This window comes from Camarhynchus parvulus, chromosome 8 (assembly GCF_901933205.1).
Source record: "Camarhynchus parvulus chromosome 8, STF_HiC, whole genome shotgun sequence".
Classification (NCBI taxonomy): domain Eukaryota; kingdom Metazoa; phylum Chordata; class Aves; order Passeriformes; family Thraupidae; genus Camarhynchus; species Camarhynchus parvulus.
The window spans coordinates 23,411,365-23,554,055 of record NC_044578.1 but is presented as its reverse complement, the minus strand read 5'-3'; the positions used below and the strand labels follow the sequence as shown (position 1 = coordinate 23,554,055).

The 142,691-nt window shown below is 46.1% G+C and overlaps 3 protein-coding genes across 3 annotated transcripts; 1 reads left to right on the top strand and 2 right to left on the bottom strand.

Annotated features, from left to right (window-relative positions):
- Nucleotides 1-24,657: 24,657 nt before the first annotated feature.
- TSEN15 (tRNA splicing endonuclease subunit 15) lies at nt 24,658-36,151 on the bottom strand. The gene is made up of 4 exons (XM_030953479.1): nt 35,918-36,151; nt 35,238-35,319; nt 33,809-33,944; nt 24,658-25,083 (listed from the first exon to the last, which is right to left on the bottom strand). The coding sequence occupies exons 1-4, from the start codon at nt 36,071-36,073 to the stop codon at nt 24,879-24,881; spliced, it is 579 nt and encodes a 192-aa protein (XP_030809339.1). The 5' UTR covers nt 36,074-36,151; the 3' UTR covers nt 24,658-24,878.
- A 3,495-nt stretch (nt 36,152-39,646) lies between these two features.
- Nucleotides 39,647-87,452, top strand: COLGALT2 (collagen beta(1-O)galactosyltransferase 2). The gene is made up of 12 exons (XM_030953572.1): nt 39,647-39,839; nt 70,076-70,186; nt 71,788-71,905; nt 73,444-73,578; nt 76,112-76,316; nt 80,503-80,622; nt 81,089-81,165; nt 82,526-82,632; nt 83,321-83,453; nt 84,270-84,397; nt 85,265-85,471; nt 85,851-87,452. Exons 2-12 carry the CDS (start codon nt 70,173-70,175, stop codon nt 86,125-86,127), a joined length of 1,521 nt encoding a protein of 506 aa, XP_030809432.1. The 5' UTR covers nt 39,647-39,839; nt 70,076-70,172; the 3' UTR covers nt 86,128-87,452.
- A 1,689-nt stretch (nt 87,453-89,141) lies between these two features.
- On the bottom strand, nt 89,142-142,329 carry RGL1 (ral guanine nucleotide dissociation stimulator like 1). Its single transcript, XM_030953274.1, has 18 exons — nt 142,048-142,329; nt 141,172-141,282; nt 121,964-122,172; nt 116,631-116,708; nt 107,209-107,393; nt 103,580-103,704; nt 102,755-102,970; nt 100,254-100,357; nt 99,111-99,195; nt 97,210-97,299; nt 95,970-96,056; nt 95,713-95,745; nt 94,907-95,028; nt 94,452-94,541; nt 93,084-93,267; nt 92,066-92,431; nt 90,921-91,035; nt 89,142-90,444 (listed from the first exon to the last, which is right to left on the bottom strand). The coding sequence occupies exons 1-18, from the start codon at nt 142,072-142,074 to the stop codon at nt 90,347-90,349; spliced, it is 2,325 nt and encodes a 774-aa protein (XP_030809134.1). The 5' UTR covers nt 142,075-142,329; the 3' UTR covers nt 89,142-90,346.
- Between the last annotated feature and the right edge of the window lie 362 nt (nt 142,330-142,691).

Here is a 142,691-nt window from a genome sequence, read left to right as displayed (position 1 = left end):
TTATTGATACCTCTCTTGTGCTCTGTTACTTTCTGTGCAAAAATGATCTCCTCTGGTGCAAAATTCTCTCTTGCAAGGGCCATTAACAGCAAATCATCCTGTGGGTATTTAGTTAAAGAACATTTGAAATTTTCCACTGAAAAAAGGAAATTGATTGGAAAACCCTCTGAAAAACTGGAAGACTCTGCTGGCATCAGTCAGCTCTGGGGCTGATAAATCAAAGCTTTGCCAGCCTTGTGTCTCACCAGGAGTGCCAGTAAGGGACAAGGTGGTTCTTTCTCAGAGCCTTGGTGTATGTATGTGGCAGGAATGGAGCTCTGGACTGTTAAGCATCAGAAATCCCCTCTGGAGAGCAGGATCCATCTGTTTTCCCAATCTCTGCCTGGGTTCTGCACTTGGTTACGTGACTTCCCCTTGAGAACATTTCCTCTGAATATTGTTCATAAATATTTCCAAGAAACCAACAAACTATTGTTTGGCTTCTGTCTTTATTTTGTTCTTTTTTAAATTTTTTTTCTGGACTGCTTTTCAGCAGGGAACATTACTGCTGTGGGTCTTTTCAGCAGGTTGGGGAGGGAGGGGTTATTGTTCCTGGGTTTGGGCAGTTTGTTTGGATGGCTGTTGACTTTGTTGTTGTCTTTTCCCTCCATTTCTGACAGTCTGGGGAAGTAGGTGGTTCCCTGTTTTGTTTTCTTGACCCTTTGTGAATTATTTATACAGGCAGGCTTTTCTGGGAGTGAGGTTTTCTTTGGGTTTTGCTGTCTGCTTGTAGGGTTTGTTATATCTTGGGGCACTTTTTGTTGTTGTTCAGCTTTTGTTACCCTGAAGTTCAGCTTGCTCCTTGTAACTTCCAAGTGGCTCCTGTGGCTGGGAGCTTCTCTAACTGATTCTTGACAGCCTGACTTACAACCTAAAAGTCCTTTTCCCTTTAATCCCACTGCTCAGGGAGAGTGCAGGGCCAGGAGCTGGGCTTTGGTGATGCTTGTGGGTCCCTTCCCACTCTGGATATTCTGGGACTGAACCTGTCGATGAGGAAAGCAGTGGATGCCACTTGCCCTGTCTTTAGTCAGGCTTTGATGCAGTGTCCCTCAATTTTCTGGTCCAGTTTGGGGTGGGAAAACTGCCAGGAGCCCAGGGTCAGTGGTTTGTGCTCTGTCTGGAGGATCTCACAAGGGGATTTACTCAGGGATTCCCCCTGTCCTGCTCCTGCTTTGGGAACAAGGGTGACTGGAAGCATCTGCCTTTGAAGAAAGTGGTTTGGGAAGGATGAGCAGTGATCCCACTGTCAGGTCATCCAGGACTTCCAGTGGAGCTATTCCTGGATTTTCAGGCTTAGAAAAACTGTTTGCATTGCTCTACAGTACCCAAATAGCCCCTCTGAGGTTTATTTCCTCAAGTGCTGATCCTATAAGGCATTAACAAAACTCCAACACATACACAGAAACAAAACCCCAAAAAACACAGGCACAAAAGCCCCAAACACACAAAAACCACTCCAAATAATCCCAAACACATTCATTCATTTACTTTACCACTCTACAGGTTTCAGTGGGTATTTTATCCACCTGCCTTAGCCACTTCCCAAAAAATCCCACCCCCAGAATGTGCTTTATCCCCAAGGCTTCCCTTCAAATAGATTTCTTCCTTGTGTCTCTGCCTGCCCTCCTGAATTTATTTTGGCATCTCTAGTGTAACAGTTCAGCTTTAAAAGATTCAACAAAATTTACAACTCTTTTCACAAATGGCAAAAACTTGGATTTTCTGTATTTTTAGTTGAACAAATCAAAATTTGGAAGCTAAAATATTAGGTTGGGGTGTTTTTCCTCATTCCTTTTCATTACTCCTGCATGCACTAAGAGTTATGAGATGGAGGGAGCTTCCTCCTGCCCTGCTTTCTTCCCCTCACCTGATCCACGCTGAAGGTTGGTAGGTGAACATCTGGGGGGTGAACATCTGGAGCAGCCACAGAGGAGGAGGGGCAGCACCACCCCTCTTGCCATGCCTCCCTACTGGAACTTCCACCTACAGGAAAGCTGGTCCCAGCCTTCTCACCAACCCCCTGACCTGGGAGCACCAGGATGTTTTGTAAACCCAAGGTGCCCTGGAGCTGTTTCATCAGCTCTGTGAAAGGCCACAGCTCCCCACTGAACTCTCCTGCTTTTCCTGGGCTCCTTCTCTTACCCACACTGGAATCTCCCAGCTGGGAAGGAACTCTCTGATTCTTCATCCCTTTGGCAATTATCAATTCCCTTTTGCTGCAGCCCTAAAAAAGTAAAAATGAGCAGGCAGTTCCTTCAACACCTTCATGAAAAGACGTAGAAATATTGTAAGCTGATTTCACTCCTGTCTCGTTAAAGGGAAAGAAATAGCCAGTGGTATAAATATGCAATTAAAAATAGCAGCAATTAGAGTGTCTCAAGAATGAAACAGGAGCTTGCTGTGAGGTAGAGCTGCTTTCCCTTTTGCCTGTGCTTCTAATTCCAAACTCTTTGACGTTGGGATCTAATCTTAACAGCTGATGCTCAACTCCTGGTTTTGCCCACGCATGTTAAATGTCACTATGTAAACTCAGCTCTGCCTCAGACCTCTGCTGCCTGTCTGTGGGGCCAGGATAGCCACACCTGGAAACCCCTGCATGCTTTTGCATGGATCAGCTCCATTTTTTCATGGACAAAAGAAAAAGATGCCTTCTGGGGTGAGCCTGGGGCTCCTGCTCTCTCATGTGCTGCTTGGAAAAGCAATATTTGATGCAAGCTGAGACCTCAGCATCAGTAAAGATCAAACAGTCCCTGAGATGGCCCTATTTCATAGAGTCCTGCAATGGCTTGGCTTGGAAGAGACCTTAAAGATGATTAAATTCCAACCCCCTGCCATGGGCAGGGACACTTTCCACTAGACCAGATTGCTCAGAGCTGTTCCAGCAGAGCTAATTGGTCTAGGACAGACTGGGAGCCTCTGGAGCCCCAGCTGCAATGCTGCAGCATCCTGGAGGCTGTTTGGAACTCTGAGACACTTCAGTGAATGCAAATTCACTTTTCAAATTAATTCCCCTACCCAGATACCCACCTGCACCCAGGCTGCTCAAGGCTGGCTGACCCAGTGTTTGCCCACCACTCTGTCCATGTTGTGCTTTCCTAGCTGATATTTCAGAGCTTGCCAACACAGAGGTGACCACAAAGGATATATTTCCATTAATCCCTCTCATGCCATGCCTCTGGAGCCAGCTGCTCCTCCTGCACCAGTCCATGTCCCCAGGTGGAGACATTGGGATGGACAGAATTGATGGCAAATGGAGATTTCGAGCCTCTACATTGCTCAGCATCCAATCCCTTGTGCCCACAGCTGCCTTCAGTCAGAAAAACAGAATACTTAAAAACAAGCACATTTTCCCCTCCTCTCCATTCTTTTTGACATATCCTGGTTGTATTTCTAGTCTATTTTTGACATATTGTTAGTAAAACCTGGAAGGTTAGAGGCTGGACAGGGAGGCAGCAGCAGCAAGGCTCAGTTTCAAGGAGTGATTTCCATTTGGGGATCAAAGCTCTGTGCAAAGCATGGGGGTGCCCTGAATTCTTCAGGCACTGTCTCCCCCCTGCAGCAAGGAGTTACACAGGCACAAAGCAGCATCTTGTGCTCCTGACACATCCTGTCCCCTCCACAGCAGCCTTGAGCACAACAGAGAGCTGCTGTGACCAGACCTGTGTCTAGACACTATTGGCTTCTTGTCATTAGCTGTTGTACACGCAGACCCTTGCTAAGAATAACAGCATTCACTGGGTTCCTCAGGTTCTGGGCTGGACATGGGCATCACTCTGCACACAAGTGGGTGGATGGAGAGGATCCTCAGAGCCTGGATCCCTCTCCCTGCAGGGATGCACTCACCTGGGAGCAGTGCATTTGGAGCAGAGTTTTACAGGGATTAGGCACTGGAGGGCTCACAGAGAGCTATTTCAGCATTCCCATCCCCTGTGCTGCTGAGGGCAAATGGATGCTGACTCAACCCTCTGAGCAGCCCTTGTGTCCCTGCCTGTTATCATCATCCCTTAGTTCTTGCTGTAACATCTGTGTTTGTCCCTGATGAGATGGCAATTGCCTTGGGGCAGGGAGCACGACTCAAACAGAGCAGTTTAATTACCCCAAACACTCTTTCCATTGCTCTCAGTGACATTTTGGCTCCCATAGCTCCTGTTTGGATGAAGCCAAGGCTCAGGGAGATGGCTCTACCAACAGGGACCCTGTGTCTGGGCTGGAGGCAGGGCTTGCAGCAGTGCCAAGCTCTGAGGCTCTCCTCACTGCAGGGAGGAGAACTTCACTGCAGGGATGTCCTCGCTGCAGGCATGTCCTGCAGGAAGGAGGAGTGGGTGGTGGATGGGGAGCACACAGCAGGGTGAGCCAAACAGGTCACCACGGTGCTCCTGGCTGCCAGCAGAGCTGAGGTGGGCTCAGCACAACCTGGCCATCAGGTCTGGGTGGGTATTGGCAATGCCATGCTGCAGTTCCTTCTGGGCACATGGGGAACAAACACAGCCTTGGTGCTCCTGCTCTCCCTGGCTGTCCTTATTTCTGCTTGCAGGGTGGCTGCTCTTGGCAAACCAGCACAGGCTGCAGGCCCCAGGTCACACAGGGTGGCCACAAGCACAGGAGTGACCCTGCAAAGAGAAGAGAAGCCTGTCCTGGCTCTGCAGGCCCTGGAATGAGCTTGTTCCCAGCTGCATCCTGGGAGGGGGTGACCAGAGACAGCACAAAGCCCCAAGCAAACCCCAAGGCCCCACACTGACTGATCCTGCTGGCATCCCAGTCCAACCAGGACTTCTGGCACCTCAGTGCTTCCTTCAGTGCTACCTGAGCCCTGGCCCTTCTCTGGCCCTCCTGGTGGCTTTGCTCACAGCCTTGGTGCTATCACAAGATGCAGATTCTTGTCTAAGTGCTTGGATGAAGTGTTTGCTTCTTTTGTTGCTTTGTTCTCTAGAGAGTTGTGCTTAGCTGGCCATGCAGTGGGATGTTTTTCCTGCTGTAGGTCAAAAGGAAATTGGGAAGAACTGGATTTTTATTTAAAGCAGAGACCTGCCTCCTGCATGGCATCAGACCAGCAAGTATGGAAAAGCAGCATCTGTCTGAGATGTGAAAGAAACCCAGAAGCAGGGACCCAACCCTTGATGCCAACACCCATCTGCTTTTTACAAGATGCCTCTTTCATCTCCACTCCTGGGGAGTGCAGAACTGCCCCAGACACAGCTTTTACTAATCCTGTCCCAGTCCCCAGCTCCACTTGCTCCAAGAGCACTTAGAGTGTTTTCCCTGGCTCAGTGCAATCCTCATGCTCTGTTTGCTTCTCCTCCAGGCCTTTAGCTGAAAGCACAGCAACATCTCCTGGAGCAGGGTGGCTACTGCAAGCTCAGTGTCAAAGTGCCACCATGACTGAGTTCCCTCAATTCGAGACCCTCTGGATTTGTTCCCACGGTGCCAGGGATGCCTCAGGAGCAGGGTGTGTCCTGCACATTTCCTCACCTTTGGGAGGAGAAGGAAGGACCTGCTCTTGGAAACTGCCTGTTCTGTCACAGACATGTTTTATGGAAAATCCTTTCCTTAGGATTTTTCCTCCTGAGAAGCTGAGAGGCCTCAGGTACAAAATGTAAACAATGATTATCTGCTGCTGTGGAATGCAACAGGTGCATCTGTGATTGGTCTCATGTGGTTGTTTCTAATTAATGGCCAATCACAGTCAGCTGGCTCGGACTCTCTGAGTCATGAGCTTTTGTTGTCATTCCATATTCCAATTCTTCTTCCTTTCCTTGCAAGCCTTCTGATGGAATCCTTCCTTCTGTTCTTTTAGTATAGTTTTAATATAATACATATCATGAAATAATAAATGAGCCTTCTGAAACATGGAGTCAGATCCTCATGTCTTCCCTCATCCTGGGACCCCTGTGAACACCACCACCACACTGTTCATTGTTCAGATGTCCCTCAGGAGAGCTGATCAGACCTGGCCAGGCAAACACCTGGTTGTGTGAAGCATTTAGAGGGAAACCAGGAAAAAGGAACTGGATTGGTGCCACCATGCTAAAAGAGACAGGAGGGATTCACCCCATCAACAAGAGGTGCCAAATGCTGGATTTTACTACCAAATGGTTTCCTGTAAAGAAAGGCAACTGGGGATGTGCACTGTGGGTATCCCTGGCCCAAGGATATGGAAATTGGAAGAAGCAGACACCAAAGAGGGTCCTCTGCATAGAAATCAGGCAAAGTGCTGTCCTTGCTGACCTCCTCTGTGGAAATGAGGCAAATGCAGAGGGGCAGTGGTTGGCACCTCAGAGAAAACACAGCAGCAGTGGGGCCAGGTAGGATCTGTGCCTCAAGTGCATCTTCCCTGTTTGCAGTGACCCCACACGCTGCTGCCACCTCAGGGTACACAGCCTCTGGGGACAGAGCCCGGCTGGATGCCACCCCAAGCCCACCTGCAGCAACCCTTCTCCTTCTTGCATAAAAAGGTGGGAAATCCTGGAAGCAAACAGTTGTTCCCATGGCTTAGAGGGAGCTGGAAGCAGAGCGAGGGGGGACGTGAATGCAGATTCCTTGTCTGGTGCCATGAAAAGGCTCTGCTTGTACTACAACAAGCCCTGCAGCCTCAGCAGACAAATTATTTGTTTAATTAGAACTGCCGTCCTTGATGCATCTCGACTTGCTAATTAGGATTTTAAGTGCTTGTGAAGTAGTTTGGATGTATTCCTTCAGCTTCCAGACACGTCTCCATCGCCATTGCTATTCCTTCCTCCTGCCCTGTGCCATCACCTAAGTAACATCATTCCTGCTTCCAGACGGGCTGAATTCTCTAAAGCAGGAGGGAAACACAAACTTCTTTGCTTATTCATGCACAGGGAGCTCTTATTTGCATGAGAAGAGATGAGGCTGTGGAGCAGCACGCCCTAAAATCTGGGGAGAAGGGAATCTTTGCACTAGGCAGGGAATAATGAGGCACAAACATGGATAAACTGATTTTTTTGTTGCTGTTCTGCAGCATTTCTGGGTTTTTACACCCCGTTTTCATCACTCAAACCACTCCACTCAGCTGCTCCCCAGCAATGGGGGGCTGGGAGCACCCCTGGCAATCCCAGTGGTATTGCAGTGGGCAATTGCTTTGGCAGGGAATGCAGAGGGGATGTCCTACATGACTGGATTCCAAAACCAGAACAGGCACAGGTTTCTGAATGGGCACCACGGCTGCTGTGCCAGTCAGACTAAATTGGGTTCAGCTAAATTGGGTTCAGCAGGCATGGACAAAGGTGCAGCCATAGGGGCACTTGCTGGATCTGGACAGTAGCTGAGGAGTTTGTTAAATTGCCCCCACAAGCAGATGAACTTTGAATTACCCTTAGAGGGAACCTCAAATGATGATCTTTTTTTTTTCTTTGTTTCTTTTTTTTTTTTTTTTTTTTTGCACAGAGTATCTGGCAGCTGTACAAAGCACCAAAAAAAATCCCTTATTTCACAGATTTCCTCATAGTTTTTGGAATTTTTCTTTCTGTAAGTATGAAGATAGGAACTATTAAAAACCATTTTCAGCAGTTCTCAAAGCACACAGTCATGGCAGCTGCTATTTATGAATGATCTTTGGGAGGTTCTGTCAATGGAAGAACAATCAGATTTTTGTATGTGCACAATTCTGGATATTTAGCACACAGAGGCACTTCCCAAATGTTTTGTGAGAACAAAAAGCCCTTTCCCTGGCTGTTTACAGATGGCTTGCAAAGAATAAGTGAGAGGTTCAAGCGTGGCTGAACTGAGCAGCTGCTGAGAGTTCAGATAAATGATTTCCAGCCCTGCCCTTCCACAGCTCTGCTTTGGAGGCTGCAGGGAGGAGACATGCAGGGTAATGCTGTCCATCACATCAGGGGTTAGAAGGAGATCTTGCCTCATTTCCACTCTCCCCACCTGCTCTTTGGAAGTTTATTCTTTAAGCAGTATCATGCTGGAAGCTTTTTAGTGTTCAGGTTCCAGCCATGATCTCATGGGCTTTGGTGAGCTTTTTGGAGCTGAGAGAAGCTTGTGTGAGCAAGGAGGTGAAGACAAGCCCTTGCTCCTGGATGCCATGTGCCCTGGGATGTGTCCATCCCTGTGATGAAAAATGCACACATCATCGCTTTTGCTTTCCCCAGCATTGATTCTGAGCTTGCATGGCTTCAGCAAGGCAAACTCTGGGTGTCCAAATTTCCCAGGCTATCTTGTGTACCCTCTGTAGTGCTGAAGTGCTGAGATGAAGAACACAGCATTTCTTTCAAAGCCAAGTTGGCCTCCAATTCATGTGTTACCAACATCTGCGTCCAAAAAAAGCTGAGTCAAATAATAAAATAAAGTCACCTGTGAGGTATCCTCTGCATCCCCCATCACCAGAGCTAATAAAATAATCCCCCATTAGGCCATTCAAGGCCATAAAAATAGGTTTTAAGCCCCAGAAACGTTTTGCTTCAATATGAACAGTGGGTTTTGCTAAGTTTCTTTTACTTCTCCTTGTTTGCTCATGAATTGGGACTCTTTCACATCCTATACAGAAGCCTTTTAGGACATTTCTTTCTTTCTTTGTAGGTGGGGTTACTGAGCCTGCAGGAATACTTGGCTCAGCCTTTACAGGAGGCAAACTGAGGCCTCAAAGGCTATTTAAACCAAAACATAATCAAAGTAAAAATGCACTTCTCTTAGCAAGATGTTTCTGCGCAGCTGGTCTAGAGCAGGAGGAAGCCCTCAGTGGTGCAACAGAGCTTTTACAGGGCTTGTTAGACTGGACCTACCACTCTGTTGTGCTTGAAACTTGTGGAGAGGATGTCTTCCCACCTCTGAAACACAGGCTTCAGCCAGGGCATCCTGAGGGGAGGGTGAACCAGCAGGGTTTGTCTAACACATCGTTGTGCATCAGTCTAGAACATGGAATAAATATCTTCACTGTCAGATGTAAGACATCCCTTAGTTTTTCATGGTGGCTTGCTCTGGAGTGTCAGAGTTCCTACTGGAATATCCACTAGGAAAAAGAAAGGATCAGTGGTGCTTGTGCTCCACAGCCCTGACACAACAAGGGAATGGAATAACAAAAACCTTTCATTCACATCCTTTCTGCAAGGGCCAGTAAGATGGCTCGCTCTGCATCAGCTCCCACCTTCACCCATGGATTTCTCAGGCTACAGAAGTTGATTAAATCTGGTCCAAGCTGATGTCTCTTGGGTGGGAATGGGTGTCACATCAACCTCTGTCCTGCACAGAACAGGGATATCTTAGGGACACGTTCAAGGCAGATGTTGCTCTGGGTTTTGTGGTCAGCTTTGGGGATGTGCCTCTTTTTTTGGTCCCCAGACACAATATGTACCCAAGAATGGGGGTATCATGAAAGCCCTCAGAAACCTGAGTCAAGGTGAGCAACACTCCAGACTATGATTCATGGAATCCTAGAACATTTTAGGCTGAAAGACCTCTGAGATCAACTGTTCCCCAGCACTGCCAAGGCCACCACTGACCCATGTCCCCAAGTCCCACATCTACACAGCTTTTAGACCCATCCAGGGATGGAGACTCCACCACCACCCTGCACAGCCTGTGCCAGGGCTGGACAGCCCTTTCCATGAAGAAATTTTCCTGGTATCCAATCTGAACTTCACCTGCCACAGCCTGAGGCTGTTCCCTCTGCTCCTGTCCCTGTTCCTGGGAGTACAGCCTGTCCCCCCTGGCTGTCCCCTCCTGTCAGGAGCTGTGCAGAGCCACAAGGTCCCCCCTGAGCCTCCTTTTCTCCAGGCTGAGCCCCTTTCCCAGCTCCCTCAGCTGCTCCTCATTGGATTTGTGCTCCAGTGGTGATGAAAAAGCCCTGGGGACTGGTTAGGAACTTCAACTCCCCCGTGGGTAGAACCAGCTGGGCAGGTGGGTGCACAAAATCTTTATTGTTGGTTGAATTTGGTTTGTGGACTTTTCTGTAATTCAGAACCAGTAAAAGGAGGAGTTGTGACCTGGAAACTTGCTGCCAGGTTGGTGTGGACAGGTTCCTGTTCCATTTTGTTGGAGCAAACACCATTTTGTGTTTCCACCTTTGGGGAGCTGTGCCCCCACACACAGCAGCTCATGTGCCCCCACACACACAGCCAGGGCTGGGGGCAGACATCTGCAAGAGGATGCATATTCCATGAGGGATTGCTGAGCTGACAGAGAATGCCCAGGACAGACTTCACTCAAACCTGCTCACATGCTGGACACTCCAGTCACCCGCTCTTTAGACTGATGGCCCAAGTGCATGATAGAGAATTAACAGAGACCTAGGGGGACTGAGAAGTCAAGTGTTTGACAGCAGTGCTCTGCTCTCCCTGTTGTTCTGACAGCTTCCCTGTCAGGCCTTATCACACAGCCACTCCTGAGTCTGAGGGATGACAAAAGGAATTAGCTTAGCTGAGCTCGATGGCATTGGAAACAAACATCTCTCATCTGCTGAGCATTCCCTCTTGGAGCTGTTCCCATCCCGATGGCTGCGAGGGGCTGTGGGAACCACACACCTCCTGCTGCTCCCTTCTGCTGAAGGATGGGCACCCAGCCATGGCATCCCAGAGCTGAGACAGGCACCGGCCACTGGGAGGTCTCATCCTGGGACTGTCACCAGGGCTGGGCTCTGCTCAGCACCTTGGAGCTCACAATGGTGCAGCTGGAGATAAGCAGCTCCAGTGCAGTAATGCACCGCAGTGCATTGATCAGCAAGGCACAGGCTGTTGGAGTCAGAGGGAAAGTGCTCTGTGGACCTGAAACACTCTTGGATTGCATCCATGCTCCCTCTGAAGTCAGCAGGAGCTGGCTTGCTGTGATGCCTAAAGAGGCTGCCCTGGAACAGAGCTAAAGGAATAAAGGAGGAATTTGTTAAAAGGCCTTCAAAGGACACATCTTGGGCAGTACAAGAGCCTGGCCATGGTTCTGCCCAAGATGGATGACCAGTCACAAGTTTTCCCACTTTTGTAAGTTTTGGCCCATTTACATATTGGGGTGAACTGTCCAGTTACAGCTTCAGGTGAGGCAGTCCCATCCTCTCAGATTGCTCTCCTCAGTTTGCTGTTGTTTGCACTTCTTGAGCCTGAAGCTGCAACACTGTCCTTGGTTCTCAAGCTGGAAAAGGATTGTTTTGTCTAACTAAACTGTGAGGAGACCTTGCTAACACTTTATATGCTGTTCAGAGTCACACACTAAGGCAGTACAGAATCTAAAAAACATGAAAGTTAAAACTTAAAGCATCAGTTATACTTCAGTTACCTTCTCCTTCTATTTATCTTGGATGAACTCTAAAAAAATGGTTTTAGATATCCATGCTGAGAGCATTGACACTGGCATGTGAAAACCCCATCTTGGAAAACAGTCCTGCTCAAGGCAGTGGATTTATTTTAAAATCAGATCCACTGCATGTGTCAGAGGTGTCTACCAGACCTGTGGGGTAAAACCTTACAAGGCACCACAGAAACAGATTAATGGAGGACATTATTGAGGAGCAGATTTCTTCTGCTCTAACAGGGATTTGGGATTAGGACTTTAGTTGAGTACCTGAGAGGTGCATGTCAGTGGAAAGAGTCACCCTGCAATATTTGTGTTTACTGCCTGCAAAATATCAGCACAACAGAGCAGGAAATGACCCAGGGAAGGACCAGCACCACCCCACAACTGCCAAGGATTCACCCCACCCCAAGCTGGGGTACTGACTACATCAGCCATGCTGGACCTTCAGTCAGCTTGTTGCAAAGCAATCTCTGCTCATGAACATAACTTTAAATGCAAAATGAAGACCTGAATCCACCTACGGAGTCCAAAGATGAGCCCCCAGTTATAAGACAAGCCAGTCTAAAATGAAATCAATTGTCAGTTGAGATGCCACCTTTGTGCCACCAAAGGACACAGGAGATGCATTTCAACCCACTTGAACAATCAGGCTTGTTCCAGCACCAGCAGTAATAGTCACTTTCCCAGACAGAATTGACATTATAAATGAGTTGTTGGTTAATTTGCTGCTATGTTAAGATCATTGATTCTACAGCTACGTCCTTAAGCAACAGTGCCTGAATATAAACTACCCAGCAGCAAAATTATAACTGCATTTGGATGCAGAACACAACCTTCTTATCACCAGACTTTCAATCCAGAGTTTCAGGGTTACTCATGCAAAAATAGCTTGTCTGCCTGAGTGAGTATGTGAGGGCTGCTCCTCAGCCTCTAACCAGCAGCAGCTGGGAAGCAGCTCAGCAATATCTGCCTTTCCAGAGATCCAAACCCACCTCCTTGTGGAGCTCAGAGCCATGTGAAGGAGCCCAGGTGTTGGCCCATCTCCCATCAGCAGGCCCCTCACCCTGCTCCAGACAGAGCACATCCAGATCTGCTGCTTTGCAGAGGGTCATCCACCAGATTTACAGCTGGCCTAGCTTTTTGAGGACATTAAAACAGCACGAGTTTTAGCACTCACAGGGGCAGGACCACACAGGTGAGCCATGAAGATGCTGATCCTCACCTCAGTGGTGGAATTCCAGCTCTTGTGGAAAAGCTCTGCACTGGAAGTCTAGTGGGATGTGTCCTTGTCCATGGCAGGGCAGGTAGAACTGGGTGACCTTTAAGGTCCCTTCCAGCCTAAACCCTCCTGGCATCCTGTGATTCTCTCTTTTCAAAGCTCCCCTCCAAAATTTGGCACTATATTTGATTATAACTTCGGCCTTTCCCATCCCAGCCTTACAGGAATGTGCTGTGCTCCTGGTGTTGTAGGGAAAGCTTCCAGGCAAAAAACCCAAAAAAAACCTAAGGAAAGGGGGTAAAAAGCACAGGAATCAACAGCCATGAAAAAAAACAGGGATCACAAGTAGTAAAACTAATGGTGAGGAACAAGCCAGGAGCCGGAGTCGTGCAGCTGCTGGAGCAGAAAGCAGAGCCCTAACAGAGCAATGGGATATTTTCCCTTAAAGTTTGCATTGCTCTCCACAGGAGTACAAAAAGACCTTTGCTCACCTTGCTCTGACAAGTTATAAATAGAGGTTAAAAGAAGATTATTAAACTTGACCGCTCGTGTCCACCAGAGGAATAAAAAAACCCTTAAACCCAAATTATTTGATGGAAGTAGGACAGTCCAACCTTTATTCTTTGCCAGGAGTTTGGTTGAATAAATGCTTTTCTCTGAGTGAATAAATGAACTTCTCAGTAAAATCTGTCAGAAAAAACTCCCAGTGGACAAGGCATTGAGAGGCCGATACGGACACATCCCCATACACTCAGAAATACTTTTTTTCCTTATCAAATCCACTTTTGAGATAAATAGCCCCCTCTCTCACCTACCCCTGTGTGTTTTTACACATGCCACACACACAGATATGTATATATGAATACATAACTATTTATTCCCAAAACTTAAAGCAGCTTTCAAATCATGTGATGAGATGTAAATACTCATCTCCCAGGCTCATACCCATGCTTGAAATATCAGGTGTGCTCCCACCTGGTTTGGAGCTGGCTCTGGACCCATCAGATGGCAAGCAAGGGCTATAGATCCTGATCCTATACAACCCCAAGTCACTCCAGCTAAACCATGTTTCCTTGGCAGCTGAGAAGTGGGATAATAGGATTTCCACTCCAAAGATACATGCCCAGAGCACCAGGCCTTTAATTATGCAAAGGACTGGAGCCAGCTTCCTCCTGCCTTTTCAGATAAGTGGTTTCACCGAGAGATTACAGCGAGCAGAATTGGGCACCTGGCTCTGCTGGCACCAAGGGGCTTTTGTTCTTTGCCCGTGCAGTCTCCTGCCACGGAAATTTGTGCTTATCCCAGGATCCACCCCAGTGGATCCAGTCGCCACGTCAGCAGATTAGTGCCTACAAAAGAGCAGCAGCAGCCCTGGGCAGACATTTAGCACCTCCCAAAACCTTGGAGCTGAGCGGTGCTGATGCTCATTTGTGCTCTTTGTCCCTCATGGGAAAAGCTGGCTCAAGCCCCATTCTGCTCCAGTCCCTCTGGCCTGGGAGCCAGAAAGGCAGTGAGCAAGCCCTGCTCCTGCTGAGCTGGGTGCTGCTGGGGGCTGTTTTGCTGCAGAACAAACTGGTTCTGTGTGTGCCCGTGGTACCTGGGCCATGGCAAATCACAGGAACCAGCAGAAATTCAGCAAATCCCTCTAATGCCAGCTTGGCAGCCTTGAAACATCTTTCACTGTCTGATAACTAGACACAAAACCAGCCTTGTTTTCCTCTTCTGCAGTCCCGTGGTGGCTGAGTGTAGCAGGACAGCTGGGCACCAAGGCAAGGGCACCTTACCCACGGAGAGGCAGGACAGGGCTGCCTCCTGACTGGGGCCACTGCTGCTCTCAGACAGTTTATTAAGCAGAAATTAGCTGGAATCAGATTCATTGTATACCTGTGGATACAATGAATTGCTGCACTAGCATGAAATGTGCAGAATATGTCTTGGGAGCTCTGGGAGAAGCAAACCCTGGTAGAAGAAGGTTGGGTGGAGGCTTTGGAAATTGCCTTGGTGTTGGGTTAATGCTTTTCATTGAAGCAAACACTAAAGCTGATGCAGACTTCAAGGGGAAGGAGTCCCCCAAGGGTAAATCTTGGAGATAATTGAGATACTTTCTCTATATTTTAATGTTTACACAGAGGAAAAACTTCACAGCTGCATATTTACGGTGACTGTACAGCGTGACAGTGACATCTGAAGAAACATATAGGCTTTCTTCTCTAAAGAAAAAGCTGGATTGAGACAAAACTGACCTAAATAAACATTGGAAGATCATAGGAAAGTATTCCTTGGAGGCAGAGAAAAGGAATATATACGTGCAGATAAGTGTTGGGTATCGTTCTTTGGAGAATTTCAGTGCATCAAAGGAGGCTGGTATCAGCCCTGGAACAACATCAGAAGAAATGTTGTCTGACGAGAAGCAGAAGGGCTAAAAGAAATTTATCTGGGCAGAGGAAGGTACAATGGACTCTCCTGTTTTAAATACCGAGGTGGTTTCTGGCTTTTCCATGTATTTCTCACTGGGGTTGAGAAGAACACCTTCTCCCAGCTGAGAGGCTTGTGAGTAATGGAGAGGTGGACAAGTGGAGTTTGTGGTGGGTCCAGGAAACAACAATAACTTATTGGGCAAGTTTATATAATAAATATTATAATTTCTGGGCTCAGATGTCTATTATAAGCACAGAACAAGGTAACTACACTTGTATCTGCTCTATCCCCATACTGGAACTGTTCAGCTCCCCATTGTGTCATAATCCCAGAGTATAATCTAGGAAGGAAAAAAGCAGCAAAGCAAATGAGAGATGGACTTCAGGAATACTTCAAGTGTGTGTACACCATGGAGCACTGACCTCAGAGTGCATTTGAAAAGGGTATCATAACACATCAGTCTGAAAGCAGAATGTACAGTTTATTGCAAAAAAGAAGGAAAAATCCAGGGCAGAACTTGCTCACTCCTCCCCACCTCCATTTTTCACTGCAGGTAAATCAGATTACAAGAACATGCAGCTTCTGAAATGACTGTAAACTCAACTAGCAAACTGCTGGGCCTCCTGAGCACCTCCCCATGTGAAAACAGCATAAAAACTAAACACAGCTTCAGGGAAGAGCTGGGTTAAGTGGCTCATCTTCAGTGTGCTGTGTGGATGAACTCACACTGCCAGGTACAAAGAATAAATGAGCTTTTGAGAACAGACCTGTGTGCTCTGATCCAGCTGGGTGGCTTCTGCCCTCTGCTTTGTCTGGGTTATAATGGCAGTCAGATGGTGGGTGGCTTGCCCTTGTGTGCTGTCCCCATCAGCCCAAGAGGGCTTGGAGTAGTCACTGAGGTGTATTTTCAGTGTTAGGCTCCTCCAGTTCTCAAGCCCGAGCTGAACATCCCCTCTGCAACCCAGACTCTGGGTGAGTTACTCATTGCAGGGCTGAATCACCCTACCCTGCTGAGACCCAGCACTGGCAAACTCAAGTCACCAACCCAAAGTCTCCTCCTCTTTCTTCAATTCCATGGCTTATGCTGACATATCTAATATTTAGGAATACAGCTGACTGCACAGAAAGCTGTGCCAGCCTAGAACAGCTTTAGCCTGAGGTGCTCTTTCAGGAAGCTGCTGCTTTTTGAGCACAGAGAAAGGGAAACCCAAGTTTTCCTTCAGCACTAATGAGAGGCTCTCCTGGGTACTCTGTAAATCTGGCCAGACCCATTTGACCACAAGTTCAAAGATTTATGAGGTTATTCTCAGGCCAAGGAGATGCTGCACTAGAGAGAAATCCCACAAGGACCCCACTGAACCCCAGAAAGACTGTTTGTGTTTTGAACATCAGTTTCCTCCCTTTCCTCTCTTGGCTTTGCAGGAGCCTCACAGGGTCTGGGTCCATCCTGATACCTCTCACAGCAAAGCCTTTGAAAAGCTTTGCATGAAAGACATGGAAAGAAATGGGAGATTTAGGTTCCCTTCCCAGCCTGAAGGACCAGCCAAGCGTGTTGTGATGCATTTCAGGGCTGTATTGGGCTGGCACATCACCTGGACATGAAAGGGCTCTTCACACTAAAGAAAACCCAGTAAATGTCTGCTGTTGGAGTCACTTCCTGGGGAGGAAGTTGAAAAACTACCAGCACAGAGAGCTGGGAAGGTACCCAGTGCTTCCCTGGGGAAATTATCCCAACTCCCCATCTCATGGATCTCATACCCATGGTCCCAGGACCACCATAAGCAGCCATGGCCTTTCCAGGGGACACTGCTGCCAGCACACGGTTTTTAAGGTGTCTGAGGAGTAACCCTGTACAGCCTAAAACTCTTTGTCCACCAAGAAGGGAACTCAAAGAGCTTTTTGTACAAATGCTCCCACACTGGATTTATTTGCTGTTATTTTCCTGTCACCTTGCTGTTCTTCTTCTATACCATATATCATGCCATTTATAGACTACATTTATGCATCTACCTCTGTGCAGCCCCATGTGGGCAGAAAGCAATGCAGTGTGACCCAAGCTCAAGCCCTAAAGTGCCCTGGCTGGAGCAGGGATGGCAGCAGGGAGGATGCCAAGGAGAAAGAAAATTGTTCCACAAGTGATAATAATGGTGAGATGCAGGCACAGATGGGGGGAAACCTCTGCAGGCACTGCAAGGGAAGGAGGAATGGCTGTGGGCTGTGCATCAGATCCCACTGGCAGAGCTGTAGGCACTGCCTGGACCAGCTCCAGCACTGGCACAGGTGCAGTCACACAGAAGAAACACATCTCCTGTCCCCTGGGGCTCAGCCTCTTTCCTGGGAAGTGAGGATTTACAAAAATAGGAAGCTGGAAATGCTACTACACAGCAGCTAAATATAGCCTGACCAATGGAGGAGCTGCAGCCCTCACTCCAAAACCAAAGGTAGGGAAAGAGAACTCCTCATTCCCTGCCAGGATGAGTTGGGATGGAGAGAGATGCTGGCCATGGTAGAAGCTCCCTGGGGAGCCTGGGCAGTGCCCCACCACCCTCTGGGGAAGAACCTTTTCCTGATAGCCAGCCTGACTCTCCCCTGGCACAGCTCCTGTCCCTGGGCACAGGGAGCAGAGATCAGAGCTCCAGAACACACAGTTGAGCTGCTCTTCCATAGGGCTCCTAATTTTGCCATCCTTGGAGGTGTTCAACCCATTCCCCCCCATGAAAAATGCCTTGGTTATAGCTGCATGTTTGCCAAATGCTGATTTTGGGGGCTGATTCCCCAAAGGCAAAGAAGCAGTGGAAGGTGGACAGGGTGTTACCACCACAGAGATGCCAGCAGTGGGGCTGGGGCTCAGCACATGAGATTAGTTGTCTCTGTTTTGCTTTTTAACAGCCAATAACCAACTTGGAAAAGTTGGTCTGGATCCAGCATGGAGGTAACCAACTCACTGACATCACAAGGGAAATTGCAAACTTACTTTGGGAAGGGGAAAAACAACAAGAGACTCAGAAACTGAACTTCGGCACCAACACGAATAATAAACCACAACAATTAATTACAGACCTGCTTGGGAAGGGGGCCAGCAGTGAGGACAAATGAACTAAAAGTGACATTGTTTGGTGAATGGAAAGGCTGAGGCAGCCTGATGAGGGCCCAAGCGTGGGAAGTTATCTAAAAATAAACAAAGCCCCAAAGATCTGAGCATTTCAGCACCATCTGGAGACTCTGCACAAAGAGGAGCAGCTTGCTGCTGTGGGATACATTGAAGAGCAGGGTTTGTGTGTCTAGATGTGCATCACAGCAGTGCACATCACAACAGGGGGGAGCCCAGGGCTCAGAACACAAATCCAATCTGCCATGTATGAGCTTACAGTGGAAGGTGCCTCTGCCCATGGCAGGGGTTGGGCTGGGTGACCTTTAAAGGTCCCTTCCCACCCAAACCATTCTGTGATCCTGTGATTCTAAAACTGCACACCAATCCCAGAGCAGCCACTCTTCTGGGAAGGGCACAGTAAACCCAACAGAAACGCAGTAAGATTTGAATATATTGGTAAAAAAACAAACCAAGGGGGAAAAAAATTGATGTTTTTGCCAGTTTGCTGGGCTGAGGGGCCAAGTGCTGAGAGAGGCAAAGCTCAGTCAGAGCCCAACTCTCCATCCCAGGAACACCAAGTGTCAGGAGCTGTGCTGAGCCCTGGCCAGGAGTCTGGGACTTGAAGGTGCCATAACATTGCTTAAAGCACAGGGTTTATCTCTGAGATGAAATTAAAACAAGTCAGGAGGTGCAGTGTCACAGCACATGCCACAGCTGAGACAGCCACACCACACAGAATATCATAATACAATTTCAGAGAGCTTCAGCCCATACACAGTAACACCTTACCTTGTGAGAAGGCTTCAAGCATCTGCTCACACAGAGTAACATCTCACCACTTCAGCAGGCTGCAGGCAACTGCCCCACTTGTTCTGCAGCCCAGCCTTTTATCCCCTCCTGTTGATGCACTGCACCTGTGTGCCCTCTGCTCCCTTTGGTGGTTGCTCAGTGCCCCTGGGCACTCCATGGCTCGTTACCCTCAATATCATTCACCTGTCCTGCACAGCTGTACCCATTGGGGATGAGGCTCCACAGCCCCACTCCCAATTACCAAACTGTGCACCTACAGTGCAGGGCTTTATTGTTGTGATGAGTTTATTTCCAGGTGGGCTTGAGGACCCTCTGGACCACTCTGCATCCCTGACAAGGTCTCTTCTCCTCCTTAGATGCTAGTTTAGCCCCCAAAAGTGAAGTTTTCTTCAAGGTGTGAAGACTTTATGGTTTAGTTATTGCTTCCACAGCAGGTTGAACTAGTGAAGGGCAGTAGAATTACTGGGCATGAGTAATTAAATTAAATTTAAAAATTAAGCTCTCCTTATCTGAAACTGAACACTGGAAATTAGTCAATATTTACAGTCTTAATCTCTGTTCCTCAGATCTCTGTCTGCAAAAGGAAGCAGCATCACCCCTAATTTCCTCATCTAATTACACAGGATTACAGAGCTGGCAGCTCACTAATATTTCTGCTTTGTTTGAGATTCCAGTGAAGCACCCCAAAGGCAGGACTTCTGTGTTCAGTGTCACGTCCAGACACCCTTTGATTAATAACTTATAAAGTAACATGCTAATGAGAAGGAGAAGAAAGACTTTTGAGTGACTCCACATTTACCAAATGGAAAAATGAGTACTGAAACCTACAACAAAGGAGTTTTCAGCACTTATCCACAAGAAGATCAAGTCCAGGATGACAAGACCAGGTTCAGGATGCAGAAGCAGTCTGAATTTTGGGATCTCCTAGTGCCAGGCTTTGCAGCCCTGAAACTCCCCATAACAGACCCAGATTCCCTCCTGTTGTTCTGTGGTACCAAACCCAAGGAGGACCTTGCTTGAGGAGACATCCCTGCTCTTTACAGCCTGGCAGGGGAGGTTTAGACTGCATATTAGGAAAAATTCCTTCATCCAAATGGCTGTCCAGCCTGGCACAGCTGCCCAGGGCAGGGGTGGAGTCCCCATCCCTGGAGGGATCTAAAAGCTGTGTAGATGTGGCACTGGGGGATGTGGGTTGGTGGTGGCCCTGCCAGTGCTGGGGGTGGTTGATTTCAGTGACCTTAGAGGGATTTTGCAATGCAAATTTTGCATGGCTCTGTTATGGGAAGTCTGTGTTTCTGGCAGGACTCCAAGGATGAAAACCATCACTTCAAAGCTGCCTGGCTGCTCAGGCCATACCAAACCCTGCCTGGGTGCTGCAGGTGGAAAGGGGCAGCAACAGAGGAGGACTCCACCCACTGCTCCACTCTGCTTTTCTGCTGGATTTGTTCAGTTTCAGGTCTTCTCAGATTTTTTCTTAGAATCACAGCATCCCAGAATGGTTTGGGTTGGAAGGGACCTTAAAGCTTATCTCATTCCAGCCCTGCCATGGGCAGGGACACCTTCCACTAGCCCAGGTGGCTCCAAGCCCCATCCAACCTGGCCTTGGACACTGCCAGGGATCCAGGGGCAGCCACAGCTTCTCTGGGCACCCTGTGCCAGGGCCTGCCCACCCTCACAGGGAACAATTCCTTCCCAATATCCCACCTAACCCTGCCGTCTGTCAGCTTAAAGCTATTCCACCTGTCCTGTCATGACATTCCCTTGCCCAAAGTCCCTCTCCAGGAAGGTTTAAGTGATACCATTTCCTTCAGGTAGGAAGAATTGCCATGGCAGGTGTTTCTGCTGACAGGCTTTCCCCCTCTCCTTTTGTTTAGGAGAAGCAGGCGAGGTGTGTAAGGAGAGCTCTGCAAAGCTCCAGCACTCCCAGGGGAGGAAGACTCCGGCTTGGCAGTCTCCAAGCGCCCTCTGGTGCAGACACAACCAGCAGCTCCAGCCGGCTCTGCCGGGGGATTTACCCAGAACATCCATGCCGGATGTTAATGGGGCTGTCTGGGGTTATGGAAAGGGGGGTGACAGGCAGCGCTCTCCAGGAGAGAGAGCCTTTGGATCTCTGCTCCCTGCGCCCAGGGACAGCACCCAGGGAATGGCTGGAGCTGTGCCAGGGGGGTTGGGATGGGTATCAGGGAAAGGTTCTTCCCCAGAGGGTGCTGGGCACTGCCCAGGCTCCCCAGGGAATGGGCACAGCCCCAAGGCTGCCAGAGCTCCAGAGGGTTTGGACAACGTTCCCAGGGATGCACAGGGTAGGATTGTTGGGGTGTCTGTTCAGAGACAGGGGCTGAACTGGATGATCCTGAGGGTCCCTTCCAGCTCAGGATATTCTGTGAATCTCTGTTGGCTGGACATTGGCACAGGGCTCACAAGACTTTGCTTCAGATTTTACCCAAATTTTTAGTGGTAAATGGAATCGGTCTGGTGGAATTGAGAGGATCAGCTGGTGCCTGGATTGCAGCAGAGAGAGGCATAGATGGCTCTTCATAGACCATCCAGGCATCCCAGCAGAGGACAGGAAGCTTGGAAAGAAAGAGGCATTTCCAGATAGCACAGAAAGATAAATTTGATGGTAACCAAGGGTATGAAATGTGGGTCAAGAGGGCAGTGAACAATAGTAAGAAATTTGCTGAGATAACTAGAGCAGTGAGAAAGAGGGGAAATAAAAAAAGCAAGAAAAAGATCAGCAGAGCCATTCTAGTTTGTCACTGAGAGCTCAATGGCCAGGCGAGATACATGAGGAGAAGCATGTAGCCAGGTGGGGGTGCAAAGAATGACTAATGAGGCATCAGACAATGGATTCTGTCTGTCAGGTGCTGCAAACACAACACCCAGCATGGAGCTAAGCAGGAGTCAGAGCATCATTAATTCAGTGAGGTCTGCTGCAGGCAGGGATCCGGGGTCTCAGGGGCAGCATCTAAGGAATGAGGGAATGAAACAGAAAAGCCATCAGCTCCCTGGATACTCTGAAATATGAGCTGCAGCTGCAGCTATTTTTAGAAGCATGAAATATCCTGAGTGGGAAGGGAGTCACAAGGATTAGTCATGCAGTCCAACTCCTGGCTCAGGACACCCCAACAATCCCAGCCTGTGCATCCCTGGGAGCGTTGTCCAAATCCTCCTGGAGCTCTGGCAGCCTTGGGGCTGTGCCCATTCCCTGGGGAGCCTGGGCAGTGCCCAGCACCCTCTGGGGAAGAACCTTTCCCTGAGCTCCAACCTTCCCTTGGATCCTGGTCCTGGAGGACTAGAGAAGGTTAACAAGTAGTCCATTTACACAGGACATGGCTTGCAGGCTAGTTGATAACATTTAGATTCTACTGAAAACTACTTGGGACAAGCTACCGAACATCTAATTCCTATAACTCTGCAACACTAGTAGGTCAGTTAGAAAATTCATATGGATTCTTTATTAGGAAAAAAAATGTTTTAAACAAAAAAGCTTTTGCTGACAGAAAAGAGGAAGATTAAGATGGCTTAGCTTTAGCAGTAGCAGTGTTATTATCTAACTGCTGGGTCCCAGCAGATCCTGTGGATAAATGCGCCAAGATCGAGGATGGGTTACAAGAGCCCATGTCTTCCTTCCAGTGATTTATGAGAAATTCAAGTGTTTTGTAGAGATGCTGAGGGGCACTTCATAGAGTGGGATTGTGCTTAGGATGTGGAAGCAACACTCCTTTACCTGGCCTCTCCTCGCTGCCATGCCAGCATGCCCAGGAAGCAGAGACAATGCTGAGCCTGAGATTCCTGTGCTGCCCCAGAGCACACACAGCCACAGAGCCCTGGGAGACTCCCAGGGGAGCAGCTGCTGCCCAAGCAGCCCCCCATGCTCAGAGTGGGCTCACAAAGGGCTGTGGGAGCTCTCCTGGCCACTGCTGGCAAGCCCAGCTCCTCCTCATGGACCTGACAAGGCTCTCGTGCCTCTCCACCAGCATTTCTTCGCATAAAATGTTCAGTGTGTGCTGCAAACAGTGAGGCTGCACTGGGAGAGGTGGGAGATGGTGCCAGCAGTGCCTCAAGGAGACACAGTGTGCATAAGCAAGGGTTCCCTTATGTAAGAGTCTGCTGTCAAAGCCAGGCCAAAACAGCCCTTTGCTTTTCTGTCATCCTTGACTCGGTGGGGATGCGTCAACGCAAACATCCCTCCACAGAGAGGAGAGGCTTGCAACAATAATCTACTGCAAAATGATACTCTCCAGATTTTAAACACCTGCTGTTGGTCAGGGGCATTCAGTGAAACGTATCAAGCTGTGCTTGGCAAATAAAACCTAAAAAAAACTCTAAAAGATAGCAGTATGGAGCCTGCAAAATCTTCTGGGCTGAAATAAGTGCTGGATTGGCAGCAGTGCCATGGCTCACACTTCCATGGATGTATCACAAACACTTAAAGCACAGTTATGCTTGAACACTTTGGGCACAGGACCAGGATGCAATGGATTCAGGAATGTTAATGAGCTACTGCTCTGAACTGATAGACTTCTATGGGAAGTCTCTTCCCATCTTTATTCAGTGCCTGGAAGACCAGAGGCTTCAGTCTGTGTGTTGTTGACTTGACAGAGAGAAATACTTCAGTGGAATGTAAAGGAGCAGCACAGCTGGCTCCAAGCTTATTTAACATCCCTGTGTTTACACTGTAATACCTATGGGACAAACAGTGCTGTGATATTATTAGTTCTTCTCTGGTTTTTTTTCCCTCAGAAATAAAGAATCACCACAATCTAAGGAGGCTGGAAAAAGGCCTATGTAATCATTTCTCAGTGGGACACAAGAAGAAACAGAAATCAAAGCCTTCAGACACAGTTTCCCCAATTTGACCTGTAAAGCCTGGGTCAGCAGTTTTCAGTGTATAGAAAAGGAGGCTCAAGTTATGAGGCTCCTCTTTCTGTGCACTGAAATAATAAAATGAAGGGTAAAGCCAAGCATCAGTCATGCAGCAAACTGCAAACTGGCAGTATTTCCCAGAAACTGAAGCAAATGCAAAGGAATTTGCTTTTAGGGTTAAGCATGTGTCACTTAAATAGCAAATCTGCCACATGCCACATCTGTTACAGCCTCCTTCACACAAACCAGCTTGGTTTTTTGGATTCTTTCCTATTCTTCTACTCATGCAAGAAGACAACCTCTTGTGCTTCACCTTCTGATGTGTGATCCTTGGCCACATAGCTGTCACACAGACAATCCTGTGCTCAAGAAGCTGCTCTGAGATGTTATTTGATTGCCAGGGAACTCTTAAGTTTAACCTGGAGAAGATCTTCATTCAAAAGACATGGAAAATTCCTGCAGAAGTAACTAAAAGCCAGCTATATTCCTCTTAACTCTGAGCTGAAGCACCTCCTGGGCAATCACTTTCAATATGCAGAAGCTGTGTCCAAAGACAAAAAAAATAAATCCTAGGACTGCCAATGGCTTTAGAAATCTAGTTGGTGCCTGAAGCAGGTAACTGGTGTGCTCTTACAGCATAGATGGTGACATACTTTGGTGTTTTAGCTGCCTCTGGTGCTGCTATAATCAGTTTTCCTCTGCAGGGAAAAAATTAAAATAAGGTATTTCTGTGGAAGAGCCTTTTCTCCAAAAGCAGAGGGAAGAAAGCAAAGTTCAGAAATGTAACCTGGGGGGCAGCATGAGTGCTTCTGACAGGGCTAAGACAAAGACACTCTGTAAACTACAAAACTTGAAGCCCTTCAGACTTACCTGTAACCAATATTTACAGTATGGGTAAGGATTTAAGGTGTTTATTCTGTTATGTGCCTGACCAGATAAAGAGGATACACAGCCTTTGTAACACTTCCCAACAGTATTTTATTAGTCAGGACTGATCTGTGTCAAAGCATGACTTACTTCATACCTCAAATGGCATTTCATCACAGTGCAGCTGCACAAGCCTCTGCTCCCCCTGAACACATCCTAGATATGCCAAGGCAGACTTTAGCTCACCACTTATTCACATACATCAGTTCCTGAATTTGTTTGAGTTTGAGGAGTTCAAGAAACGTTCTGTTTTCTCTGCCCCAGTCATTTGAAAAGTTTCTTTCTTTTCTTCCTCCACTGTTTATTATCCACATCTTCAGTATCACCAGGAGGATCTGGCATTACAAAGCCATCAGTCATTTTATAGTAGACTATTGTGGAGTCTGTCTCAACTATGGCCAAGGTAACTGACAGCAGGGTGTCAGGATCCTCTGGAGGCAGAGAGGCTTTCTTCAGTATTTCCCTTAACCTAGGAGAGGAAAAAATAAAACAGAAAGGAATCCACAACCATCTATGATGGCACAAAGGTAGAATAGCACCATTTTTATTCAGCCTGTTTACACTCTGCAAACTTGTCTTCACTAAAGTGAGAAAAATATCTGTTCTAATAAAAATCCAAAGTTGTGTAATCAAGCAACAAAAGAAAATAACAGAATCAGTAACACACATCTCTGCTGGAAATGGCTCATCACACGCTTTTAAGCTTTGTTTAGGTGTATTCACATGTACATCTCTCACCCATCCCTCATCCACCACAATCCCAGCACAGCAATCTCTACTGGCCGTTTTCAGCAGACTTTTATATAAGAAATCTAATTAAGTAACCCTGGCGTTCAATTGGAGAACTGAGTAATTAAGATGTGTTCCCTTTGCAGAGGTAAGCCTTCCAGTCCCTGTGCCACAGGTCTCTGCCAGACTGTGCAAGGCCCAGGAGCTCAAGCCAGGTTTCTCTACCTCTCTGTCTAGACTAGAAGCCACAAGACTAATGCTCTTCTTCAGAACAGTCAGCCCAAATAATGTCTTCCTTAAAAGCTCAAGACAAAGTTATGCAATTTTTCCTGTTTAGCTTATTTGAAGAGTAACATGCCAGTTACTTTACGGTTCAGAGCTCAGGACAACACTGATCCCTGGAGTCCCTGCATTCCTGGTCTGACTGGGGAGCAAGCTCTGAAGGAGTGTGGTGACCAGAGACAGACCCTGCCCCCACATGTCAGGTGCAAGAGGGCTCCTCTGAAATTGCTGGGACAGGTTACATTCCAGGGGGAGTTCAGCTGTGCACCAGGATAAACCAGTCCTGGCTTCGTGCACCCTGGAGAGCTCACCCAGCAGAGCACAGGCAGCTCTGAGGCCAGGGCTCTGTCTAAAGGCAGCAGCTTTCAGACTTCAATCACCATCTTCCCTCAGAACCCCTTTGATCCTCTAATAAAAGCCAAATGGAACATGGCAGAGAATGAGCAGCAGCCTGGAAAGGCTCCCTGTTAAGCCCATGACCTTCTTAAGGACCCATCTGTGTTCTGAGCTGTGCATAATCCAGCCTGGTAAATTCAGGAGGGCCTCTCCTCCTGCCTGCACCACTGGCCCAGACACACAGCAAGGCAACACAACACATTTACTCCATGCCACAGAGATACCAGGGCTGGGAAAAGCACTATCCTAGCCCTCCCACAACAGCACATTTCCTAACAACACAATAAAAAAAGTGAGAGAGACTGTGCTGGCCACTGGCAGAGGAGAGACGCTGCAAGAGACTCCTTCAGGTAATGGGGCATTACTCCTGTGCTCACTGCCACCTCAGCAGGCTCTGTCTGCAGGTTTATTTGGCAGGTAACTTATTTATTCTGTGCTCTGAACCTCTGGCTCCTGTCACTTCCAGTCCCTATGCAGGGGTACCCCCAGCACCAAAATGTCCTGCCAAAGCCCTGGCAGGGGACAAGAGCCTGGGAAAAGATTACAGACCTCCTTCTTGAGACATGCAGAGAGCAAGGATCTAACAGTCACATGCAGAATCATGAAATTATTTGGGTTGGAGGGAACCTTAAAGCTCATCCAGTTCCATCCATAGGCAAGGACATTTCCATTATCCCAGTTTGCACCAAGCCCTATCCAGCCTGGCCTTGGACACTTCCAGGGATGGGGCAGCCACAGCTCCTCTGGACAGCTGTGCCAGGGCCTCACCAGCCTCAGCAGCCAAGTGTCTGGAGAAAGCTCTAAGCTGGAGAAAGCTCTAAGCTGGCAGACTGCTGGCAGAGACCCCACAAGGAAAGAACTATCCATGAAGCAGTGGACATTGATTTCTCTTTCTCCTGTGAATGCAATACAGAATTAACGATAAAATGCCAAATTAAAGGGCACAGCTTTATGCCCAAATTAAAGGGCATAGCCCAAGAGAGATATTTTGGAAGCCAAAGAAAACAACTTGTGTTGAGTGTGGACAATGCTGTATCTGAGCAGACTCAGGCAGAGGCCTGGATTCACCTGTCAGCCAGGGCAGAAGCTCCTTCCTATTTTCTTGAATACCTGTCACTGGTTTTCTTGATAGTCTCTTAGGAGGAGGGATGGAACAGTGAGGCCTTAGATCTACATTTCTGATACTCATGATTTCTTCTTATACTGCCAAGCACGAACACCTGAGACTTTATTTCTCCCTATTTAGCAACTAGGACTTCAAAGATGCCCCATGATCCCAAAAGCAGCCAGGTCCTGACAACAGATTAATGCCATTTCTTCTTCCTTTTCAGGAGACAAGAGTTCCAGGATTTACATAAGGAGCACAAAGACACACATCCATTGCATCAGGATGATCTGCTAGCTGTGCTGTCCACAGATGAGGAATGACAAGTGCAAATGCACCCTTTTCCCCCTCCCCCCTCCCTGCACACAGGCAGCCCCAAGACAAGGGCTCTCATTCATGCATACCACAGCAGCCACAGGGCACTGCAGCACATCTGCAGAGCACTGAGAGGCTATCTTTTAGAGGGATAAGCTCTGGAATTCAGGAAGTCTGTGTCAGACATCATCCCTTGCCCTCCTCCCCTGAAGGCATCCCCAGCAGCCCCTGTGTCCAGCCTGCTCACAATGTTCCTCTGCACCAGCAGACACTGCAAAGGAGCCATGGGACCTCTGATTTCACTGTGCTTGCTGCCTGCCACGAGCAGGAAGATGAAATACTGCAGGACAGGTACAGCTTTTGTAATCCTTTTAATGCATCAAATACTGTCTATGGAAAAATAAAGAAAGCATGAAGCCTTTGGCCTTTTGAAATTCAAAGAATGCACGTTGGACATCCTAAATGAGGCAAGAACCCTTTATTTCAAGGCTGCCCACCTCACAAACTGCTGCAGTCAATGATGGAAATAAAGTCCCAGGCAGGAAGCCCATGTGGTAACACCCCCAGCAGAGCCAGCTGATTTGAATTCCCCAGCTAATGGCTACCAATAAGCTCCTCAGTGACCAGTACAATCTGCTACACCATACAGCTGAGGACAACCATAAAAGATGAACTTGCTTCAATAAAAGTGGATTTAACATTTCTGAAGGTGTCAAGCATCAGTGAGCAGAGGAATTCAGTGTATCCAACAGTCTGGCAGATGCCAACAGCCTTGACCACCTACATTCCCAGCACCCTTTCCCCAGGTCACAGCTGTGCCAGGACACACTCTGGAGTTACTGATAACTGATGGAACACTGACACCAAGGGGCCTATGACCACTCTGGACTTGGCTCCCCAGCTGTGCTCCAACAGTGTGAGCCCCACAGAAGCTGTGGGGTCAAGCCTTTGGTATGGCCTGGCTCCCTCTGGGTCCTCATTTTCCACAGGAATTCCAACTCACCCACTCCACTGTCTGCACAGCCAGTTTTCAGCAGAATGGAGAGACTTGACATGAGAAAAGGTGCAGCTCAGAAACAGCTCCTGCTGTTCTGCAGGGTCTCAGTAAAAGCTCAGCTGCATGCTCACTCAAATCCAGATCTGCTCCCACCAGGCCAGATCAAGCAGGACAAAGCCCTCATTTTCCACCCAGGAAGCAAACTCACATTGAACTCATGCTCCAGGAGATGCAAAGGACTTCACCTCACTCTGTTCTCCAAAGAGCTGGCATTTCTAAAACACTTTGCATTAGAAAATGGGCTCAGAAAAGGCCTCCTAGATACAGACTAGAGTCAGTAGGGATTGCCTTTTTCTACCAAAGAATTAGTTATAGGTTTAACTTAACATTGTGCAAGGAGCACTGCAGCTAAGGAAACAGCACTAGCAATGTCATCCTGCATCTGTCATTACTGCTGCATTCAAACTTAATGATGGCAGTGAGCTGACCCTATCTTCTATTACTGTGACAATTAACAGCTTTAAAATAAAACAAATTCCAAAAGAAAACAAGAAAATCCATACAAATTATCCAGAGAGCAGAGAGGAATGTTGCATCCTTCCTCTACCTTAATTTTGCACCATGTAGGCCCTCAACACCCATCACAAATCTGTGCTGTGTTTCCCAATACCTGCTCCTAACAAACTAACACTGCCCTTTTCTCTGGGAGGAAGAACCAGGTGTAGGCTGCTGACCCTGAGCTTTCAACTGACTCTGCAAAAACCAACCCAGGGCAGAATCATAAAGAACTCAAGCAGCAAGTTCTGTGATGAACAAAAGAGCATTTCAGAGACACATCCCATGCAATGCCTTTGAGAAGCAGCATCCCTCTGCAAGCTCAGGGCACTTTTATGGAGGTTGCATAGAGCTCCATTGAGCTGAAATGGAACTACTGCCTTCCATCCCATAAAAGCCAAAGGCTTTCAATCTGCCCTTTATACTTGGATGAATAATTCCTTGCAGGCTGGGCCAGCCTGACCAGCTCCCTCCCCTGCTGGCCAGGCAGGGCTGCAGAGTGCACACAAGCTGGTCTCTGTGCCACTGCAGAGATCATTACCCCAGGCACTGGAGCGTGCCATTGTCCCAGCCTGGGCCAGCACCATGGCACAGGAACCTCCCAGAGAGCACAATTCCTTGGATTTAGCCAGCACTGCAAACTTCAGCACAGCTCAGCACCAGGAATGCTGCTCCAGACCCTGCTGCAGGGCAGGCAGCATGAACCCAGTGCCTTGAAATATGTGGGAAGGAGCACAGGGGGCTGGGAGGGGGTGTAAATGCACAGCACTGTTCCTGGGGATTTGTTCCCAAAACACACAAACAGGGACTGCTAGAAGAATGCATGTAGTGTTTTATTTACATTTATTTTTTTCTTTCCATTACTCAGTTTTTTGTAATGGAAAGAAAAAAATAAATGTAAATAGAACACTACATGCCACACTGGTCAGGAGAAGCAATTGAAGCCCTGATGAATATTAAAGATCTTTTTCCATGGAAGTTCAAGAAGAAAACAAGAGAAACCACACAAAAAGGGAGGTATCAAAGCTCAGCAAAGTTCTACAGGACACACTTACTACTGGGTGTTCAACCACAGTACTGCATAACCCACTCTGCTGTGGGTTATGCAGTCTTATTTAAATATTTATCTTATTTAAAATATTAAATCTAAAAAATTAAATAAAAATACTAATAAAGAGCTTACATTTAGGAGCCACTAATTATATTTTCAATGTGTGATTTACTGCATGAGTAAATTATGCTTTTAGCAAGGGAGTTACTGACAAAACTATGAAGAGGATGCAAGATGCACGTCACACTTCCAGTGCTTTAAAATAACAGGATTTTTCAGTTTATAGCAAGATTTATTTCACAGTCTACAGACTTTGAAGACAGTAAATTCCAGTCCTCAGATTTCCTTCTCAGGATGCTTATCAGCTTTAAAACAAAACATTCATGTATCGCTTTCTTCTAAAGTAAGTTGGCATTTTAACAGAACAAGCTTTTCCCAAACTTCACAGGTCTCCATGACCTCAGGCAACTTCATCCTTCATTAGAGCACTTGTACCCAAAATACAAACAGAGCAGTGACGTGTCATCTAATCTGACAGTTTATCTGCAACATTCTGCTTAGACAGAGTTATTTGTCTAGGACAGACAGTGCCCAATTCCATTAGATCTGGGACCTAACTCCCTGGTCCCTGAAGGCTCAAGGCTTTCCAGGCTATCTGAAAATCCAGCTGCCAACACTGTGAGCTCTCCTAACTTGCTGAGCTGGGTTTATGCAAGTTGTTTCTGCACTCCCAGGATTCACTGCTTCCTCCACAGTGGGGAGCCACACTTGGGCAATGGACAACGAGGTACTTGGCATGCTCTCAGGTGTTGTAGTGAGCAGCAGACACACCCCAGCCTATGCACCTGCAAACTCCTCCCACAAGCTGGAGTCCTGCTGAATTCAGAGGCTCTCCAAGCCTCAGCCAGCTGAGTGTGGGTCACAGCAGGCCAAGACAGACAGAAATTGCATCATATTCCCCAGGGCTTTGCTCACAGAAGATTCAGCAGTCTTCATCTGAAGAACACACAGAGCACAAAGCCACTTCTCAAGACTCTGCTCTACAGCCCATAATTCTGTAATTTAGTGGGTTCCACAGCCCATAATTCTGTAATTTAGTGGGTTAGGGTGCTGCTATCCTGCCACAGCTGGATGAGCAGCTTCCACCCAGCCCTGCAGAAGTGGACAGTGAGCTTAGGAAGCAGAACAGCTTTTGTCTTCAGCACTTATCTGTCATGCTCAAACGGGACATGATGAAATTTTGTAATAGGCTAAAAAACATTGAATAGGCTTTAATTTTTGTAGGGCACTCATATTTGTCATTTGCCCAGGTGTCCTGCTGGTAATTTCCACAGCAACTTTCCTGTGGCCTTTTAAGGACACACTTCTCAGTGGCAGCCAAGTTGGGAACTTCATGAGACACCTGGGAAGGCAGAGCTTGACTGACAAGGATTTCAAACAGAGAACCACCACTGTATTTCTCTGGAGGACCAAGCCCACAAGAGTGACTGACTAATATTGGCAAAATGTGAGATCTTTTTTGGCACATATGTAGTTTTAAAATCCATTCTTTTAACAGAATGAAGATGGAAGTCTGCTTTCAAGGTGTCACTTCCAAACCCTACTGGTTAAACAAGGAAGTCCTGCCCATAAATGCTGCTGTCACTGGCTTCCTTTGCAGTTAGCACAATTGCAGGCCCAGAATAGAGACAGAACATTTTCACCTTCTCAAAGGAGAAAGGGGCTTATTCTCAAGGGCTGATTTTCAACACTAAGCAAGCTGCATTCACTTGTACTCATACCTCCTCCCCTGCTTTTAGCAGGTAACACAAAACCACAAAGTGCTGCTTTGAACAAAATGCAGATGCACATTCAACACCACAAACACAAGTGCTGTACGCAAACACAACCTCCCAGCCTCCGTGGCTATTGAACACATACAGGACACACCTGGCACTGCAGCCTGGGATTCAGCTCATTTCAGTGACAACACACCCCGTGTCACTGCTCTGCAGCAAAGCCTGGTTACAAACTGTACTTTTAATCAATGTGATGCATTCACTCTTTGCCTCTTCACCACACATCCTTCCAGTACTGGATTCCAGACACCCTGGTGCCAGAGGCAGAGCAAACAGTATCACCACAGAACAAACAAGTGCAGAGGCTCCCCATGAAAGGCTCCAATGACACAGAATAAGATAGGACATGCATGCAGTGGAATATCTGCCATTAAAAATCAATCAGAACATACTCCTAGCCTTCACCCAATGCCAGGAATCCAAGTTTTCAGCCCAGGTGGAAACACACTATACTAACCAAGCACAACAGCTCAGCATGTAGGTGGAATTCCTCAAAGATCCCACATGCTCACTGGCAGCCTTCTATTTCCCCTAAATCTTTGAGCTGAGAGCTGCAGCACGTCCCTTTCATTCACACACACACACACACACACACATCTCCTGCTTGCAGACAGGCTGAGTAACACCCATCATTTCACCCTGCAAGGCTTCTCAGCAGCTTTCCTCTCCTGTAGGGATCACATCTCCAAGCCCTCAGGAGTGATTGACCAATATTAGCAAATACATTATTTTTTTCAGCACAAAACCAGTACTAAACCCCATCAACATCTAGTAAATAATTTTCCTCCCCCTCACCCAACAAACAGTAAAATGATGATAAAAGTCTGTTAGCAAGACATAGATCTGTCACTTCTAAAACACAAAATGAAAAGCAAAAACATCACTCCTAGAGTGCACACACACATCTAATAAGTGCAATTAATTACCCACCTACCACTGTGTCAGGCTGCTGCCCACAGAGCAAGAGGAAGCAGCAAAAAACAGTTAAGATTTGTAAAGCCAGCCCTGAGCCAGCTCCTAGCAGGAGTGGGAACAGAAGAAATTGAAAAATGTACAACCTTGTGATGCCTTTGAAATAGTTCAGGTCTTCAGAGTCATCATGGCAGCTACCAGTCAGAGAAGGCAGCCTTTATCAGAGAGCAAATCATACCCTGTGTCTGAGGCTGCCCTAAGGGCCAGTTAAAAGAGACTGTAAAACTACTGAAGTGGAAGTTTTCTAGGCTGTAAATATCTGTAATGTAACAAATTCATGGCTGTGCTGTCTTCTGCTTGAAGAATTGCTCCTGCATGTGTGAGGAAATCAAGCCAAAAATCACAGGCACATGAGACTTTAGATGTAAAGTGAGAGGAGTTTCCTGTTCAAAGTAGACAAATTATAGTTTGAAAACAAAAGCAAAGCAAACCATACAAGGCTTATCAACAAATCTGACAATAAAAAAGCTGATTCTTAGGCAGCTCCAAGAGGATTTCTTTCCTCTTAGGTCCTTTCAAGCCCAGCAACTCAGAAACCATCGTACATTTCCAAGAGTACAAAATCAGCACAGGAATGTTCAAAACATAAGCTGTGAAGGCCTTGTGTTCTAACCTTGTCTCTCAAACACATACTTTGGTGTCCACTGTTATCTCCTAGCACATATGCAACTCCAGACAACAGGAAGTGTTTATCAGGGGGCATCAGTTTCTGCTTGACCTCCAAGAAGCACTTCCAGACAGGGAGAGGCAAAGCTGAGGTTTCCTTAACGTCCCAAGCTGCCTGTGTGTCTGCAGAACCCAAAATAACTCTGCTTACAGGCTAAGAGGCTGCTTTCCTCTGATATTCCTCCATTTTCTCCTCCTGCTCTCTTGACCAAGCCGTCCCCAGGCCGTCAGATGTCCCTGTGCCCCATTTTCTGTCAGGGGTAAGCCCAGCAGTGAGCACAGCCTCACCTCTCGTGGCTGATGAGGATGTGAGCAGGCACTGGCACCATCACCTGCAGCCCCTCCTGCTCCTTGGCTCGGGCATGCAAACACACCAGCTGCAGCTCTGCCACGCCCACTGGCTGCACCTCATGCCAGCTCCTCCCTAGAAAGGTTTGTTGGGGATGAGAGAACACAAAACACGAGTTTTAATCAGTCAAATAACAAATGCAGTGTCGAAGTTAACATCTGAGGTTCTTTTCCCTCCCCCTATTCTTCACAGGAAAATTCCATTCCTCAGCCAAACTCCCCTCCTGAGAAGCAATCCTGCTAAAGAAATCCAAGGAGCAGGAGCAGCCTGCTGGCTCCAGAGCTGCACTGAGGGGTGGTGAAGTGATCTGTCTGACAAAGCTGCTCTGCAAAAGGCACAAAGCAGCTAAAACCACACAGCTTTAGCCACCTGACTCAGCACCCTGATGCTAGAAGCATGGTTAGTGATCATACACAGTTCAAAATTCCTGCTGAAGGGGTAAGGATGAAGTTTTTGCTGCAGAACTACAGAAATCTTCTTCTGAAGACTATTAAGGCATTTTCTTCAGAGGTATAACAGCAACAGACACAGCAATTCCTGGACTGTAAAGTCCCTCCCTTCCCTGACCTTGAGAAGCACCAGGCTCCAAGCAAAACTGAAATATTTTTCTTAGGCTGGCTGGCTGCCTACTCACAGTCCCTTTTTAATAAAGCCAACTTGGAAGAAGCCAGGCAGAAGTTTATATATCACATGACTCTGCTCCACTCTGAGCAGACACCAGCAGACTACACTGGATTTCACAGGACCATTTGGGCCAGAAAAGCCCTCCAAGATCAGGGAGTACCACCAGTGACCTGACACTGCCAGGTCCTCCACAAGCCATGGCCCTAAGCACAACACCTACAATTTACTGTATAAATTACTATGTTGTTTCATTGTATTACTACAAGGGTTATAAATTACTGCTACCACACTTGCAAATGATCTTTTTGCTAGAGGAACCACTGCCCTTTGCAGAAAACATTCCAGCACACATCATTCAGCCATGTGCTGAATGGTGACTTTTGTGAAACACTGTGATTGAGTAATTTCACTTTAATCTGCAAGTGAGGACTATTACAAGCTCAACCACTGAACTTGTCACTTCACCTTCCCACATTCCTTTTCCTCCCCCTACTCCTCTTTTGCTTTTATTTCCCTGCTGACTGCCTTTCCCCTGAACACCTGCACCGGGAAGTGCTGGATGAAACGGTCTCTCATCTTTCACAGGCTCCAGGGAGGCAGAGCACAGAAACTTCCAGCACAAAAACTCTCAAAATGGGCACCAAGGACTATGGAAGGAAAGGTCCTGTCCCAGTGCAAACAAAGAATTTAACAGCTCCTAAGGGCAAAGGCATTGGCTGGGATGCAGCCACTCCCCCCATTTACCTTCCAGGAGGTCCAGGTACACCAAAAAGGCAGCGTAGACTTGAGTGCTGTCAGACACATCAAGTGACATCATTTCTGTGAACTGAGACCCAGAGAGGAACATTAATGAAGAAAGCACAGGTTAAACTAAGAATGCACCAACCAGCAGAGCCACTGGAGGTTCAGACCAGTTTAAAGGCAATCAAAAAGCATGACTTGTTTCCTGACAGTATCTCAAAGGCTCCTTTTTCCACATTCCCCATATTTTAGCACTTAAAAAAAGCAAGCAAAATAAACAAACACAAGAGGAGTCTCAACTATTTCTGGAACAGCCCTAGCTTTGTGGAATTTTACCTATGTTGGAGTAAATAATTGTACCTATTTTTGCTGCAACACAACGTAACATGATGGCCAAATTAAACACCTCCATGTTTTCGGGGTGCTAAAAATTAAGATGGAGTCGAAGTTTAAGGTATTTACGTTTCCCAGCTGGGATCCCATGATTTAAAACCTCCTCCCCTGCTGGCAGTGGCATTCCCCAACTCCGCCACGGGCCGGAGCCGCCCTCGATAAACCCAATATCATCGGTTAGATGGGAATTTCCCTGCAGAACCCTCGTGCACATCGAGGGGAAAATTCTGCAGGGTCCGGCCGGGAGAGCAGGGGCGCCGTGAGCCCGCGGGACCCCCGCCCCGGCCTACCGTGGGGTGAGCCGTGATCCAGTTGCCGCCGGCCGCCCCCGACCAGCTGCCCTGTGCCTTCTCCTCCCTCCCGGCCGCGGAGGAGCCCCGGCCCGGATCGGTGCCCCCCGGAGCCGGGCAAAGGCCCCTCCAGCCCGGCCCGGCCGCCGGCTCCATGCTCCCCTGCCTGTGTGCAACGCGGCTTCACTCCGGGCGGTGCACGCAGCACAGCGCTCCTGGAAACCGCCGCACCGCCACGACCGTTCCGCCGCCGCTCCGTTCCTACCTATATATAAATATAAAACATCTATATAAACATACATATAAATATATAAACATATAGAAATATATACATATAAACATGTACTCCTTTCACGATCCCTTCTCCTAAAGGCTCCAAAGCTCTATCATTCTGCAGTGTCCAGAGTTTTGCTGGACTGCATAAGGGACGTGCCTTCAAGGTATTGCCATTAAAAGCACCTTGGATTGCTTCATTAGAAATATCTCTGGCTTTGCCTAATGCCAAATGTCCCAGGTCTGGCTTATCAGCTCCATCTGCCTCGGTGACTCTTCTGATGAATTTCAAACAGTGGCTATTCTACAATAAAGCATCAGTGAAAATTGGTCTCTATGTATGCAACACAATAAATTGTGCGTGGTTTGTAGGCACAGGAAGTCATATTTGGGCCAATCTAATTCAAGGAATTTTGTGGTAAAATGAGCAGCCATTCTGGCTGTTTATAAAGTATTGTGTTAGCCAGCACTTCAGTTCCCTGGGCATGGAATAGATAGCCAGATGGGATAAAAAAATCCAGTCTCCAAGACTTTCATGGAAGAGTTGGCAACGAGGGTTCACTCAGCTGCTGGGAAAATAATTGGATGGATTTGAGTTCTTAGAAGCGAAGAAGCAAGTGAAAGGAGATGGATCCACATCAACCTCTAGATGAGTCAATTACATCAGCAGGATGGAACCTCTTTTCTCCTCAATGTGGGAAACAATTTAGAAGAAATCTGCCTCAGAGAGAATTTGTCACCTGCCAAACCGAGGGATTGTGCCTCTGCCAGAGACAGCTGTCATAGCTGGAAATTCTTATTGGGTGTAGATACTTAGAGGAGGCTGAAACAAATGGCTTAAATTGATTTCTGTGGGACTTACATCTGCAAAGAGCCGTTTCTTCCTCAAAGCTAAAATATTTCACCACAGAGTGGCTCATTGTCTTCTCACAGCGGGATGGAGTCTGGGCTTAAAAAACCCCACAGGACATAGTTTTGGCCACCAATGAAGAAGTCAGAATGAGTACAGATTTCTTTGTACATGGACATGAAGTCATACACATTTACAGGTGTTGGAATGACACAAATTGTCAGGTAACTCTTTACCTGAGCTCTCCAAACTTTGCCCCAGCTGTGTGTGACTGGGAGAGAGAGATGAAGCTGAGCTGACTCCTTTCTCTTCTGCATGGAAGAACAACATCTCATGTTTCAGGCTTCTGCTGCTCTCCCTCTTTTGTGCTCCACGGCAGCCAGCCAGCACAGGGATTTGTGTGAGCGAGGGAACATCACTTTGGAGAGCAAATTACTGGCTTTGGGATGCTGCTGGAGTCTTTTCATTTGCCCCCAGCAAATCGTTATGGCTCTGATGCTGCTCTCAAAATAGAGGAGTCTGGAAAGAGCTGAAGGTAGTTTAGATTTCACTGAGGACATCAAGAGCTGCACAGGGAAAAGGCACACTCAGAACTCTGGCAAAGGCAGGCAGAGAAGGGGCTTATTTCTGCTGAAACATCCTAAAATCGGGACTGTGTCTCAGCTTGAGTGTCCAGTGGATGGAAAATGCCAGCTTCCAGCCCTCCCCCTCCACATCAAGAACAGTTTGGCAGCGTTAGTCCCCACCCTCCAAACGCTCCCGGGGGCAGCGGGGGAATTCCGTGCGTGTGGATTGGGCTGGCTCCTGTGGAACTCTAATCACCTCCCACCCGCTGCAAGGCTGCTCCTTCTATTTGGATAATGAATCCAAGCATAAAAGCAACATGTGGCAAACTAACCATCACAGAAAAGCCTCATTAATGTATCATTCTAGATGGACAATTATAAAGGCATCTGAAGGGCAAACAGGAGCAACACGTTTGTGCTAATTGTTCAGGAAGATGAGTACAAACTGAGAGGGTTTCTCAAATTTTAGTGCAGATGATTCCATGAACCCTGGAGATTCTTTATTGAAGTTTCCTAGAATGATCCTTTTTGGGAAGTCATCTGCTCAGGAAACTGAGACAATATAATTTAGTGTGCGTGATAAATTAGGTTCTATAAGCAAAGAGGAGCAAACATTAACTCTCTCTCTCTATATATAATGTGTGTGTATATTTATATATATACTCCCTGGATGCAAGCAATTCACAATGAGATTATGGATAATTAAACAATTGTTTGCCTGCTAAAGGTTTCCTCCTTTTTAAGTGTTGCAAGCACACAGCCAACAGTGGCACCTGCTCAAAGTCCACCTTGGAGAAACTTCCCACAGTAAAACCCAAATATGCTGTGATGGGGCCCTTAGAGTTAATTAGAGATTTCATCTTGAAAAGAGTCTAGCATGTCCAAATCCTATTAACTTCTAAGAGAACTATGATTATTATGCCCCTTTTAAGATCATGACCCAATAATTTTAATTGCTGGAATATGCTTTATATATTTTTTATGCTAAATTGCCATCAGTCTATTCACAGGAACATTTCCATGGTAGGTAAGTCAATGAAGTACAGGAAAATCTTCCCTGTATTTCCTGTCTTCAAAGAAGAGGTGCTGAGAAAGCTGGGGTTGTTCAGCCAGGAGAGGAGAAGGCTCCAGGCAGACCTTCGAGCCCCTTCCAGTATGTGAGTGGCTTATAAAAAGAGGGGGAGTGACTTTTTAAATGGACAGATAGTGATAGCACATAAGGGGAACAGCCTTAAACTTACCAAGAGTACATTTAGATTGGATATTAGGAAGAATTTCTTCCCTGCAAAGGTGGGGAGGCCCTGGCTGCCCCATCCCTAAAGTGTCCAAGGCCAGCTTGGATGGGGCTTGGAGCAACGTGGGCAAGTGGAAGGTGTCCCTGCCATGGCAGGGGGCTGGAATGAGATCGTCCTTAGGGTCCCTTCCAACCCAAGCCTTTCTATGACTCTGTGATATTAGTCTTCAGCTGAGTATGAGCTGGAAGAGTGCATCCCTCCTGCAGCGTGGGATGGGTGTGAGGTGTGCGGCTGATTCGTACGGACATCCCGTGGATGTTTGCCAAAAACTTCCTGATATGAAAGCTCAGTTACTTCAATTCCCTACCTGTGTGGGAAGGATGAGGGCGAGATCTTCACGTAAGCATCGAACAAAGGGACATCTCAGCGTTAGCAGCAACGCTCCGAAAGCCTCTTTAAAGCCCAAAACTAGGGTGGAGAAATGCGGGCTTGGCAGCTTTTACCGGGGGTGCTGCGCTGACCGGGCTGGGCACCGGCTCTCACCTGGGGTCGCGACGGCAGCGCGGGGTCCGGGCGGTGCCGGGGGCGCGGTAAGCGGGGCCGGCAGGCGGGCGGTGGCGCCGCTCGGCTCCTCCTTCCCCTTCTCCCTCCTCCGTCCCGTGCCTGCCCCTCCTCCTCCCGCGTTCCCTGCTCCGGAGCCCGCTCTGCTCTGCCTGCCGGCGGCTCCGCGGCTGCCCCTCGCCCGCCCATCATGGCTGCGAGCGCGCCGCGCTGCTGCTGCTGCTGCTGCCGCCGCTGCTGCGCGGCTGCGGGGCCGCCCCCGAGCCGCCCGAGCCGCCCGAGCCGCCGGGGCCCGAGCAGCCCGCGCTGCCCGAGTCGCCGCTCCTGCAGCCCACCGTGCTGCTCGCCATCCTCGCCCGCAACGCCGCGCACACGCTGCCGCACGTCCTGGGCTGCATCGAGAGGCTCAGCTACCCCAAGAGCCGCATCGCGCTCTGGTAAGGGCCGGGGGCGGCGCGGGAGGGGAGAGGAGAGGCGGCTCTGCGGGATCAGCGGGACCGGGCAGCGCGGAGGGGCGGCGGCTGCGCCCAGCCCAGGAGCCGGGGCTGGCCGGGGAAAGCGGAGAGCTCGGCCCCGTTCCGCGGTCCCGCCGCGTGTCGGGAGCGCCGTGTCTCTGCCGGGAGCCGCAGGGAGATGAGTTATCCCAGCAAAGCTGGCCTGGAGCCTGGGAACATTCAGCGCCGGAGCATGTGTCCAAATCCACAGGCACGGGGAGCGTGGGGCCGGCTCCCGGCTGGTAAATCCCGGGCTTTGTGGGAGCTGCTCGGGATGTTCCAGGGCTGGGTAGGTGCTGGTGGGCATTGAAAGGAGCATTGTTGCCAGGCTGGAGGCTGGAAGATGGATTAAAAGATGTATTCAGAAATCGCAGCATGGGGGCAGCTGCGGCGGTCAAACAGGGGTCGGGATGGAGGAATTGGAGCAGTTTGGGAACTGGTCAATCTGCCTTTGCAAGGAGACAAAGGAAAAAAATAATGTTTCAACCTGACATAAGTGTTGGGAGGAACAGGATCGCTTGGAAGAACCCCAAACAGAGTTTCTTTTTGCTCTGTAGAGCCTGATCCAAAGTTCGCTGAAGTCTGTGGTGAGACTCCTGTTAACTTAAAACGTCAATAGAGTTTCGTTTTACTTTGAAGGGGCGTGGGGAGGACCTGCCCCCCAGTCACATCACTGAAGTGTCATTAAACAGATGTTTCTGTGTGTGTTTCAGTAACATGGCTGTAATTTGTCTCCAAGTACGGGGCTCTGCAATACGTCAGTGCATAGATCTTCATCTTTTCTTTCTTTTCTTTTTTTTTTTTTTTTTTTCCACTTCTTTTTGTGTTGCAGGTGTACAAAGCAAGTTGTGCTATCAGGCCAAATTGGGGGTGCCACACAAGTGTGGTGTGGAACAAGCTGGTGTGTGGCAGTGGGTAAATTCACATTCCTCTCTGTGTAGATCTGTGACTCCTCATTCATTTGTAACAGTAGGAATTTTGCCAGTTGAGATTTCCTCATAGCAGATGTGTATAAAATCAGATATTATCAGGCCCCACATGGCCTGTGATTCAGCTGAGATTGGTGTTTATAAAAACTTGTGGGAGTTGTAAGTGCAGTCCTGATCACCAAAGCAGAGCACATCTCAAAATGCCTCTTGCTGTACAAGTGCAAAGTAAGTTTTGGGGGGGTTTTAAGTCCTGCAGATAATTGGTTGACTCTACAACTTTTTCAGTATATTACTTTTATTATCCTCACTAGACTTAAAGTATCTGTAATATTGTGTGAAAGTATTGTGGGGACTTACTTTTAACCTAGCTTAAAATACGCTAAGGTTCTTATAAGAAATCACTCCCTTTTTAAGAGGATTGCACACAGATACAAGGCATGGCTAAGCTAGAAAATCTGCTGATGAAAATGTCAAGATTTATAAAATGAGAATGACTGAAATTGTCACAGCCACTGGAAGAGAAGTTCTGAGGATGCTCTGAGTTGCCACAGAGAGGGAGAGGTACCTGTGGGGTGGCAGGGGTTCCTTGGAGAGGTTTAGCTCTGCTCCTCAATAAGACTTGAGCTTTTCCAGAGCTGGAAATGTTCAGGACACAAAGTACCCACTCAGAGCAAACTCACATAGGATACCTGTAAAGTCTCTTGAGAACAAGTGAAACCATTCAGTCCATTTCTGGAAGCATCTTGTGTTTCAGACAGAGTCCTTTCAACAGATGAATGCCAAGATTTACCTGTGTTACTGGGATAGCCTGGGGAGGAGGGCAGGGGAGTGGTGTTTATCATGGACTTGCATTCTTCCATTGCCACTTATATCCTACTTCAGCATTTTCTTGAGTAAGTCAGCATTTTAAAATGCCCAACCATAGATTTTGAGAATAAAAACTAAAACCATAAATCATCTCTCAAGCTCTCTCTGCGTAGCTGGAGGGCTGAAATTGAACAGTGGATTCCTCTGACAGATTTCTAGGGGGGAAGCTTTATGAGTGACAGTAAAGATGGGTTAAGAGATAATGAGTTTGAAGCAGACACTGAATTTCCTTTGTGTAGTCTGTATGAATTAATCCCAAGCTTTGTTACCCTGATACTGGGCAAAAGTCTTACCTTTGGTCTTAATTATGACTTAATTCTGAAAGTGATTGTGAGCAGCTTCGGAAGGACTTGCCGGCTCCTAATGAGCCTTGCAGGCCGTTTGGTCTGGGGCCAGCTGGCACAGTGAGCCATGGCCGTGCAGTTAAACCCTTCCTTCCCTCCGTGGCTGTGCAGTTAAACCCTTCCTTCCCTCCGTGGCTGTGCAGTTAAACCCTTCCTTCCCTCCTCGAGATTCCCTCCTGGGAATCAGGGAATGCATCCGAGCTGCTCCCTGGCCTGTGTTAACCCCGGCTGTCCTTGCTGGGGACAGGGTCATCCCAGGATTGTGCTGTGACTTCAGCTGGGAATTTCTGTGGGACAGCTCGGGTTTCTGTGCTGGCCCTGCTGACAGGCATGGCCATCGGTGGCCTGGGAGCCTTTGGAGCTGGTCAGCCCGGTGGGAATTGCAGTCTGCTGCCTCAGGGGGAATGGCAGTCTCCTGCTTTGGCCACAGAACCTGATCTGGTCCCATGTCACCATGGAGGTGCAATGCTGAAGGGAGCAGCTGTCCTTTCTTGTGGAGGGGCAAGGGTCACAGCTGTCCCCCCCGGGGCCCCGAGGAGGCCTAAAGAGGAAACGGGCTGGGGCCCAAACCGCGGGACGAGAGCCCAAAGAAAACTGTGGGACCAAGAGACCTGGCTGTGGGACCCAAGAGCCCAAAGAGAAAACCTGGCTGTGGGACCCAAGAGCCCAAAAGAAAACCCTGGGACCGAGCAAAGAAAAACCTGGCTGTGGGACCCAAGAGCCCAAAAAGAAAACCTGGCTGTGGGACCCAAGAGCCCAAAGAAAAACCTGGCTGTGGGACCCAAGAGCCCAAAGAGAAAACCGCTGTGCCCAAGAGCCAACCTGGCTGTGGGACCCAAGAGCCCGAAAGGGACAAAAAAAAAAAAAAAAAGACCCAAGAGCCCAAGAAAACCTGGCTGTGGGACCCAAGAGCCCGAAGAGAAAAACCTGGCTGTGGGACCCAAGAGCAAAAAAACTGTGGGACCCAAGAGCCCAAAGAAAAACCTGGCTGTGGGACCCAAGAGCCCGAAGAGAGAAAAAACCTGGCTGTGGGACCCAAGAGCCCAAAGAGAAAACCTGGCTGTGGGACCCAAGAGCGCCCCAAGAAAAACCTGGCTGTGGGACCCAAGAGCCCAAAGAGAAAACCTGGCTGTGGGACCCAAGAGCCCAAAGAGAAAACCTGGCTGTGGGACCCAAGAGCCCAAAGAGAAAACCTGGCTGTGGGACCCAAGAGCCCAAAGAGAAAACCTGGCTGTGGGACCCAAGAGCCCAAAGAGAAAACCTGGCTGTGGGACCCAAGAGCCCAAAGAGAAAACCTGGCTGTGGGACCCAAGAGCCCAAAGAGAAAACCTGGCTGTGGGACCCAAGAGCCCGAAGAGAAAACCTGGCTGTGGGACCCAAGAGCCCAAAGAGAAAACCTGGCTGTGGGACCCAAGAGCCCAAAGAGAAAACCTGGCTGTGGGACCCAAGAGCCCAAAGAGAAAACCCGGCTGTGGGACCCAAGTACAGCTTTTTTAGACCTACAAAGGTTCTTCTGATGTGCTGCTCGTGTGGCTGAGCTTCTCCCAGAGCTCCCTGTGCTCCCAGCCCAGCTGGGAAATTTGCGGGGAAAGTGTTCAGCATTGTTTGTGCTGGGCTTGGAGAACTGCAAAGGGAGGGGAAAAGATCTTTATCTTGGACAAAAATGACCCAGAAGTTACACAGTCAGAGTGCCCCAACCCTCTTTTTATTTAGTGGGCGAGGTTGTGGGGTTTTGTTTTGAACTTTATCAATGCTGAGTGTTTATTTCAGATTGGTCAGTTACAGGTACGGAGTGTTTGCTTATCGGGAAGGTTTGTCTTGGCTGCAATAGACAGCCTTTTAAAAGTGTGTGTACTCAGCAGTTTATCACATTGCCTTTCACTTTCCTTAGTCTCAGATTAAGTGATGGTATAGCAAAGAAAGTTGCCTGTAATTTCATCTTCTGCTTCATCCTAGTGGGTCATCTGCTCTCTCCTCTCTTAGTAACCTGGGGATGGAATGCCTGCTTAAATGAGTTGGTGCTTGGGAGCAGTAATTAGGTCTTTTGTGCTTGGAAATCTGCTTTGGGGATCACAGTATGCTTAGATTTCAGAAATGATAATGTGAACAATAGTGAGCCAGGTGGAAAGATGGGATAAATCCCAGCTGAGAGATGAGTGGATGTACTGTAACACAGCTCCAGTGAGGAAATAGTTTCAACTTAAAAGAACTGGTTGAAGCTAAAAGTAGAAGCTGATGAGATCAGTGTAATAATTGTATTTCATAATTATGTATTATTATACTGGCGCTAGATGATGATATCTGAGCATTTTCTTATTCTTTCGTGGTTTACTTTTCAAATGTGAAAAAATTCCACACAGAGGACAAACTGCAGTGAGATGCAGGGATCATTTAAAACTTTAATGGCTGTTACTACTCTCAGGGAAGTGTTGGCTTTCAAACACCCTGTGTTTTCTGTCCTTGTCTCCATTTGAGCAACGAGGTCACTTTAATCTTCATGGTCATTATTAGTCACTTAGGAATGCTGACATTCCACTCTGCTGGCTCTGCCTCTCCTGCTTCTGTCCACTGGTGTTTTGCATCCATTTCAGGTATGCTCACCTGTGCTGTGACTTCCATCTGGCAATATTTTAGAAATTAACTGACTTTTCACTTGAAAAAGTCAATTTCACTTGTACTTGGCTCATCATTTAAATTTTAGTGGGATTTAGTTTCCTGTTTGTATTTGTAGATACCTTAAATTTATTTATTATGTAGTTTTAATAACAGTAATAGACTAAGAAGGGGCAAGAGTGAGATGGGCTGTGCACAGCTTTGGAATTGCAATTAAGTTGACATTCCTGTTGTGCAAAATGTTGCAGAGAGCCTTGCTGCCAGAGAACTTGCATTTAGATGACTGCATCAAAAGAAAGAATAGGAGTGAATACTTCCAATTTCCACCTGGGGAAATTGGTGTAGAAGGGTAAAGTAACCTACATGAGATTGTTGAATTTCTCAAGACTGGAGATAGAAGAATCAACAAATGTCAGTTATAAATGCTTCCTTGCTAAGGTCATTTTTACACCAAGGTGCAGAAAAATGACATAAAAATGGAAAATCAGGGAAGATGAAAGAACTGTTCCCATCCCAATATTCATAATCACTTTTTTTTTTTTGGTCCTTTGATTTTCTCTCCCTCGTCTCAGTCTTGGCAAACTGAAGCAAATGGCATCATGAAATTACTCAGTAGAAACATTTGAAGGGAAGTCAAAAATTGCTGCTGTGCCTTGCTGATGTCTGCATGGCAAGACACAAACCACTCTTCAGCTGAAAACTCTGCAGTTCTGCAGAGAAGCCATAAAAGAGGCGTGAGCTGTGTGATGGCAATGTGCAGGGTAGCAGGAGTTTGTTTTTCCCTGCTGTGGTCACAAATTGACAGATTCTGATGCTTTTTTGATGACATTTAAAAACCATTTTGTCCCACACTTTCTATTGGGGTCTAGTAGACAGCAGTGTGAATACTGGGATAAAAGAAAAAAGGCAAAAATAATTTGTTATCATCATAAAATGAATAAATAGCCCTCCAGAGGTACCGGGATAATACCATAAAACTGATGTCTTGAAATGAGTAGGAGTTCTCTGACACTAGTGAGCATAGTACATTGTGTGTGTTTGTTTAATCATTTTTTATACCTGAATTCTGCATGGTCTGTATCTCTGAAAATGGAACCATTTATTTTGGCTGCTGTCTTTTGGCATCCACCTTTTGAGACAGGGGTCTACCCTGTTATCTGTGTGTCTGTCCCTTGTGTCATGGGCTGCCTGGTGCCTCGTAGTGCAGGCTGTGGGTTTAGAGGCTGGAATCCAATATATAAAATAATCTGTTGCCCAAAAGAAACTGCAGGACAGAGTTCAGCAGCAGAGGCCGTTGTTTATGATAAGCCTTTGGATATTTTCAAAGGTCAGGAAGATCTAGTTTTCAAGCTTTTTTTGTCTCTTTTCATCTGTACAAAGTAGGGATGAAAAGACCTCAAGGAGTCATCTAGTTCATTCCTGCCTGGGGCAGGATCCCACTTCATACCTTCCTTGTCTTTCCAGCAGGGTTGGAATTCCTCCTCCAGTCCAGGCTGCCCAGGCTGTGCACTGACCTGTCTTTTGAACCTCCTTCAGCTGTGGGGAACGTGGGAGGCAGCTGTGGGTCCAAGGACCAGCTGCAACCGATATTGGCTGTTGAGTGCTCCTACTAATTTGCCTTTCTTCCCCCCCCCAAAAAAAGTCAATTTCACGTGTACTTGGCCCACCATCTATTTCAGCTCCTCATTTCTGGTGAATCTGGGAGTAGGGATCAGTTTAGTCTGATCCAGGGGGAACCTGCCCAATTCCTGCTGTCATCTTCATGTTACAGGGACAGAGCCCTCTCCCCTTCCCCAGTGCTTCTCCAGCTGAGCTAATGCATGGATCTCCTGGGATGGTGAGTGTTGGAATGCACCTCCAAAGTCTGGCTGCTCCCAAAGCCAGCTCTAGTGAAGGCAGAGCACTGTTTCAGTTCAGGTTTTTGATGTCTCCAGGGATGGGGACTCTGCAATCCCTGGCCAGCCTGTCACTGTCAAGGACTGTCTTGGAAAATCACGTGGGTTGAGGGTGGCAGACCTTTGGGATAAAGGCTGATGTTCCAACCACTTTTTCTCCTTTTTCTTTCGCATTTTCTGTTAAATGGAGCACATTATCTTCTCAAAAAGTTGCCTGGTCACTGCCATCAGATTGCTGAGAAGAGACCCCAGGTGTCTGAGTGCAGCTGGAGAGGGGGCACTCCCTGGGAGATTTGGCAGGGCCCTTCCTGAGGAGACCAAACCAGGGATTTGTGCTGAGCCAGGGATGGAAGGGCTTTTTTGATCTCTTACATAAATTATCACATACCTGCAATTATTTGAATCCCCTGGGACTAAAAGTCTTCCTGCACTGGGTCAGGATTCTCTAGGAACAGATCTGTGATGCACATGGTGTGCAGAGCATGGCCCAGCACTGCTGGCATCTCTCGTCCCAGGAGGCTCATCTGTGCTACAGGGTGGAGAGAGGACTGAGGGGATATGGGGTGCTGTCTGTCAGAACCTGGAATTTCCTTCCTGTGGCATGATGTCTCAGACTTGGTATTATTGCAGTCTATTTCTGTGCATCTCATTTCCTTTATTCTGGTCAAGCATTGTGCACATTGATGGTGCTTATGGCCAGGGGTGGATTACAGCTAAATGGGACCCACATGCACCAAAATTTCAGGGTAAAGAAAGATAGGAATCAAAAAAATTTTGGTGTTCTCTGATGAAGTGGATTTTTTGCCCTCTTCTGTAGAATGCCCAGCTCCTTCAAACAGGCGTGTGGCACTGCTAATAAATTCATCAATTAATAAAAGTACAATTCTTTTTTCCCTTTTTTTGTGTACAATTTGCCTCATACAGTGCCTGAAGCAGATTTTAAGCATGAAATTATTAGTTTTGTTGTATGTGCAGGCTCATGCATTTGTCTGTATATCTGTACCTGTTGTCCTTGGGCCAGAGCACTTTTGTTACTGTAAAATGATGTCAGTTTTCTTTCTGCAAAAGTTGACAGGGAGACTAATAACATGTTGGTTTTAAACTTTTTCCATGTGACTATGGATCTGGTATATACTTTCAAATGGAGTTCAGTCATTAAAGTTTTATGTGAACCACTTAGGTTGTGATAAAGTTTTGCAACAGAACACATTGTTCCTCCTCTTGACGTGATGTGGCACTGCTAAAAAACAGCTGAATTTTGTACTAGTGGCTGAATTCACTGCAGAGGACTGAAATTATGCTAATAGCCTATAAAGCAGAATTTCTTGTATTTCTTTGGGAGAAGTGGTTGCTTATTTGAGGTTGCTGTTAGACATTTTGGGAAGTGAAATCTTACTCAGAAGTGAAGGCTGCTTTCGTTATGACCAACTGTTTAAGTAGTCAGTGTTTCTTTTTCCCTTTCTAATGTGTAACTAACTGTAGAATCAGATAAAACTGAGCATGAAAGCTGATAATGTTGTTTTGGGGTGGGAATATGCCTTCACCAAAGTCTGTCCTTGCTCTTTTTCCAGGGTTCTGTTAAAACATTGATGTTGATGAGATCTTTGTATCATCCATGATGCCTGAGTGGCTGTAATGCATGGGGTAAATAGATTTTCCAGCTATTTCATTCTGTCTGGATGGACTGATAGGAATGACACACCTGTTATAAAGATAAGCAGATCTTGAACTGGAGCAGGATTTTGAGGCTGTCCCCCTGGAGCTCATGAGGATCTAAATTCATGCTGAACCAGAAGATAGTGGTATTCCATGTGGCACTACAGTTCCATGGTAGGGCTCATTTAAGCTTTTTCATATTAGTTTTGTAAGTCTTCAACTCCAAAAGGGAATTTTTTGTTGGATTTTTTTTTGTTTGTTTTGCTTTTTTAAAGATTTTTTCTTGTGAGGAAGAAAAACATTATTTATAATTAGGCTTTTTTTTGTCCTTTCCTCACACAGAGTACAGGCTTCCCTTGATTCTAAAAGGATTGCTTGCTTAGTTTTGCACTTTGATCTCTCTGCACAGGGAAGGTTATGTGTGGCTGCAGCCTGGTTTGAATTTTGCCCAGTGAGGTTGTATTACCTGTAAAGGGTTAGTTTATATCCTGAAGCTGATAGTAGGTGCTTATCTCTTCAGTTAGCAGGTCAGAACCTTCAGTTAGCAGCTCAGCATCTGCCCTTAAAATGGGTGCTGTGCTGTACCTTTGGGGCTAGAATGAGAATTTCAGGTTGTCCTTTGAGTTATTTCCTCAGTACTTTCAGTCATTTTTGTAAGGTACTTGGGAAAATTCAAGGTCAGGTTGGATGGGGCTCTGAGCAGCCTGGTCTGGTTGAAGATTCTCTCTTCATTGCAGGGAGGTTGGACTGGGTGACATATGAAGGATCCTTTTCATCCAAACCATTTCAGGATTGGAGGAAAAGGCTGTTTTCCAGCATTCCTACTTTGATTGCTTATTGTGACAAGGAAGGTAGATGTTAAAACTCTGACAAATGCAAACCCTTGGCTGGGTTTTTTTTGGTTGGTTGGTTGGTTGGTTGGTTGGTTGGTTGATTTTTTCCTCTGGTGTTTAGCTCAAACATGTAAATTATTCCCTACCAGACTTCAGCCAAGTGAGCTTAAGTCCTGTAGCTGGACTGCTGTATCATTAACTAACCAAAAGCCTGCTTCAGGCAAGTCATAAAAAGATGTCAGCTAGGACATGTGATTTTGGACAGGAGAAGCTGCCAGGATCTGTTCTGTCCCCACAGTTTGTGTCTAGGAGGCAAAGAGGAACGTGGCCAGTGAAGCTTTGCAGCAAGACTCCTCTGTCCATCAATCATCAGCACTCCCCAGTTCGTGTGAGGAAGTAGGAATGTTACATCCCCTTTGCATCAAAAAGAGAACCAGAAAAACAAAGTGTGTGAGTGAGATGGAAACGTGTTTCCAGAGCAGGTGCTGAGGTCTGTGCTTGGCTGCACTGCTCCAGGGAACTGTTTTGCCTTTTCCTTGGGGTATCCCAGAGTGTGTCCTTAATGCTGGGAGCCCCCCTTGTGGTTCATTGAGGGTGTGTTTTTACTCTTGCAAATTCCTCTTCTTAAATGAAGACAACAAATACATTCCCTTAGTCTAACCAGAACTTGTAATTAACACCATAACTCATCAAGACAATGGCAAAAATATTTACAGTTCAGTGAAAAGCACAGCAGTTCCATGCAAAAGTCACTACACTAGACTAGCAAAAAATCCTAATTTAAAAAAAGACATTAAAATATATGTTAGCATAGGAACTGCGTAATTAGGGTAAAGATTTATGTTTTCATTTTGGAAAAACAGTAAAAGGCAAGCTCTTTCTCTTTTCTGTAAACTGAAGGATTAAAAGAAGTTCTAGTGTCTTCAGGAGCTTCTGGCCTGCATTATATTTCTCCTTAATTCTTGGCTACAGCTGGCTAGAATTACCAGTGGGAGAAATAGCTGGAATAGCTTTCAGGTTTGGAAATCTAAATATTCAAGGCTCTGTTTTACTGGTGGGTTGTACAGGCTTAAAAAGTCAGGAGGAGGAGTGGTGTCAGTAGGGCGCAAGGTGGGATCATCTCCTGTGCTATGGACAGGATCCCTTGCTGCCTGAGGGATTAACGGGCAGTTAGGTCTTGGGAGTGGGGAGACTTTGAGAGCTCCAGTCACTTCTGCAGATCCTACAGATGGAGAACAGGGCTGATGATAGTGCAGTGCCTGACATGACCTTGTGATGCCCCTGGATTGAGCTGGGGCTCCTTAGAGGGTTGTGGCGAGGAGTAAGATTTGGAGATGTTAATTTTCTGGTGGATTCTGCATGCTGGCAGAGTTGGGAAGCAGACTGGTGTTGACTTGGCTGGATGGCATTTTTCTCTCTCAGTGTCTGCAGAGGGTTTCTGGAAGTCCTTTAGCTGGAGTTCTGCACTTTCAGTGCCTGGAATTCCATAGCTTCTCTAGTTTGGCTTGGCTCCAGCTCCTTCAGCACTTTCAGATGGGAGTGGGATGTTGGTAGAGATGAATCCTTTGTTCCCTTTTGCTACACAGGACAGCTTAGGTGAGGTTTGGGGCTGGGAGTTCCAAGCTGTAGACTGAGACATGAGCAGGTTATTCAGGCCCTGGAGGTTTAAAAAGGCTGGTAGGGACCAGGCCCTGCATGTGCTCTGTCCCATTTGTATCTGGTTTAGCACAACCAGTTCTAGCAATAACAGAGCAGCAGCCCAGTACTGTGCTCATTTTCCCCAGTCTGACTCCCTTAGCATGACTTGACTCACTCCCATGAATCAGGCTCTGGATGCTGCTGGTGTTTGCTCCAGATGATATGTGCTCCTTCAGTAGGAAGCTCTGGATGGAGTTTCCATTTATTTGTCTCTGAGATGGGCTCCATGGTTTTGGAGGAGCCCACTCAGACTCTTCTAAATTGGTTGGTAGAGAATAATAATTGCTTTTGGGTCTTCTGCCTCCTCAAATATTTTCTTCCTCCGGCTCTGGCTGTCAGAGACTGTGGTTGGGCTCATTTTTCAAAACACCAGTCTGAAATAAGTTCAGTGTGTGTGACTGGAATATGAAAATGTCACTGGTGCTAAATACTGTCTCTTAATTTATGATTTCTTTTAAGTTCAATTTTTTTACTTGAAGCAGGATTTAAATGGAAATTACCATATATAATTTTAAATGGAAATTAAGTTACTGAGTGTGTTTGTGGTACATGTTTTATCACTCCTAACATACACTCACTCCCTCTTCTCTCTTTATTTCTCACACAAACAAGTTATTGCTTCCACAAAAACTCTTGTCAATGAGATGTTTTTTTCAGACTAGTGAGCTCATGGCTGTCTGCTGGCAGAACTCTGCTCTGACTTAATACAAACGAAGGCTGCTGCCAGGATTTTTTGGCTAATACCTGAGCCTTGAAGGAAGCTCTGTTTCACAGAGCAAGAATTGAGCTGCTGTCAGTGGTGCTTCCAGCAGCCTTGCCTACAAACTTCCCATCTGGATTTTTGGATGAGCCAGTCTTTGTGTATGTGGTGCAGATTTAAGGGGGGAGGAATGTGTTCAGGACTAGGCTGGGCCTAAGCAGGAGTCTCTTTTCTACACTCACCAACTTATTGAGCAGTGATTCTACCTGTGGAGAGCTTCAGTCACCTCCAGGTTTGCTCTGTTGTACTTTTGCAAGGTGCAGAACTTGTTGCTCATGGAGCATGTGGCTCAGAATGACAGGTGACAGCCAGAATAAAGTCAGTGTACCACAGAGATCTGATGAGGAGAAATGTGCTTCAGGTCTTTTACCTCTCCAATAGAGTGAAATCTCCAAGGAGAAATGATGCTGTGTTACATCTCCCAGCAGGAATTGCCCACCTGGCAAAGCTGACCAGGCTCCTGTAACTCCTGCAGATGTGTGGCTTGTTGGGTACTACAAGCACATCTTTGGGATAACCCAGAGATTAAGGAAGACATCTGGTTCCAATAGTTTGGACACACAGATGGACCAAACCTCCAGCCTTTCCTCAGCTAAATGTATTTATTCCAGGTCTGCTGACCCAACAGAGGTATATTTCTTCCAGTTCTATGCTGGCATAGAAATTAAGAATATACTTGGAAGAAACCAAAATAAAGAGCCCAAAACTCTAGATTTCAGCTCATTAGGTCTCATACTGAGTTACATGATCTGAAGAGGTTAATGAAACTCTTTAAAACAAGAGTTCCACCCAACTGCAGACACTGATAAACTGGCAGAAGTTTAAGAGCAGAATGATTTCTCAAAGGAGACAGTACCAGCCTCTCAGTTTTTCCATTAACTATCTTTATTTCATGTATTTAAGAAATCCCTCTAGTGGCCTGGTATTTCTATGATATATCAGCTGTTCCCTTGCAAGCTGATGTTGCAGATGTTGCTGCTATGGTATGGATTTGAGATGGAGCTATTGAGGGATTATTTGAAAGGCTTTAGAAGAAAGATCTGAGATGGTTTCAGATGAAAAAAAAATTTTTAAAAAGGTGCTGGGGTTTTGGTTTCTTGGGATTTTTTTTTGTTTGTTTGGGTTGGGGTTTGGTGGGGTTTTTTCAGTGAGTTTTTGATTTGGGTTGTTTTTTGTGGTTTTTTTGTTTTGTTGGGGTTTTTGTTGGAGTCAAGCAGGTGATCCTAAATCTTTGAATTCCATATGGGGCCATTAGCTGATGCTTTGCCTTCACTGTGCAGTAGATCATATTAAATGATCTATTGAACATAACTCCCAAGAAACTTCATAGCTTCAATTTATCTGCTGATACATCACATCTCTCTGTAAACCCCAAAGCTTTCAAAGACAGTCATGTTATTTTGTATGTGGGTGCATATTCTGTAGTATCTAAGAAGTTGTGGCATGTTATCTGCTATTCCCTATGCAGTGCTGGGATTGGGGTTAGCATGGTGTTTACCCCTGGCAAAGGGAGAGCCTGGGACTGGATTCCTGCATGCTCAGCAGAGGGACTGTGGGTTCCTTGAAGCTGGACATTCTCTGCTCTTTCATTCCTCCCACAGCAATGCCTTGTGCTGAGGTATTCCAAAAATTCAGTTTTCCAGCCTCTGCAATTGCCTGAGAGCCCCAGGGAGCTGAGATGTCCAGGCCTGGGAATGCTGCTGGACAAGTGCTGCGATGCGTGCGAGGGCTCCTGGGCCAGAGCATGTCCCTGACATGTCCCTGTCCCCTGAGGGAACAGTCAGGTCCAACACCTGCAGGTGTGCTGGGGCTGGAATGAACTTTATCTCATGCACTTCATCCCCTGGGATGGGGATAGCTAAGATGGGAATCTTTCCCATTGGAAAACAGCATGGTTAGGAGCCATGCTCTGCAGAATAAAGGCACATGTGCATTTTTCAGGGCTTCCAGCTTCCTAGGAACTGGCTACTGAAAGACCTAAGTGCCCATTTCCTCTCTTTATTTACATCCAGTGGTGGGGGAAAAAACTACCTATTCTCAAACCGTGCATTTGTGGTCAGGATTAAACCTTTAAGAGATAAACTGTGCATTTGCATTCTTCTCCACGCCTTCAGTGTTTGGCTGTCCCAGAGATTTTCTTGGCTTCAGTGGGTGCTCCCTGGGATTTGTCCCTCTCCAGTGACTGCTCCCTGAAATCCACACAAAGAGAACAGGCCAGCAGAAGGGAGAATTGTGATCTTGTGTCATGCAGAAGAAGCAGTCCCATCCACCAAGTGTCCCTCTGATTTCATGATCCATTTTCCTTAGCTGGGGATGGGAAATGTACAACATTACTTACAGAGGGCTGCAGAGCCTTTAGCTTACAAGATTAGGGTTAAGACCTCACTGTTTTTCTTTGTCTTCTCTTAGCATTAAGTCAGCCATCAGCACAGCACCAGTTTTCCATCACTTTGAGTCCAGTCAGTCTTTTCCAAGAAACAGTGTGTTCTGAGCCTGGCATCTGTGCTGTGTCCTGTGTGCTGACCCCACAGCAGCCATGTGTGCAGCACGTGTGTGTCCATAGGAGAGGCCCTGTGGATTTCTGTATCCCTGAGTGAAATGTGAGATCACAAATTGAAGAGATTCAGATCCAGAAATTGTAGCTAGTCCAAAGTATTTGGAATTTAAAGAAATACTTTGGTTTTTTTTTTCTTCTCTCCTGTACTAGTATTTCACTGCTTTAAAACTCTAAACCCTAAAAATCAGGGACCTCATATCAAAAAAAAACAGAGTGGTTTTTTTTCAGTGCTGGAGGCAAAATGCTTGGATGGGAAGAGAGATTTTGTCTGTGAGTTTGTGAGAATTTCTTAAAAGCAACACAGAGGAAAAGTTGTTCTTGATATTGGCCACAAATTTATCGCTAGTCTGAGAAGTACTCTGTGAATGCACTGAGTAAACTGCTCCACAACAGCTGAATATCTGTCGTTTATTTCAATGTATATTTTGGAAGGAAGCTTATTTTATCATTCCCAGCCCTGACACCCACTCCTTTTTTTGGTGACTTGGGAAAATCCATTAATCTTTTTGGTTTTGTTTCTCTCTCTGTAAAATGAAGCTGCAGTGCTGCCTCAGTGCAAGGTTGAGACCCTTGCTGTGGATTTTGGGCATGGCCTGTGACCTCTGTGATTCACATCACCCCATTCCCAGGGGTACATTGCAGATGAGCACACCCAGCCATTCAAAGCAGGAACACTGTAAAATCTATCAGGAAAAACTTCAGAAGATTTTAATTGGTGAATTCATTATTTCATCCTAGCAGAGTGGTGTTTTGTTGTGTTTTCCCTCTCCCCTTATTCAGAATCCTGTCAGCATATGAGGTTGTCACCTTTTCAGCTGTTTCTTCATCGGAAATGGGATGGACAAAATCACATCCAAGAAAACTCTCTACTTCATCTGTAAAGGTTGAATATATTTTTCCCTGCTTGGCTGCAGTAGTTGTTTTTCTATTCTCTTAATTATATATAAAACATTTTCAGCCATTTGCCAGCAAATATGATGTAATCCATTTATTTTCAAGCAGTGTACCATTCCATGCAATTCAGAGAACCTCTTTTTTCCAGGGTAACTGGCTACTTGAGGAAAATTAGGCCAAAATTATGAAGTCTCAAGTTCCACGCTGGCTTCAGCAAAGTCTAACGCTAAAATAACTCGCTGATGACTGTAAGTGTTAGTTTAGTGTTGGTGAAAGCGAAGTTTGGCTTAAATTCCTTTATGCCAAGGGAAGCCTGTGCCAGGGAGAGAGTAATGAAACCTGCTGTGTTTGTGTGCTGTGAATTTGCAGTGGAGCAGGGGAAAATGTCTGGTCTGATATTGTTAAACATTCTGTATTGTAGGTGTGTCTTGTAGGTTCACAGGGATGGTGCTTTGGTTGGGTTATTAAATTGCTGATTCTGAGAGGGAGGAGCTGGTCAGATCTCTAGTATTGACACTTCAGTTCTGCTTTTTTGTTGCTGATTCCTTGATCCCAGGATATGGGAGTTTAAATTAGTTTTGTCTGGGTTTTCATGGGTCTTCTCTGTAGCTCTGATGGTCCTTGAAAAGGCAAAAATCTGATATTTCTGAGTCTGTGACTAACTTGGGTGCTTTATCCTCTGGCTATGCCACTTTGTGGAGTGTGACAAGTGGAACAAACTGCACCCTGGGCATCAGCCTGGCTGGTGCCTCACACAGCCTGTGCCTGCTTGGGTGGTGAGGGGACCCTGCTTCGTGCAGGTGGTGAAGAGGAGGGGCTGCAAATTCCTTGGAAGATGGACACAGAAGGATGGTCAGGCCCCAAATGTCAAACTCAGTTTAACAGTGCAGTGAAGATGTGATGTGGTGAAGAGCCTGAGCTACCTGCAGGCATTGAAGGGCTTGGAAAGGTGGTCTGAATTAATTAAGTCCAGGAAGGGGGCATGAGTCAGTCCCTAAAGCCTGGCTGCTGAATGCAATATTGTGTAAGGTCACAGAAAGTGACCACAAAGCTCATCCAGTCCCACCCCCTGCCACAGTCAGGGACACCTTCCACTGTCCCAGGTTTCTCCAAGGCCTCTCCATCCTGGCCTTGGACACTGCTAGGGATCCAGGGGCAGCCACAGCTTCTCTGGGCACCCTGTGCCAGGGCCTCCCCACCCTCACAATTCCTTCCCAGTATCCCATCTGACCCTGCCCTCTGGCAGTGGGAAGCCATTCCCTGTGTCCTGTCCCTCCAGGCCCTTGTCCTGAGTCGTTCTCCAGCTCTTTTGTAGGTGTGCTCCACTAGAATGTCAGCCTGGCTCCCAAAGTGTCTCCTCCTGTGGTTTTCCTGTGGGTTGGGAAAACCTCTTCCCTGCTGTAGAGGTGACAGCTCAGCAGCCATTTGCCATTTTATCATTCAGAGACAGTGACAAACCAGTTGGAACTATGCTGAGCATTTGATTTATGTATTTTTACTTTTCTTGCATTGCCTTTTCTGTATGGTTCTTTTTAATATTAATGCAAACTGCAAAGCTGGTGCGTGTGCCTTGACTTAAAGACAGATTGTCCTGACCTGCACTCATCAGTTCCTTTCATTTCCTGACCATATGGCAGGCAGCAGCATCCTGGGATATGTGTTTTGTGGACAATATTAGCTTGCTTCAGGTGGCTCCCACCAGCTGCAGCACCTTGGATGTCTTTGGATGAACTTGGAGAGAGTGTGGGTGGAGTTCATGCCTCTATTTCCAGGAGCATCTGCTATATGGCTAACTTTTGCTGCTGTGTTTTGAAGTTTCTTATCTGTTTTTGGTACTGTGGGCCAGATTGAAAAGTGTTTTTAAAGCAGAAATTCTTCTCCTTTGCTGGAGGGAGGTGTTAGCCCTGTGAATTCTTGAAAGGCCAGGTTAGACAGGGCTTGGAGCACCCTGGGCTAGTGGAAGGTGTCCCTGCCCATGGCAGGGGGTGGGACTGAATGGGCTTTAAGGCCCCTTCCTGCCCAAACCATTTAGGATTCTCTGGCTTCCCATCAGCCACACACCTGAGTGACTTAAGAAGGAGCCTCAGCAGGTGACAGTGTTCAGTGGAATCTATAATGCAATCTCTCACTGGCTGTGGTGTGACTTGCCATCCTGTGAGATGGCACCTGGAGCCCGTGTTGGAGGTGAGGATCCATGTCTGAGCTGTGGAGCTCTGCTCCCCCCAGCATTCACCTGGAGCTCTTGGACCAGGATTTCTCCTGGCTTCTAGCAGCATGTTCTTGTTTCTGTGCTCTTGGCCCAGAGGCTGGGGTCTGTGGTGAGGGGGGGGGCTGGCCATGGACAGGATCAGTCCCACTCCTTGCCTCACCTCATGCTGTGCTCTAGGCAAAGCCTCGAATCATAGAATCTTTAAGATTGGAAAAGACTTAATGGTCACAGTGGTCTGGCTGTAAAAGTGAGGATAACCTTGCCCTTGCCTGCAGACTTGACTGATCCCTGCAGAAACACAATTACAGAATAGAATTACAGAATGCCTTGAGTTGGAAGAGACCCATAAGGATCACGAAGTCCCACTCCTTGCTCCTCACAATCTTACCTAAAACTAAAGTGTGTGACAAAAACCTTCGCTGAGAACCTCCTTGAACTCAGACAGGGTTGGTGACATGACTTCTCTGGGGAGCCTGTTCCAGTGACACCCCTCTCAGTGAACTCTTTGCTGATAGTCCAACCTGACCTTCCCCTGGTGCTGCTTCACTCTGTTTTCCCATGTCCTATCACTGGTCACTAGAGAAAGGATTCTCCATCCTCGGAACCATTCAAAAGCAGACGTGATTTTGATTCAGACATGACTCTGGGCAGCCTGCTCTTGGTGGCCCTGCTAGAGGAAGGGGGGCACGATGACCTCCAGAGGTTCTTTCTGTGATTCTTGTCCTGTGGTGCTGAACTACCAGCCCAGGGGGTCGTGTTGGAAAGCCCCTGTGCAGCAGTGGGGCTGGCTGCCGCTTGGGACAGCCCCAGGGCTTGGAAGAGGAGGTGCTCCAGCAGCAGGAGGAAGGCCAGCCTGCCTGCAGGCTTGCTGTGATCTAGGGCAGTGCCTGGGTCCCTTGGGAGATACAAGATGTAAGACATGGCAGCTCTTCTCCTCAAAAGGAATTTATTACAGATCCATGGTTGACTTTTCTTGCTGTACCTCCTGACTGTATTTTGAAAGCAGATTCTGTGCTAACATTTTTCATCCCAAAGGTAACTGACTTGCTTGTACAGAAGCTGTAGAAGAAATAGTCAAGAAATTTACTTCTGTTTCTGTTCCTCTGTGTCTGTACTACATGTTATAAACACCTGGGATTTTATCATCCTTGTGTTGCCCAGTTTTCCTGCAAGCAGCCAGTAATTCACAGCCGGCTGAGGAGAGCAGCAGTGTTTATGATGTGCCTGTGCCAGCCTTGGCCCTGTTATCTTGCTCTGTAAGAATAAACTGAAGTTATTCTTAGTGTCTAAAGCTCCATGAGTTTCTGGGCGCACAGACAGCTCATTGTGCTGCCTGCTGAGACAGTGCTGGGGATCACACAGTGAGGTTTTAGCAGGCGGTCTGGGTCCTGGGGAGGATTTTGGCTCTGACCCTTCCAGCAGCCCTGAAAGGGGAATGGTATTCCATCAGCTGAGCGTAAACCCAACATGTTTTTCCTGTGCAGCATAGCAAACTTTGACTTGGGTGTGATAGATTTTTTTTATTACCTTTCACAAGCAAACTAGAAATAGTTCACAGACATCTGCTGATCACAGTTTGAGAACTACTGCTCTCAAGCTACCCTGAGGTTGAATTCCTTTGGAAAAAGTCTCGCTGACTTTGTCTGCTTCTGTAATCACAGAATCACAGAAGGTTTTGAGTTGACCTTTAAGCCCATCCAATCCCACCCCCTGCCATGGGCAGGGACACCTTCCACTAGCCCAGGCTGCTCCAAGCCCTGTCCAGCCTGGCCTTGGACACTTTCAGGGATGGAGTAGCCACAACTCTGCTAAGTAGCGGCTGCTAAGTAAGATAGCTGGTACAACACACCCTGAGGGTAATCAGCTCTAGGGGCAGGGATGGAATTACCCTCCCTTACTGGGCTTGGGCTGGTCTGTGTTCTGTATTATCCATTCCTGGTGGGAGCATTGCAGATCCTTGGGGTGGAAAGAGTTTCCCTGAAAAGCAGTGGAAAAAAACCCTTAAATTGTTGTAAATGCTTTTGCCTGTGCAAGGCAAGTCTGGAGCTCTTTCTCGGGGTCCAAACCTTCAAACTTGGCATGGCTCCCTGTGTGAGAGCAGGGTAGAAGGAGCTGTTGGAGTGACAGCAGCCGTGTGCGTGTTGACGGCGGCGCTGGGATTTCTCCGTGTGTCTGTAGCAATCCGTTCATCGGGCGCATGCTCCTGCCGCAGCCCTCTCCGTGCCCAGACACTGAGCCCTTTCATGGAGAAGTGCAGAGTCATATTTCTGAGTGCAGAATTAGCCAGGGGATTGTTAGCAGTGTGGGCTTGGCCAGGCTCATTTCTGAGAGCAGCCCTGGCGCTGGAGCAGGGGAGGTGTGGGCAGACACCCTGTATGTGTGCTGCCAGCAGACGGGGGAGCCCAGGGCTGGCCCCCCATTCTCTTGGGGGACAGCTTACACACAGGGCCAAGAGTCCTTCAGCCAAATGTCCTCCAATTTGACTTGCTGTCTCTCACAATTAGACTTGTCTATAGGGTGGTGCATCAGGAATACAATGCTTTGCACTAGGGTTGTTGTCCTGTGTGCCCCAGGAGTGCTCAGGACCTGTCCCAGCCTGCTGGGAGTTGCTGGGATGCTCCTGGGATGCATTGCTGGTATTGAACTGGGTGACTCAGTGGTGAGGCTGCTGCACTAGGGCAGTCCCAAGTGTGGGACCCTGTCTGACTCCAGAGTTCCTTCCTGCCTCTAACTCCACTTTTCCAGGCCTTTGTGGGCAAGGGCAGATTGTTATTCTGGTGGAATGGACATGTACTGGTATGAGCCTCAGCTTTCTCTGACTGTACAGCTCACAAGGGGCAGGGGAGGAGCAAGTACTGACCTCTTCACTCTCAGTGACCAGTGACAGGAGAGGGAAAGTGGCTGGAACTGGGCCAGGGCAGGTCAGGCTGGAGATCAGGGACAGGTTCTTCCCCAGAGGGTGCTGGGCACTGCCCAGGCTCCCCAGGGAATGGGCACAGCCCCAAGGCTGCCAGAGCTCCAGGAGGGTTTGGACAACGCTCCCAGGGATGCCCAGGATGGGATTGTTGGGGTGTCTGGTCAGGGACAGGGTTGGACTGGATGATCCTGAGGGTCCCTTCAAACTCAGCATATTCTGTGTTGATCAAAGGAGCCTTTTCAGAGGTGGGCACAGAGAAGCACGAGGTGCCACAGTCAGCTCTGCAGGTCTGGTGTGGACTCCTGCAACATGACTGCAGAAGTGGCATTTTTCAAGCTGTCATTTAGTGAGTGTATCCCTGGATGCACACATCCAGCCCTGCTGGGCTGGAAGGTGTCTCCCAGCATTTGTGCCACATTTTTTCAGGAATCCTCAGGCATACACCGAATGCTTTACTGTCGAGGTTTCTTCAGGATGTCTGTGTGCACCTGAGTATGCAGGCAGGTAGTAGCCTGCTGCAGACAGCTCTGCAGGGCTTGCTGCTCTTGTCCTGTTGACAGTCCTTTCCAGCCTGCAGCAACAGCAAAGGAATTCCTGGTCCACTGGGGAGGCACAGAGTGTGGATGGAGATCAGTCCTGAGTTCAGAGCTGACCTCAAATAGACCTGCTGGGGTGGCAGTCCTGTGGCAGGGTCTGCACAGGGGGAAGTTGTTGAAAGCCTTCTAAAAAAAATTTCTGAGTGAAGGGCTTCCCTCAGCCCTGCTGGTGAGCTGGAGGCTGTGAGCTGTGTTCTGAAGAGTGCTGCAGGAGAAAAAAATCTGTTTCAGTAACTTTTGCATCAAGCTGTGGATAAAGTTTGAAAGTTCCTGGGAGTCTGATGTGAAAATATGAGTAGTGTTGGTCTTCATTAACTGTTTAACTTTGAGCATCTCCTACCCATCTAAACATAGCCGTTTTTCTCTCTCCAGAGGCAAAAAAATCCCTTTGCATAGCCAAGCATCCTTTGCCACTTTGTTTGTAGGATGAGCAGTTTATGGGCTATTCTTACATTTCTCTACTCCAAATGCTTTTGGACCTCTTCTCCAAATGCTAAGTTTGGGGTTCATCTCACAGAACACTGTTGCTGGCACTCATTGAGCTCTTCTTCCTGTTCTCTTATTCTGTTATTTTAGGTTTGTGATGGCCTCAAAGAAAAGCTGTCTGGACAACTTTTGTGAAGAATGGCTTTATTGTTGCCTATCAGCAAAATTTTCACATGAAAGGGTCAGTTACTGTGTAAAGCTCTCCAGTGCCACACAAAACATCCTGCCTGTTTCCAGATCACAGAGCAGATTCTCAGTTGGTAAAAGAAGTTGAGAATTAGCTTAGTGTGTTTCTTATTGCTGCTTGAACTCCTAATTAATAATATGAATTAAAATATTCCATTTTTGTTCCCTCATTTCTTATATTGTTTCTTTCAGCCAGCTCTGGACAAGAGATGAAAGATCACTTGTTTGTAGTTATTTAATTACACAGTATTCCAGCCAAGAGTGTGTTTAAATTACTTTTAGTCTTGTAGGATGTTTAGAATGAGAATTATTTTTAATGAAGTCATATTTCATATTTTAAGTCAAGAGTTCTTAAGAATGTCTTGCCTGGAAGGGTACATCCCTTACACAGCTGGGAGGAATGGAACATACCAGCCTCACCCACATGACTTGGTTGTGTTCAGCCAGTCCTGTTTGTCTCTGGATGGGGCTTGGAGCAACCTGGACTAATGGAAGGTGTCCCTGCCCATGGGATGGGGTGAGTTCAAGGTCCCTTCCAGCCCAAACAGTTCAATGGTTCTGTAATTCTATGGTTCTGTGTAGAACTGGTGAAAGCTCTTGTTGGGTAGTGTAGGACAGGATTGGGAAAGGATTTGGGTCTGTGTTTCCCTCCCTGCTGGGTGTCTGGTGGTCCATGGTGTGAGTGTTCTCACCAGGGGTGAGGCAGGCTCATGGCGCTGCTCTCTCTGCAGGCTTGGTGCAGAGACCAGAGCTTTTCAGGTGTTTCTGTTTTGGGGACCCTTGGCAATGTGTTACAGGCTCATATTCAATGTGACCATGGAAAAATCAGTGGTGCTGAGCACCTAAATATGAAACCCATACATTTTTTTTGTTAGCAGAGACAAGAATATTTCTAAATCCCAGTGTTCCTTCCCAGTGGCTTACACACTTGCATTAATCTCAAACAGCTGCATCAGCTGGTGTCTGAGTTGGTTGCTGGGATTAAAGTGTCCTTTCAGAAATTACACAACTGTTGCGATTAATTCTTTCTTTGAACAACTGATTCCAGAGGCCAGTCACCACCCTGATCCTGCAAGTATGGGATTTCCTGGGCTTTCCTTAGGGACCTTGTTCCCTTGAAGCCAGGTCTGCTTGGAAATACTCACAAGATGCAGCTGGCTTTTTGTTTCTTTAAAGCTTAGCAGCTTTAAAGCATGGGGACAGCTAAAGACAGAGAGAGGACTTGGGATTGAAGCAGCAAGAACCTCCTTTGCATTGCAAGAGAATTCCCATTGCATGGATGGCCGGGAAGCTGTTGACTTTTGGCATGAGGGAGCCAGAAGGGTGATTTAGATTAGATACAAGGAAGAAGTTCTTTGCAATGAGGGTGGGCAGGCCCTGGCACAGGGTGGCAGCTGTGGCTATTCCTGGATCCCTGGCAGTGTCCAAGGCCAGGCTGGACAGGGCTTGGAGCAAATCTGGGACAGTGGAAGGTGCCCCTGCCCATGGCAGGAGGTGGAGTGGGATGGGCTGTAAGGTCCCTTCCAACCCAAATCATTCTGGGATTCCATGATTCTGTTGTGGGGAGTGAGGGACAGGAAAGTGAGTGATTTCTTGAGGTAGCATGGAAAGAGCACAGATCCTGGTGTGCACAGAAGTATGTACACACATACATCTGGGAGTCATTCACTTGGACTTGGAAGACCACTGAAGGTTTTAAAATCAGTGCTGCTGCCAGCACAGTCCATTATCCGCAGCTGCTGAAGGGCACTGGGAAAGAGTTAGAGGGGAGCCCTGTGTGCTGCATTCCTGTGCTCTGAGGTCCTGTTCTTGTCCAGCTGCCCAGCCCGGGGAGCTGCACTGCTCCTGTTGCTGGTTCCACGCTCCCACGCAGTTCCCTGCCACCCATCTGGGCCCAGGTGGCCTGGGGACCAAGTTAAAATAAAAAAACAAAAGAAGGTATTTCCAAAAGTCTGTCCTTAATTAAGGAAAGCCTGGAACAAATGCCAAGTCCCTACAAAGCCAAAAAGTCTTATACATACGTTAGAATTTTGGCAGCTTATTTAAATGTTTAAGCAGTTCTTTGAACTTGGGCTGAATGTTCAGGCTCTGTTTATGAAGTGTGTGAGCATAGTTGTGCTAAAATAAGTGATTTAGATGGCTTGGATCTGTCCAGAGTCTCAGGACTACATTGTTGGTGTGTTATCCCTGATCCCATGGGTACCTGGGAGATCTGAGATAATGAGTTTCAAATTCACAGATGTGAGGTACGGCTGGCAAACCTGAAAATCATCTATTATCTGAGTCTGGTCTCTTCTGGATGAGCAGGAGCCGTATCTGCCTGTGGTGTGACTGGCAGGGGGAGTGTTTGGAAGGATACAGGGAGCCCTGCTTGGTTTGTTGCTTTTTTGAGATGGTCCTGGGCAGGAGAACACAGAATAGTTGACAGTAACTCCATTTAAAATCATACAATAGAGTAATCAAATGGTTTGGGTTGGAAGGGACCTTACAGTCCATCCAGTTCCCCCCCTGCCATGGGCAGGGACACCTTCCACTGGACCAGGCTGCTCCAAGCCCCATCCAGCCTGGCCTTGGATACTTCCAGGGACTTAATCTGTGGTAAAAACAAACATTTTCACAGCTGAAATTAAATCCCTCTTACTGTGCTTCAGAAGTGTTTTGCTTCTGTCTTGTTTTGAGTGTTTTTCCTTCCTGTTTAGGATCCATCCCTTCTCTTCCAGTCTCTTCTGATGCACTGTTCCTGGTCAAGGTAATTCATCCCTGGCTCCCAGTGGAAACTGCCACTTCAGGGGGGGGTTATATTTTGACTTGGTTTTCTAAGCCTGGCAGCTTTCAGACAAAAAGAGCAGGGAGAAATGACTCGTCTGTTACTTTATTTACCACTTGTTTTGGGAAAACTAAATCCAAATTTATGTTTGACTCATATTAGGGCTCTGTGGCTGGACTCAGCTTTTTCAGTTATTTTTGGCCAGGCTGATCTCACACCCAGCATGAGCAGGGCAGCCTGGGTGACAGGAGCTCAGCTCCACTCGGACCAGGAGCTCTTGGGCTGCTTCAAGGGACTGAAAGCCAAAGGCTTTTATGCAGGGTCTAAATTCAGAGGTTAAAACTCCCATCCTTGCTCTGTGCATTGTGTGCCATTAGTGTTGTGGTAAAAATCATGGGGCTGCTGGAGTACATTATTAATAGTGGCTGGGGCAGGATGAAGTGGTGTGGATTTTTCCAATGCCCTGGGGTCTGAAATCCCTGGAGTCTCCCCAGGGCACTGGGGGAACCCCCCATGCAGTGCCTGTTGCTGCTGGCTGGGCTCAGAAGGGGTTCAGGTGTGGTAATCACATATCCTCTGAACAGAGAGAGGCAAAGCTCTCCCAGGATTTTCCTGGGAAGCTGTAAGAAAGGTCAGAGAAAGAATTAAAACAATTATTATCCCAATCTCTGTCAATGTTTACAAGAAGGAGTTGTCCTTTCTTGACCAGTAGGTGAGAGAAGATTCCTAAAGGCCAATCAGGTCTTAGTCCACCATTGTTTCTATAAGAATGGTGGATTTCTAATAATAAAGTGTTTTTCATGCCTTCTGATGATGGAGTTCTGTATCACCTTTGTCCCTGATGCCCCTTCAGTGATACTCAGGAAGATGCTGAGTCCTGCTCTGAGGGCTGAGCTTGTCCTAGAGTATCAGAGCACCTCTGTTAGCACAAGTTGTGGAACAGAGCACACAGAAATGTGCTTCCTCCATCACTTTGGTGTGAGCTGTAACCTCTCTCTGTTTTATTGCTGCTCAGCTCCCAGGAAGAGGGCCAAGGGGAGGTACTGGTGTTTTGTCCCCAGTTTCTGTGTTACAGTTGTTAGGAATGATCTACTGACAGGCTTTCCTTTGACTTTGGGCTTTGCTTTGGAGGAGACCCTGTGGGTTTAGGGTACGTGCTCATCCTATGGCTCTTCCTTCAGTGGAACTCAGTATTGGACCACATCCTATAACAGGCCTTGAGGGTGAATTGAACCCCTGGCTGCAGGCAGAGAAGAGCCAAGGGAGATGGTTCTTCTCAACTGGATATCCCTGGGGCTTCCTGGAATTCGGTTGCATTCTCAACTTAGTTCTGCAAGCAGCAGGAGCCCTGGAAAGCCAAGTGCATCCTCCTCCTGTGACCCATTTTCAGTGCAAGCCCAGCATCAGCAGCCTCCTGACCCTGCCATCCTTTGTGTGCTCTCAGCAGAGTGATGGGAAGGGCCCACTGGAACCTGGGTGTGCAGAATTTGGCTCTCACAGCCATAAAGGGTGAGCCCAATACCTTCCTCAAACCCTGACAGAAAGGGAAAGGGAAAAGGAGCAAAAGCTCCTTGCAGCTTTTGTTTTTGAAAGCTGGCTGCCTCTAGCCAGTCCTGACTCAGCTCTGCACTGTTTGAAAGTGAAGCACTGACCCCTGTTTGAAGCTGTCCTTCCCACCCTGTTTGCTGAAGGGAGAAGGTGGTAAATGTTGAATTCAGTAGGAAAATTACTGCAGAGCCCTGGCTGTGGAGTTTGCCTCAGCTGTGTCTCAGCATATCCCCATACTCTTGACAAGCCAGCAGCACACAGGATGCATTTTGTCCTCTAGTATTTTTCCTATGCAGATGGTGAGGGTGAAAATTTTCTTCTCTGACCCAGTGCCTGAGGTAAATGAATTAAATAGCTTGGGAGAACAGGCCAGAGTGTGAAGAAGTGAAAAAGGGGGATTGTTATTTTTAATTCCAGTTTTGGGGAGGAAAAGAGGAGAGCAACCATCAAAGCCTAAATTAACTCCCCCTTGCAAACATATTTCGAGGAGACATTATCAAGCTAAAAATATGAGCAGTTTGTAAAAGGAGCTGTTTTCTGCATGTGCTGCTGCTCACATTACTTAATTAAAACAGGAGGTGCTTAACATTGTGCTTTGATTTTCCACTGTGCATGATCCATGAGTTTTTTTGGGAAGGGTACTTTGCAGAGCATGAACAATGAGGGCTTGTGTCCATGGTACAACTCCTGTTAAAGCCAAAGTCAATATTGAAGTGGTTGTAGTTCTGTCGACATAAGCCCCTCTACCAACATTCTCACTCAAACGGTTCAAAAATGTAACTTCTGTTTATTGGAAATGGGTTTAAATCTGAGTGGAAAAAGCTGCCATGTTACTGGAATAGAGGTGTCCATCTGGAGATATGTTCTGGTCTATTTATTAAACTTTCTTTTCTGAAAAGAGTGGGAGGAATTAGAATTGTTTTCCTCTGTTTTTTCCTGGTTGTGTTGCACAAGCTTTAGGTTGTAAATCTTGTAGGGGACCTTTTTTCTTTAATTAAACGCTAGATTTTTTTAATCAGCTCTTGAAAATGGTGTTGCTGATTCACTCAAAAAAACAGGATTTGAACCTGGTGCCAGCTCAACAGTATTGCTGATAGACTCTCACACAGATAATGGTGCTTGCTTTCACAAAATACGCCCAAAATCCAGGCACTGCCTTAGTCTAAGAGCCATGTGGACAAGCCATGCTCCTGGTGAGCTGAGTGGAGCTGGGTTACACTGATCCACTCTCTTTGTCCTATCAAGTGCAGATCATGGGCCAGTAAGGATAAGAGGATGGAATAAAAACACTTTTCCAACAGAGGCAAGTGGGCAGAGGTGATAGTAACTCACCACTGAACTGAAGTCTTAGCTGTGTACTTGGCTTTTTGAAATGCTATAGAGTGCTACAGAAGAAGTGTTTATAAAATGGAGTGTCCTGATGTGCCTCTCAGGGCTTGAGGAGCTCCTGCTCCCAGTGAGAAGTCCTGCTCACATTTTAATTAGTTTGTTTTTCTTGAGCAGGGGTTGTCATTTCAAAAAAAAAAAAGAAAAAGAGGGAAAAATAAAGTATGTGCCTGTTTTTCCACACAGCGCTATTGCAAACACCAGAGCTGCTATTTTTTTCTGGGGAGAGGAAAGGTGAAGTGGTTCAGATACTACAAAAGGAGTCAGTGCTGATGCTGTTTGATCTCTAATTAATTTATCCACTAAACTAATAATGATAAATTGCTTTTGTAATGGCTTGGGTTGTTTGGAGTTTTGGAGGGTTTGGTTTGGGTCTTTTTTGTTGGGTTTTTTGAGCTCAAAGCTGGAAGAACAAAGGTTTGCCAAAGTGCTAGTCATAGGGTGTGTTTCATCCAGGGTGGAACAGACTTTATTGCCTTTGAGGACTTCTGGGCTTAGAAATGCTGCTGGGTGGATATCCTGGAGAGAGCTGTCCCTTCTTTGCGCCAGAGCCTTGGCTGATCCCTGCCTTTGAGAGGTCTACTGGGATGTGGATTTACCTTCCATGTATCACCATGACAGCCTGGGCACTAAAGTCATGGAATGATGGAATGGTTTGGGTTGGAAAATGCCGTTTTCTGCCAACAGATTCCTTGTGGGTAGATCTAGAGATCCCTTCAGGCTCCATTTGCTCGTCTTGCTTCTGGATGGAGGATGTTGGCTGATGGTGTCATCCAGGGTGAATTTTGTCAAGGGCCTGCTGCCCTAGCAGGAGCAGGATGGAGTACCCCAGGTGTGATGGGAAGAGCATCCTTCATCCCCCTTGTTGTGCTTAGGGAGGTCTTCCTCCAAGTCTGCCAGTCACTGCCATTCAACTTCAGAGTTTCTTCTGCTAGTCAGAGATTTGGGCTTTGTGAAGCAACTCTGAGCAACTGAGGAAACAGCTTTCCATCATGGTAATCCTTTTCTCTGAGACTGGATGACTCTACAATTTCATGTTGTCACAGAAATTTGTGTTTCATTTGAGAGCTCTGCATTTCTATTGCACAGCCCTGCAAACAGCTCCCCATCTAAAACATTTTGGGCTTGTGTGCGCACAAAGTTGAATGGAGAAGGATCTCCTGGCTGAGATGGGAGCAGCCAACATGAAACTGAGATTAGTTTGACATGTATGCAGCTGGAGCTTGCCCTTTCCCTGCCCAGACTGCAGCAGATCCCTTCACATGTCCCCACTGATGTGAGGTTAGAAGGACTGGGATGGAGTTATAAAGAACGGGATGAGCCTTGCTGACAGGAAGAGGCACATGGACCTGACTCTGTGAGTGCTGTGTGCTTACTTTAAAGGGTCTCCATGGTCCTTAAGGCTGGTCTGGACCTGGAAAAGAGGATGTTGTGGGATGAGTTGCAGCATTCCCAGGGTGGCCACCCTCCTCTTGGCCTCGTTTGTGTGATGCTCAGTTGCATTGTGGCCCCAATGCCACCTTGGTGCCACTGCAGCTCCAGTGACGACCATGAACATGAAGCCACTCCCCAGGTCTCTGGTATTTTAGGAATTCTGGAGCTGTTTGCTGACTGTGCAGCTGGAACCTGGGAGGAAAGCAGAGTGAGAGCTGTGGAATGCCTTGGTGGCTCTGGGAGCCCAAGGAAGTGAAAATGGGCTCCAGGGGATGAGCTTCATCCATAAAACACATGGAGCAAGCTGGACTTACACCAAGTCAGCACTGAGACTTTTCTAGTGCAGTTTGAACATCATTGCAAACCAGATCTATAGTGCAGCACGAGCCAGGGTCCTGGACTAAAGCAAACCCTGACTAAGCCCAGCCTTGCTCTGTCACAGGAGAGCTGTTCATGACACAGGAACCAGCCTCTAACACTTGCTGAACTTTCACTATTTATTGTTTCAGCAGACATGAATAAATATTCAACAAATAAACCTCCTAGCCTTAAGTGATTGTAATGTTCTGACTATAAATAAACTGAAAATCCAAGTTCTTGGTTCCTTTTTTACTGTAAAGCAGGCTAGACCCCATGGGAATGATATGTTCCTGTTGCACAAACTGAAAAGGGTTCATGTCCTGGTTTTCATCTGTAGGGTCATATGGTGTCTTGGAGTGGAGGTATTTTCCTGAAATAGCTTTGGAGTAGCTGTAGGGTTTGGGATGTGGCTCTTTTCTCTCCCGTGGCTACAGGGAGCTCTGGCTTTAAGGTGGAGGATGTTCTGGGAAGTGCCTTTGGGTCTCCGGAGCTGGAGGATGAACCAAGAAATGTATAGCAGTGGAGGGGAGCTTCCAGCAACCTCCCTCAGTGATGTTTCACGCTGGCTTTACTGTCTGCACCAAACCTTGTGGGACTGTTTGTACTCCCAGAGGAATATGCAGGGATTATAAATTCCCAGTGGAGCTTGCTGAGCTGTGCACTGCCACAGGACTGTGCTTTCCTGCCCATTCCAGCTAGGAAAAATGAGCAGCCCTGTCAGTGACAGGGGTTTGTGGTGGGATCTGACACAGCCCCATGGTGGGGGTGCAAACCCTGGTCCTGGGGAGGAGCAGCTTGGATGGGAATTGGCTCACTCATCCTGTGACTTGAAGGCTCAAGTCACAGGATGAGCATCCCAGGCAGAGAGCAGTGTGTGGGAGCATTTCCATGGGATTGCTGTCAGGGATGTGAATCTGTGCCTCCTGCTCCGGTCTGTTCAGCTCTACCCTGAGGGGAAAAATCCATTCTTCAGCGAGCACTGTGTCCCTCCCCTCCACTAGGGCACATTTTAGTCATTTGTTTCAGTTATTACATGGTTCTTTTGTCAGCCCACAGGCTTTGTGCCCTTCCCCTTTCCACAGTGGTGGTACTCAGTCACCAGCTGGGGTTAAACCTCAGCCTTAAACCTGTTAAACCTCAGTCTTGTCTTTTTTGGTGGCTGGACTGGCCAGAGGGCTCCATGGTAAAGCAAGGTTTAGTGACAAACCTCGTGCTAACTGCTTCCCTTGCTCTTGCTCTGCCAGGGCAGCCACTGACCACAACATTGACAACACCACAGCAATCCTCAGGGAGTGGCTGAAGAATGTGCAGCACCTGTACCACGACGTGGAGTGGAGACCCATGGAGGAGCCCCCGTGAGTACCTGGGAGGGCTCTTGGCTGCACAGCCCAAATCCCCAAGGTTTTCTGTTTCCAAACCAGGAGCTGGTACTAAATGTCCAAGTGTTAAAATGTGGATTATTTGCTTGCTGGAGTCTGTCCCATTAAAATTGTTTTCTTAGGGAAAAAGGTGAAGTAAGGTCTCTAGAAAGGTCTCTGACTTTAGTGAAGCACCTCATGCAGAATTTTGTGGAAGAAATAATTTTCCATTCAGTTTTTTAGCATCTGTCACTGCTCTCTTTGCATGGTAAACAAATTACATCAAGAGCTACAGGGAATTAAAATTACCATTCTTTATTTGCAAGGAAGCAGAGAAATTATAGCCCCATTCATAATATCTATGAAAGCTCTGACACATCAAATATCCAGTAAGTGCTGAGCCATAGAACTAGATTTAATTCCACATATTGTGCCTTTACGTGATTTGCAGGACCATTGCTTTGAAATATGATGTGTTGGATTTTTATTACTTTAATTTTTATTTATTTTGAAGATCAGCTGTTCCTGGGCTTGTTCTGTTTTCAGTTTCTTCCATCAAGGAAAATTACATCAGTTTCCCCTTCCTTTAGGCCTGCTTTTATATTCGAGTTCCTCACTGCAGTGATGGGGAGCTTGTGGTACAAACCCCCAGGGAGTGCTGGTTTTATTGACATTTTTAATCCTTTCATTTGAATTGAGTTTCCTTCATCCTGCCAAACTTTGCTCAAGTTCTGCAAAAAACCTTTTGAAATTCTTAGCTCCTTCCCTGACTTAACTCTGGCATTGTTTCAAAGTCCTGGATTTTTATTCCTCGTTGGGATCTGCCCCTGGGTTCCCTTCCATCTTTGTTAAAAAGCCCTTGCTTGTGGAGCTGAAGGCAGAGCCATGCATGTGGCTTTGCTGCTGTGGTGGGGCCAGGTGTTGGGAGATTTAGGGGCTGCTCCTAGGATGTGTTAGCACTTCCCAATAATGCCCAAAGCTCCAGGGAGGCCAGGCTGCCTTCATCTTCACATCCCAGCCCTGCTGGTGCTGCTGGGCCGAGGGGGGCTGGAATTGCAGAGGCCAGATGAATTTGTACCCCAGGTCAGGGGGTCAGGGGGCTGCAGGTGGGTTTGGAGGGTCCCCTCTGCTGCCACAGCAGCTCCTGCCCTGGGTGGTGTCGTCAGAAAACTGGCACTGCTTGTTCTCTGGTGCCTTCTGTGCTCGTGCCAGCACAGAACTTGGAGTTATTCTCCTTCAAAACCTCTCCTGGGTTGCCTGAGGTGACTCTAATGCTGTTTTGCTTTCCTAATGAAGGCAGCAGTAGAACTTTTTCTTTCTTTCTTCTTTCCTCCTTCTTTCCTCCTCCTTTCCTCCTTCTTCCCTTCTTTTTTCTTCCCTCCTTCTTTTTTCTTTCTTTCCTTCTTTCTTTACTTCTTTCCTTCCTCTTTCTTTCCTTCTTTCTTCCTTTCCTTCTTTCCTCCTTCTTTCTTCCTTTCCTTCTTTCTTCCTTCTTTCTTCCTTCTTCCCTCCTTCTTTCCTTTTTTTTCACTTTTTTCTGTTTTTTGGTGTAATAAGGCCCAGACATGAATTACAGTCACTTTTTATTTCTTTCCTAGGTCCTACCCAGAAGAGATGGGGCCGAAGCACTGGCCCAGCTCTCGGTTCAGCCACGTGATGAAGCTGCGCCAGGCTGCCCTGCGCGCTGCCCGGGACAAGTGGTCAGACTACATCCTGGTGAGCACGAGCTCTCATTTATTACTAAAGCTTTACAGGTCCTCTCTTCGGTACTGGGGGCTGTCAGAAAGTTTTCTCTCCAGCTAAAGACAGGTTGAGATGTTGTGGGTCATTTCTTGCTCTGGTGAGCCAGAGACTTTGCGGTGAGGGAGGTGAGTCCTGGCTAAGCTTGGAGCTTTCTCCACAGGCACCAGGACTGAACACAGTCCTGCTGGTGGGAGGGTCCCCCAGATTGATCCCCACCTGGTAAAACGTATGGGAAATAGTTGTGCAGGGCAGCTGTGGGAAGGTGCTGCCTTTGGTCACTGTGAGGGGGATGTTCCCAAAGCCTCCAAGCAAGGTGAGGTGTGAGGGCAGTTGAGGAGTTGTTCTTGATGCTTTTCACAGAGTGAGCTCACCCTGAGTTTCCAGTGATGTTATTTTCCCTGGCAGCTCCCTGTGCTGGCATGAGGTTGTATGGAGTCAGGGAAGCTCTCTGCCCATCTCATTGCTGTGCCCAGGAGCAGCTGCCCCCAGCTTTCCCTGTGACAGCCCTGTGCCCTAGGGAGTTAAACCCACCAGCTCACTGCTTTTAGGGTGGTTTTTTGCTGACCTCGTGGAAACAGTTTTTTTGTTAAGGCTGGAGAAGGCCTGAGATCTCTGAGTCCAGTTGCTGACCTGCCATGTTCACCATTAAGCCACATTCCCAGGTGCACACATTTTTCAACACTTCCAGGGCTGGTGAGTCCACCCCTGCCCTGGACAGCCTATTTCAATGCCTGGCCATTCTTTTAGAAGGAATTTTTCCTCATATCCAGTCTAAACTTCCCTGGGAGCAGAGCCTGACCCCCTGGCTCTCCTCTCCTGTCAGGAGCTGTGCAGAGCCAGAAGGGCCCCCCTGAGCCTCCTTTTCTCCGGGCTGAGCCCCTTTCCCAGCTCCCTCAGCCCCTCCTGGTGCTCCAGACCCTTCCCCAGCTCCATTCCCTTCCTTGGACAAGCACCAGCCCCTCATTGTGAGAGGCCAGAGGTGCCCTAGTGTTGTGGTGTTGTTGGGTTTTTAGGACGAGGTGAGAGATGAGAATTTCACTCTTAAGTTTTCAGAAGGTTGATATTCTATTCTATTCTATTCTATTCTATTCTATTCTATTCTATTCTATTCTATTCTATTCTATTCTAAAACTATACTAAAGAAAGAGAAAGGAGATATCAGAAGGCTAGACAAGAATGAATAATAAAAACCTGTGACATACTCAGAGAGCCTAACACAGCTGGCTGTGATTGGCCATAATTAAAAACAATTCACATGTTGGGTAAATAATTTTTTAAATTATATTTTAAAGCAGTAAAACAGGGAGAAGTTGAAGCTTCCCAGCAAAAAAAAATCTTGGTGAAGGGATTTTTCATAAAATATCATGGTGATATGGGGACAGGCACTGCCCTGGGCCTGTGCCCACACCAGGGCTGCTCGTGTGCCTCTGGCTGCCTCATTCCCAAGAAAGCATCAAGGGAATCATATTGCTTCATCTCTTAACAGGTTTTTTTTCCTCTTCCTTCTGTAGTTTATTGACTCAGATAATCTACTGACCAACCCAGAGACCCTGAAGCTGCTGATAGCAGAGAACAAGACCCTGGTGGCACCGATGCTCGAGTCCCGCTCGCTCTACTCCAACTTCTGGTGTGGCATCACCCCCCAGGCAGGTGACCCCAAGAACAGTGCTGGGGGCTGTGTGACTGGTGTCCTCCAGAGGCTCCTACCCCTGTCTCTGGAGCAGCAGAGAACCAGAGAACCTCTCCTGTTCTCTGGGCTTTCCCATCTGCTGCTGTAGCTCCGAGGTGGTGTTAGCACGTGGTGTGATCCCACACAAACCATTCTTCAGAATTTTTTTTAAGGTGGTTCCATGTTTCTGTAATGGCCTTAAAACCCTTGGTGCCTAATTTTAGGCCAGGTTTTTTTTTTGTATAGTGATGCTAATCCAAGAGGAATTTGCTTTTCTTTCCACAGATCTCCATTGTGTCTAAGTTATCTCTCTCATCTATGAGCAGGATTTTTTAAGTGGGGCAACATCCTTTGCCTTGTAGGGAGTGTATGTGCTGAAGTGTGCATGTAACAGGTACCAGTGGTGAGCCTAAAAATTAGAGTTCCATGTTATTCCCTTTCCATGTTACTTCTGATCCACATAACTGCATTGGCTCATCTGTAGATATCTAGGGAATTGTATAAGGATAGGGCAAAAAAGTGAGTGTTACTTCCCCAAAATACTTTCCTTTCCTCTGGCAATCCCCTTCCGGGTTTTTGAGGAATACGTTTGTCTTTAAAGCTCTCAGTGATTTTTTTTTTATTCTACAGAAATCCCTGTCTGAATCTCTTTTTTGGCACCCACACCATCTTCTGGCAAGGAGTTCCACAGTTCAGACCGAGTAATTGGATAAAAAATAGCAGGAAAAGGTCCTGAACTTTCCAAAATCTTGGGAAGTAAATAGGGAGATAAGAAAGGGAGTGTAACAAGGTGTGTTTGCTTGTTTCACTTGGGTTTGTTTGCTTTGTTTGGAAATGGAGATATAAACTTCATAGCAAAGGTATTGATTGTGCTTGAAGTTTTTAAGGCTTAGTCCTGAGTCAGCCAAGGTTTTCCAGGGGTACATCAGCCCTGCTTCCAGGCTGGAGTGGATCTCTGCCCATCCCCAGCCCCAGCCCTACCTCTCCAGCAGGAACTTTCCACCATTACCAGCACTATCTGAGAAAAGGGGAGAGGAAAACCAGCAAAGGCATCTTGCAAAATGTGGTTTAAAAAAATATCCTGCCGGAGTGAAGAGGAAAGTTCTCCCTTTATTTTTCCTTTTCTCTTGTTTCTGCATGTGGTCCCAGGGCTGTGTGTGCTCAGCCTTGCTCTCCCAGGGGGCTTGGGGAGGGAATCACAGCTGGAGCACATCCTGAAACACAGCCTCCCCCAGCACAGGGCTACAGTGAGCCAAGCCAGCCCCAGACAGACTGGCATTTTTCTGTCATGGAGCCAAACTGGGGAGAGGCAATAGTGTGGGGGAGTTGGAGCCCTCCTTGCCCACATGGTTTATGAGCAGGGACAGCCCCAAAAGCCCAGGGTGAGCCTGGAGGGGGAAAAATGAGTGTGCAGCATCTTCACTTGTGGGCATTCTCAGGTTAAAGGCTGGATGTGTTAACCCTTCCTTTGGTGGGAATGCCAGTCACACCTCCTCCCACCTGCTCCTTCCTGTGGCACTCAGGATGGCTGTGTTTGGGATACCCCATCCTCACAGTATGGTCACAGTGCACCTGAAAGGCAGAGGCAGATGGCAGATCCATAACCAGGCACATTGCACCACACCCTGGCCCCACACAGAGCAGTTCTGCTGGCTTTTGCTCAGCCAGTGCCTGAATGCTCATGGAAAATTGAGCATAAATGGAGCTTTGACTTCTTTTAGTGACTCATTGTTTCTGTAAAGCCCAGAATCTGCTCTGGATTCAACCATCCAGATGTCAGTTTGATGCTCTGGGGTTTTCTTCCTGGAGGAATGCAGTGTATTTATGTCCACATGAGCCACACACTGTGGGTGTTGCACCCAGAGTGCTGGAAGTGTGGCAGAGCTCCTGCCTACAGGGAATTGCCCAGGAGCTGACTGAAGTGCCTCCCCAGGCAGAGTCAGGAGTGAGTATCAAACCTGCCTGCCCCAGGGTGGAGGAAGCAGGGATTCTTACACAGCTGATGGAGTCTGAGATGTTGCCTTCGCTGCAGTGACAACAAATGATTCTTTTTAAAGATATGGATAGGATAGAATTTATGGATAGAATTAATTTGCAGATCCTACTCTCTGGGATACTAAATGGACTTTGTGCCTGTTGAGTGTGGAAGATGTCATGGATGCTCAGCAGATTCCAGGATCAGGCTGGAGAGTCTAAGTGCAAAAAAGGTTTTGAAGAACCAGGAGAAAATAGTCTGAGGTTTGAAGCTCCATCGCAGGGGAATTTTACAGTGGAAAGGTTGGGCTCTCCAAGAGCTCCTATAGAGTAGGGAGAAGGTCAGTTTTTACCTTTTGGGAAGAAGACTGTTTCTAAATACTTGACTGAGTTCTTTCCAAATGGGAGGCACTGAAAAAGCTGAGAGTTGAGCCCTGGTGAGCCTCTGCTGGAGAGCTCAGGGTGTGAGCTCTTGGTAAGGAACAGCTTTGAAACGGGAATCTCTTGTGCCAACAGCCCCCTCTTTGTGGTTTCAGGGCTACTACAAGAGGACCCTGGAGTACCCCCTGATCCGGGAGTGGAAGAGGATGGGCTGTTTTGCTGTCCCCATGGTGCATTCCACGTTCCTCATTGACCTGAGGAAGGAGGCCTCTGCCAAGCTGGCCTTCTACCCCCCGCACCAGGACTACACCTGGAGCTTCGATGATATCATGGTCTTTGCCTTCTCCAGTCGCCAGGCAGGTGTGTCCAGGGCCTCTGCTGGGGAGGGCTCCCTCCTAGAGACACACAGGCCTCCACTGCAGCCTCACAGCCCTGAAGTCCTGGGTGGGCTTCCATGGGGAATTCAGACCCTGCTCCCTTTCCTCTCTGGGGTCTCTTAGGGGTAACCAGCAGCAAGTGACTGGAAAGGCAGTGTTGGATTGCTGCTGGTTTCAGAGGGTGTGGGGCTGTTCCTGGGATGGGGCAATATTTCAGAGACAAACCCTGGGGTTCCACCCTTGGTTGGTGTCACAGCAGGTGAACACAGGTGGGTGCTGGGAGAGTGGAAGGTGGTCTGGGGTGAGGGATCTATAGTTACCACTTCCAAAAGATCCATGAGGAAAGGGATGATGACAAGAGACTCTTCTTAAACCATAGGATCCTAGAACAGTTCAGGTTAGGGGGGACCTTACAGCTCATCTCATTCCACACTGTGTGCACAGACACCTTCCACTAGACCTGGTTGCTTCAAGCCCCATCCAGCCTGGCCTTGGGTACTTCCAGGGAGAGGAAATCTCTGGCTGCTGATGTTTTAAGAGAGCTCCAGGTGTTGCTGAGACATCACTGGCTCTGAAGTGCCTTGTGCTGCTGCTGTTTGTGCTTGTGGTGAGGATGTTTAGTCCCGTTGATTTCTGGAGAGTGGCTCTTGGGAATGTTCTGTCTCCAGCTGCCAGACCTGTGTGTAGCAGTGTCACAGCTGAAGGGGGTTCCCAGGGCTGTAATGGCCATCTCTGTTGTTCTTTGCCTGCTGTGGTGGAAAGGGAAAAGTTTGGGGCATTACAAAGAAAAGGGGGTTGGTGAAACCTCAGCAGCACCCATAAGTGCCTTCTGTTCAGAAGTGAGTGGGTTGGTGGGGTGAATTATCAAGGCAAAGTTGTTCATGAATCCTCTGAGTGATGTGCAGTTGGTGCCCCCTGTCCTCTGCAGAAGATGGAATGTTAAGGAGAGCAGGAAGGGGCTGCTCTTGGGAGCAGGCAGGCAGGGAGAAAGCCAAGGAAAGAAGGGTTGCTGTTGTTGTTGTTGTTCTGCAGGCTGAGCCTCCCTTCCCAGTGATCCCAGACCAGCACAGCAGCCACCAGCTGCCTGTAGCTTCCCTTTAGTGCTGGCTCTGGTGGGCAGGTTTTGACAGCAGCAGCAATGATGCTGTTGTCTTGGCAGAGTGAGCAGGGCGTTCTCAGAACCAGCTGTAAGAGGATGAGGAGTGTCAGACAAGATGAATGGTGGAGGAGAGGCAGCAAGAGCTGAGATTGGAGCCCCTGGGAGGCAGAGGTGAGAAGGGAATGGCAGAGCAGCTTCAGGGTCCTGACTTTCAGAGTCGGGCCATGAGTGCAGAAGCACAAGAGTGAGACCCCCAGGCCATTCAGTTCAGTGTTTCCCCAGCACTGCCAAATCCATCACTGAACCGTGTCCCCAGGTGCCACCTCTTGGCTCCAGAGGAGAGTTGAGGTTTAAGTTTGGAGAGCAAAGCAGGCTGCTTAGAACCTACCCCTCCACTGCTTCCCTCTGACAGCTTTCCCAGAAGTGCAGCCTCCAGCCCCTGTGGTAACTGCAGTGCATTAGCTCCAGCTGCTTCAGAAATATTTCAGGGATTCAAACCCATCATTTTTTCCTTCTGTCCTACAACACCAGCTTTTTCCAGGACTGACCCATGACATGGAAGGCTTTGCTCCAGCTGTCTGGCCTGTTCCTCTGCTCAGATTGTTGACTTGTGTCCTGAGCTCAGTCTTGTCACCCAGGATAAAAGGATGACATCCAAATTCAGAAATGTGAAAAATGTGTGAGCTTTGAGGGAAATTTCTTTTTGGAGTAATTTCACTTACTTTCCCTCAAGTCAGAAATGATACTGGCTTTTGTCCAGGCCAAAAGCTGTGCTTAAAAAATCATCAATTCCCAACAGGCAGTGTGCTGCTGGAAGCAGCTGTTCTGGGGTGCTCCAAGGAGCATCCCACCTCTGAGAGAGGACGTGGCCTGTGTGGGAGTGCTGCATCTGAGCAGAGCTCAGTGGGAGTGTTACTGCCAGCACTGCACTCTGCAGAGCCCCTTGCACTCACAGGAGAGCTTTTAGCCAGGTCAGCCTGGAGAAAAGGAGGCTCAGGTGAGACCTTAGAGACCCTTCCAGTGCCTAAAGGGGCTCCAGGAGAGCTGGAGAGGGACTTGGGACAAGGGATGGAGGGACAGGAGAATGGCTTCCCACTGCCAGAGGGCAGGGTTAGATGGGATACTGGGAAGGAATTGTTCCCTGGGAGGGTGGGCAGGCCCTGGCACAGGGTGCCCAGAGAAGCTGTGGCTGCCCCTGGATCCCTGGCAGTGCCCAAGGCCAGGCTGGACGGGGCTTGGAGCACCCTGGGACAGTGGAAGGTGTCCCTGCCATGGCAGGGGTGGAATGAAATAAGCTTTAAGGTCCCTTCCAACCCAAACCATTCCATGATTCCATGATCTCCTGAGCTGCCTTTCAGCCTGGGTCTCTGAAGCCCTTGAGCCAGCCAGCAGGGTCTGGTCAGAGGGAAGTGGGGACAGTTTTGGTTCCTTAACTGTAGCTGTGGTTTTAGGCTGTGACTGTAAATCCTGGACATTGCCTTTAAAGCCCATTAAGAAGAATAATACAAACACCTGTAGTTTTTCTATCCCTTGTAGCAATCATTTACTTTGTTATAAAAACAGAGCTGGAGAGTGAGTGCCCCTCCCTCCTTTATGGGAGCTTTACCATTTTCAAGCACATTTAATCCCAGACAGAGCAGGAACACTGGTGTGAATCTGTGCAGATTAAGTTCAAGGCAGCGGAAGATAAGAACAGAGATCAGTGAGCCAGATAAGATTAGTTGATTAGATCAGTGCCAAATCCATTCATGTCTGCAGGTAGTAGTTTTTTTATTCTGCCATTTACCTAAATTGCAGCTGACAGCTGAATGTGTTTTGGCAAGGAGCATAGCCAGCAATTTACTTGTAGAACTTAACATGAGAGAAACACCAGAGTCATTAGTGCTAACAGTTCCACTCTGCTAAAAATACCATGGATTAGGGGCACTAATAGATGAAAGCATCAGCTCACCAGGTAGTGTCTGCTTTTCATTTATTTCCTCGAGGGAGGGGGCTGGTTAAGCTTGTTTCATTAAAAAAAAAAAATTAAAAAGAAAGACAAAGGCAGTTTTTGGCTGGTTGCTTGGGTTCTGGCAGCTTTGATTTGGGGTAATTAATAAAGGACCTTACCAGAACTCAATGAAAAACAACGGAAATGCTTCCCTTGGCTTCTCGGGATGTGGCTTTTGAGCATGTTGCCTGATGTGAAAGGCAGAGTTACAGCCAGTGGTGAGCAAATCCTTGTCATCCCAGAGGGAAAAGCGTTCTGCTGATGCTGGGATGTTCCCACTGGGTGAGGCTGTGCCCTGCAAATGCATTTACTCCAAGGACAGGCTTTGCACCTTCTCTCTGTTTCCCACCTTCAACAAGCAGTTGCAAAAGCTTTTGAGTGGAAGGGTGTTAATGTTGTCACATCTGTTCTCCTCACTGGTGTCTCTCTCGCTCTGGGATTTTCCTTTCATCTTCAGGGCACAGTAGCAATTAGTTCTGGAAAGGACTGTGTTTGCTGGTGACTTGGCATTTCAAAGGTTGTTGTCATATGTATTCCTCAAAGTCCTTTGCCAGCAGCACAGGTGAAAATGTATCACCTTTATTTCCTAGCCAAAGCAAAAGGAAGCAGTGATAAAGAATGGAATGGGTTGAGTTAGAAGGGACCTTAATGATCATCTCGTTTCAGGGACACCTCCCACTGTCCCAGGTTGCTCCAAGCCCTGTCCAACCTGGCCTTGGACACTTCCAGGGATCCAGGGGCAGCCACAGCTGCTCTGGGCACCCTGTGCCAGAGCCTCAGCACCCACACAGGGAACAATTCCTTCCCAAAATCCAATCTAAACCCATTCTCTTTCAGTGGGAAGCCACACCCCTGTCAGCCCAGGCCCTTGGAGGATCAGTTAGGCAGCCAGCAGGGATTGGTTTTATGGGAGAGGCCACTTGCTGCCAGCCTGGCCAAACAGAAAGTGGAACTGGAATGATTCTGACTTGTTTGCTTATGAAGCAGAACTTCTTGGGACTGAGGTCCTGGCACAAGTGTGTTTGTGGCAGTGCAATGCCCTGGTAGCAGGCCTGATTTCTGCCTCTCTGTGATCCCCAGGAGTCCAGATGTTCATCTGCAACCGTGAGCACTACGGGTTCCTTCCCATGCCCCTGAAGCCGCAGCAGTCGCTGCAGGAGGAAGCTGAGAATTTTGTGCACGCCCTGATCGAGGCCATGAGTGAGTTGTTGTGCCCTTGCCATGATGGACCCCCCAGGTTAATGCCTGCAGAGCTCTCCTGCCAGCAGCCCAGCTCTCATTCTCTTGCAAGTCTGCATCCCAACCTGTCTGTTCTAATCTTGTTTTGATAAGCACTTTTCAAATTTTTCCACCGCTTTTCTACCTAGGGATGTAATTGCTTCATGGTCAGGTCAACCCCATCCACAAAATCCCTCAACTTCCCCAGATCAAGTGCATCTTTCATGTGGAATGGGTGCTGCATGTCCATGTTTTTTTCCTGATGTCTGTCTGGCACATGGCTGCTGGCTCTGGCTTTGCCATGTGCTGCTTCCTGCTGTTCCCGTGCTGCAGTGGCTCCTCATCCCAGGATCCCGGGATGGAGGGAGGGAGAGAGACACCTTCAGACAGGTCATGTCCACTGCAGGGAGTGCTCGAGGGTGACTCTGGGGTCTCTCCTCTCTTTCAGTCGATCGCCCTCCCGTGGAGCCCTCTCAGTACATCTCTGTCCCTCCGAAGCACCCTGACAAGATGGGCTTTGATGAAGTAAGGAGCCTGCTCTGCTGTTTATTGTCTTGTCTTCTCACTCATCCCCTGATCCTTAACGTCCCTTCCAACATAAACCATGCCATGATTCTGGTTTTATCCAGCCAGGAAGAGAAGGCAGAAGTGAGGCTGAAAAGCAGGTTAACTCCCCTGTTCTTGTGCTGTTTGCTCTGCATCTGACTCTGCAGAGCAGCTTGGCCTCCCTTCCATCTGTGACAGAAATTGGGCCTTTGGTAAAGCTCTCCAGTGGCAGGAGGGAAGGATTTCTCTCACCCAAGAGCAGGTGGGGGATGCAGGCTCACAGCTGAGTTGTGGCCCACCTTGGATACCCCCAGGGATGCAAACCATGGGAGAGGGCTGGAGAGGGACGTGCCAGGCTCTGGTTGCCTGGTGTCTGTGTTACTCCCAGAGCCAGCAGCCCCTGTGTGTGCAGCTGCCAGGGTGGCTCTGGGACTGAGGGAGTTGTGGGGATCAGGGGAGCCTTTGTCTTCTTGGTGTGCTCTGCTCCATCTGTCTGTGGGGCTCCTGAGGCTGAACCCAACCCAGCTGTGTGTCTGTGTTTAAGGCACAGCTGGAACAGGTTTTTTCCATGTTGTCCTTTGTGGCTGTGCTTTATTTATCCAGTTTATTATTCTTTTATTTGCACTGAGCTGAAATTCATTCTGCTTCTTACTGAGATGAGGATTTGCTCCATGGGCTACAAGGCTGTGCTTGTACCAGCCTGCCTGGGACTGAAAAATATCCCTGAGTCCCTGAGGCTTACCTGCAGTGAGGGCTTCAGTCCTCAGCCCTCCACCAGTCTCCTCGAGGCTTTGGATAGAGCCCTGCCCAGACATCTCTGGTCTCAGCCTTGGCTCTCTGCTCTGGCAAGGATCACAGTGGATTTTCAGTGCCAGAAGTAATCACAAAAATCCTTTCTTTACCATGGCCTTGTTCTTGGATGGTGGCCCTGCTGATAATCCTAAATCCAGGCAGTGGCAGTGTTCCTCTAGGACTGATGCTGCAGATGGTCATGTTACTCTGTTTGATACAAACCTAAACATCCTGTGTCTTTGGAAATTACAGACTTGGCTCTAACTGGTCTCTCCTCATTTTCTTCATCCTAAAAGAGCAAGTTTCCTCTGTGAACATCCATAAAAAGTAGTTGTTAGAGAAAAAGCCTCTACACTTTCAACTCAAAACCAAGTTCAGCTTTTTGACAAATTCTAGACAACCTGGAGCGAACACACGTGGTATTTTCACTATTTTCACAAGACCTGCTTTTCCAGTGGGGCTGCTGGAGAGAGCTGGATCAGGACTTCCCTTCTCCCTCCCTCCCAGCTGGGAGTGTGATGTCCTGGTGTCTTTCTGTTCCTCCCAGATTTTCATGATCAACCTGAAGCGCCGCAAGGACCGGCGGGATCGGATGCTGCGGACGCTCTACGAGCAGGAGATTGCAGTGAAGGTAGTGGAGGCTGTGGATGGAAAGTGAGTTTTGGTTGGGCTTGAGGATGTTTTCACAGTGGGATGTGCTTTACTGCTTCACAGCATCTGCTTGGATGCCCTGACCTACTCCCAGCAGGGCAGGGTTGGCTGCAGGGGGAGCTGAGCACCCCTTGGATGTCCCTGACCATCTGTCTGGGGCAATTCTGCTCTGTTTCTTTCCTTCTTTGCAAGTAGTCAGTCTCTGGATTTGAGGATATTAGAGGGCTTTTCCAATCTTAATAATTGTAAGGTATGTTAAGACCTTTTAATAAAGAGTAACCAAGGCAGAAATTTTGAGTCTGTGAGTTGCAAAAAGGCCCCAAGGAGACAGGACTCCACGTACCATCTAGTGGTCTTGGAGACTTGGGATCCTATTAAGGCCTCAGAAAATTAATCAAAGCCAAGCACCTGGCAAGTGGATGGTCCCACAGGAAGTTTTTGGCAGAGTTAAAGATAATTGATGGTCCCATGAAAAGTCTTTGGCAGAGTTAAGGATACAATTTATCAGCTTGACTTAGAGATGTAAATCAAGAAGTTCATTTCCCTCTGTGTTTTTGAGCAAAACAAATGTAGGAATTTCTCCAGGTGTGGCTTTTCCCTGACCATCAGCAGTATTCCCCATGCTGTGCCTGTGTCTGATTTGAAGTGACTTATTGTTTTGCAATGGTGATAAATACTTTGTGTTTCCCAGAGCACTGAACACAAGTCAGCTCAAAGCTCTCAGCATCGAAATGCTGCCAGGGTACCGGGACCCCTACTCCTCCAGGCCCCTGACCAGAGGAGAGATCGGCTGCTTCCTGAGCCACTACTACATCTGGAAGGAGGTGAGGGCTTTGGGGGGCCTTGAGGGTCCTGCAGGATCCAATGCCCTGCTGAAGGGCATTGGATCCAGCCCAGGTGTCTGGAAGTGTAGGATAGGAGTGATTTCCTTGGACTGCAGGGGTTTTCTTGAATGCAGTGTTCACCTTTCACACCTACCCTTTCCTTTCCCAGTATGTAAAGGGGCTCCAAGAGAGCTGGAGAGGGACTTGGGACAAGGGATGGAGGGACAGGACAAGGGAGAATTGCTTCCCACTGCCAGAGGGCAGGGTTAGATGGGATGTTGGGAAGAAGTTCTTTCCTCTGAGGGTGCTGAGGCCGTGGCACAGAGAAGCTGTGGCTGCCCCATCCCTGGAAGTGTCCACGGCCAGGTTGGGTGGTGCTTGGGGCAACCTGGGCTAGTGGAAGGTGTCCCTGCCCATGGCAGGAGGGTGGACCTGGATTGGCTTTAAGGTCCCTTCCAACCCAAACCATTTGGGGATTCTGAGATTCATTTGCCCTCAGCTCCAAGTGATTTTTATCAGAACACTTTCATGACTGTTTTTGCAGTCCATCCAATATCCTGCTTGGGGCAAGCTTGCTTAGAAGAAAGGCAAGAATGTTTTGAAAAGCAAATGGGGTTAAAGAAACAGTCCTGGTTTTTTCCCCTTATTTTCCATCTGAGCAGGACCAAGTTCCAGTGGCTTGACATATCATGTATATGTCACAGAGTGGTTCTCAACTCCCTGCCTGTGTGTTCTGGGAGGCAGTGCCAGGTCAGGGTGGCCCCAGTGACAGTACATGAGGGCCACTGTGTTGATGTTGGAGCCCTCGTGTTTCAGGTGGTGAGCAGGGGCCTGGAGAAGACCCTGGTCATTGAGGACGATGTGCGCTTTGAGCACCAGTTCAAGAGGAAGCTCATGAAGCTGATGGACGACATCGAGCAAGCCCAGTTAGACTGGGAGCTGATGTAAGTTCCTGCTCCTCTGGGAGGTCCTGGCACCTGGGGAGGTTGGCAGCACTGCTGGGGTGTGATAGAGGTGCAGGTTGATGCTGCAGTGCAGGGGATGGTGGCACAGTGTTCTTGGTAGCTCTTCCCACCACAACAGATCCACCCTGTGGGGCGGCTGTTGCCCAGGGCACCATCTCTGCCCATGGTGTGGACAAAGTTGTTTGACCTCAGCTGTGTTGGAGATGCTGACAGAGGAACCAGCACAGCTCAGTCCTGAGCCTCGGACAGTGTCATCTTAGCTCCCTTAGGGAGCCTCTCACAGCTGTCCCACCCACTGGGTTAAGACTTGGATAGTGGTGTAGGATGGAAATCTGTGAGCTGGGTCAGGGATTGCTTCTGGGATTGGCCCTTTGCCCTGGCCTGGCTGGCACAAACAGTCATGTCCTAATTGCTATGGTGTGACCGTGTTCACAGGGGTCTTAGGATGAGAGAAGAGACGAGGATCTGACTCCATGTTTCAGAAGGCTTGATTTATTATTTTATGATATATATTATATTAAAACTATACTAAAAGAATAGAAGGATTTCATCAGAAGGCTAGCTAAGAACAGAAAAAGAAAGAATGATAGCAAAATCTTGTGGCTCAGCTCTCTGTCTGAGCCAGCTGACTGTGATTGGCCGTTAATTAGAAACAACCACATGAGACCAATCACAGATCCACCTGTTGCATTCCACAGCAGCAGACAATCATTGTTTACATTTTGTACCTGAGGCCTCTCAGCTTCTCAGGAAAAAGAATCCTAAGGAAAGGATTTTTCGTAAAATGTGTCTGTGACACTGTGGATTCACTTTGGTCCCATCTCCTTGATCTTCTGACTCCTGCAGCTACATTGGCCGGAAAAGGATGCAGGTGCAGGAGCCCGAGAGAGCTGTTCCCAATGTCCGGAATCTGGTGGAGGCTGATTACTCCTACTGGACCCTGGGCTACGCCATCTCCTTCCACGGGGCTCAGAAGCTCATTGGGGCTGAGCCCTTCAGCAAGATGCTGCCCGTGGATGAATTCCTGCCCATCATGTACAACAAGCACCCTGTGTAAGTCCCTCTGTGGCTCGGGGGGGAATATGGGCTGGGTCTCGCTGACTGATCTTAAACCAGGTCTTGTTGGTAGCCTGGCTGGTGGGGACTCCTTGTGGTGCTTGGTTTTGTCCTGCTGGCACAGGTCAGAGGAGGTGACAGAGGGGAATGCCTGGGGCAGGGCTTGTGGGCTGCTTGTCTGAGGCACTTGTCTGTCTGTGGGAGCTTTGGTTGTGCAGGTGTGTGTGGTTGTAAGGACACGGTTCTGGCTGTACCCCAGCACCTACCCCCACTCCCAGACAACTCTGCTCCCATGTTCCACTGGCCATGTCTCCCAGGGACAAGGTTGGCACCAGTGAGGTTCCTCTGTTGCTGACGGCGTTTCTCTCCTCCGTAGCACAAAGTACATGGAGTACTATGAGCCCAGAGACTTGAAGGCCTTCTCAGCAGAACCCCTGCTTGTCTACCCCACGCACTACACGGGGCAGCCGGGCTACCTCAGCGACACGGAGACCTCCACCATCTGGGACAACGAGACCGTGTCCACGGACTGGGACAGAACACACTCCTGGAAGTCCTGGCAGCAGGGCAAGATCCACAGCGACGCCCAGAACAAGGACGCCCTGCCCTCCCAGTCCTCCCTGGACACGCCGTCAGCCAGGGACGAGCTATGACTGCCCACCTCCCCGGGACTCCGTTGACAGGTGAACCTGCCTCACACTTTAGCTTTTCACCCTTGAAAGTTGTAGAGCAGCTCTTCATGTGGTCTCCTTCCCACCACTCCCAAGGGCTGTGCGCGGGATCGGGCCGGACACCTGCCCAGGCCGCCAAGGACAGGGTGGGACACCAAGGAGGAAGCAGAACAACAGTTCCAGATCCAAGCAAAAGCCCTGGCAAGCTTTTGTTAGAACACCAGCCTGGAATGACGTGGTTCCACAGTTCCTCGTGTAGAACACTGTATTTATAAAGATTAATATATAGAGGTGTACAAATGTCAGTGCCTTTCGGGATGGCTGTACCTGGGCTGCTCCCTCACTGTTACTCCTTGTAGGTCTGTAGGCTTTTACCACCCTGTTTGCTGAGCATCTGGGGGATTTGGGTTTGTTTTCCAAAGGGATCCCTATCAGAATCGAGATGTTTCCCCAAAGTGTTCAATGCAGGAGAGCAGTGCTCCTCTGTCGTGTCCTCTCCCCATCACACTCCTGTACAAAACCAGTGCTGGCTTCCCATCAGCTCATTTTTAATCTTGCTGCATCCCATCTAAACAGGCCTCTGGATCCAGAACGGATGTCTTGGAATGTCTGAAGTCATGGAAGCCATGCAAGTGGAGGTAGCTGGATTTATTTATCTCTGCATTGCCTGAAGGGAATGCAGGCAGAGCTGGTCCCTGTCACATCCTGCTTCACCCCTGCCTCAACTTAGTCCTTCAGGAAAACAAAACCCCACGACCTATTGGCAGGCCTGTTTATTCAGGCCATAAAAGCAAATGTAGGAATTTTGGGAACTTAAAATGTAAGAAGTTAGGTTACAAACTCTCCTTCTAAAACCAAAAGAACCTACAGCAATGTTACTCTCTCAACAGCCCAACAGAATTGTGTGTCACAGGACGGAAGGGCGACTTGCCTGGATATTTTTTCATGTGAGGAGTGAACTTTTCTGTGTTTTGGATGAGTTCTGATGTTTTTGCTGTTGGCTCACATACCATCAGGATATGGTGTTTATTTTTTTTAAAAAAAACCTTTCTCAGAGGCCAGGTGATCATGGACTATACTGGCACAGACCCTGAGCTTCTGGGCAGTGGGAGGATTCCCTCCTGGAATTGCCATCTAGGGGCTCACCTGCTGGCAGATCTGTGCATTGAGTATGTGTGGCTGGGGTTTTTGGTTTTAATTTGTGTTTGTTTTGAATAATTACTGATCAATGTTGTGCTTTCTGCTGCAGAAGACATGTTATTACCTGTCAGCCGGTCTGATAATACATAGAACCTGGTGCAAGATGAGCAGCTCTGTGTGTTCTTCATTGTGTGGGAGAGTCCTGGAAAGGTTTGGGTTGTGGAAGGCACTTCTAAAGGTCCCACAGTCCAACCTCCTGCCATGGGCAGGGACACCTTTCAATAGACCAGGTTCCTCCAAGCCCCCTCCAGCCTGACCCTGAATGTTACTGGAGGTTAATGGAAGTCCAGCTCAAGGGATTCTTGGCCATATTCCTCTCCCATGGAGTCACTGGTTGTGATTCTGCAGTTCCCACCTGGAAGCCAAGTTCCTGCTGGTGTCCGTGTGGGAGTAGATGCCCACACGACCTGGTGAGTATGGAGGTTGCACCATGGGCCCACACAGAGCCTGGGTCATTCCTTCCTCACAATCCCTCTTGCTTCCTCCACAGGTCTCTTGCTTTATGAGCCCACATGGCCTGTGTGAAGGACATTGGAAGTCTTCACCCCCTCCACTCCAGCACCAGGCATTGGATCTCCTCCTCTGAAGTGGAATTTTTCCAGTTACAACCTCATTTCATGCGTGGCCAGTGTGAGATGAGGCCACAGTCATTCATGATACCCCCTCCACGCTGGCCACAGCTCCAGTGAGTATTGTTCCTCTTCCACAGGTTAACTTCCTGTCAATGGACCAATCCATTGGTTCTCTTTCAAGGGTCAGGTTCCCTCCATTAAAGTGTTCTTCATTATCTTGTTGACATGTACAACCACGGGGCAAATGTGGCAGTGCCTTAGGCACGACCTTGGGTCCCTGACACAACTTTGTATTTTTTTTTACTCAGCTAATGGGTTTCAGAACTGAGCAGGAGCACCAGCTTTGAACCAGCCTTCTGACAGCTTCTTCACAAGGCAGGCTGTGGTGGCAGGCCCTCAAAATGATTAATTGCAGTAGGAGCTGCTTGGAACCCACCAGCTTGGTCTTTGCTGTGGGTTAAGGATGGAAAAGTGCTGTTGTGCTCTCGATATGGCATGTGAAATTCCAAGTTCACCAATGGATTGTATTGATCCTGAAGGCAATGGAGTAAGGTCCTGGTGTTGGGTTTTGTGGTCTGAGGTAGTTTAAAAATCAGATTCAGGTACTTTTTGTTTTGTCTTCCTTAGTGTGCACATGAGCGGCCTTTAAGTGGCCAGGGCAGCTGTAGTTCAGGGACTGAGTGTGAGACTTGTGGGCAGCTTTAGGAGCCTCCCCTCATCCTGAAGTGATTTGTGAGATGGCAGAAGGGGCTGTAGTGTGTAAACTGTTTATCTGAATGTTGGTATTGTGTGCAGGGAGGGGAAAACACAACAAGGTAATGACTGTGAGAGCAGGAGGAAAAAAACACAATGGGGAGAAATGGATACACTCAAAGGCACTTCTTTTGTGTTATCTGACCTCAGAAGTCATTCAGTGGCTCAAAAGAGAATAATTTAATGCAGAAGACATAAAACTGGTGTGCAATCTTAATTACCCAGTTATGGAAATAGTTAAGCTGAAACCTCAAGAAATAGCACACCAAATATCCCTGTCTCTCAGAGGCTGTGTGCATGCCTGATGCACTGGGAGGGCTTTGGCTTTGCTGTTGAGAAGTTAAAACAGTGGAAGTGGAGAGGCTGAAGAAAGTGACATCAAGGGAAGTGGTGTGAGGTGTTTTTAGACATCTGACATGCACTAATGAAAGGAAATTGACTGATTCCAGGCAAATATTAATGAAAAACAATTTATATACTTATCATATAAAGATTACAGGTAAGCAGTTAAAAACATAACATATATAAACATTTGCAAAGTGTAACTTTAAAATCCAGAACATTCATGTTTCAGCTTAACACTGCCATACACCCTCTGAGTGAGCAGTACTATATACAGTAGGAGCTATGCTATGTACACAAGGAACTGCACTGTACAGACCCCAAAAGCAGAGAAAACTGAACTTCTAATTTTGCCCTAACTCTGGGCAAAGGTTAAGGCTCAGTAACAACCTCCCTTTCCCCCGGTCACCCTCTAAACAACAACTGGAATTCATAAATTGTTCAGGCTGTGACCTACACCAGCCTTGTGGGACCTGCCATAGGACTCTTGGATGTACAGCAGACCTACAGTCAGTCTGTTTTACCTACCTGTAAACAGAAGTGATAAATCCAAACGTAGTGTAAAACTTACCTGAGCCCAGTGCTGCAAATTAGTGCCATAGAACTGGGGGGAAAAGGCCCAGGCATGGATAAAACTGGATTTTAACTAATGATCCTTAAGAATCCTAAGCTGTCTGTTTGGATAATAGCTCCTAGATCTGTGCAGGGAGGCACAGTGCTACCAGCAGAACCAGAAATACTCTCTGTATTTCATGTGTCTCAAACCAGGGCTGCTTACAATCCAACGTCTTACTTATGGCTTTTGAAGAGGTTCAGATTTCAGTTCCAGCAGAGGAATTGCACACTGTGAGGACATCCATCCATCACATGGGAGTGCACACAAAAGGCATCAGGTTCTGGTCCATGGCTTAACCAAGTCCAAGGGAAACCACCCTGTTGTGACATTCAGACCTCCATCCAACACAAAGTAGTGTTTGTCCCATTCATGAAGTTCATGCAAAGGCAAGTGCAGTTCATTCATTTTGAAGTTCTTTGGAAACAAGATCCAAAATGGGTCATTCTCTGGTGTAGAACAAGTGCAAAAAATTCTCAGCTGGTTCAGGCAGACAGAACTTGCTTCAGTTCTATAAGAATAAGTTCAGATGATCTTTTTCTGTATAATACTGGCATGAAGGAGACCCTTTTCTCACAGAGATGGCTTATGGGGTGTCCTCAAGACAAATGCAGCAGCCTGAAGCCTTTGCACCAGGGCTGCCCATTGCTCCAATTGCACATTTTCAGCAGGGGATTCTGACAGATTCCCTGTAACCCAGGAGGGCAGTGCAGGTGCAGCCTCAGCCCAGCAGCTCTGCCCTCTTCCTCAGGATGAAGTCGAAGTTCACGTGGCTGTTCATGCCGTAGAACACATTGGCATCACGGGGGAACACCAGCTCTGCACAACAGGGCCACAGCAGAGTTAGTGGGGAGGGGCACAGCAGCAGCAAAGCTGAGACAGGACAGGGAGCAGGATGGTGCAGGCAGGGCCAGCTCCCTATTCTGCCACAGCAGCACTGGGAGCAGGGGGAAAGGAAGCATGCTCAGCCTGGCAGAGGCCCTGGCAGACTCTCAGAGAAGGCTGTGATGGATGGAATCTGAAGGCCTGGTGCCAGGGGGGCAGAACATCACCCCCACCCAAAATCCTGTGATCACCCCATGGCTGCAAGGCACACATAAAGTCAGCCTGGCAGCCCAGGAGCTGGCTCTGCCTGTGGGAAGGGGGCTGTGCTGACAAAGACCACCCCTGAGCAGCCAGGGGGTTCTCACTGGCAGCTGTGCCCTGTCAGCAGCATTTCTAATGCTCCCCTTTTTACTCTTCCCTTTGAAATCCAACAGAACTTTCCAGGCAGCAGCAGAGTTCTGCTTCCCTACCTTTGTCCTCAGAGATGACCTGCACAAGCTCATAATCTTCAACTGCACCAGGCTCCAGGTTGTGCTTCAGCAAGGCTCGCTGGGTGACATCAGGGATTCTGTCTTGGTTGGTTATCTGCAAAGATACAGTGCAATGAGAGATTCTTCTCATTCACTCTTGTGATTGAGTAGTTAGCAAAAACCTGACTGTTCTTGAAAGGGATGTCAGAGAACTGAAAGAACAGATCAGTAACAAAGGGGCAGGTGCTGACAGATACTAGACTTAGCATTTTTGACATTTGGAGGTGGTGGCTTTTTAGTCCAAGCTGACTCAGGTACAGTACTAGTAGAGACAGCAGTAGATGCCAGTGTCTGCTCCCTCTGAGAGACTCCACTCTCACCAGCCACTGAAGCCCCTGTGAAGAGCTGCCCCAGCTGCAGTTGCAGGCTCGTGCTCTAAGCGCTCCCTTGGACATTCTGCAAAGCCTTCTGGCCTTGTAGCTGGGTTTGCTGTGTGCTGTGCAAGTGCATCTGGAGCAGACACACCTCCAGAGCCTCCTGCAGTCTCATCAGCAGCCAAATCCATCAGGCCCTCAGGGAACAACTTGCTGGATTTGGAGAAGTGAGACCATTAAAATCAGGAACTAAAGATGCTGAGAACTATCCCGCTTTTGTTTCCCCCCAGCTGAGCTAAGCCACATCACCCATGGTCCAGCACCAGTGGCATTACTGGGATATGTCTGTGGAATAAGCAGAGAGGGAAATGCCTGAATTCTGGGGCTGCTGGTCTGGTGAGAGGAGGGAGATTCTCCCTTCTTCACTGGGAGAAGCTGTGGAATTAAAGGGCAGAAACCAGCTCCTGGGGAAAGCTGCTGAAGGGAGGGAAAATGTACCATCTTATGTCAAAACCCCAATGTGCTCACAGTGCTTCACCTGGAGCTTTCTGATAAAACACAAACTCCCATTTCCAGACCAGAAACTTCCCTAAAGCTGTTTTAAAACCTCTCGTTCCTAGCAGGCTCCATTCTGCATGGCACCATGTGCCATTCTCCTGTTCCAGCCAGGTTTGATGAGCCAGCTCAGTGAAGGGGGGCTCTCAGAAGGCAGTGATGGGCTCAGTCACCCCCCAGGGGCAGAGCTGCTGAGCCCAGAGGCATGGCACTCACCAGGATGCTCTTGTAGATGCTGTCGTGGAGCCCGTCCATGCTGACCCGGATGATGCAGGAGCCCTCGCTCTGCCGGTTGTACACGGGCAGCGCTCTGGGGGCACTGCCCAGCACCGAGCCTGAGTCCCTGCAGGGCATGGAGCCACTATCCAGGCCTGAGCCAGCGTCACAGATGGAGCCCTTGCTGGAGCCTGAGCCCTTGTCAGAGCTGATGGAGCCCTTGTCAGAGTCATAGCCCTTGTCAGAGCCCACAGAGCTCTTGTCGTCGGTGGAGGCCAGCGGGAATGAGGGTAAGGATGACACCCCTGAGGAAGGCGTGCTCATGGAAGAGTCAGGAGAACAGGAGGATAAGGAGTAGCCAGAGATCTGCACAACAGAAAGGAAAAGTGCTGTCACAAAGGGGACATTTGGTGTGTGTGGCTGTGTCATTGTGCCAGAGGAACAGGAGAAGGCACAGATAAAACCTCAGTCACCCACGCTGCCCAGCCTGCTGGCATGGGGATTCCTTCTGAACTGAGACCTGAACTTCACTTGATTGATTCCAGCATTTTAATGACAGTTTCTGTCCTGCTGGGGATGCTCTGGCCTCGCAGTAAGAGCAGCCCAGGAGGTGGCAGCAGATCCAAGGAACAGCATGAGGCTGTGGGCGGCCAGGCAGGAACTGGGACCGGCTGGGAAGGAGCAGAGAGTGTCACAGGCACTCCTGCTCCAAGTGAGAGCCTTTACACAAGTGGAAATACACACAGTCCTCCTCTCTGCCATTCTCCCTGAAACTGCCCCCTTCCTTCCCCTGCTCAGCGTTTGCCTTTCTCTCCCTCTGCCTTGCTCAGAAACTTCCTGACAGAACAAACCCACTGTAAGGGACAACACAGAACATTGTGCAAGAACCCCGACTGGATTACTTCCATTTTTACACATTTCTCTCTCCATTTCACAAAAACCAATGCTTTAGTCAAGACCAAGAGCCTTGGGCAAGTGTCTTGGGCCTGCCTGCAGCATGCAGAGGCCCCAGGTTTACCTTTTTCAGAGGGTCCTCAGGACTAGAGACGGGAGTGACACACACATCCTCAGTTTCAGAGTGATTAAACTCACACGATGAAACACTGGCTGAATCCGTGCTTTCCCCAGAGCTCCCCCCTACAGGAGAGCTCTTCGGGGGCTGTTCTTTGGGTGGGGTGAACACATCAGTGCCCAGAAAGAGTCTAGTATAGAAAGAAAGCATAAAAGCCAGTAAGTGAGAGCTGGGCTGAGCAAAGCTGTCCCTTGGTTCAGAGCTCTTACATTCTGGAGTTTTTTCTTCTCTGGAGTGGCCTGTTGTTGTCATTTCCTTCATGGTGTTTATAGTTTGTCCAGAGGCTTTGTTACAGGCTAACACAACACCTTCCTGACCCAGAGTGCCCACAGCTGCAAGGCCACAACCAGCTCATGCCCCACTAGAACAACACTCCCTTTCCATCTCTTCACATTTTCAGGCTCATTTAACAGAAAAAAAGGGCTTGAAAGGGCAAATTCACCCCCCTGCCAATTCCTGCCCTCTATTAGGGTGCCACAGGTACCAGGTTCTCTCTAGAAGGCAGGAGATGCACACAATAAGGAGATCATAATGTGTAAATTAAAGGCACTCCCTCTCCAAGACTCATTTCTAAATGCAGGTCAAGTGACTTGAAAGGAGTGTCAAAGGAAACAAGCTGGTCTGACCCACCAAGAGGAGGAGCAGGGAGCATCAGTGAGCAGTTATTGATTTAATACACCTTAGAGAGGTGCCACTGCCTGCTTTTCTACAGTATTCATTTGCAAAACACAGTCAGAGTGTTTTTTAATTTATTTTTACTTCAGTCTTTGAGCTCTGCTTTATTCCATGCAGCTTTTCCTGCATTCCTGCTAGCCTCTTGTTTCCCATGTCCAGCTGTATGGCCCTGTCCTATTTTCATCTTTGTGGTATTACACCAAATTAGACAATGTCCCCATGATTTTTTTTTCCTTCTCCAGCTGGTTGTTTCCACTATCAAATGCCTTTTTGCTAACCTTAATTTTCATATTAAATACCTGCAAGGAATTTTTGCATGTCTATAGCAATTTAGACTAATAATAGACCAGACTTTATCCTCCTTTACTCTGTTTTATAATCCACCACTAAAAATGATTTCTTTCTTTGGCACCATAGGAAAGATTCTTTATTCTAGTCTCTTCTACCTTTAATAATCCTCATGACTGCTTCTAGCAACACAAAGGGACAGCTTCAGCCACAAGGCTGCATTTCTCCTTAAAGCAATGCAGGGTTGTGGATCCCCAGCCAGGTTCTGCAGCTGATTAAATGAGCACTGCTTGTTTGAGTTATCCAGGTGCCTATTCCCACCCCAAAACCACTCTGCCCCATCATACTCACGTGCTGATCCTCTTCACCATGCTTTTCTGGGATTTTGGAGACAGGATGTTGGTATCAGCAGCTGCTTCAGCCTCACGGGAGAGTTTGTAACTGCAGGGCAGAGGCAAGCAGGTGAATATTTGCAGACAACGTCATTTAGTTGTACAATGTCATTTAGTTGTACAATGTCATTTAGTTATACAGTGTTATTGAGTTGTACAGTGTTATTTAGTTGTTCATCTCAGAGCAGCAACATTCAAGAAATCCCAGAGTCCTTCAGTTGTTCTCACCTCCCAGAAGGTTGCAGCACCACAAAGGGGAACACTGCTCTGCCTGCATTTTACCAGGGCCAAGGGGATATTTCACCTCCTTGTAACAGGTTTTAAAACTCTCCAGTGTTTGCATGTCCCTGCCCTGACCTGCCCAGGTTTGTGGGGGGTGAGAACAGAGGTTTTCCAGCTGCACTGAGCACCTACCTCTCCTCCTCCGTTAAGTGTCGCTGCCTCCCGAACCACTGGATGAATTTCTGGTCTGGTATCAGGCAATAGCTGTTGCATGAAGATTGCAGGAGCTTGATCTGGGCAATGACCTCAAATTCCTAAGAAAATAAATAATCACATAGAAAGTCTAATTAGAGAACAAGATTATATTCATTCATACAATGAGGGATCCAGGACAAACTCAGCTTGATGTGAAGTTCAGTTTCAGTTGAGTAACTATTTCAAGAACCAGCTTTCTAACAATAAAGGTGGGATTTTTTTCCCTAGGATCCATGATGTGCACTCACACCTGCTCCAGAGGAATGCAAAATGCTGCCCTTAAGGCATGTGACCAGAGTGTGCTGCTCTTCTGTAACTGCACTTGTACACACCCTGCCAAAACAACCCTGGATTGTTTAGGGCAGGTTATTGAGCAGTTCAGAGGAGGAAATGGCTCCATCCCAGCCAACTCCAGGTCTGCTTTCAACCCAAGGATGGAGATTTGGCCTGACTTCATTCAGCCCAAGGTAACCCCAGCACCTTTACTCCTACAGGACATTACTTATCTCTGACCAACAAGGATCAGGCCAAAAGGAGAGACTGACAGCCTCCCCTGTACCTGGTTTGCTCTCTGCAGACTTTCACCTACAAAGGGTTTCCTGCAGGAGAAGGAGGATATTTACTAACTGTGTGTTCTGGAAAGCAAAGGTCTCCTGCCACCAGGTCTGGTTCAGCTGCTCAGGACAAATGCCCGTGCCCAGAGGGTATCAATAAACCCAAAAATCACAGAACATTCAACTTACCCTTCGTCTCTTCTCAAAATTGATCAGGCCACCCTGTTGGAAGGAAAGAGAAGGGATCAGAGAAGAGCCAGACTTGTACCTTGAGATAAATGCACAAAAATTCACACAAGTTCCAGTTAATAACACTGCATATTGCTTCCCTTTTCTTTTTGTAAATAGATTTTAAGAGCTGCAGAAGGAGAGGATGCAGAAGCAAGTAAACTCAGTTGGGAAGACAGGGAGGGTATTTAGGGTTCCAAAAAACTGCTCCAAATTACCTCAACATAGTCCTGAAGGGCCGTGTCAAGCATGATGAGATCAGTCAGGAAGGTGCCAAGGTAAGGGACCGTGCCTTGCATCACTCCCTGCAAGTGAGCAGAGCAATCCTGGATTAACTGACTGAAAAATGAGAATAATTACAATTCCAGAACACTCCTGTGTAAGAAAATGAAATTAAAGTAATCTGCTTAACCAAGCATCAGTCCTATAATTATGTTTTCTTTCATTACATCATTTTCATTAGATAATCTAGAATTTAAATCCAATTCCAGTGAGACCAGGATGCTCTCACAGGTATTACCCAGTGGTTTTGTATTACAGTATTGGCATCACTGATTCCCAACATGGGTCTCCAGGAAACCCTGCCTTTGGGAGAAGCACTGAGGACCAGGGACAGGGTCCCTCTGTCACCTGCTGCAAGAGGAGGAGCAGGGGAATGGTCCTGGCCAGCCTGTGTTAGCAGCTGCTGCTTCATCCTTGTGGATTTTTACTCAGAGATGTGTGATTATACCTTGTGATAGTGAAGTAAAATCAAGCCACCATTTTTTTCTCTCCAAGAAGTGACCATCTTCCCCAGCCATCCACTGCATTTTAATGCTAATTAGTCACAGTTTAAACTTCTAGACTGCCAGCACTTGCAGAGTTCAGGCTGGCTCTATACTTGAAAAGGAAATACTTGTTTCTACCATCCAAAAGTATCTGTATTTTTTCCAGTAAAACAACTACACAGACAAAAATCATATTCAGCACTTTTGCTTCCCTATTCCAGATTTCTCTCCTCCTGTCCTTTAAAATCTTTGCCAGCTTTGAGACAAAAACCATTTTCACCAGCAGACTGGACCCCAGACACATTTTACAAAGCAATCTCTGTAGAAGCCTGTGCAATTTTCAAGCTGGTATGTCAGAAGCTTCATCAGCATGTTTGAAAGTAAATGAGACTTCTGCTCTGCCAGAGCTAATTCTCTTTATCACAAGAACTCCAGTATTTACAGCAGTACACATTTTAACTACATGGAAATTGCATTTCTCTCTAAAGTGTAACAAGAGTAGATAATGGAACTCCCTCTTGTAGGACCGAAAAAGAGAGCTGGAAGTGATGACCACATGTTTATATCCATCAATCCCTCCTGCCCACTCACTCTGGTGAAGACCTTTCTAGATTTTGCTTCTTGTAGAACTGACCAATTAGAGTTAATCATGTTACTAGTTCAAAAAGGAGAGGAAAACCCTCAAACACACCTTGTTTTTTTGAAGTTGCAGTCGCTTCTGTGACTTTTTCTGATTTTCCTTCTCACTGCTGTCCAGATTTGCAAATTTGGATGTTGCTTCCTGAGAAGTGATAAAGAAAGGTAATTAATGAAGGATCCAAGTGGTAAACTGGCAACTACATGCATGTAAAATAGTAATTTAACCAGACAAGTTAAGCCAGCAAAAAATACTCGCTATAGAGACACACTTGTGTCTACACACGTGTTGATTTCCTGGGACTTGGATGCTGATGGGGAATTTTGGACAAAAATCACTCAAGATGACTGTGAGGGATTTTTTCTGCAGAATGGCTTTGGCCAAAGCCAAGTGCTGCTGAAAATCTCTTGGGAGTTTAAATCAGAGAAGCTCAGACATACTTCAGGTGCTCTATCCCAACACTCCTGACACGAGGAATTCTGGTTAATTCCCTCATCAGGCCTGCTACAAGTAAACATCTCCATCTTATGTAATGCTTTGTTGTTTTTCTTATGCTGCAACACCAAGATTCAGCCACTGTGGCTTACTGACTAATCCAAAACCATGCAGGAAATTAAAGGAACAGGTTTCCATCCCCACAGCTCCAGCTTGCCTATGAATGGATGAGATATTTCACCATAATTCTTTAAAACTGTATTTCCCTGGATGCACAGGGGATGTTGGAGTTACATGTTTTTTCCAGTGGTTGCACAGATGTGTCAGAAATCATGATCAATGTCTGTTCAGGAGGAGAGAACACTGCTCCCTTTCCATGCCACCCCATCTGTTTCCAATGGCATTTTGTTTGCTCCACACTTGGATTTACAGGATGGACAAGCAAGGTCCAACATGGCTTGGGGCTATTTATAGTGAAGGAAAACTAAGCCTTTGAGGATTCAGTGGATATTAATCCTCCAAATGGTCCAAGATGAAAAGTAGGGGAGAGGTTCTAGCTATTCTGAGGGATTTTTCTCCTCTCACTGCTTCCAAAATGTTTTTAAAATCTGTTTAGGGCAGCTGGGGGGTGATTTACTGGGAGCCAGAGGTCTGGGCTCAGTCTGAGTTGTTTTGTCTTTTAATATTTAGCTAAATGGGCTGTTCTGAACACACATTTTCCCTCTATGCTTATTATGGTCTCACCTGCTTTAAAAATTACCTACAGATGTTGATGAAGGGATGATAAACAAAACAGACTGACAGATGTGAATGTGTTCACCCACCATTCCTGAGCAAAACACAGTGTTTCAGATCACAAGGCAAGGGGCTGAGGGACAAATGCCAGACTGGCTGGACAGAACTGCCGAAGAACGAACTGCTTAGTGAGTTCATGAGGAACTTTTCATGTAGATGGAAAAAACCTGCCACAAACATTCCTTAGTTTTTGCAGAACACAGCCCTTCCCTGCCATTCTTCCTGACCCCTTTCAGGCTCCTGAGCTTACTGGGGTTCACCCAGGAGAGTGCAGAAGTCAAACTGCTCCACACAGAGCCTGCTTTGTTGTCCATCTGGCCACCCACAAAGCAGGAAGCCTGTTCCTTCAGAATTCCCAGCCCTGCTTCCTAGTCCTCAGAAAGGTACAGGGTAATGGGATAAACATCTTGGACTGATTGCTCAGCTGAAGGTGTGGCACTGTTCCAGTGACCTCATGGGCTGAGGGGCTGCAAGACCTGCTGTCCACCCAGATCATGCTGCCAGAGCCTGCTGGCTGTGGCTATCCAGGCTAAAGCTACTGATTCTTCCAGGAACAAGGAAATCAACTCCCAGCCCAGCAGGAATTGCAGGTTTTACAGCCTGCTCTTCCCTAAACACCAGGAAAGGTCCTTGAGGAAGAGATGAGCTTTGGCAGCTGGTTTCAAAAAGGGTTAAACCTCAGATTTCATTGAGATCACAAGTTTTGAACTCACACCAGTTCTCACCTTCATCAGCAGCTCCCTACTTGTCAGATAATTGTCATGGTCTGAGAAGATCTCAGACAGCTCCTCATACATCAGCAGGATGTCCCTGCACAGGAGAAGATAATGTCATTTATGTCCTTAGCAAGCACTCTAAAATCCAATCAAGTTTCTGTTTCTTTCTCGATCATTAACAGTTCCACTTATGAAAGATAACAGCATCAAAATGCTTCCAGTGAGATGCTGCACATCTCCTGGGAGCCTTGGTGGGACATTCTGGTGCTTCCAGCAAAGTTTGGCCTCATCTGACAGCAAAGAAACCCATCAGCAGCCCCTGGGCAGGGCTTTGAACTGTCAGTGCAGTGTGAGGATAGGTCAGGGGATACAAAGGAACAGAAAAACCCAAGTTCTTGATTTTTGCCCTATTCCATGCATTCTGGAAAGCTGGAAGCATTTAAGTGTAGGAGTAGTTTTTTGCCCAAGACAAGATAGGTAATATTTTAATCAGAAACACGGGGCAGTACAAGGAAAATCCGACTTCTGTGGAGAGGAAATACAGAAGGATACTGCCTAGCAGAGTGATACTTTAATTTATCAAAGGCAAAGAGATCTGGTCTTCCCAAACTGAATGAGAACACCATCCTTTCTAGACAGCAACTTCTGGCATCTGTGGGGCAGGCAGTAAATATTATTATCACAATAAAGTGAAGAAATATTTTCTTCTCTGGAAGAAATATTATCTTCAATACTGGATTTTGTAATTTGGGAAAATATATTTTATGTAAATATCAGCACCAGGAGAAGAGTTGGGAGGATTTGTAGCAAGTTGGATCTCCTCAAACTTCATGGGAGAGAAGACAACAAGCAGAGATCGTGGTGACCTGGGAGTGGTGAGCATGAGCTGGGTGAGAAGCCAGTGCCATAGTTTTTCTAGAGAGGTTGTGGAAGATCCCATATGCTAAAAAGGACAGAATCCAGTATCCACAAGGGCAGGCTGTCCCCTCAATAGAAAGAGGAGCTCACAGGAGGGGTCTGAGCCTCCCAGGAATGGGAGGTTCTTCTGACAGGACCCATGTTAGTGAAGGAACAGAACAGGAAGAGTGAGGAGAGGATGAAAAGAAGGAGCACTGAGCCCTGTGGTCCTTGGGCACTGAGGGAGAGGCTTACTTGGAAACACACATCCAGGTGGTCTTCAGCCTATAGATGGAGTTGGACTGCAGAGCTGAAATGATGGCCCTCAAGGAGGAGAAGTTCTTCAGGATCCTGCATTCCTGTGAAAGGAGTGGTTGGGAACACAGGAGCATTAAATGTCAGCACTGCACAGACCTTGGTGCTCCTCTCTCTGAGCCCTGTCAGGCCTGCTGCACATTCTCACTGCTGAGCAGCAGCTGTGCAAATACTGAGCATCAAAAATATCACTCCCCACTCCAGCCACCAAACACTTCACAAGCTTTGGCATTTAGAGCTTGTTTTCCTCCCTTTCATGTATTTGTGGTGTCACAGCTTCCAGTTCTCCAAGTAAAAACAAAAGTGGAACTGAGTCCATGAAGCCATGGTGAAAGGCAGAAAGGTTATACTTCTTAAAAAGCTCTTTATAGTTACCAATCCCTTTCACCCCTTAGGGAGAAAACCAGGCTTAGCCTCTTTATATGTGGTATTTAAAATGTAAACCCTCAATCATCTCAGTGTCAATTAAAAATAAAGACATGCAAAGGAATAACCTGTTATTCAAGTATGTGCACACTGTTAAAGAGAAAAACCTTCCCAGCTTTTCCAGAGTCGGGGTCAAATCTGAATAGAGAGACTGGCTCATGGATGTTTCTTGTGCAGCTACTCTGTGGCAAAAGCTTGGGTGGAAAAGCTTAATGAAAAACTCAAAAAAGTAGCACAGATTCCTCATAAAGTGGAGGGAAGCAAGAGGGCAAGTCTGGTCTGTGACTCCTGGAAATCTGTAGGTGGCTCAAGAACGAGAGCTTGGATGCCACAACCTTCTGCACAGGTGTCTGCACATGCAAATCCAGCAGACAAAACACCTGCCAATTTGACTGCTGCATGGAGATAAGAATCTATTCAAACTCCAATTCTGCTTATCAACGTTTTTATGAATCTGATTCTTACCCTAATAATGCTTATTATTAAATAAGTGAAAACAGACATGATTTATTTCCTTTGTAGGACTGAACAAATGTAAAGTAACCTCAGCATAAGCAGAAGTCAGACCTTGATCTATCAGCATCTCTGTTCATGAGCTGCATTAGAAGTGACTGATCAGCTAAGGAGAGTACAAGCTCTCCCAGTTATTGACCCACAAAAAACTTCTAATTGGGAGACTCCATTTATCCAAGTGTGGCTTAAGCAGAGAGCCTGGGCCAACAGCACCTGAAGCAGGTGGGCACTTGGGTCGGATAAACACCAAGTTCAAGATCATGGGGCAGGACTCACTGGAACTGAAAGCTATTTTTGCATGGCTTGGGGCCAAAAAAAAAGCCACATAACAGCTCTTCTCCAGAGACTGACATGTTGAAGAATGAGACCTTTCTTTTTGTTCAACCTGAAATTTAGCTTGTGGAGAACACGAATTTAGAGGCACAAATTACCAGCTTTTCTTCCTTCTTCCCAGTACAACAGGAGTTTGAACTGGAAGAACCAATTTGGAACCATCCTGACTTAACTGCACACTGTATAATTTAGAGCACAGTAGGAATTTAATTTAATACTGGATTTAGTGTTCTCAGTGGTTCAACCAACTGCAGACTAAAATTGAGCAAGCTTGCGTTTGCATGGAAGAAGAATTTTTAAGACTGGTTTTAATAACTTTGTTTCATGCTGTGTCCTTCACAGAGGGAAAACAGAAAGAATCCTGTGCAGAAACAGCTTTGATTTTAAAAAATTTAAGCATAACAGGACATTAATTATTTCATTTTTCTTTTTATTTTTAAAGAAAATATTGTTTGAGTGAAATTGGCTGCTCCTGCTCAGGAACCTTAGATCTAGGTGGAGCAGAGAGCTGGCAGTAGAGAAAGTATCCAGTTTATCTTTTGAACCAAGAAAATGGATCCAAAAGTCATGAAGAGATAACAAATGTGGAACTCCGTGCTGCTAAGTTTAGTTATCAGTGAATAACTGTACTTTAATGAGTGGATTATTTTCTAATTCAGGCACCTAGCTATTCAAAACACTAATCTGCATGCACAAAGGAAGGAGCTTTCTTCAGAAGTGGGCAGCTAAGGAAATGTGCACCCAGCTGCTGCACATGTGCCATTATTCTGCAGAGGGTGCACATACATTTTTCATGTGTTTTGTGCTACCACTGGAGCACTTAATGAATTAGGTAAAGGGAGAAGCACAGAATCAGCAGGGGTGTAGAACAAAGTTCTCCATCCACAGAGTGAGTGGGATGAGGGCAGTGCCTTTCCTGGCCTCCCTTCTGCCTTGGGATGATGATGAAGTTCTGCCCAGCCTGCCCCAGGAAGAAGGCTCTTAGCTGGTGCCCTCTGCCACTTAGATCTGCATGTAGAAATTAGAAATCAAACTTGCTAATCCCTTCACACAGGCAATAAAGCATCCATCAGATGATGGGACCAATGTGTACAACCCCTTTCTCCTCTCCCTACTCCTTCACTCCAAGGCACCCACCCAAAAAACCTTCAACAAAATAAATGCTTTACATGTGCAATATGAATCCACTTCTCAATGATCTTGGCTCTCTGCTGGATTTTGAGCTCCCTGGTCCCCAGGATAGTGCTGATGACACATTTGGTGACTGCATTGAACTGAGTGATGGTGGCTCTGACAGTTGGAGCCAGGTTCTTGTTTTCCTTCTTATCCCTTTGAGACCAGATGGATCCCAAACAGTGGTAGGGCACAACTCTTCTGAAGAGCATCTAGAGAGAAACAGAGGTGTGGTAAGCCAGCAGCTTTCTCCTAAATCTTTTATTCACAAGAAGAAATACAGGTTTAGAGGACAAATTGACCTAAATCTAATATGGTACTTAAAGGTAAATATTGGTTCTCTCTTAGTTTAAAATATCCTTTGGCATACTCTTTATAGGCTTAGTGCCCCAAAAGAACTGCCAGCTAAACAATAATGCGAAAATAAGCGACACCTTTATATCAGCTGCATAACCAAGATAAAAATTTTTAATATAATGATATTTAGAAGGGAATTGATAGAGACAAAGCAAAATCTGAGCATTACAGTCCAGAGTTCCTAGACATCTTTAAGCCAGGTAGTGTTATAGTTAAAATGTGCTATTTCTCAGTGCCAATACTTTTGCAAAAGAGGCTACACATAAATACTAACAAAACCAAAAAACCCTTCAAAATGACAGAAGGGAAAAGCTCAATGACTGAAACCTCTGGGATAAACACAGAGCTGTGTTCTGTGTCCCAGCAGCAGTCCTGTTCTGGAACCCTACACTCAAAGCAATGTAACTTACAAAAAAAATATGTTTTATTTTATAAAGTTGTATTATATGCAATACTCTGCATACCACATCCATGTATGTCAACTGTTCTGCCACAACGTGGTCTTGAAAAGAGGAGAATTCTTCTGGACTGCTGATCTCCAGTTCCTCTCCATCAACCAGGTCACTGGAGGAAGTGCTACAAAACCCATCTGGCCAGGATGGAAAACACCACTCAGTGAATTTATACAGCAAACAATGAATCAAAGCAGGTGTTTATTTTGCAACATCACTGTATTACAGCAGAATGCCCCAAGGGCCCTGCCTGGTGTAATGGCCCCACTGTGCCACTGGAGTGAGAAAAATGACCAGAAGATTAAACTGGCAAAGAAAAGGTGGAGTAAAAAGAAATAGAGAGAAGAAATCTTAGCAGGGAAGGGGCTTGATCCATTTGCTAACTATTCTTCTGAAAGAAAAAGCATTACCACCACCTCAACAAAAATTCCTTACTGATATTCCACAGTTTTGTTAATCTATTTTTCAGTATTTATAATCTGAAAAAAAAATTCAAACTACAAAGGCATGAGGCTGCAGTTATACCCCCAAAATACTGCATTAGGAATGCTCTTCTATCCAGAAATAAAAGAAGATACCAGATTTCCTGGCACCCTTTATGGCTACATGGGCTGTACTGAAGAGAGTTTATTCCAGCAGCCTTCACCTTTTCTCTCAGGGAATTTTTCCCAGGAAATGGAATACATTGAGCCCCTACAATATTCTGCAGAATGGTTCTCCTAAATCTGCACTGTGCAGCAGAGAGGGGGTGAGAGAGCAGAACTGTCCTCACTGAGGGACCTGAGCCAGTGCAGAAAGGAGAGGGTTCCACAGCTGCTGCCATGTTGCCTTTTGGCTCCCAGAAGTTGGGAACCAAAAATTCAAGCACCAAGAAATATGCCCTTGTTCCCCATGGTAGAGGGGAAGAAACAGAAACTCCCCGAAAATAAATCCTAATTCTTTTTACTGTAAGGCAGCAGTAACTCCATAGGGAGGGAGAAAAAAATAGGGACTTCTTGAAGACTAACAACCAAAGTACTGAGTTTACTACTGGTGAGATTTCATTTACAAAAACAAAGAGTGTTATGCAAGACTTCATACCTAGTTAAAGCAGAGCATTAAAGCAACAACAGCAGATAATGTGATAGAGAATCATTGTTTTTCAAAATACTTCATTGTTCCTTCCTCCAGTAATTAACAGAACATAATCACCAATGTAAATTGCTACAGTTTTGATGTAACAAGTTATGTCTACAAGCTGATTTCCATCTGTACATTTGAACTGCACAATTTATTGGCAGAGCTCAATGGGGTAAATGGAGACGTCTGTTCTAGGCTACTTTTCCATGGCTGTTTTGTAACGATTTGCATAATTAAATGGACTTCGACTGGACTGCTACAAGAATCTCACTCCTTTTGGCTTTGTAAAACCTCCTTTTCCTTTTGGCTCTTGAAAATTAACTGGAAATCCTCATCACTGAGCTGCAGCCCTACCCAAAACTTCACAACATGCTTAAAACGAGGTCCAGAAGCACAGTGTAAATTTTCCTTTTCTTTTTTCACCCCTCTTTTTCTCCTTCATAAATGTGTAAGCAGTCTTTTCCCTACTCTCCAACAAGCTGGAATCCCCTTGAACTCAAGTATCTCATAATCATCTTAGGACCCCTCTGATCCACTCAGCCCTCTCAAAGTCTGACTGGCTCTTGACTGCACTGAGAGCAAGCACGTGCCCCTCCTGACCCTGCAACCTCTGCCTCTCCTTGCTTTGCTTGCTCAACCTGCAAGAATTGAGGCCAGAAGCAGCTTTTATCTTCCTGTCTGGTACTGCAATCTAATCTACTGGCATGGCTGATGGCAGCACAGAACAGAGGTTTGATTACCCAAATCAAGCTGTAGGATTAGAGCCCAAATTTCAAAATTCAGAACCCAGCAGGAATGCTTTGAGACAGTACTTATCAACAAAGATTGCAGAACACGTATCAGGAATTTTGAAAGAAAATGTACAAAGATGGAGCTCTGATGAAAGTAAGGCAATCCTAAAACTCTTTTTTGCAAATCCCACAGCTTAATTTCACTGCCCTCCTCTTATTTTACTCTAGTAAGCAGCCTCTATTCTGCCACAACTTAGAAAATATTATCATTCCTATTGGCCCACCTATGACTCAAAAAAGAATATTTTCAGCTGTCACTTGAGGAAACAAATACAGAAGCAGGGCTGCTGGGAACTTCTGTTGACTCTGAAGAACAGATGAACCCAAATACAGCTCTCATGAGTTTTCTTTCCCTCTTTCTGAGGGAAGTGATCTGTTTGTTTGCTTTTCCTGATTTATGCAGGTGTTCATCCACGCCCATCTATTAGATTGGTACTTAGATACTGCACAATATATGCTTATGGGAATGCCCTTAGATCCTGTATTTGCAGGGATTTATCATCATTTCAACAGGATTTTGTAAGAAAATAAGACATTTTAAGCTATGGTTTTCCAGACATAATTTGCAATGTTGTTGACAATTTTCAACTCAGTGTAGCAAAAATAGAAAATTACTAGAAAAATAACCACTTTTCTTAAAACTTTAAGCTCCTTATTTCAGAATAAAAGGCACAATAAACACCTAGACTTCCTGAAAAAAGGCCCTGAACTTTCCATGTCTCCATGTCTCTTTCTTTGTTTGAGCTGGGGGAACCCAACCCAGGAAACGTCAGCATGAGCGACATCTGAGCCATCCTGTTCCTTACCTGTGCTCAGTAAAGGCCTGGGCTCTGGGCATTCCTCCTTTTCCTGTTCATGACTGAGTTATTTTGGCATTTCACAGGATTATGCATTGACATGGTATTTCTGGAGCATCCGGCAGACGTGACTTTCATGGAATGAAATCGGGGTTTTTTTTCCCGGCATTTCCTTTATCATTTATGGCATGAATTATTCCCTCTGACCCCTCTACCAAAGCTGGAAGTTGATTCCAGGTCTCATTCACACCCTGTGTGAGCTCTCCCCACTCCCCAGCTCTGGCACAGGAAGTTTTCTGACCAGGATACGGGGATGTGTCAGGTTTGTGTGACTACAGTTCACTATTGTTCCAGCAGACTGTGACCCCCAATAACGTAAGATTTTCCTCTGTCCTTGGATACCAGCAGCCAGCCACTCCAATAGGAAAAAACACCCACAGGCACTTCCTTAGACAAGATGGTAACTAGGAAGAAAAGCTGCAGGACAAAGCTTGTGACTCAAGCTGTATTTTGTCACAGCTCTGTACTGTTTTTTGTTTGTTTGGGGTTTTTTTTTGGGAGGGAGGTTAAGTGAGAAGCCCACCTAGAGAGCAGCTGTGTTTTAACTCAGTGACAAAGTGGGAAGTGTGCTGACAATTAACCAGTTGGCTGCTGCAGCAATCTCAAAGCTTTGGCTAAATACTAGAGAAGTGTTGGATTTGCCAACCCACCCCAGGATGAACAGACATAGGCACCTCACCACTATTTCATCCCTCACAGAGCCTGCAGCCTCACACACAGGTTGGGTTTCCTTTTAAAAAACAAGACAAAGGTCACTGGTGAGCCTCACAATATTAGTGATAAGCATGAGAGGTGGTGAAATGCACTGCACATAAATCCCAGGGGCATCTTACAGGCAGGGAGGACAGAAAGAGAGAAGGGGATGGTAACTCACCAACAGCTTCTACTTCTTGGTTCTGAAACTGCTTCAAGAGGTTCTGCACCCTACTCTCCATGTCAGAATTTGGCATATTGTTCTTCAGGTAATCCAGCAACTTCAGCAAACACATGTAGTCAGGGGGCTCCCTGAAATCCTCCGAGCACTGATCGAGCCAGGCCCGTAAGACTGATGCTATTTCACTGCAAGGAAACAGAGAGAACACACTGCTTGCATCCAGATGGAACTGAGTGGACCTGCACCCACCAGAACCACAAGCACATGAGACATTCACAGCCCACCTGAAGTATCTGTGCTGAGCTGTACCACAGCCATGTTTAACAAGCACCACACATTACACGCACCATTAACAGCACCACAGAATTTCTTCATTCCATCTTGGGCTACCAGGATAAGCTCAATGTTTGCTCCATAACCACTCCCTGGGATGCTGTGGGAAAACAGCAGGGAGGAAACAAGGTATTCATGGCTCCTTCCCAGTAGAAAAGCTAAATCAAGTGCTTCCTCTGGGGCCTTTCACCAGCTGCAGGGTCTGGGGATCGTACTGGAGCTGCATATCCCAACACACCGTGTTCCTCCTTATCTACAGCCTTGGGACAAAGCCTGCCTGCTCAGAAAACTGTGGCTCTCATAGAGGAAAAGGAGAAAATCCCAAACCTGACCCCCCCAGGCACACACAGTGAGTGGGATTGCCTCATCTGGGAGGATAAAACCCTCGCTGCAGCACAAGCCTGCCCATGCCAGAGCCAGCTGGGAGTGCCCAGAGAGCTGAGCCACAGGAGACACAGTGGTCCTGCTGATCTTAGTGACTGAAAATGTATCAGCAGGGTCTTGATTTCATCTTCAGCACAAACCAAGCAGGGGCTGTCAAACTACAGCAGGCAGAAAGGGTGTCCTGCTCATGCTGGCAGAGCAGGAAAAGGATGCTTAAGGAGCTGCAGGACCACTGGATCTTGTTCAGGGAAGTTATCCCAGACTTTGTCAGTACATGCAGCTAAAAGAACACCAACCCATGGACAATCCTTCTAACAGACTGAGGGGGATGAGGGAAAGCAGAGCTGATGACTCAGTGTGGTTTCCATTCTGCCTGAAGCAGGGAGGAGGGGGGAAGTGATCTGTTTGTTTGCTTTTCCTGATTTATGCAGGTGTTCATCCACACCCAGCTATTAGATTGGTACTTAGATACTGCACAATATATATTTGTGGGAATGCCCTTAGATCCTGTATTTGCAGGGATTTATCATCATTTCAACAGTATTTTGTAAGAAAATAAGACAGTTTAAGCTATGGTTTTCCAGACATAATTTGCAATGTTGCTGACAATTTTCAACTCAGTGTAGTAAAAATAGAAAATTACTAAAAAAATAACTTTTCTTAAATCTTTAAGCTCCTTATTTCAGAATAAAAGGCACAATAAACACCTAAACATCCTGAGAAAAAGGCCCTGAACTTTCCATGTCTCCAAACCATTTCTACATCTCAAGTCTCTTCCAGCACAGGAAACTTTCCATTGGAGCTGTGTACAAATACTGGCACATTCCTGCTGCAAGCTGGGAAACCAGAGCAGTCTCTGGTTAACTCAGCTGCTCAGCAGCATCCAAAATAAACCAATAGTTAAGAGACAGTAAAGAGAGTTTCTCCTACTCTCTGTGTCTCATCTGAATTGTGTAGGTTTTCCTCAAAACTCAATTAACTTTTAATACCAGACAGATTTCATACAACTTGCATCCATTTAAGTCTGTTTTTCTTTCCCTTCTTGTTCTGATAATGTGGCAACTTCGAATTTTCAGTTAAAGTATTTGAAAATCTGTTGGTAGCATTCTTTGGTTAGACTTGCTGACAGGAGAAATGCTGGAATTACAATTTCAGAGTTACGAAAAGTATTTGCAATCAAAAATTAGCATGCAAACACGTTCTGGATTTCAGGTTTCATTGCAAGCTGTGGCACAGCCAGCAGTGCCAGACCAGCTCCACAGCCCAAGGCCAGGAAACACCACAACAGGCAGATGCTGCCAGTGATGCTCCCAGACTCTGCCACCACCCTCCCAGTTTCAGCTGTCCCCTCTAGCCCCACACACACCCAGAGTGCTGCCACAGAGCACCAACAGCCACAAACACCCCTGTCCTATGTACCCACAGCATTTTCCTCTGATTCCCACCACACACAGGGAACACTGTGCCTCACACTCCATGCCCAGAGAGTTCATTTCCTCTTGCTCCATGATCCTTTTCCCCACCCACATCACAAAACATCACCCCACTGGTCCCAAAACCAAAAGCCAAGCTAGATGTTCTATTCCTATAACCACTGGCCAATTCAGCCATGATTTGGAAATAGGAACCTCTCCCCAGGACAAGTTTTTGTACTAATACTTTTCACACTCTCTACACTAAGCTCAGTTTCTAGAGGCTTGGTTGGTGGCCACTTTCTTAAGCTGAACAATAAACAGAGTTTAAGACAGACAGAGTCTCCCAGAGCAGGGTGAAGAGTTCACAGCTGTTACAGACACTGAATTTGCCAGCAAAATCATTTCAGTCAAGAGGGGAAATGGGAAAGAGAGAAGAGGTACACTGTGCCCTAGTGATCTCCTGCTGCCCAGCTGTTCCACTGGAGTGCCAGGGAATAATGCAGCTTTCCAGAAATGGGCTGGACACTTGCCCAAATCTTGCAGTAGCTTTATATTTGCTGCCCTTGCAAAGAAACTCTCCATACTCAACAGACTCAGATAGGAACAGGGGCCTTCCAAGACAGGAAAGAAACACTACAGACTACATTTTTCATGGGTTGATTATGAGCTATAAATTCTTCCTTTCCTGCCCATACAGAAAAAAAAAAACTTTCAATGTTTAACTCCTGTGCTGCTGGCCACAGACTCCAGGCTCTGCTGAGCAATGCTTTCAAGTTTCACACCTATCAGAAAGTCATCTAATTTCCACACCAGCTTTGATTGGAGCCCATCTCTGAAGGTTTCAGTCTCTAAAACCTATCCAGGTAGGGGGAGAAATGTATCTGAGCCTGTTGTTTACAAACTGGGACCAAGAACTCACCCACCCCCCTCTGCCCATGAGCTGCACAGGTCACAGGGCTGTGGCAGCTCCAGGCCCAACACTCTGTCAGCTCAGCAGGGCACAGTGGAGGTGGGAATTCTCCATGGCTTTGTCTCTACTGGGAAGACAACTCTAACAGTCCTGACAGCATCTGACAGGAATTAAACACAGCATTTCACACAATCACAGAATTAACTAGGTTGGAAATACCTTTGAAATCATCTAGTCCAACCCATGACCTAACACCACCTCATCAACTAAACCATGGCCCTGAGTGCCACATCCAGTCTTTTTTAAAACACCACCAGGGACAGTGACTCCACCACCTCCCTAGGTAGACAATTCCATTGCCCAGTGACTCTTTCCGTGGAGGATTTCTTTCTAACATCTCACATAAACTTCCCCTGGCACAGTTTGAGACTGTGTCCCCTCCTGTCAGTGGTTACCTGGGAGAAGAGACCAACCCCACCTGACTACAGGCACCTTTCAGGAGGTTGTAGAGAGTGATGAGGTCTCCCCTGAGCCTCCTTTTCTCCAGGCTGAGCACCCCCAGCTCCCCCAGTCGTTCCTCACAGGGTTTGTGTTCCCAGCCCCTCATCAGTTGCCTCCTCTGGACATGTTTGAGCATCTCAATGTCCTTCCCAAGCTGAGGGCCCAGAACTGCACACAGCACTCCAGGTGTGACCCCACCAGTGCTGAGTACAGGGGAAGGATGATTTCCCTGGTCCTGCTATTCCCGATCCAGGCCAAGTCCATTGGCCTTCTTGGCCACCAGGGCACTCTGCTGGCTCATGTTGTGCCCCCAGGTCCCTTTGTGCCTGGGCACTGTCCAGCCACGCTGTCCCCAGCCTGGAGTGCTGCAGGGGCTTTTGTGGCCCAAGTGCAGGACCTGGCACTTGGACTTGTTAAACCTCAACTTCTGACCAAAAAGGCAAAAGTAGTGTTTTCTTCCTACCACAATTATTTCTAAAGAATGAGAAGAGAATCTCAACACTTAAGGAGAATAAGGGGAACCTCAGTTGCAAAAAGAGGTTAAATGATTAATTTCTTATGAAATTCCATAAGAACGTGCACAAAACTAGCTACAATTTGCCAAATGCATACTTAAGTCCATTGAGAAAATCCTCATTACAGATGGCTATTCCCTTTCCTCCACTGTCCAGGCATTAACTCTCAGGCTTGCTCACACAGACTAAATTAAGTCACCCATATTTTCTCAGTTTTGCTTGTTGAATCGGGGGTAAAATGTAAGCAAACCACAAGAAACGGCTGCTCCAAGGGCAGCTTCTCACACCCAGTTTGTTTATAAATACCATCCTGATGACCTCCAGCAAATTATCATCTCTGTCTGATTTGGAAAAACCTTTTTCAATTAACATAAGGGAGACTTTTGCTGGGACACACGTGAAGCTGCTAAGGGAAGAGCTCTGCTTGCAGTTCTTTGTTTTAATTGAGATACCAATCATTATTTTCTTTCTAATTATTCTTTTCTGCTTGGTTCTGGTTGTTTTCATAACTCTCCCACTGTCCTGTGTTTGACTCTGCTTTTCATGTAACCACACTGGTTTCTGATTTGTTTGAGCTTAATTTGCTTTACTGGAATGAATAATTGTTGCTTTCCCAAATGCACCTTAACTGCTCCCCACCATGGACTTCCCAGGCATCAGAAGCTTCCAGTCAACTTTCTTCCATTTGTCTCACATTCCTTTGGTGTCTATTGTGCTGGGGTACAATGTTTCAGTCCATTTTACTTCTGCAGTGCTGTAACTGTGCACATTGTTTTCCAGCGGGGCTGTCTGGTTCAGAAGGAACCAAAAGACACAGAGTTTTGGTCAGGAAGATCTGAATGCACAAAAAGCCATGGAAGAATGTTTGCTTGTCACTATGAAAAACTCAAAATGCTGTGGTGCTACACTGAAGGTTTTGGGCATTTGCTAATTTGATGCAGAAGAGGAGAGGTGAACATGCAAGACATGCAGTCACTGAATAATTCCTTAATTTTCTCTATTTGAACTATTGTCCCCAAATCCTGTGGAATGAAACAAGGCTTCAGTTTAGCTTCAAGGTGCTTTGTCTGCGGTTTTCAGTTGTGCCAAATTCCAAATTTTACTGAATAAATTCCACACTTTGATAATAAAGTGGATGCAACTGTGAGCTGATATTCAAGGCAAGCAAAGAAGCCCCAAGTATTTTGATTCATTTCTGTGGCCTGTCTTCCATCTGAGGGAAAGCACCACCAATGGACTCCAAACAAAAGCAAAGTAACAGAAGGAAACCACAGCCTTGTAGTTCAAGAGGAGGCTGGAAAGGACTTTTTGCTGTTACTCAAGGATTCAAAAGCCATGACAGTACTAATGTTAGACCTCTGGAAAGCAAACAAACAAATAATCCTGGTCCAAGTCCACAGGCCAACACAGCAACATGCCTGCCTCTCAAAAAACCTTTCCTGCAAGTATTCCCAGGTTTGTCCTCCTGTATTTTTGAGTAAGGTCTCCAAGGAACTAGATACAGCTGATATTAAACTAGGCTTCCCCAAATGCAAACATCACAGGCAAGCCTGGACTGCCAGCCTGGATAGCTTTTTGTGTGTCTGGACAGGAATGAATCCCTCCTGGGAACTGCACCAACACAAATCTTTAAAACTGGTGTCAGCCAGCTCAGCACCTCTCCTTGATCTCAGCTCCCCAGGTGTCACAGGCTTGTCACAGCAAGGGATTCCAGTGCCATGGTCTGGCTTGGGACCCTCACACTACCCAGAGACATCCCAGGATCCTGCAGAGCCAGTGAATCCCAGCAGGTACAAGCAGCTACAATATTTTACATTGGGAAGGCTTTATGTTCCTTTCTCAGTTCCAGTCCCCAGCCTGGTCTTCAGTGTCAGCCTTTGGGGAAAGCAGTGTCTGCTCTTTTAACACACCACCTCTTTAAATTCGTGGAGCCTGTGCTTTGGGAGCAGCTATCTGTCAGAAGTGGACTGACTGCCCAGAAACCAAAATCCCAGAAATCAAAATGAACACTGTCCTTCACTAGGACATTTAAAAGGCAAGAACACAAATGAATTATCATAGAATTTTATTAACCCTCTTGAAATCTTAATGCAATGCATCATGCTGATAATTTGTGTTTAATGTATACATGTTTTATTCTGAATTGTCACACACCTTGGTGTGTTACACATTTTTTTGAATGTGAATAGAAGTCCTAAGCTAAAAACCATGCAGAGAACACAGAAGACTCCAAAGACAACAACAACCTACAAGGAGAAGGGAAGTCTGTCACCTCTTGACATAAAAACATGCAGCATGAGACATAGAACAAGGCAATCTTGTTGATAACATGAAGAACAAAAAAATTATAGGAGGTAGAGGGTCAAACAAGCTACTCCTTTCAACTCTCTTATCAGACAACGAAGAGACACAGCATCACACTTCTGGAAACACAGGCTGAAGTCCATCTAACTCAGATGTTTAGCTGGAATAGATGACCTTTTCTAGACTTTATTCTTCTGTTACTTGTGATCATGAACTGTCTGAGTGAAAGTAGTGAGAAGTGTGGAAAGCAAGTTACTGGACATGAAAAGCTAAGGTGGGTCCTGATAGGGAATGAAAAAGGCAGGTTGTCTGAAGCTTACAAAATTTTTCATGGTTTTGATGAGTTTACTCACAACTCTAAGATCCAAGATATTTTGAAAAGTAGGGTAGCTTTGTTTAAATCACGTATTAGTCAGACCCCTGTTGAAAAAAACAATTTTTTGACCACTTCAGCACCAAGAAATGGCAGTAATGATGTTCAAGTGAAGAGGAGAAAATCCCCTTGGGAGAAGGGGTCCTAGGAGGGCATGTTTCTGAATACAGCTGAGGTGATCTCGGGTCAGTAACAACTACACATCACTGCAGCACTCTGGAACCACTGCAGGATCTGGGAATGCAGGGCAGGCTTAAAGCTCCCATAAGTCCCTCTAACAAGGCTGTGCCACCAATGTGCTCAAGCCCTACTCTAGGATCTGCAGGTTCTGAACACTGAAGCAGGTACATAAACACTGTGTGGAATATTCACATATATATTTTTTTAATTACGTTGTATACATCACGCATTCTCCTCAAAATACACCACAGCTCTATACTACAAGTGCAAAAAGCACAGAGAATTTCAATGTAGAAGGCAATAACCTGTGGGATTACAGTGCACCACAGAGAACAATGTTCCTTCCACACATACCCCTCAGTTTTGCTACTCCTCCTTCTTTCAGGTTCCATGAGGTACTTAAGGAGTCATAAACTCTCCTTGTTGTTCTTAACTTCTGCAGCATTTTTTTGAGTCAAACCAGTGGAAATGCTTTAAATTGCATCCCACTTCTAATGGCCCAACTGGCTTTGTAAAGCCTCTGAGCTGCCACAACAGAAGTCTGATGAATGCAGAAGGTCTCTGGCCACACACCACAGGCTTCCCCATGAGATGTTTTTCCTCTGAGAAATACAGAGTTAATGGCAAGAAATAACAAAGCTCTACTGCTGATTCCTCCTCTTTCTCCAAGTCATATAAAACCAAGAGCACAATTATATCATGTTTCTGTTCTATGAGAAAAGAGGGCAAATGCAATTATATTGGAATTATCCCAGACAAGAGAAAACCTGAACTACCAGAAGTACACGTTTCACAACAGGACTACAAAGCCAAACACCTTCCAGATACCACTAATCATACCTAAGAGACAAGTAGTCAGAGCAACTGAAAGCAATGGAAATTTTTAAGGAAGGAAAGTGAATTCGTATTTATATGGGATCTGTTTAAACATGTACATAGACCTGACAAATAACTTTTTTATTTCATTGTTGAACTTTTTATAGACACGGATTTGAGTAAAGATATCAAATTCACATGTAAAAGGTATCTTATGAAGGCCAAAGGATCAAAATCAGCTGTTCTGAACTAAACTGATAAAAAATCTGTCAGAAAATCTATCAGAAGTTGAGCTATGACAGGAACAGGACCAGAGGCTTTATCCATTTGTCCCTCCCTGGCTGTGCAAAGATGTTATGTGCCAAGAGGGAAGAAAGCACAGATGCAGCAAGAAGCAACTGACAAGGCTGGTAAATTGTATGTATGCCAGGAGGAAAATACTTCCACTAAAAACAAAGAAAGAAACAAACCAAAACAAACACTCTCCTACTAAATGCTATTTGCTTGCACACTCACCTGCAGGTATAACTAAAAACTGATGCATTTTGCCCAAAGCCCAAGTGACAGAGGTAACATCAAGATTACTTTCACTCACTTTCCATCTCATCATCAAAGTCCTCTGGGTCTACAAAAAGGCAGCTGGGGGGATTAACCCCACCATGGTTTATACTGGTGAAATTAATTCCTCATCCCCAGTATAAATCCTTCAGCTATTCTCAGGAAGGGTACAGCTTTAGCTCATGTTTTATGACTGAGATCAGGGAATGTCAAATGGTTTGCCCAAAGTTGGAAGAGAGCTCAGTCTGGATGGAAGTGTGGGAACCACTAACTAACTGTTATTGCTTCTACCCATGACCTAATGCTGCCTCCTTGGTGCCTTTAACCAAGTTTTAACTACCAGCTGTTCTTTGAGGAGTTCTTATGGCAAAATGGGAGCAAAACATTTTACCAGTCAGGAGAGACTGAGGGTTGAGCTCCTATGTCACGTCCCATGGGGCAAGAGGAACAGAAAACCAGTAATGCTGACAAGAATCAAGCATCTTCATTCTGTAATCAAATATAACCATGCATGCCACAGTGCATGCAAACCACAGATGTCAAAGTACAAATGCAGATGACCTAAGGCACATTTTACACCCAATGTCTAAAGATAAAACCCTAGGAGGATAGCCAAACCACCTTTTTCTCATTTAAACTGCAGTTCAAAACAGCTTTGCTATTTCTTTTGCAAATGAGGATGACCTCAGAATTTAAATTTCACTCTAAAAGCAGCACTGTAAATCATAGGGTATTAACAGAAAAGACCCATGCACACACGTTGCCTGAGTCACCCTCAGCTTTGCTCTGCAGGCATTGCTGTAATGCCAAAAAAATCACTCATAAGCAATAACCACTTACTGCCACAGATAAGGCAGAGGAAACAAACACTCCTCATTTGTTTAATCAGCAAAATGTTGGCCTAAATGTGTTCATCTCATGTTTAATTCCAAAACAATTTCCCTGCAAAAGATGCCGGGATTGTATTATTGGATATGTTACAAGACAATGTGTATTTGGCCTTTCCACAAGCTTGTTTAAGCATGCAAACAGTGCTGTGAATTTTCAACAGAAACAACAGCTCTGCTGCTTGCATCCTCCTCCAAGACCAAACCCTATCTGGGGCTTGCTCCACAGTGCAAATCCATACTTACGCCCTGAGTACCATCTCAGATTCCAAGGAATTCAGGTTTGCCACTTCTCCTTGGTTTGAGGTCTCCAGGTTTCCAAATCTGAAAAAGGAGACAGATGTTCAGAAGAAACTCTAGTGAATAAAAGCAAAATTCCAAATAGCACAATTCATATACAATTACCATAAACAACTACAAAGTGATTTCAGCTCAAACTACAAGGAGTCTTAACAGGTGGGCAGAATTCAGGACCTTGAAGATTATTTAATTTAGGAGGGAAAAAATCCTAAAGAAAGAGCCAGTATCATCCAACCTAATTTGTTAAATTATATGAAGCAGCCTGCACACAGGAGGAACCAACCAAAACAGTGTCTTTGCTCACAGCTCCAAGATCCTTCTGCCTGTTTTCACTCCATCCTTTCCCAGGCAATATTCCAGTGTGCAAAGAGACTGTGACACAACCACCCTCTCCAATACAGCTCCTGAGTCTCTAGCACCTGCCATCCCTAACAGCTCCAAGTGTTATCTCAAGGTTTCCTAGGTGGCAAGTGCTCACTTTGTGCCCAAACTCCTGATATCAGTGAGAAAAGCCCACGATGCTGTGAAAACAGCACTGGGAATGAGGGAGCCATGGGCACAACTCCAAGAGTGCCAAAGGGAAATCTCTTACCTACAAGGCACAACCCTGTGCCTTGCAGGCAGGATCATCCACTTATCATCCACTTCATTTTCAGCAGGAGTGCCCATTGTTTCAGATATACAGCTCCATAATTATCCATGAGGAATTCCATGGCTCCCTACAGGCAGTTTTAATGAAGGTGAACGATTACTCACTGCCCAGAATAAGACAAGCTGATTTAATCCATTTAAGTTTACACATCTCAATTTATCTGAAGAGTTAAAACAAGTGCATCCTTATGTGCTTGTGCTACAACCTGGTAACATCAGACACAGAGAGCACAGTGAGCTGTGTCCTGAAGGTTCGTGTCAGAACTGTCACAAACCCATCCAAAAACATTTCAATGGATGGAAGTGGTGGTAGTTTTATGCTCCCCTCAAGGACTGGTCTATATATAAGATCACAGACCTGTTGTTAAAGGGAGAGATTTCATTCTCCACTGCCATCTACTCTATAAAATGCCTAGAACACAGCCAGTAGACAAAAGGTACTTTCCTTCTGCCAGGGATTTTTTTTTTAAATAAAAATTAGATTTTTATATTCAATTTTCAAAACCTGCAGTTAATTTTTTGAGGAAAACTTACTGAGATGAGTCCCAACGTCATTGTCCTACTATGGCATGAAATATTAAATATGTCTTTGCAGAACATCAGGCACTTGTGTTTAAATCCCACTAGAGACACAAGCTGAGTTTTACAGCAGAAATCCTTAAGACAGCAATAAAGAGCAGGCAGTTTTCTGTGCAAAACTGGAGAAGGATACAATCCTTCCTCATGCTGCCAGATGTAAATCTCTGCCTATCTCTCATCCCTCCACGAACAACAGGTCATTAAATACGGGTCAGGAGGAGTTAACAACACCACTGATGTGAGGAACAGCCTTTCTGCAGTCTTCCAGCGCTCTGTTCTCACCAGCTCCCGGACAAAGAGCCTTTCACTGCCCAGCTTGTAGGAATGCTTTGCATACAAAAAGAGACACGAGAAACAAAAGGATCCTGTAGCTCACAGAACTTTTCAGCCTTGCTTGGCATTTGGGAAGTTACAAACTGCACTCAAAGGGACTGACTAAGCAAATGAGACCAGAATGTAATGGGTAACACTGAATGTTTAAACACTGGAAAACAGAGTGGAAAATGCATCCCTGCATCTCTCTTAAGAGGGAGGGAGGAAAATATTGTGACTAACTCAGAAATAATCAGGAAAGGTGGTCTCTGCAACCGGCCCAAACAAAACCCTAAATAAGCTTGTAAGCATTGAAAAAAGCAATTTGGAAGGCCAGATCCTCAGGAAAAATAAGGTGGTTTGACTCCTACACACATGGAATCATGGAAGTGAAAACACTTCTCTAGCTGAGTAGACAAGCCACCTGACATAAAGGAAAAAGAGATGAAATAACAGATGCTACAGGAACAGCAGTGAGTCCAACACCACAAAGCTGCTGTCCCAAAATCTGTGGCTCTGCTACTGCAGAACCCATTCCTTTGACACTCCCCCTCTGCCTTGTTCCTTTCCATTTACCCTGCAGCAGACCCTCCTCCTGCAAAAGGAATGGATGGGAAACATAAATCTAACTTGTTCCTCACTGTCATTCCCCAGCTCCAGCTCTCCCACCAAACAGTCTCAATTCCTCCTCTGTAAACTGCTCCAGACAGGGACTGGTTGCTACTTTCTCTGTGCCTGTGCCAAGCACAGCACAGCTCCACTTCTGAGGAACACTGTTATCAGGGCAAAATACATTATGGAGGAGAGGAATTTGGCCTCCTTCTAACCTCATGTGGCTAGCTCACCAACTCTGGCTTCCAACACACTTTGGAATATCCCTGGGTATTCCACACTCTATCCCCACATCCAGGGCCAGGAGGAGCTGCTCTCCTTCCCTCCAGGAACTTCCATGGAAGCCTACATCAAAATGCCACCAGGATCTTTTAACTCTCCCTGGCCCCTTGTACCAAAGAACTAGAAAATATCAGAATGTACAGTGTTAAAAGCTTGGCAGATTTCCAAAGCTGTCTGCTGCACTTGGATGCCAAACTCCCATGAATGCTAAAGTGATGTGGATGTTCAATTACTCCTAAATAGCTTTGGAAACACAAATCATCCCACTCACTTCTCAACATACCAGTCTCTGCTCAAGATTTTGTCTAGTGACTTCGAATCTATCTTAAAAGAAAACCTTTATAGGCTGAATCTGGCTTAAAAAAATTAATAGGGCTTCTGTCTCAAATTTCATCAAAAGCAAAAGGGTAATGTGAAGTCCTGGAGGAAAGAAAATTTAAAAATGCAACAACCACATTTCTGAAACTGTTTCTAAAACTGAAGTTTCTCTAAAGCACAGGATCCACTTTTTTATTTCCAGCAGCTCACCTGCTTTTGGACACCATAAATGCTTCCTGCCCCAAATGCAGTCAGCTCTGCACTGCTTGGACAGGATTCTCTGCAGACAGCATCAAATGACCAGCAGGTTTCCCCACACTCTTAGGGTACAGGGCATACACATTTCCCAGGATGTTCTCCCAAGAGTCCCAGGACTTTTTGTGTAAGTCTAACACATTCACCAAACAATTCTGCAGCACTGTATCCACAGCAAATTCAGCAGGAATTGAATGCACTGGGCTTGAGGGTGATCCAAACACACTGTGGAGGAGGTTTTTCAGTGAGTATGGCCCTACAAAATAAAATACCCTGCAAATGATGTGGATGCTGTTGCCTCCTCCTCTCTCCCAGCCTTTTTACAGGCTGCTCACCTTTTTTGATCTGGTCACATCACTGTTCTCCCTTGGAGCAAACAACAAGAGCTCAGCACTTCCAGTTGTTCCCTTACTCCATGACCTTGTGCTCTACCCCCAAGAATAAGAGAAGCTCTTCAGATGGAACTGAACCTCACAACAAATGCCAAAACTGTGCTGCCTTTGGTTTGGTTTTGGTGGGTTTTTTTTCATTATTGCTTCACTGGCACACAAAACAAAACACAAATTATGCACCGACACCCACTTTAGTCTCTACACTCTGATTATTAACAAGTATCACTAAAAACAAAGTTGCAAAAATGCAGGCTCTGGGCTACTTATTCTCAATTAATCTAAAGATGAAAAACAAGCTGGTTAAAATCAATTACTATCCATGGGTTTTTTTCAATTTTTTTCCTTATAACATCTGCTTTTCTTCACAAGTCCATATTCCTCAGCTACATGCATATCGTTCTAACTTTTATGGCTTAAATTTAATCTGTATTTTCTCCCAAGCCATAAAATTCTAGACTATCCATGATACACAAAAAGCCAAGAGAAACATCCATGGATTCTTAAGCACTACACTCCTATGATTTGTGAGAAGGGAAGGAAGTGTAACCTCCTAGGATTTCCTATGGATCCTCTCATGTATTAAAAAAGGCTGGGGGTGATGCTGATAAGATCAGGCAGCCCATTCCTCTGAAGGGGAAATTGTAACATGTTCAGAGAGGTATATAAGCCAGCAAGATCAAAAATGGGCTCAGAAAGAGAGTTCTGTTCTATGGAGACAGTTCTCCTGGGCTTTCCTGCCCTCTCCAGACATTTTCAACTCTTTAATCAGTGTGAGAGGAGGAAGTCAGGGCCAGCTTCCTTAGAGCCTCAATGTTTTTATATTCTTGTACCTATCCACTGTCAACTTTTATACTTTCTCACATTCTGAACCAGAACTGGGATGGACTGAGGAATAAAGCACACAACAGTCAATGTCACTGTAACCAAGTCTGCTCTCCAGGATGGCTGCTCTTTTCTCAGCTGACTGCTTACCTGATTGTCAGGTTATTATTATTATCTTTACTAATTGAGCCACACAGCTTTCCTACACAGCAGACAGGACTATCGTTTCCAGATAGAAAAGCACAGATAATTTATCAATGTCCTGTTCTTTATCTAGTGGGAGACAGTACAAAATTAAACCCTAGCACAAAATTAAACCCTAGGAGCTCTTATGCCCCTTCTCTGTTCTAATTACTTCATGCCAGAGCAACCATTTCTGTGGATCACAGATTTTGAAACTGCAATAAATATGAACTCCTAAAATAAGAGCACCCCTGACCCAGCCATGTCTCAGTTAGAATTTGGGGCGAGAAACTAATGCTGTGTCCCAAGCATTTATGCAGACACAGCTGCCATGATTTAACAGTCTGACCATAAAAGTGATTCTTACAATATTTAGCAGTTCTTGAGCTGTCTGCAGAAATTTATGGCTGCATATTCATGTGATGTAAAAGAACACGAGAGCAAATTCTTTCTTGTGTTTCCACAACCCCTGTTCTGAATCAGCAGCCCCCAAACAGAAGAGCTAGGTCTGAAAATACTGGTATCAAACAAAATTTTGGAATCTATTCTAGATATGACTTTGCAGCCCATGCAATCTGTTGGGTTTTGGAGGAAACCTGAATTAATTTTGCTGTGTTGGTTCAGCTGGGTTCCTTAGCAGCCAGACATGGCACACTTTCCTTACCTATGCTTTGATGGGTCTTGGGATGTGAGCAGCAATGCATTTATAGGCTGGACCTTTATGCTGAAATTCTGGATTTTGCAGTATTCTTGACAACAGGTTATTAATTCCATGCCCACTAAAAGCAAGGGAAGAAGTTCCTGACAGCTTTCCCCTGTGCGGCAAACGATGGGTCCATTTCCACTGGAAATTTCCACAGCAGTGGCTCTTACCTGTCCAGAAGAAGCTCCAGCACTGCCCTGGGAGAAGCAAAGGCCCTGTATGTTGCAAGGAAGATGCTGATGTAGGAAAAATCTGCATCTCCAAAAGCTGTGAGAAGGTTCTCCACCAATTTCTCCAAAGTTCCAGCTTTTATAGCCCTGATCTTGGATGTTTCATACTGTCTGACAGTGTGCTCTGGGGGTAACTGGTCTCCTTCACCCTACAAAATGAAACAAAAAGCACAAAAATCAGGCAGGAGGCAGATCCCTGACACAGATTAAACCCTATCTTTGCACAGGAATTGGCCATCACCAGTTACTAAATGATTTTGTCAATTTTTGGTGCTCTCCAAGCACCAAATGCAGTATCAAATAATGGAGTTTTTAAGTAACTTTATTTTAAAACATTTCTCTGACATGCTCAAAAAACCATTTTACAGTGTGATCACTATCAAGTCATGATTCCACCACATATTATTATCTAATAGACAATCCATTATCCCACAAAGAGTAATATTACTGAAAGGCATAAAAGTGACAGTTCAGTGTTTCCTTTAACTTCTGAATAAACATGAAAACTGACCATAACTTAAGCACTGACACTTGTGATTCCCTTGCTGAAAATACCAACTTTGGGGTGTCACACAGGACCCAAGATCAGAACACATTTGGTGCAAAAACATTTCAAGATACTTTTTGCAAGGAGAGTGTCACACTCATCTTGCAAACAAGGCATCCTAACATTCCAATTTTCTCTTAGAGATTCCACTTGGCACAATAATTGTCCATAAATCTGGGGTTTGGGATTGTGTGTGGGTTTGTTTTTTAAACAGCATTTGTTTTAAATGCTTACAGCCTGCTTTGAATCTGAAAGAACAATTCCTTAAATTATGTCATTATTTAGAGGGCAGTTCAGAAAAGTATTTTCGTGACTCTATTTTGCAAAGTATGTGGGAAAAAAAATGGGATTATAAATAAAAAAGTCCAATATTTACTCAAACACCTTGACAGTGAGGGCACAAATACAGCATGTTAATGACAGTCACTACCAACCCTGGCTCAGGATACTGACAAAACAAAAGGAAAAAAAAATCTTTTAATAAGATAATTTAAAGAGATACCCCACCCACTTCCTATTTACATCACTACCCTCCACTGCTTTGGAATTGTTTCTAACAGACATCCTTTTCAGTTTTAAACAATATGGATGTCTTTAACATCATTCTAAAGTTCCGTCACTAATATTATTTACAAAGCTCTGCTATCTCATTTCCCAGCTTCATGAGATCCAACAAACCCTTGCTGCAAAATTAAAATACAGCATTACTGTCTGTATTTAAAAACATTAAAAAAAAAACCCAACCAAACAAACAAACAAAAGCAAACAAAAGCAAAACAGACTAGACAGGGGAATACTTTGCTACATTTTGTTCCATGGATCTTTAAAAGGTGCATAACTTGCAATGTGTCTGACTTAAAGGTGCATCTGGAAATATATGAATTATAAAAATGAACTAAAAGTGTGTCTGTCATTACGGAAAAATTATTAACAGGATATGCTGTCATCACTATGTAGTTCTCTTACATTCAAATTTTTCCTTAAGTTGCATTAAAAAAAAATTGGTTGCATTAAAAAAATTTGCAATTTTCTTGCTGCCTCTTCATTTTACAATTGTGATACACTTTTGAAGATAACTAGTTACACAATACAACCACTTTCAGACAGAGAAGAAAGTCTGCACCACTGCATTTAACTCTTAATTTTTGATCCAGCAGATTGCCCCACTCACAGTGTAATGGTTTATGGGCATATTTACTCAGAGCACATAAAACCCTCTCATTCTCCCATGTTAGTATATTCAAAACAAGGCCAGAATCTGCTTCCAAGACTGATACACGCACAAAATTTTCCATTAATTGCAACACTACAACTTCCCCAAGACATCATGTTGGGAGAATGTTAAAAAGAAACAAAACTCAAAAAAAAAATCCCACCAAAGCTAAACAAAACCCAGTTTCTGAAAAATCTAAAACTTTGTCAGCAAAATATCAGAGTGTTAGAAATCATTGTGAGAGTTCTGGGATTGCTCGTATTTGTATTATTTTAGCAATTCTGCCTGTAAGTTTAAAAGGAAAAGGGACTTGGCAGACAAGCTCAATAACAGGCTTTGAGAACAAGACCTTGTGGGCTGAGTTTCATGCTAACAGGAAACTGCTCAGTCTGGATTTAATCAAGAGGGCATCTCTTCACTGACACAAGCAGGCTACCCAAAGGCAAAGGAGTTTTCATGTTTGCCTTAGAGCTCTCTGCTCAGAGGAACCCTCTACTCACCACCATGAAAAAACGCTCCTAAAGCTCTCTGCAATTTTTGACAGGGGTGCACGGTGACCACAGTTAGTGGTACAACAAATGACACCAGTTTTGCACTGTTTTGTGCACCCAAAGAACAAAAAAAGCTCCCTAGCTCCTCTTTGTCTCCTTCAGCACCGTGTCCAGTGGCTAACACAAACCTCAATACTTGAGGGCTTCAGTAACGTTTTCTTGGTCCTCTAAAACGAACAGATACGGCATTTTATAATCTGATTTATGTCTTTTAAAATCTCATCTTGATTCTTCAGGCAACAGATTGTAACCTTGATAATCTGCAAGAGTAAGTGATGAGCAAGCAGCTTCCTACAAGATAGAAGCATCTTTCAAAAACAAATGTAGAAAGATAAAATGGAGGTATATACTTGCAAATCCTTCTTTTCTGAGGTTGCGTGTGTACTGATGGAGTGTAATTCCAACAACTTGACTAACCCTTGGCAATGGCTGTACCTTCAGAGGGGCCCACTGTCTTTAAGGTGATCATCTTACAGCTCTACAGCACTAAACATTACCTACATACACAGCTCTTGCTGAAACAGGAGAGCTCCGTGCACACCGAAACACATCCAGGCTGAAAAGCTTCCTCCAAACACTACCTGTTAAGCTCCAGTGGGAATATAAACTAACCGTAAACACCACCAGTGCCTAAACAAATGCTACAGCCTAGCAAGAGGGATTAGAGGCTCAAGAAAAAAAGGAAAGTTAAAACTGATCAGTACAGAACCAGGCTGCTACCCAAACAGATATACAGAACTGCGCAGTCATTGTCTTAGAAATACCACTGGAAAGAATTGCTTTCACCCAAAAAGCCTCACTGCTCTACACAGGTTTTTTCCAATGCAAATATTATCTGTTGAGATTCTGAAAGTGAGAACCATGGAATGAAGTCAATCTAATTGTTTTTCATTACACAGACTGGAAAAAATACTACAATAACTGGGATGAACAATAAGAAAAAGAGGTAGCAAATATTCTTCAGGCTCAGTCATTTGAAACGTTACAACTCCACAACAGATTTGTTTCATCAGAAATTCTGCAGTTTTTTTCAGGAGCATCTAACTAGCACTTTAAATGCATTTTTACCAATTTTGACAGACTCTTAAATGCTTTTCACTTTCTTTGAAACTTACAGCTTTTCCAGATGGAGAGTTTTCCACTCTGTTTTTATTAACTTACTGGACAGACACACTATGCTGGAATAAAAGTGCCTGAAGTGCAGTAACTTGTACATTAACCCAAAATAAAGCACTCTAATCAAGTCACTGTTTAAATATGAGTCTGTTTTAACCTCCTCAAAGTAGAAATTAGATGCTCTTTGTGATTTTAACCTTATTTTTTTCACATTGCTTCCTTACACACAGGTTCTCCAACACGTGTCTTTAACATCTACAGTCATCCTTGGGGGAAATAAAAAAAAAAGGGGGGAAAAATCAAATCGTGGAATGACTGAACTTGAGAAGCTCCATATATATAGCATCAAATATATATATATATATATTCTGATATAAGCATCCATAATGTCATTCTAAGGGAAGTAAAGCCGATAATACCCTTCATTTAACACGAAGACACGCATCACTAAAGAAAACAGCAAGACAGATGAAACAGAAGTTGTTTAGCTGCCTTAGTCGAGTATTTTGGTAAAGAACAACTGCAAAGACATTAACAACTTTTGGGACAAAGCGTTTCCTTCTAACAAAGACCTCGATGGAGTTTTTAACCGAGTGGAGGAAGCGGGATCGCGCTGCGGCTGCTGGACAGACAGACAGACCCACAGCAGCTGACATTCATCTGCACCCAGCTCCACCGCATGACTGCCGAACAAAAAAACCTTCTGAGAAGTGCCGATTTTGCCCAAAGAATGCCACATAGCAGTGCCTGGGCTAACCTTATCAAACACAGTCACAAGTATTTCAAGTGCTTTTGGGCCAGGCCGTTCCCATCCCGGCCGCCGCCCGCCCTCAGCTCTGAGGGCCCGGCAGAGTCAGAGCCCTGCGGAGCCAACACTGCCCAGCTGCCGGCACACAAAACAGTCTGCAGGGGGAAAATTGCGAATTTGGAGCAGAATTTCCAGCCTAGGAAACCTCTGTGACCAGCTGCCAACACAGGAAACAGACTACATGGGGCAAAACTGTGAATTTGGAGCAGAATTTCCAGCCTAGAAAACATCTGTGCCCAGATGCCAACACAGATAACAGTCTGCATGGGACAGAACTGCGAATTTGGAGCAGAATTTCCAGCCTAGAAAACATCTGTGCCCAGCTACCATCAGGAAAAACAGACTGCATGGGGCAAAACTGTGAATTTGGAGCAGAATTTCCAGCCTAGGAAAGCACTGCTGGCAGTGCAGGGCTTGGGTGGCCAGCAGCGGATGTCCTGCAGACAAAGGCAGATGCTTTTATCCTACAGTGCACTTGGAAATGAAATGAAATAAAATTATGCCAGAGCTCTCCACAGAACTCTATCCACTTCAATAACTCTCATTTCCTCGTTTTGGATACTGTTAAAAAAACAAACAACAACAAAACCAAACCAAACCAAACAAAAACCAAACAAACAAACACAAACCAAACAAAAGAAAAAAGAAGCACCAGAACACCCACGCAAAACCAGAATTCTGCATACTGACTGCACCAAACTCAGAAGCCAAAATAAGTTTATGAACTCTTTCCTAAGCTCCAAAAAGGAGGGGGATTCCTGGATTTCCAATGCTCCACCCTTTTCCTTTCCTTTCTTGCCACATAAATACCCGTTCTTGGCAGCAACCCAGAGTTTGCAGGACCAATTAATTCCATGATCATGACACAAAAGGCATTCTTGTTTTCTCCTTCGAGCTCACAGCCTGGCTGGTATCTGTCTGAAGCACTGGCAAACAGTCATAAAAGCTGTGGGGCAGATTTAGAGGGGAAAAGAGAAAGGGAAAAAAGCTTCTTACACAAATGCTGCTGCTCAGTTTGAACCTTTTCACTCTGACACCTTGCAGCTACTTAAAGACACTCTGGGCAAAGTAAGAAACAAGAAATACATTCTATGGTGCTGAGCTGCGCATTCTCACATCTTCTGAAGCGATGCAAATTTTGACTCCTTTGGATGTTGGTGAATTTTGTGGGACCAGCTCTACATAAATCAAAGCAAAAGTAAAGAAGCCTAATTCACAAATCACCTCTCCCTGTATACATCTAAAGGAGTTTTAGCAAGTGCATTACTAAATTGAATCTTCAAAGAGGTCTAGGTTAAAATGGCTTTGTGCAGGTCTTACAAGTGTTGGAGATTATCCAGCCCTGGGAACGTAGAAATTCTGAATTTACCCACTCAGAAGCATCTGTGCAGCAAGGAATGTAGTCATATTATTCACTGAGAATCAAGTCACCCAGGAGGTTCACTCTGCAACATACAAGGTTTTTAAATAAAGAAAAAATCACCTGAACAGCTCCAGATCTCCATCTCTACCTTGATTTATGCATTTACCTTTTCATCAGTTCCTACCTACAAAAATTCCCTCTTGTCCTGCCTCTCACCTCTCTTGCTAGCAAGACTTTTACTAAAACCAATACAAGGCCTCTCACCCTCTTCTCTCATCTGACTTGGTGTCACCACTGAGTTAACTAAACCCGAATAATCAGGTTATTGATGTTTCTTTTTTGTTTGTCATGTTTCACAGATCTGCAGTTCACCACAACCCTGTTCCCTCTTAGGCATGCCAGGGATGTATTATTTTCATAACTTGTATTATGAAATATTCCTTGTGGTGGTTTTGATTGGACACTGAAGCTTAGCAAGTTCCTAATTTGAAACTGAAAAGCAAGAAAAAGAAACCAGTAAGTCAGGTAAGACTCTTAGTCATGTGCATCTTACATTGTTGGAGGTATATCTGTCATCAAATGACATTTACTACAAACACTCTTGTAATCCAGTAAATAAAGGTGTCCCACACTAAGTATCTTCCCAAAGCCCTTCTGTATTAGAAGAAAATTATTTGTAAAAGCCAGTATCCTCCTCTCTTCAGTGTCCAGAAACACAAAAATGTCCCATCTCCACACCAAGCAGTAAATAAATATTCAAAATAATAAACAGCTAGGTGAGCAGAGCACCAGGATGAAGGCAAGGAAATGGGTGCCCATTTTGGCAGTACAATCAGCTCATTTTCTAAGATATTTTGAGTTCTGGAGCCAAAGGAAGTGTTACACAGTGTGTCCCTGAGAGAAGAGCTGTACAAAATCTCCTGGGACTTGCGTAAAGCAAGCAGTGATTAGTTGTGAAAACTACTAACAGCTTTTCCAGGTATGGATTACAGAAGGTCCTTAAGGAGGTAAAGGCAGCTGGGGCAGCTCCCCTTTGCCCCAGAAACAGTAATTACTGCTTCTGTTCACAGCCTTTATCTTAACCCCTCTTCCTTCCCCACACTCTCACAGCTTCCAGTCTGCCCTGGAAATCTGGAAGTGCCAAAGCACCCAGGAACATTTACTGGGAGCCATAAAGGAGAAGAGGTGCTGAGCAAAGAAAACGAGTAAAAAAGGTGGCAGACAGCTCAAACTTTTCACCTGAGCCTGAAAGAGCTTCTTGTGATTCTGATTATAGATTACAGGGATAGGTACAGTGCACCTGCCATCTGACAAATACTGACAGGTTCAATCTCATAGCACAGAAAATTCTGTATTTATATGCAATATTTCTAAGTGCCTTGATGTTAAAAATGACAGCTCTATGCCTACCCTAAGAAATGCCAGAGGAAAGCTATTATTTAAATGTTTGTGAAACAGTGGTCAGCAAAGCCCTTTGCCATGTTTCTTTCATGAAAAATGCTGAAATACGCTGTCATTTTTAAATAAATACCAAGAGTAGCAAAAAGAGGGGATGATTGATATTACCACTAACACACTCAGACAGATTTCATATGGTATCATGATTTTTGACTACCAACAGAATACTTGTCCTGTGACAAGTCAAACTATTTTTTTTTCTGCTTCCAGAAATGTAATTTAAGTTAATTGTGGAGCTCATCATCACTTTCTGCTCAGTCAGTAGAAACAAAGAAGGTCCTGTATGAGGCAGCAGGCAACAGTGCTAAATTCAAAATAGATTTAAGGATGCCACAAGTAATAATTCTGTTGCATAATAGTAGCACAAATGCATATTACATAACCCAAAATGCTTTTATTCATCCTAATTGTATTGTTGGCTTTCCTTTCACACTGTAAAGCTTGCTCAAGCAGTACACAGAAATTAAATTTATACCGAGTCAGGAAATCAGTGTAAACTGCCACTGTATCCAGTGTAAACAGCAAGGCAAGAGTGATAAATTACTAATAGTATGAATAGCTGGAAATTAAACCTGCACGTGAGGGGAGATGACATGCCTTCTGACAGAGGAGAAAATACTTAGCAAAAGACTGATTCATATTTTTAAATAAACTGAACAAGGTCTTTTTGGGGAACAACAAGTACCCAAGAAACGTTGTTACATGTCTCATAATAATTAATTATTATTATTATTAATGTGAGCAATCCGTAATGCCAAATTTTTCTAAGCTTTTAAGAAGGAATGGGTTAGCAGTCAGTAACCACTTTTATGACCATAGCATGGAAACATACCCAAACTACACAATAAACTTCATTTCCATGGCTGTGCTTTTTACTACCCTTTGTTTTGAAACTAAGAGGCCTCTTCAGGGTGGGGTCTGAGTAGAAAAAGCAGTAATAGGAAGCTAATGTTTCCTAATATTAAGTGTTACCAGCTTGAATATTTATTTACATGCTGAAAGAGTCCAAAAACATTAACTCAATCATTAGTCCAGACCAAACTGCATTTTTCCTACATTATCTAGACATCACAAGGGATGAAGCATGGTATCTCCTGATGTTCCTCTCCTGCACACACAGCCCCTTACAGAGCCAGGGAGTGACTGTGTTTGGCCACACATGTGTGTGTAAGCCATGGCCACATCCTTGTCCCAGCTGTACAGGTACTTTATGAGGAATTCTGCATTTCACAGGACCAAGAGAGGCTGTGACAACTGAACCACCACACCTGCACAAATCAGTGCATCCTCCTAACTGCAGCACCAGTGGTGAACCCTCCTCTGCTGCCCCAGCACAAGCAGTGTGAGCTGGCCCTGAACCCTCTGCAGATATTTGTGTTTTGGTTTAAGAATGCTGTGTTGCACTTGGACTGAAATCCTTAGGCAATGGACATAAATCAAAACACATAATTATGTGGAAGTATTGAGTCAGAATGCAAAGTAAGTATAGCTTGCAAATAAGGCGGAAAAAAAAAAGAAAAAAAAAAGCCAGATAAATCAGAAGTTGTCCACATTGGTTTGATTTTTCTTCTTTTTTGAGAGGGTTGTTGTTTAACTACCCACCAGGAGTTAATAGCATACCTCTGCTCTTCCCTGTCCTGTTCTCCCTGACCACCTGATGTTTTCCTGAACAAAGTGCCTGTTTTTGCAGGAAGAATGCAAGCCTCATGCTTTAAGTAAGTGTGCAAGAGTTCATTCACATTTTCTCTGCTCCAGAGAGCCAGGAGCCTGGAGCACAGCCAGAATCAATCCCAAGCACTCCATGGAAGGAATGCAAAGGCCTAAGATCTGCCTTCCAAGTGAAACACGTTGTTGTTACTCATGGGGCATTTCCAACAGCAGCACAATGGGCTGCCATCTCCAAACCAAAGACACCAGCCCTGCCCTAAAGGGTTTCTACTCTAAGAAACACAAAATGCATCAGAAGTACAGCCAGAGATTACTACAAACCAAGCAAATAAAAGCAGAGTAGTATCTTCATAATAATTTTCTTGCTGTATTTGCATGGAATATGAAAGCCAGGTTTCAAATGCACCTCGGGAGCATTTAGCTAATTAATTTATTTTGCACTGAAGACAACAGCTAATCCAGATGAGTGCACTGACTTGTTTGCATCCCAACACCAACACACCTCTGAAATGTTGTGAACCTCATCTGACAAGTTCTATCCACAGGAATCCTCCAAACAACTGAAGGACAGTCTGTGCTCAATTTGAGTCAAAACAAAAACTCAAGCTTGCGTGGGGCATGAACTATATTTAGGAAGGAATAAAACCCCAGGTAGCTCTAACATGATGGTCTATTTCTGCTTTAGGATTTATAAATACTAACACAGAGCCGCTGGGATCTGGCAGGCTAATGAGATCTACCACAAATCTCCAGTTAGAAGCCCAAGGGCTATCTCAAAGCATTCAGTCATTCCATATTGTTCAGTCATTCTGAGATCTTGCAATGGAAAATGCCACTTAGTACTAAAAACATGCTGTTCTCCTTGCACAGGGAGCCCATGCACTCCCCAGAAAGGAAGAAACAGCTATGAGGGGAAGAAAGGTTGAGTCTCCATGGGGAGAAAGGCAGTACAAAGCAGGTGAGGGGGTGGGAGGGGAAAAGAAAATAATCCTTTAAACTGCTTTCAAACCAAAAGAGGTGGGAAGAATATAAGAGAAAAAATAGATTAAATACACTATAATAACAGGATTAATCCACAAAAGCACTTGAAATGCCTACACCTCCTTAGTGCCATTGTGGCCCAGGGGCAGCACTGGTGGCTGCTGTCATAGCCATGTGTAGGACAGCCATGGAGGTGGCACAGGAAAAAGTCAGAACTCCATCAGTCTGCAACCCAGAAGAGGAAAAGGTCAGTGAATGTCACCAGGCAAAGTGGCACAAAGCTTCACACCTGAGGTGGAGCTGCCAAAATCTCATTTTGATTGCCAAAGCTGCTGAAGGCAAACTACACTCTGATGTGCAACAGATGGTTTATGCAACTAAACGGAGATAAATGTGAGAGGCCAGAAAAAAGGAAAAACGTCTGCTGAAAGTCCTACCCTCAGATGTCCCATGGGGGCACACAGATCTGAGAAAATACCTGAAGGATTACAGTAGGTAGAACATTACATATTTCAGCACTATGCTTGGAAGAGACAACAAAAAGCAAACATTAAAATGTCTGAGGAGCCCACATGTCGAGTACCCTGCTCTGCTCAAGCTGCCTCATTTTTAAAGCAGCTATTGTGAAGATGAATGGGGGAAAGCAAAGGGCAACCCACACAATTCCTCCTTTTGCAAAGTCTAAAACTGCATAGATGCAAACTTTTGCTTTACACACATAAAAAAGAGCAAGATCTGAGCACCCAGAGTTCTCCTTAACCAGGAGGAGGTTGCAGGGCTGCTGGAAAACCAGCGCACATCAAACTCCTGTACCATGTGGCAATATGGCCCTGACAGCTCCTGGGCATTGAAGTCCTCATGATTCTTTTGATAAGTACCTGTGTTCAATCTTATTCTCCCTCATTAAGTATTTGCTGCAAACAAACTGAAACCAGAACTTTAGAAACAGCCACACATAATAATTGTCATTTTAAACTAAACTAGAGGTTTTCTCTCCTCCAACCAGATGCTATAGAAGAAGGTGACAAAATAACACACATAACATTCAGAATAACAAGTCTAAAGAAAAAGACTCTTCTCAGCTGCAGGACATGTTTGCTTCATCCCTAAATCACAAAAAATAATGTCTTGTGTTTTCAGTCTCATGCATTTGTTCTCATTATTTATACAAATGTTCAGTCCTTTGAATCCTCCTGGACTTGGTTGGACTCAATTACTCTGCCAGCAGCAAGTCCCTTCAGGTTAATTACACACAATGCAAAATCACTAATTTCTTTCCCCCCTTGCTTTCAAAACCACCCTGGAGATAACATGTCCCTTCTCCACTCACTGTTTTGAAGGCTTTTCCTATATCCTCCTATTCACTGCCAGAATGCAGCCTCAGTCCTGTGAGGATTTATTGTAAAACTTGTACATCAACCCCGGTTGCACCAAGACATAAATATAACAGTCCTCACCTTTTTGGTGTCTCCAATCCCTCTCCACCTGTGGATTCCCTTTTCAGTTCTCCTACCTTTGAGATGAGGGAACAAGCACCAGAACGAGTGAGGAGTTACTGTCATCTCCCTAACAATATTTTCTAAGCTTCACTCCACTCCCCCCTTCCCTGCTGTAACTTAAGATTTGAGCTTCCTTTCACAACTGCTGCTGCACGGGGGGCAAATGTTCCACAGAACTCCGGACTCGCAGAACTCCAGGTCTTCTCCCCAGGTGGTTTTAATTAATTCACTTCTGGTCCTAAATTGTTTGCAGGTGCTGCTGTGCCTGGCTAAGCAGCTGCTCCTCGCTGCATGTGTCACATGTGAAGAAGATATTCATATGATAACAGTGTGAAGCCACTAAATAAATATTACCATGCAGCTCTAACAGCTAATCCATCTCCCTCGACTTTTTTAATGGTTCAAACCCTTCAGCAGCCTCAAAACCCCAGCCTTTTTGAAGTCACACTGTCCCAGAAACACTTTTTCCCCATCTCTTTTCCACCTCCCCCATTAAAGGGGAATCTCCCAAACCCAGGCCACAGCACTGAGGCTGAATTTTAATCCCTACCCAATCCTACTTTTGTGCTGTGTTACATTACAACATCCAACATAGTCTAGGGAAAATCTGCAGCCATGCTTTGAAAGTTATTTGGGTGAAAGGTGCTGTAAGAATGCAAGACCATTATCTCTTCACTTGGATATGTTTCTTCTTTCCTTGCAGTCCCTGAATTGTCACCTGTTGGTGGCATGGTGCTAAACTGAAGTTCAGTATTCAGAGATTAGCATGAGGTCAGTTTGGTCCAAGGTAAAAGGATCTCCATAAATAGTAAATGGATTTCCATATCCAAAACACAGAATTCCTCACTATGGCTTTAATACTTTATTTAAATAAAAAAAAAGAAGAAAAAAAGAAAATTAAACATGCATCCTCATAATCTAGTAAAATTCTTATTTCATAATGTGTAAAAACTTAACACAGACCTATAGTTGAGCCCTTCATGCTAGTGTACCACCCCGGAAGAATACAAGTCACTTCTGAAGAGCTTGTCTGGACACTGAACATAGTGCTTTTTGGGGTGAATCAAGGGCAAAAGTACTTTTGGGAGACTGCAGGAGCAAACTGTGACACCTGCCCAGAGACAACTGCTGGTGAACTGCTCAACCCTTCAGGAATGAGGTTCCAATTCCTTTTAGGAATCATCTTTCACAGTCTCTGATACTATCTTAATGTGGTACTAACACAAAGACATCACACACCTTTTGCCCTTGCTTTACAAGGCACTATACAGTGACAACACAAAGGCAAGGAAGAGCAGGATCCACATCTAGCATTTATTTACCCTGTTACACAAAATAACCCTGTTTTCTCCAAGGGGCTAAGCTATGATCTGACTACTTTGAGCTGTCTTCTTCACACAGGTGCACCCCCTTACAGTGCTGGCTAAAGGAAATTATATATTTAAAAAACAGCAGGAGTAAAAGATGCAAGTTCAAAGCATGCATTTACACACATATTTTTAATTAGCTTTACCAAGGTTAAATTTAAATCCAAGTGTGACTAACGTACATGAAATGTTTCAGCCTGTTCCTTAAATGAAGGCATCATAACCCCAACAGTGAAACTAATGGTTTCTCCAGGGCTGTTCTCTGTACAACATCTCAGTCCAGTTCATGCGCTGCATCTCACAGCTTTCCAATGACACATAGCCACATTCCTTGCCAAGCCTTCCTTAACCCAACAAGTGACCTACATCTAGCATTCAGAGAGAAAGTGCCAGTTCCTTTGCAGAGCAAGCAAAATTTGGGGCTTATTCCTTTCACTTACAGCTTTTTAAAACAGCAAGCAAGATAACACTCAGTGATGTCAGCAGCAAGACTGTTGAGGCACTGGAATTTAGGGAGAACCTGTAGCATCCAAGTAGCACAGTTTTAAAAAACAGTCATCCTGGCTGTCAGAGGAATTCCCAGGGGAAAGCAATTACAGCACAGGATGTCATTCTAATCCTGCATGTCACAGGTAAATGCCAAGGGCAAGTTTTGTCCATGAGCAGGCTGGCTGGGAGATATCCAAAATGCAGATACACACAACAAGTGCAGCAACAGAACAGTCCCCAGCAGCTTTACTCAAGAGGCTCCCTTAACCCTTGTTATTCCACTTCATGCAAGAGGGGCCCCTGCACAGCCCCAGCAAGGCAGGCTGGCCCTGTCTCTCCCTCGTTCCTCATGGCTGTGCCAGGGTATCCCAGCCCTAACTCAGCCTTCATAACACCACAGGGTTAGAGCACTGTCACCCTGTCACGCTTTGGCAGCTTGGAGTGGCAGGTTTTACACTTTACACTCAGCTGAGAGCATAACACTGTGCTACAAAGCCAGTCACCCTTCTAATTATGCATTTTGGGTTTGTAACTGGCAAAGTAGTGGACAGTAATCTTTCAGGCTTCCTTTTTAGAACTCCTAATAGGCTCAGTTTCCATTTTTGAGTGTCTGTTGCACACACAGCCCCTATTAACCAGCTGTTGACTGTATCCAAGACTGCTACTGGGGATATCCCTGCAACCTAAACCAGGAAGCCAGGAGAAAAATATTCCATGAGAAGTCATTAGTAAGAGCTATGAATGGTACCATGGCACTATTATGCCCACAACTGAAGGAAGGACAGGAGGAAAGAGCCTACTCCAAACCAAAACACAAGCTAAACAAGATGCCAAAGCTTTCTTCTGGATAACTGAGTACATGTCTATAGGTAAAATCATTCAGTTCCTTCAGAATACACTACTTTGTGGGTCTCCAGCACCCCACAGGCAAACCCAACGTGAGCACACCCCATCCTTCTTCCCTCTCCAAGACAGCTCCTCAGAGACTTTGGAGTGGATGATAGCACAACCCATTTTCCATAGGAAGCCTGCCAGCTCCTTGGGAGCTGCTTTTCTGCTTCTGCCAAATATACAGCCAGAACTACACCCTGGCCTTGGTCTGGGCAGTCAGGACAGGCTGAGGGAACCTGATTTAGCAGAGGGAGTCTGCTTTAGCCAAAAGTGACCAGCACACACTCTAAATCAAGAGACAAACAGCAAGCTGCAGCAAGGACAATGATCAGCCCAGCCCTTGCCTGCTGCTTCCACAGGAAACTGCACTTGACCAGAACATCTGGGATCTAAGGGTAAGATGAAAAAGAAATCACAGAGCTGGCTCAGAAGGGCAAGTGGGAGGGCAGGAGCAGGCTAGAGAAAATGTCAGGTTTTACTTCTTCCTAAATGTTGATGATTCCAGGCACCACTTAAATCTCAACCCATAGTTAGAAGGTCTGTGCTGGAAAGAAAGAAATCCAGACTAAAGCTTCTTTCCTGACAAATTGATCAAGCCAGAGAGATGGTTGTGTCCCAGGTCCCAACTGGAATACAGATTAGTTAGCCACAAGTTTTTGCAATGTTTTTCTGTCTGAACTCTCCAGCACAAACTTCCTGCCAATGTATGTGACTGTGGACGTGTTTAGAAGCCAAACTTGTGGTCACATGCAGTTTTCATTGCAAGGCAATCACTCACACTAAATAAAAAAATATAAATAAATAAAATTTTAAAAAATTAAAAATTTCTTTCTAAAACACCACAAAATTCCCAGAAAATGTAATTATCAAATAATAGTAGTGCTGAGAATGCACACAAATATTGAGTGCTACTTTTCAGCTTTTCCCTCTTTCAGCATTTAAGGTACTGAAAGCACCCTTCTAACAGCAGTTCAATGACAATTTTGGAAGAACATGTTGTGCTATACACCCAACATTATAATATTAAAGACACTTTAAGACAAGCTATGTTTTGCCTCCATCTCTGCCTGAACAAACCCCAGAGCCATAAATTCAGCTGTAGCCAAAAAGAGAAAGCCAAAAGTAAAAACTAAGTTTCTAAAATCTCCTCTAGATGTGTAATCCATGCCTAAAGAAGCCAGGCAGCCTGGCCATAAGTGAGCAGACTATTTATCTGTTATCTGGATATTTAAGACTCAAAGGAAGAGGAGTCCTTGTCATCCATCAGAAAAGCAAGAACCTTGACAGCGAGGATGGACTCTGAAAGCTCAGCAATCATTTCAGGTGTGGGGAATCGGCACTAAGGCTTGGGGAACTCCGGTTCCCAGCTCCATTTCCTGTGACCTGCCCCACTAAATAGTCACAGGTCTCTTCCTTACTCCTTCCCAGATGAAGGACTCTGATAGGAAAGACATTTGCAGGCATTCAGGAGCCCCTCGTGTCTGAGCGGCTCATTCCTCACCATTCCCTGCTCTCCCAGGGCTGGACAGCGGTGGCCCATCCCTCCCCTAACTCCTAAGGGGCAGATAAAGCACTCCAGCTGCTTAACAGGGGGGTCGACAATTGCCACTTCACAGCATTTCAAAACCTCTTTGCTTTTGTTTTAGCAACCTTGTCCACCCGCCCACACCACACCCGTGCCTCTATTCTTCCTGCACCACTCTCCCGCCATCTCCCCACGAATTTCTCCACTCGCTGCTGTTTCCCTTCTCTCCAGTTTCCCATAGATTACCGGCCGGAGTTCACCTCCCCTGGCACTGTCAGCACATCGCTCCTGGCCACAGAAACTCAGGTATTTAGCGGCTGATCTACTCCTACACCCAAGTTTGGCTGTCCTTTCCTACTTGTGGCCGGAGTATGACTCAGCTCGTCTCTGCCATTGCACGGGTACCTGGCTGTCAGTTCAAGACCAAAGCCCCCCCCAGAACATTTGTCTCTTTTGCTTCGGTTCCTTTTCTTCACAGACAATAGCACCATCCTCTTTGACATCCAGCCTCCCTATGGGCTGCATTCATATCCTCAGAGGGAAGCTGAATCCCATTTTTCAGGTTCTTTCTGAAAAGAAAGTTTTACAACACCATATTCTCTTTCTAACCACATCATTCAAATTCCTTGCTGTGCTCCCAAACCTTCCCTTCCAGCTACCAATATGCCTTTTTCTCTAGCCTGCCATAATGCCATTCAAACTGATGATTGTCCACCCCAAATCCTCCTCTTCCCCTCTTCTGTGTGTGCCATCCATATGTACAAATCTCTACTTCTCCACCCTTTTCTCTCATAAAGATATCAGGCCATGTACCTCAGCTTCCATGGCTTTTGTAGCTTGTTCTCTCTCTCTCTAGGATCCTGGAGACCTCTCAAAATCTGTCCTGGAGACACCAAAATCCACTTTGTTTTCAAAAAAAAAAACACATTCATGCTTTCTCTGGTTGAATCATTGTGTTTGGGAGGGATTCTCTCTCAATATTTCTAGAAAGTACACTTGATTTTTGAAGCTTTGATACCAATCATCAGCTAAGATGCATGTACAGACAATCCTCTTTTAATATCACGTCTGCACTTCTTTTAAGTCAAAACAGTGCTTTTGTGCAGCATCTCCCACAATACTGAGCTCCCACTAGAGCTTTTAATATTCCCTAATACTCTAGTGCTTAAAGTCTTAAGCTTTACTAAATATTTAGTGACTAAGTATGTGGTGACAAAAGCAGTGGTTGTTATTGGCATCCTTTGATGTCTAATATTAAATTTAAAGCTAAGAAATTCAGTGATTATCCAAAAGCTTCACACTACTGAAAGTTTCAGAACTGCTGATGCCTGCTTAAGTCACAGCCTGTTTCTCTTTTTCTTTTTGTTAGTTGTAGAAGTTTGAAACACAAGAAAGGCATTTCTGTATTTCAGCAGGCAAGTGTTTGTGGTGCTGTAGTTGGAATCTTATGATTGGCCTTGAAACAATCCATTCTCTCATTACAGGGCCAACCACTCAAGTGACCCTGGATGGGTTCTTAGGATGGAGAATCTTAAGGAAGGTTTATTAGACGTGACCTGCCACAAGAAGTCCAGTGCTTCAGAAGGGGTCATACTGCTAAGTGGACTTTTACAGGACACAAACTGACACTAAGAAGTTTTAAAAAAAGTAAATCCAGGCATGCATATGATCAATAAGTGAGTTACTATGTTTGTTACTGTGAAGGCTCAATACTTGCTGATGTACAAATAGGTTGTTGACCTTGAGTCTTCAACTAAGCCTGACTTAGAGCACCATCAAAAAAATTAAGACAAACACTGCTAAATCCAACACCTTGTTAGTTTAGTGCTAATGAGTTTCAAAGCATAGAAAACAAAATCATAAACCCTTATAAACTCCAGATTAAAAAAAAAAAACAACAAAGTCACCTGATGACAGTTCTAAAATAGACAATTTGGTTCTTCAAAGCCAAACTGCTGGGGGCAGGGATGGCTCTTCATAAATAATGTTCTGGGTTAGAGGCTATTTATTGATTTCAGGACCACAAAAAAAGCCATTAATAAAACAGGATCACAAGAAGAGCTTAAAATACTTTATGTTCTGAAGAGCTTAAGGGAAACAAACAGCCTGTATGTTCAAAAATATTTTTAAGTAATATACATAAGATTTGGGGGTTTTTGCTCATGAAAGAGACTAGACTGGGAGCTGAAGTCACAGATTGATGCCCAGAACAGGTGTGGATTTCTGACACATTATCTCCTTCCCCACAAACATTCTGACCTCAAAAAACCAACAACAGGCACAGGATCCTGACAGTCACTGCCCTGACCCTGCAGTCCCGGGACCTCCTATTGGGATGGGCAGCATCAGCTGTGGGGATGAGGACAGGAACATACAAGCTCCCTTCCTCTGAGAACAGGACCAAGGCCTGGCAAACTCCTTCTATTACAAGGAACAACACAGCCCAAGCAGGCAAAAAAATTCAGACTTTCTTTGTATTCAAAAAACAGACTTTTCTAAACTATGTTTATGGGACACAGACACACTCAAAATGATCGTCACTTCTTACACAAAACCAGCTGGGAAAGTTGCAGGAGCTCAAATATACTTGGTAGTATTTTTCCTGGTAAAAAGAGCAGGCAGAAATGGGAAATCTGCCACTCAAAGGAAGCAGATTTGAAATTATCTGTTCTGATGAGTACTCTGTGTACTTCTTGGAAAGATGGGAAGGGGAGACTAAGCACTATCTGCATGCAGGAGAGAATTTGCTTATTTCTCCTGACACTGGTTTCAGCTCTGCTGTATTGCTTCATGCCACAGGGGCTTCACAAGAAAATGACTGGATATAAATTTCAGGGCAGTTTTAAAAGCCTTTAAAATACCAACATGGATACTACATCAAGCCAACTTCTTATATTACTGCCTTTGATCCCAAAGGACAAAAAAATAAACATAACAAAATACTATGAAAGTTACAGGCATCTACTGCAGACCTGGCCCCAGCTGCCACAGCTGCACTGATTCCAATGAAGTGAGGACATTTTTTATCAGCTGGGGACTTGGCCTGATAAAGGTGAAGGCACTCAGCAGCATGTCAAATCAACTGTGTGCATTTAAGCTCATTTTACTTACCATTAAAGCCTTCGTGCTTTGAAAAACAGTATAGAGCTGTAATTCTTACAGAAATGCAATTAATTTCTCATCTGGCTAAGAAAGCAATACAGAAATAAGACCCAAACCAATATTTCCTTAAGGTCAGAGGAAGTTTTGCTGACTTTGAGAGACCTTCACCAGTCAAAACAACATAACTACTTGTTTGGAGACCTGAGATAGGTTCCTAACAGCAGAAACGAGCCATAGTCCAGTCTGAAACGACTGTTAAATGTTCAGCTTCTCAGGCCATAAACTAAGATCCTTGTTTCTGCACCAAGAATCACCTGATACGGGGCCACAGCTGGTCAAATTGTATTTACAGGTCAAGAAAAGAGGAAGAGTCAACACAAGGAGAGTGTTATTTCAGATGACCCAGGCAGACTAGTTCAATGTTTGTTTTGTTCTTTTTTAAAAAAAAATAACGAGAGCGGCCAGTGCTGGAAGTTAATATTGTAACAATTCCTGTGGAATTCAGCTCCCTGGACGGCTCCGAAGTCCATGAGCAGCCCTCCCCACCGCCCCCGTGCTAGCCTCGCTTACCCCCAGCCACCTTGCTCCTTTGTTGGCAGCCTGCTGAATCTGCACTTTTTTAAGGGTCACATTGTAGACAGCTCCGTCTTCTACCTCTTCACCCCCATCCTGAAATGTGGTCTGCCAGGAAAAGGAGAAAGAAAAATAAGATGAAAAGGAACGTTCTCCCCCTTCCGCTGACCACAATCAGTCCCAGGTGCTCTGCTGCTGCAGGCAGAGCAGAGGAGATGGGCAGCACAAAGTAAACACAGCAATCAAAGCAATCCAGGATACCCTTAGGTTGAGGGAACACTGGAGATATTCTTGGCAAGCTATCCCTTCCTGTGGTATCGAGGTACCCGGACTTTCCATTTAACTGTTTTTCCCAGACTAGCACATATTTTAAATAGCTGCATAAAGTCTTCTAAGGAAAGAGTTTGGTTTTGATTAGCAGTCGTCTCTTTCCTCCCCCCTTTCTACAGCAATTAATCTCTTTGGCCTTTCATTTAGGGACGGATTCGCACTTTTAAACTGCTGAATTACTTCGGCACACAGCCTTGAATCTTTGAAGCTACAGAGCATTTAAAACACAGCGACATTTTCACTCTCTTGAGAAGGAGGGATTTGTGATTTGCTCTTCCAAAACCCTTATTATTTCAAGAACAAGAAAAAAACCAAGCAGCTTTAGAGCCGGGGGAAAGCGGGGGAAAGGGGCACAGCATATCCCGGTACCAGGCACAGCATCGCCGGGCACGGCATGGCCGGCATCGGACACGGCACCCCCGGCACAGCATCGCGGGGAGCGGGCAGGGCACGGCTGGCACTGAGCATCGCCGGGCAGCGGGACCCAGGGCAGGGCAGGGGACAGGACGAGACGGGAGGGGACAGGAGGGGATAGCCCGTTACCATTTTCGCTCTCCACAGCAGTTTCATCCTCGGTGCCTTGCCGGGCGCCGGGTCGGACGCGCCGCGCTTCGCCCTCCGTGGGCCGGGCCGAGCGGAGCCGAGCGGCCCCTGGGCTGCGCGGGAGGGACGGCCGGGGGAGGGACGGACGGACGGACGGACAGACAGGGGGAGGCGGCCGCGCCTGGCGCCGCCTCGGCCCGGCCCGCGCAGGGTTTCCTGTTGATGGCCCCGGCGGAGCGCCCGGCCCGGCCGTGCCTGCGCTGCCCCGGCAGCCCCCGCTCCGCGTCCGGCCCGGCTCCCGGGGAAGCGCCTCCTCCTCATCTCCCTTCCCTTCCCTTCCCCTCCTTCCCTCCCTTTCTCCTCTGCCGCTGCCCGGGCAGGGCGCCGGGGAGCAGGGGCGACCGCGGGTCAGGTGTGCGGGCTGCCGTAAGGAAGGAATTTTAAGCTGTGCTTCACTTTAAAAACTTACTTCTGCCGCTTGGGAAGTAAGGAAATTAAAGGTTTTAGTAAGCCCTGGCCGCCTGTCGCTGACACTGTCCTCACTTTTAATCTATATCGCTCACAAAGAAGCCCCCATGAGCCCCTCTGTGGATGCTCTAGCTGTAGGTACTTGCGTGCTGACACGACGATCTCAAGACACCCTA

What these genes read in the sequence shown, in the direction of transcription:
- COLGALT2 (XM_030953572.1), top strand. An exon ending in GGTGTGGCATCACCCCCCAG is followed by an intron (nt 73,579 to 76,111) that starts GCAGGTGACCCC and finishes TTGTGGTTTCAG; the next exon opens with GGCTACTACAAGAGGACCCT. An exon ending in CTTCTCCAGTCGCCAGGCAG is followed by an intron (nt 76,317 to 80,502) that starts GTGTGTCCAGGG and finishes TGTGATCCCCAG; the next exon opens with GAGTCCAGATGTTCATCTGC.
- RGL1 (XM_030953274.1), bottom strand. Translation starts at nt 142,074, where the DNA reads ATGAAACTGCTGTGGAGAGCGAAAATG. An exon ending in AGTTGACATACATGGATGTG is followed by an intron (nt 102,971 to 103,579) that starts GTATGCAGAGTA and finishes GTTTCTCTCTAG; the next exon opens with ATGCTCTTCAGAAGAGTTGT. An exon ending in TGCAACTTCAAAAAAACAAG is followed by an intron (nt 96,057 to 97,209) that starts GTGTGTTTGAGG and finishes GCTCACTTGCAG; the next exon opens with GGAGTGATGCAAGGCACGGT.
- TSEN15 (XM_030953479.1), bottom strand. Translation starts at nt 36,073, where the DNA reads ATGGAGCCGGCGGCCGGGCCGGGCTGGAGGGGCCTTTGCCCGGCTCCG. An exon ending in GTACCTGGACCTCCTGGAAG is followed by an intron (nt 33,945 to 35,237) that starts GTAAATGGGGGG and finishes AAACCTTTCTAG; the next exon opens with GGAGGAGCTGGCATGAGGTG. An exon ending in ATCCTCATCAGCCACGAGAG is followed by an intron (nt 25,084 to 33,808) that starts GTGAGGCTGTGC and finishes TTCCTCTCCTAG; the next exon opens with GTTAAGGGAAATACTGAAGA.